This window comes from Chrysemys picta, chromosome 10 (assembly GCF_011386835.1).
Source record: "Chrysemys picta bellii isolate R12L10 chromosome 10, ASM1138683v2, whole genome shotgun sequence".
In the NCBI taxonomy this organism is placed as follows: Eukaryota; Metazoa; Chordata; order Testudines; family Emydidae; genus Chrysemys; species Chrysemys picta.
Window position 1 is genome coordinate 15,813,623 of NC_088800.1, and position 140,761 is coordinate 15,954,383.

General features: G+C 43.9%; 2 protein-coding genes and 1 long non-coding RNA gene across 5 annotated transcripts; 1 reads left to right on the top strand and 2 right to left on the bottom strand.

Annotated features, from left to right (window-relative positions):
* Window positions 1-5,875: 5,875 nt before the first annotated feature.
* MTHFS (methenyltetrahydrofolate synthetase) lies at window positions 5,876-95,677 on the bottom strand. Of its 3 annotated transcripts, XM_065559313.1 has the most exons (4): window positions 95,309-95,559; window positions 92,197-92,374; window positions 91,249-91,510; window positions 70,474-70,959 (listed from the first exon to the last, which is right to left on the bottom strand). In XM_065559313.1, the coding sequence occupies exons 3-4, from the start codon at window positions 91,454-91,456 to the stop codon at window positions 70,736-70,738; spliced, it is 432 nt and encodes a 143-aa protein (XP_065415385.1). In that variant the 5' UTR covers window positions 91,457-91,510; window positions 92,197-92,374; window positions 95,309-95,559; the 3' UTR covers window positions 70,474-70,735. The 3 variants fall into 3 exon arrangements, with proteins under 3 accessions (XP_065415383.1, XP_065415385.1, XP_065415382.1); XM_065559311.1 differs by lacking the exons at window positions 70,474-70,959; window positions 92,197-92,374 and adding an exon at window positions 5,876-8,160 and having other exon boundaries at window positions 95,309-95,646; XM_065559310.1 differs by lacking the exon at window positions 92,197-92,374 and having other exon boundaries at window positions 95,309-95,677.
* LOC135973839 (uncharacterized) lies at window positions 29,800-33,573 on the top strand. The gene is made up of 2 exons (XR_010590878.1): window positions 29,800-31,180; window positions 33,106-33,573. It is a non-coding gene; the product is annotated as an uncharacterized LOC135973839 (long non-coding RNA).
* Window positions 95,678-110,674: 14,997 nt separating the features above from the next.
* Window positions 110,675-113,350, bottom strand: BCL2A1 (BCL2 related protein A1). Its single transcript, XM_005301692.5, has 2 exons — window positions 112,782-113,350; window positions 110,675-111,200 (listed from the first exon to the last, which is right to left on the bottom strand). The coding sequence occupies exons 1-2, from the start codon at window positions 113,199-113,201 to the stop codon at window positions 111,093-111,095; spliced, it is 528 nt and encodes a 175-aa protein (XP_005301749.1). The 5' UTR covers window positions 113,202-113,350; the 3' UTR covers window positions 110,675-111,092.
* Between the last annotated feature and the right edge of the window lie 27,411 nt (window positions 113,351-140,761).

Genomic DNA, 140,761 nt, shown 5'->3' on the forward strand with positions numbered 1-140,761 from the left:
CTCAGACATTCCTGTAGAATAAGAAGAGAAATAATGATATAAATCAGGTCTTTCTATTTCCCAGCTGACGGAGTACACTCATTTTGTAACCAAAAGGTAATAAAAAAAGCAACTCACATTAAAAGTCTACAAGCCCACATGGTTATTACTAGTCAGACCAGCAGCACCAGCTAATAAAAGTTGCTATATGAAATATAGTTCCCATTTTATAAGTTAATACTCAACTTTTTCTCCTCTAAGCTCTTTCTCTGACAACTGCAACCAACACTCCATCCTTCACAAAGCCTGGGGCACAGAATATATTTTACACAAATATTTAAGATGTTATGCAGTATTTTACTTGAAGGGCCAGATCCTCAGGACTGGACCTTTAATGCATGGTACAGTTAGAAGTGGGACCAGGCAATGCTCTTTAAGGATCTCTGATCCTCACTCTGTTGACCACCAGTTCAGCCCTGAGTAGAAATTTAGAGCATTCTCGGGGCTGCTCTGAATTGCATCACTTGTGATGACCTCCCCCAAGATCAGAATTCAGTAGTCCTTCAGTCATACCCCTTTCCTTCCAGCCACGCCCCTTAGGAGTGGGGTGACTGAGGCAAGGCAGGATAGCGGTGACTTGCAAGCAGATATATTGTCTATACATCACCTGGGGATTCCCCTAGTGCAGGGGTTCTCAAACGTCATTGTACCGTGACCCCCTTCTGACAACAAAAGATATTACATGACCCCAGGAGGGGGGACCAAAGCCCGAGCCTGCCTGAGTCCCGCAGGCAGGGGGGCCAAAGCCGAAGCCCAAGGGCTTCAGCCCCATGTGGGGGGCCTGTAACCTGAGCCCCGACCCACAGTTTGAGACCCGCTGCCCTAGTGTATGAAACAATCCACCCTGCCCCACCCTCAGTGGCACAGGCGTACAGATAGTAGAGAATACTGTATACTGCAGTAACAAATGAGGCACAATGTACATAAAAAATTCACACATTTTGGGTTTACCACACAATGGAAGAGAGAAACAACCAAATAGCCAGGGGAAAAATAAAAAAGCTTTCCAAATCACACTGTTGTTTTCATTTCAAGAGATATTTAAACCATCTTCTTAGCAAGTAAATACATCTGATCCCATTGTCTGGCAGGGGGGAAAACAAAATAGAAAAGTTAGTAGATAAGTTGGCTGTTAAAAAATCTGGTAACAGAACGTGCACCATGTTGTGGGAGCAGGGTGCCAAAGTGAGGCTGCAACAGGTCTGGTTTTGTTTCCTCAATGATCAGTTGAAACTAAAAATAAATGCTAAGATTCCTTCTGAAGGTGACCATTTGAAGGTCCCTGTCACTTCCTGTTTAGGCCCCAAATCTTGATGATGTCACTTTAAAGCAGTCATGCCTGCCTCTGGAAGCATGACAAAAACTTACAGCTGGCGGGCACTTCCATTTCAAATTGCCTGTTTGTTTCTCAGCAATCATCACAGTTCGCAGCTGCACTGTCACCTGAAGTGTGAAGGGACACAATTCGTCTTTGGTGAGGAACATCCCATTCTCCAAACTGGCGCTTAGTACCAACAGAACACCATCCATCAGTTCTGAAGCCCCTCTTTCAGAAGGTGAATTGATTGATTCCTTCCATTGTTCAGAACAAGTGCTCAGCCCAGTTCTTGTGCTTTTGGCCGTACGGTCAGCGTGAGGAGGCAGTGGCAAGTTGGCAGGGTGATTTTTTTTAAGCTTCTTGGTTAGATCTTTCAGCCACTTCCACATAGAAAGGGTTGGGAGTGGGGCCTGGAAGCTCTGAAGCCCACCCCAGTCCCTCGACTTCAGAGCTTGAGCTGCATCCCAAGCTGCAACTTCAAAGGGCAGCCTCCAATAGTGGGTTGCAGAGACACACTCCTACGGGCTACAAAACGCGGTGGCAACAGACTCTGAATGAGCAAGGTGAGGCCAGGGAACCACTGCTATGTAGATCCACCAGCCATTAACTCCCCACCGAGTGAAGGTGCAATAGCAGCGGGGAATATGGAAGCCTAAATCTGTAGCAGTAGTGCCAGGGAGCAGCCTCCCTACCACTGCACAGCTTGTGAGGAACTGTCCTTTCCTCTCTCCCATGCTGCCCCTTTGGACGCTCTCAAGCCATGCCTAGCTACTGTCAAGTCATGACACAAATGTGCAGACACCTGAGCATCCATGAAAAAAATATGCAGATGTAGCACCATGGTAATTAGGCCTCTGATAAATTATAAAAACCACCCCATATTTACCATGAAGTTTTGGATTTCTATAGGGGGGGAAAATAAAGAAGAAAGAATTCTTCTGTCTGGGTTCTTGACTCACGTGGGATTATGGGTTGGGAGATTGCTTCATGAGTCCTGGAATCATTCGGAGTAGCTTCAAGAATGGTGCCAGTTTAGCTACCAAAGCTGTATAATTTCCATGTGGGTCGTCCTTCCCAGCAAAGGAATGCAGACTAGGGGAAGGCTGCTGCTGCTGCCTGTAAAGGTTACAAACACATCTGTAACGTCTTTCCTGGCACCCCTTTAAAGGTCTGTCGATGCCGACTCCAGAAGATATCCAACTTGCTGCAGAAATCAGTAAGATTTGCATGTGGTCATTATTGCTTCCCAAACAAGCATTTCATAATGGTCACATATTTCACTGAACAAATGTAGAAGCAAACCATCTCAGAGATGAGGGAAGGTGGTAAAATTAATATAGACCCAAACACAGTCAATGGTGAGACACAATTTATTTGTTCAGAAGTTCTGGGCCAGATCCCAGCTCATGCTAATGTCCCTTTGTATAGCTGGAGCAGTGCCCACAAGAAGCACTAACGGGTGTATCTTCAGCAGGCATAGAACTGGCAGAGCTGGTTCTACTGCTGTGCAGGCTACATCTCAGGAGCAAGAGAACATGTCAGGAATGAAGCACATGGTACTCTAGAAATCATTGGCAGCATAGTAGCTTCTAGTGGTTGTTAGAAGCCAGGGTAAGTTAAAGCAGTCTGTAGGCTGCTCTAACTTGTACCAGTGGCTAGTGTGAGCCCTGATAGCCCCATAACAGCAAGGGGAAGAAAGGCCATTTAGAACTACCTTTGTCTCCTTGAAACAGCTACATTGAGCTCTACTCCAGCACAGCTGAAGATTTAGCCCATTAAACCCAATTCTTCTGTTCTTTACTCTGGTGTAAGTAAGGAACGATGCCATTGAAAGTAATGGGATTATACTGATGTCAAACCAGGGTACACAAGTGTCACTGAGTGCCCTACTCACCACTGGAGCGCCTCCTTCTGGCCACATTTGGGGATGAGCTCTGCCAGGCCAATGCCCCTTCCTGTGGTCGCACTCCATCACTCTCTCTCTGTCGCACTCTCCTCAGGACTTAACTGCTCTCACTTCATGGCTTGGCCCTCCAGCCAGGTCACTGTTGGTCTCCCCTTCTGGGGAATCAAAGTCCCTCAGGACCCACTGTCCCAGGCAATCTTTCCATTCACTGCCCCTTAATGGCACCACTACCCAGGGGCTGGTAGTGGGACCAAGGCCTGCCCTCTATACTGGGTTCCAGCCCAAGGACCCTACAACAAGTAGTCATGGTCTGCACAGTCCTGAACCTTACTGCTGTAGCCTTGGACTACTTCCTATCTTACTTTCTCTCACCCTGAGAGGGACTGCAGTTTCTCTCCCTGCAGCCCTCTTCTGCTCTCAGCTACTAGGCTTTATACAGGCCCTTCCTGTTCCTGTCCAGCTGAGTTTTATCTGTAATTAATTCTCCTTGCTCACTGGCTCCTCCTCCAGCGCAGCCCAGATGGTTAATTGGCCCACATAGCTGCCTTCACCCCTTCAGGCTCTGTGTGGGGTGGACACCCCAGCACCGGTGAGAAGGAGAATCGGGCATGTTTTCTCTTTATTCAGTGTGTAATTTTTGGTTAAGATGAGCACATAGACACAGAAACGTTTTAGCAAGCAAAAGTTAAGGGTGCATAAAGCAAGCAAAATCAATGGTAATCAAAAATATCTAGGGAGACCAGCCATAAGTCACATACTTCTTCCAGCACCGAGGATATGAGCTGCACCTGTGTTAGTGCTTCTGTAATATTCCGAGTTAGTCATTCCATTTCAGAACTTCAATTTTAGAGCTAACCTATAGTAATGTTCCATCTTGCTGCATTTCATAAAGCTGATGGTACGTATGAGTGATCAGTATATGCCGTAAAGTGGCAGTGATGCTGTTTTCCCTGTTAGCTGAACACAGTCTCAGTCCATGTAAGTCTCAAGCTGTGAGAAACACATTTTTAGATGCTGTAAACCAAGGTTAGACATTTCACACTGTAATCAGAACTGGCATCTTCCATGGAGCGCCTTTGCTATTTAAAAGCAGAACTGATTGTAAAGTAACAAGGTGACAGTAGGAAAGAATGATTTCTCTAGCAGGAGCCCTCCTGGCATAACTAGATGACCTGCTCTAAAAGCTCTCATTTTAAAACAGCAGGGTAGACATTAAACATAAAACTCAAACCTGGAGAAAATCTCAAAATAGTCAAATAAATATATAAATAAACAGCAGTACCTCCCAGTCGGTCCAGGGACTTCCAGATCTGTAATTCTTGCGCTTCACTCTGTAATCTGTTCATCTAGCAGATTCTACTCCTTGCTCATAGTTCAGATTCATCAAGGTCAACATCTCCTTCCACTTCGCTGGAAATACGTTCTTCAAATGAGCAACCTGCAGCCTAATGCTCCTCACATATTACCCTGTCCTAGTGTGGTCATGCTTTATGTTAGGGTTCTATTTATAAATGGTGCATAAAGAGTGACTAGATTAGTAGATGTTAAAAGCATGTTACAGACATGAGTAGCATGTGTTAGGAGCACCTCAGTAAATGCTGTTGCAGATGGTATAAACCAAGATCATGACCAACATATTGACCCGTTGGACTCTAGACCAATCCATAACATTTAATTACCCATTTCTTGAAACATCTATTAATTCTTCATTTGGCCTTTATAAACTGTCTATAAATGTACCCTGGATATAAACTGTGACTGTAATATTAAAGATTGATAGTTTACCTTTTCTTGACTTAAATTTCAATTTGGCAAACTGGGAATATAATCTGAGCAGTAGGAAATTTGCGAGATTATCATTATCTGAACCACCAAGACATTACAGCAATTCACTGCCTTTGGCCCAGTGATTTTAAATGTAGACACCTAAATCTGTCACTGTATTTAGACATGCAGAGCTCGATCCTGCATGATGCCGAGCATGCTGCCGGGCTCCAATAAAGCACTTCAGCACATGCTTAACTTTAAGCACGAGAGTAGTCCCATGAGTTTGCTAAATCAGTGCAAGCTGCTCGGCACTATGCAGGATGGAACTCCTATGTGAGTGGATTGCTTTTCAGAAATGCTGAGCGCTCAAAACCTTTTCTGAAGTTTAATGAGAGCTACAGGCTCTCAGCACCTTTGAAAATCAGGCCTAATTATGGAGGTAAGTGTCTGAGTTTAGGCACAGAGGGTATAATTTTTGCCCTTTATTTATACATCTCTAGCATATCACAGTATAACAGGTGTCTGCACAAATGCATAATGTGCAGCCTTAATGTAGTTACATATTAGAGTCCTGTCTTGCAATTGTCCTTGTGTGGAATCCTACTGGGTGAATGACAGTGCATGAACATAGATGCTCCAGCTAATAGATCCCACTGCAAAATGAGAGTCCAGATGAGATTCCTTCATTGAAACAGCAAAGCTTGTGAGTGTTTTTTTTAAACAAACCTTTCATGAAAATAGATCCTTCCTGCCTCTTTCACGAACCAGTTCTTTTTAATAATTCATACTGATTTAAGAACATTGTATTATTCTCTGTAGCGTTAAAAGATAGCCTGACTGCTAAATTAGCAGAGTACTTCCTGCAAATTGCAGATTTTAATAGCAGTAGTCACAGTTACAGAAATACCCAAAGAGAATCCAATTAATGAACTGAATCAATTAAAAAAGACTAAAAGAAACAACATTAAGAACTGCCACTGGCTTTTTGTGGTAAGAAATGAGGGGGCAAGTAAATTATGTAAGCCCTTGATAGGTGTGACAAGCAGACCTGGCAGCTATGAGTTAGCATCTCAAATCATTTCTTAATATACTATTTTGGAAAAAATCTTACAATGTTATGTTATTTGTTCCTATTCCATAGCAATTGTGATTTCTATAATGCTAACAACGAAAAGACAGGAAGAAGGTAGGGCTCTAACCGTATTATGTTGCCGAGTCTTGCAATTTTATCACAGATTTTGGTGTTTTTGTTCAAGCCCTAACTCCTGAAGCCTAGCGATTTTGAGACAGTTTCTGCCTTCATTTTTTTAACCAAGTGTCTAGCTTTCATGGGTGCAGAGAAAAGCTTGAAAACATGACCTGGGTGGGGCCTAAAGACTCAAAATCCAAGAGACAAATAAAAAGAAACCCAAACATATTCTTTTTAAAAATCTCATGATTGTTTGGAGCCTGATTCATGATTTTGGAATGCTTGCAATTGGCAATAATGATATTCTGCTCTATTGGGTAGGCACTTCCTTAGAGACTTTACCCGTGCCTGAACTACTTTTCACTTGGTATTAAAGTTTGTATACTAAGCAAGGGACTAAGTGTGTCATTTAGCACGGACCTGCGCTGGAGGTGATGCAAACCACCCCACTCCATAGTTACAGCACAACAGGACCAAACATGGTTGCAGATTTTAAGGGCTACCTCAATGTCAATATTAAATAAGAATAGTGCAGAGGTATAATCCTTCCCCTGGCAGCCAGCTGATCTGGGTATAAATTGGCCATGTGTACATTTGGGCTGGGAATTAGAAGGTTACTAACCATCCAGGAGGGAGGTTCTAGAATAGCCTTCCAATAAAGTAATGGGGGGCAAGAAACCTAACTGATTTTAAGATGGAGCTTAGTAAATATAATAAAGGGACTACATGATGGGGTTGCCCATGATAGCAGGGGACTGGAATCAAGGGCACAGGATGTCCCTTCCAGTCCTATGTTCTTAGGAGGCTCAACCATCCTTCGCAAGCTGCATGGCCAGAAGAATGGAGCCATGTGTCCATCTACCTGAAACTCCCTACCCAATCTGGGTGTTCACCAAAGGAGCAAGGACTGGCTTCTGTGTGGAGTGCTCAAGCCAGATTAACTTCCTTACACCCTACCTACTGTGCATCCTATCAAAGGTCAGCCATGGTCTGGCTGTGATTCACTGAAACCACCTGCGAAGAATTGAGTGTGTGTCTGGCATGCCTCCTCTTTATTGTTAATGTGGTTAGGACAGGTGTATCTTGGGAAATGCAATTTCAAATGCATGCCAGGCACTTATTAAATGGTTGTTTGCCTTACGCTAAAGTAAACTGTCTCTCTTTGGCTCTTAATAACAATAACGCTAGAGAGATACGAAACTGTATGAAAATAATCTGAATGGCAGTAAAATAAGTGCGTGCAAGCTGTGCACTGCATACTTCATGGTGGGCTTGCATTTTAGTGCTCCTTTTGCTCATCTCTGTATATTATATCATCGTTAGACTGCATTGTGTCACAACATTACACACCACAAATTAAGCATCACATCAAGCTGTTCTTGGCTTGAGATGTAAAAGAAATACATTTGGGTGAATGTATACATGCAGCAACATAGACAGGCAAAGTTTCCAATAGACACAAATGCTCCTAGCACAAATTGGTGCAGGGAGATTCAGGGACAGCTCCTCCAATGTAGAGAGGTGTTGTGCAATGCTGGTTTAAAGCTCTCTTGGATGATGGTGCTATCTTATGCAGGCTGGGACCTGAGAGCTGTGTGAGAGTAGCTTGAGATTCCAGTCTGACCTTGTTCCCACACAAGTGTGCTAAGAGACTGGAGAGTTTCTCTGTGCTTGGTCACTAAGTTGTACTTTACCCCCGTGACTGTAACCCAGCACCTGAATTTAAGGCATTGGGGGGAATGATCTGAAATAGTCACCGAAAGAATACAGTAAAGAGAAGGGAAAGACAATCTGCTGTAACATACAGTGGGTAGTTCCCCATCAGTGCATCAGCAAACACGCACATTATGGCAGCTAGCAGATGGCTAAAATGGACCATACGCTTGTATCCTGTGATGCATGGCTTGTCTTCCTTTGCTTCTTGCTCTTCTTTTTTCCCCCCTGAAACACAGAAGTAACCTGGATTATATTTCTCTGCTTGTTTACTATAGCACTGAGACTGCTGCTGTCAGTGCCCAGGTACAGATATGCATTTGGGGTGGACTGAAACTACGTAGTGTTCATATTCAATCCTCCTTTCCCCTCAGAAAAACTATGTATCCACCTCCTTCTCTGTGTACTCTCTGCTCAGCTTTTCCAGTCCACCAGCCCCCATGACATTCCCATCCCAGCACTTTCAGATAGACACCCGGGTCCAAATTCAGAGCTAGCAAGCCATGTCCTCAGGTGCTGCAAGTCTGCGTGGCTTTGTTAAATGATTTCAGCATAGTAATGTGATACCTACCCTCCTTTGTAGAGTGCTTTGAGATACTTGGGTGAAAATTGCCATCTGATACCGTACCATAATGGTCTCCTTGGTATCAAGCAGATGAGCATGGGGTACAAATCAGGAACAACTGCTTACACCAGTCATGCCCTGCTACCTCTGGTTGGTGGCTGGACTCTGCCACCAATCGGGCAAAACTGTGAGGGTCTGGTCATGGGCAGCCACCCAGAAAATTACATTGCTGTTGAGAGTAGATAACCATGCTCCAATTAATCCAATTAATTCTAGATTAATCTGGAATGCAGTGTGAGGTCAGATAGCTGCCCTTTATGAATCCGTGGTCTGCAAATAGAAAAGACTTTCACAAGGACTGCTGTTTTTTGGGGGAGGGGAGGTTAGTTTTCTCAAAGTATTAGTTCAAGCTATCTGCCCCGAATGTCACCTTTTCAAGTGATTTCCCCGGCCGCTTTCATTGACAGGAGTTCATCCCTGCTAGGACAGTGAACTGGAGATATGCTCCATATGAAAAAGAGAGAGACACGGTATTCAAGCGCTTGCTCTCACTAAAACAAAGTCCTTCCTCTTTACAAATTACTGAACATCGATTAGGAGAAGTCACACAGGCACCTTAACCCCTATATAGGGCCCAGCCTTTAGAATTATCCCATTTCATTAGTTCCTTGGCTAATAAAATAATCATAATGGATAAGACTTAGCACTTCTATAGGAGTTGTCATGCAAGGATCTGAAAATATTTCACAAAAATGTATACATTAAGACCTCCCAGCACCCCAATAGGTAGGTAGAGAATGAGTGTTATCCCTGTCTGTTTGATGGCTACACTCAGTCATGCAGGGGACAAGGTCAAACATTTCAAAAGGGATCTTTTTTCTCTTTGGGGGTGCCCATTTTGAGACATCTTGGGCCTTGTTTTCAGAAGGGCTGAACATCCACAGCTCCCATTGACTTCAGCGAGATTTGGGGTTGCTTAGCACTTCTATCTTATACTGTAGCCCATCCCTGTAGTATTTGGGCCCCAGGTCAGTAAGTCATTATTGAGACTCAGGCCTTCAGTGCGTCAAATTGGACACCCAAAAATTACAGCATCCAAAATTAGTTGCCATGCTTGAAAATTTTGGCCCAAGTGACTTACTCAAAGTCACCCAGCAAATCAGTGACAGAGGTAGAAAAAGAACCCAGGAAACCTGATTCCCCGGTCCCTGTTGTAACTAGTAGGCATTACTCTCTCCATAAGCAAACCTAATTCTCCCTACTTTCGCTGTGCTGCCTTACAGCTCCTCTTTAGCTTGGGGTCCCATAGCTATCTAGAAAGAGACCTCTCTTTATGCACGGCAGATGTGTTACAATATACAAGGGCACCTTTGGGAGGAATGCACCTAGACATGAAAATGACATCACAGTCCTCACAACAACATTTCATTTGTCTTCCTCTGCTCATGCAGTGTGCATCTGCCACTTCCTGGCACTGTCCTGGGTTGAAGTGTGGGGGATTCCCAGCTTCCAAGCATACACACTGTATCCTGTTTGTTCCTTTTGGATTATTTTCCCTCCCGAGCTTTCCATGCCTTTGGCTGGCTATCACTCTATACCCACAGAGTCTTGAAAATCCACTTGCTGAATGGTGTAAGACAGAAGAACTGGAAGCTATTATGTGGCCAGATCAAAAGCTAGCCCAGATCCCTGCATACATTCTATCTCACAGCTGAGTGTCATCACTAAATCACCACCATCCAAGTGAAGGTTTCAGCTGTGGATAGACCCAAACTATCCCCTGTATACAAACCTCAGGGCTGAGTACCCTTTGCTGACTCACTATAGAATTTTACTGAATGCTTAGTAACTTCTCCCTCCAAAATGTCTTTTCCCCTCATCTAGAGGACCAATGTTTAGACTGAGTTCAAGATTTTACTTTGCACAGCCTCTGAGGGATGATTATTGCCTAAGTGTACAGGTATTTATATATGCCCATCACCATAGCATCTGGACACCTCACATTATTTCTAAACAGCTCAATGAATATAAAGCACAACCATCTACACTGAAAGCTTAATGCACTCCTGGAAGGTGCTGGATAATATAGAGATGAGCACAGAATAAGAACCTGTAGAGAAGAGACTAGACGGTCATGTGTCCATTGCTCTTGCAGCACGATGATGACTTGCCTTCACCAAAAACTCATCTGAACAGATGCACCTTATGTTTTACCCTGAAAGCTGCAAAGAGAAGAGTGTGGGGCGATTTGATAGCAGCCTTCAACTACCTGATGGGGGTTGCAAAGAGAATGGAGCTAGGCTGTTCTGAGTGGTGGCAGATGACAGAACAAGAAACAATGGTCTCAAGTTGCAGTGGGGGAGGTCTAGGTTGGATATTAGGAAACACTATTTCACTAGGAGGGTGGTGAAGCACTGGAATGGGTTACTTAGGGAGGTGGTGGAATCTCCATCCTTAGAGGTTTTTAAGGCCTGGCTTGACAAAGCTTTGGCTGGGATGATTTAGTTGGTGTTGGTCCCACTTTGAGCAGGGGGTTGGACTAGATGACCTCCCGAGGTCTCTTCCAAACCTAATATTCTATGATTCTACACTCTGACTCTAGCTAACAGCCGAAGGAAGTCAGGACCCTTAATTCAGAATGCACTGCCATTGGTCCAGGAAAATTCTCTCTGGAATCAGAGATCTCACAAATCCCATCTGATCTTGACTGCTATGGAGAGAGAGAAGAACAGAGGTGTTTTTTCAGATTATTATGTCCCAGACCCAGTCTGTTCAAGTCTCTATACCAGCACCTTAAATTGCACCCAGAAACAAATGGTAGCCAGAGGATAGTGAGGAACATGGGTGTAATATGTGTAGCAGTTTTATGTACTCACCCACATGAATGGTGGGACACTATTCCGCACCTCCTACTGTATTTCTTTCCTTAGTGGCATACGCTTTTTTGTTAAATGTAGCACATTTTAGAATGTGTAAAAATAAATCTTGTCGGCACTGCTGGAACAGTGATAAGAGCACAGAGAAGCCTTGTGACAACTGGGAAAAAAAAGTTCTCCAGAGGAAAGAACAATATCAAGCAAGCTTTGAACTGACAACTTCTGCTGCTGAAATCCAATGCACTGGCAACAAGCCACCACCACGTACATACAGCAAGCAGCAGCCAATAAAATATGAGTGCATTAGAAATGCATTAAGTAAGCAAAGTATCACCAGAGCAGAATACAGTAGGCACAATTATCTTGTCATTTATTTACTTGAGGAAAGTTAAACTTGTATTCTGGGCCCGATTCTTCACTGCTCTTGACCAAGTTATGAAGTCCTTTGCACCAGTGCCAAGTGGGTATAAAATGCTGCCAAATCAGAATGATAGCGTGTTATACCCCCTTGGCACTGGTTTAAATGGTGACACAAGGTTTCGAGCAACAGAGGTCCCCCAGGTCTAGTTTACAGTGCACCCCAGGTTTTGCTCCACTGCCATGTTGACGACTTGTGATGTTCACAGGTTCCCAAATCATTTCAGCTACACCTGCAAAATCAGTGCATGCACGCACGCACACACTGTCTGAGCTGGTATTCCTGTTGTCGTTTTTTGTTTGTTGCTGGGACTGGTTCATCCAGCATTGTATAGGTGGCTTTCAAGGAACGGAGAACATCAATCATTTGTCAGTTCCCTGATTGAATAAAGATAGCATGTGGCTGAAGGAGAAGAAAATAGGAAAGAAAATGGTTATAGGTGATTCCAAAGCCTTGTTTGCTATGATTTAATACATTTTCAATAACTGACACATGCTTTTTCAGAGTAACATTTCCTTTAAAAGCTTTGTACTTTCCCCAGGCACCATATCCCTTTTATTTTCAAATAAAATACTCTAGAGCAGGGGTCGGCAATGTTCGGCACGCGGCTCACCAGGGTAAGCACCCTGGCGGGCCGGGCCAGTTTTATTTACCTGCTGACGCAGCAGATTCGGCCGATCGCGGCCCCCACTGGCCGCGGTTCGCCGTCCTGGGCCAATGGGGGCGGCGAGAAGCCACAGGCAGCACATCGCTCGCCCTGCTGTAGATAATCAGAAGATGGCCGAGAGCAGTTTGGATTAACTGCTTAGCGACTGGATTGTGATTCCCTTACACGTGTTAATGGCACCTCCCTCCACAAGTAGACTCACCGATTTCAGTGTGAGTGAAGGAATCCAAATCTGCCCCTAAATATTAGTGATAATACCAACACATGCTACAGTTACATAATTGTTCCGTGCTGAGGTCACACCAAGCAGCATTTTGATGAGTTTGGCTTCCAAAATGAGCTTGGTTACTAAAATTTCCAGAAGCAGGCATTGATTCTGCAATACAGCTTGCTTCTGTCAGCACAGCTAGCATGTCAATATTTTTTGCAAAGTTGAGAGCCAGTTAATGAAAGCTTTTTTTTCAAAATCAGCCACATTTATGTTTCATATTAAAAAGTCATATTTATGTTTTACATATAAAAAGCTTAATCTTATTAGTCATGTTTTACATCCACAGAATACAGAAAGACAACAACTGGAGCTGCCTAGATATTTATGTTAATGTTTGGGAAGGGGATTGCCTCCTAATCTAGTGAGTTTCAGAACGCCAGGCCTGAATCAGTTCTCACCTATGCTGGGTAACTCCACTGACTTCCATGGAATTCAACCTATGTTATACCAGTGTAGGCTCATTGTACTGTTGTTGTTGTTGCATCCACTTGCTGTTTCTGAGAGGCATAAGTCCAAAGAGCTGTCACTGCAAATCTTTAAAACTAGTATGAGTTTGATCTCTTCCTAGATGAATGATCTAGCCTTAAAACTTTAAACTGTAATAGTTAGGAGAACTCCATGCTAAAACCCTACAGGCTAATATAAGCTCTCCCAGCACTCCGCAATACTGTACAAAGCCATTTATATTAAACTGCAAAACACAGGTGACTGAATGTAATTAAATCTCAAAATTGCTTCAGTGAGGGGTTGCAATGGGTGGGGGTGAGAAATGTCCATTAAGCATCTTGCTATACAGCTTTGTTTCTCTAGCACCTAAATCCCCATCACTGAGATTGCTGAATTTATCAGACTTTATGGCATGCAACACCTTAGAAATTGGGCCGAGACCTCTTGGCTATTTACAACCACTGTATCAGAATAATTTACACCTTTCCCCCCATCCTGGAGACATTCAAAACTCAGCCTTCCAGGTGAGACTTCATTGATTTAAAACTAGCCATACATCTGCTGACCTTTCTGACCTGTGCTTTTTGTTAGGGTGGCGGGGACCCTGACTTATTTGTTGTTAAGAAAAAGGGATTGAATTTCCAAACTCTGCTGTGAGAGATGAAAATCTTATCACACACTCATTTTTTTTCTGCGGGCATCAGATGTCTCTTCAGATCCTCCATATTTTGCACAGTGGTTATATCCTTCTGCTTTTCTAATCTGTTTCTCTCACTCTTTCCCACACCTCCAGAGCCATTAATAACCTTCTACAGCAGTGGTGGGCAACCTGTGGCCCGCATACGGCCCGTCAGGGTAATCCACTGGCGAGCCACCAGACAGTTTGTTTACATTTGCACAGCTGCCCGCAGCTCCCAGTGGCCGCGGTTCACCGTTCCCAGCCAATGGGAGCTGCGGAAAGCGGCATGGGCTGCAGGGACATGCTGGCTGTCACTTCCCATAGCTCCCATTGGCCGGGAATGGCGAACCACGGCCACTGAGAGCTGCGGGCGGCCGTGCAAATGTAAACAAACTGTCTGGTGGCCCGCCGGCGGATTACCCTGACGGGCCGCGTGCGGGGCCGCAGGTTGCCCACCACTGTTCTGCAGACTCTCATGCCCAGCCCCTCTACATTTTCTCCCTAAATTGTTGCATCAGAAAGAGAATTAAAGGAAACCTGTTTTGATTTCTAATTTTTTTAAAGCAAGAAGAGTAAACAACCACAAAACCCAGGCTCCTGCGTCTATTAGTGTGTTCAGCATGTTTTGAATCCCTGAATATGTTGGATACCTACCCTGGAGCTATGCACTGAATTCCCATTGACATCACCAAGAGTTTTGCAAAAATACAACAAAACAATCCCTCCAGGGAAGAATCTGTATGCAAATACAATATGCAATGCTAGATACAGGCTATGTGTACACTCCTATGTACAGCCTGCCAAGGCTTTTACCATTTTCATTTTGAGGGCTTGAGTGGTAGTGTATGGACTGCTGTTTGGGTGTGAATTTCACCCACCTTGAACAGGTGTTGTATTTGTTCTCATTGATCTGATCTGATCTAGTGATGCCAGATGGTACAACTGATGATATTGGCCAGGTATTTTTCCTCCTGGGAGACATTGCTGTTGTTTTGTGGGGGGATTTTTTAGTAGTATTTCACTGATTATGGTGTTGACTCAGGAAAGCATTCCCATTCAGGACAGCATTTAAGCACTTGCTTCACATTAAGCATGTGCTTAAGTCTCATTGACTGTACTTATGAATCAGGGCCTATACCATTGTGGCCTCAGCATTCCTTTGCAACATTCACTCCTTTAGCTGCATCTTCAGCTTGGACAACAAATAGATCAGCCATGGTAACCAAAGTCTGTAAAATCTTGAAGTTCATTTCACTGCTTTATTGCAATGGAAAAGAGATGTTCATAATGTGGGTGCATTAATATGTTCCGATTAGCTCTTAACAGTGATAGGAGTAGATAAAATAAGCCCTCTAACATACTTCAGAAGTGTGCAGAAATGTGTTAAATTGGTTTAACATATTTTTTTTAATGAGGCTTTTGTTGTGGGTGTGAGTGTGGGTTTTTTAATGACATTAAAAAATTAGCTCTCTGGTTCTTCAATGGCACATTCATTTATATCACTTTATCTTCCTTGCTACCTTCACTTTCTCACAGGCATTGTTTTCAAAGTCCCTGCATTATTAGGATTTAAGTTAAACGACTGCTTCCTTAGCCAACCTACTGGTTTAAACTATGTAGCTTTTCTTCACGTAGCACGTTAGGTGCACACGTGAGTTGTCTGGACAATTTGTTTGTACAGCGCCTAGCACAATTGTCCATGACTGGGGTTCCCAAGCACTATGGCAATATTGGTAGTAATAACACTAATAATTATTTGGACCATGCAGATCCAAGCCATTTTCCTGATACTGCTATTTTCCACATAGCTTGTGTTGTCACTTTAAACTACACAGAAAGTCGGGCTGACTTGAGATTTTCCAGACATGGTTCCAATCCCTTTCCCCACCAGACACCTCCTTCAAGGCTCTGCAGCAGGACTGGGTGGAAAAAGGTAATTCTGTTTTATGGAGAATTTCAATATTTCAAAATTTGGTTCCATTCAGATTAGGAATGATTTTTTTTTTAAATTAAGTTCTCAATGAAAGAGAATGGAGCCTGGACTCCAGGACAGTCCTCATGGCTGGCTTTCAAGGAGACAGGCAGGTGAGCTGGGAGCAAACCACACAGATTGAACTGATGACTGGGTTATGAGTCAACAGTGTGCCCTTGTTGCCAAGAAGGCTAACGGCATTTGGGGCTATATAAGTAGGGGCATTGCCAGCAGATCGAGGGACGTGATCATTCCCCTCTATTCGACATTGGTGAGGCCTCATCTGGAGTACTGTGTCCAGTTTTGGGCCCCACACTACAAGAAGGATGTGGAAAAATTGGAAAGAGTCCAGCGGAGGGCAACAAAAATGATTAGGGGGCTGGAGCACATGACTTATGAGGAGAAGCTGAGGGAACTGGGGTTGTTTAGTCTGCAGAAGAGAAGAATGAGGGGAGATTTGATAGCTGCTTTCAACTACCTGAAAGGGGGTTCCAAAGAGGATGGATCTAGACTGTTCTCAGTGATACCTGATGACAGAATAAGGAGTAATGGTCTCAAGTTGCAGTGGGGGAAATTTAGGTTGAATATTAGGAAAAACTTTTTCACTAGGAGGGTGGTGAAGTACTGGAATGGGTTACCTAGGGAAGTGGTGGAATCTCCTTCCTTAGAGGTTTTTAAGGTCAGGCTTGACAAAGCCTTGGCTGGGATGATTTAGTTGGGAATTGGTCCTGCTTTGAGCAGGGGGCTGGACTAGATGACCTCCTGAGGTCCCTTCCAACCCTGATATTCTATGATTCTATGATTCCATTGGAACTTTGGCCGAATCAGGCCTTCTTTGCAAAACATTCCAATTTTGCTGAATTGGCAAATTCTGACCAGTTCTGCTCTGCACATCCTCTCTGGACAGCAGTGTTTTCCCAACAAGTCTGTCTTATTCAGTTGATCAGTCTCAAATCTGCCTGATTGACTAACTGATACCATGGATGGACAAACACTTATTGCCCATTGTTGTATCTTCAGAAAAGTTGAGCTCAGCTGACCAGAGACAAGGGTGTGGTTTGGAGCAGAACCAGAGGTTCATTCCATCCTTGCACTTCTTTATACTTATTTCTTTTCTAAGGCTCTCAGATCCAGAGAGCAAACACAATTGCATGGTCCCAACCCCTGTGTCATCTCAGTTCACAGTAGACAGCAGCTCCAGATAACTTGCAGCCAAGAGTTTTAAAAGAGCTGGCTCAGGAACTTGCTGTACCGTTAATACTGATTTTCAATAAGTCTTGGCACACTGGGGAAGTTCCAGAAGACTGCAAGAAAGCTAACGTTGTGCCAATTTTTAAAAAGGGTAAACAGGATGATCCGGGTAATTATAGGCCTGTCAGCTGGCCATTGATCCCAGACAAGACAATGGAGCGGTTGATACAGAACTCAATTAACAAATAATTGATGGAGGGTAATGTAATTAAAGCAAATCAACATGGTTTTATAGAAAATAGATCCTGTCAAACTAACTGGATATCCTTTTGGATGGAATTCCAAGTCTGGTTGTTAAAGGTTATAGTGTTAATGTAATATACTTAGACTCTGTAAAGCTTTTGACTTGGTACCACACAACATTTTGATTAAAAAGCTATAATGATATACAATTAACATGGCACACATTAAATGGATTAAAATCAGGCTCATGGATAAGTCTTAAAATGTATTTGTAAATGGGGAATCATCATTGAGCCGCTGTGTTTCCAGTGAGATCCTGCAGGGATCAGTTCTTGGCTCTATACTATTTATTTTTATCAAAGACCTGAAAGAAAACATAAAATCATCTGATAAAGTTTGCAGATGACAAAAAAGTGAGGGAATGGTAAATAATGAAGAGGACAGGTCACTGATTCAGAGTGATCTGGATTATTTGGTAAACTGTGCATAAGCACACAATATATGTTTTAATACTGGTAAAAATAAATGTATACATCTAGGAACAAAGAATATAAGCCATGCTTACAGGATTGAGTGGGGGAGTCTATCCTTGGAAGCAGTGATTCTGAAAAAGAAATTGGGGGTCGTGGTGGATAATCAGCTGAACATGAGCTCCCAGTGTGATGCTGTGGCCAAAAGAACTCCTGTAATGTGATTCTGGGGGTATGTCTTCACTACCCGCCATATCGGTGGGTAGCAATTGATTTATCTGGGACTGATATATCGATCCCCAAACGCGCTCACCGTCGACTCTGGAACTCCACCAGAGTGAGCAGCGGTAGCGCAGTCGACGAGGGAGCTGGGGCCGTCGATCCCGTGCCGTGTGGACCCCAGGTAATTCATATAAATAAATAAAGGAGATATCCTATCTCCTAGAACTGGAAGGGACCTTGAAAGATCATTGAGTCCAGCCCCCTGCCTTCACTAGCAGGACCAAGTACTGATTTTGCCCCAGATCCCTAAGTGGCCCCCTCAAGGATTGAACTCACAACCTTGGATTTAGCAGGCCAATGCTCAAACCAGTGAGCTATCCCTCCCCAATTTGTATAGCTGAAGTTGCGTATCTTAGATCGATCCCCCCCCAGTGTAGACCAGCCCACTGATGCATAAACAGGTGAATCTGGAGTAGGAGTAGAGAGGCTATTTTACCTCTGTATTTGGCCCTAGTGCAACCACTGCTGGAATACTGTTTCCAGTTCTGGTGTCCACAATTCAAGAAAGATGTTGATAAATTTGAGAGGGTTCAGAGAAGAGCCATGAGAATGATTAAAGGATTAGAAAACATGCCTTACAGTAATAAACTCAAAGAGTTTATCAAAGTTTAACAAAGAGAAGGTTAAGAGTGACTTGATTGCAGTTTATAACTATCTACATGGGGGACAAATATTTAATAATGGGCTCTTCAGTCTAGCAGAGAAAGGTATAACATGATACAATGGCTGGAAGTTGAAGCTACACAAATTCAGAATGGAAATAAGGTGTACATTTTTAATGGTAAGAGTAATTAACCATTGGAACAATTTGCCAAGAGTCATGATGGATTCTTCATCGATGACAATTTTTAAATCAAGATTTAGGAAAAACTATTTCACTAGGAGAGTGGTGAAGCACTGGAATGGGTTACCTAGGAGGTGGTGGAATCTCCATCCTTAGAGGTTTCCTGCTGCTAGTAAGGAGGCGGGGAGCGTGTGGGGGGGGGTTGGGTAAGAGAGCGTGGGGTCCTGGGGAGCAGTCAGGGAGGAGGGGTGGTTGGATGGGGCGGAGGTTCTGGGGTGGTGGTCAGGGGATGGGGAACAGGGAGGGTTGGGAGTGGGGGGGGGATGTGGATAGGGGTCGGGAGGGCAGTCAGGGGACAGGGAGTGGGGGGGTTAGATAAGGGGGTTGAATCCCAGGGGGCAGTTAGGGGGGTGGTGGTCAGGGGACGAGGAGCAGAGGGTGGTTGGATAGGGGTGGGAGTCCCAGGGGGGCTGTCGGGGGCGGGGGTGTGGATAGGGGTTGGGGCAGTCAGGAGACAGGGAGAACGGGGGTTGGATGGGGGCAGGGGTCCCAGGAGGGGGTGGGTAGTGGGAGGGGGCGGATAGGGGGCGGGGGCCAGGCTGTTTGGGGAGGCAGCCCTCCATACAGTTGCGCAACCCCGATGTGGCCCTCGGGCCAAAAAGTTTGCCCACCCCTTGGAATCTATGAAACTATGAAAACACACACATTGCACTGGGTAACACAAACAGGGACTCATTCCAGAAACACAAACCCTCAGATCAAGGTCTAGAGACAGACTAAGCTCTACCAACAATAAAGTACTGTCCAATTTGGTAGAAATGCTGTGGATTTTGTCATACGTTCTGTAACATGCACTGAAAAGCAAGGCTACTTAGCTTTCACATCAGAAGTTCCTTCCATGGTGATAGATTCAGAGAATCACAGGGATTAGAAAAATGAAAGGAACAAGACCTATTATGATAGGTCACTTAGTCCAGCACAGGATCCTTCCCTACAATATTTTTATTATTTGCCATTATTATTTTGTATTTGTAAGAAATATTTCGCTTATAGGAGAAGCAGTCCTTTTCCCTTTTTTTGTTACAGAGAAGCCAAATATAACGTAAATAACAGTAACTCCTCACTTAACGTTGTAATTATGTTCCTGAAAAATGCAACTTTAAGTGAAATGACGTTAAACGAGTCCAATTTTCCCATAAGATTTAATGTAAATGCAGGGGGTATGTTTTTTGGGGGGGCAGACAAAAGGAAATTTTGGGGGGGCAGACAAAAAGCATTATATACTGTACAGTACTGTACTGTACTGTGGTGGGGGCGGTGCCCCTGGCTTACCCCTGGGGCTCAGAGCTGGGGGTGCAGGGTCTGGGAGGGAGTTAGGGTACGGGAGGGTGCTCAGGGTGGGGTGCGGGAGGGCGCTCAGGGTGGGGTGCGGGAGAAGCCTCAGAGCTGGGGTAGGCAGGAAGTGCAGAGCACTTACCTGGGGCAGCTCCTGTTTGGTGCAGGGGGTGTGCAGGTGGCTCTGCGCAGCGCGGCACTGCCCCCATGGCCACGATTCTGTCTGGCTTTGAAGGGGAAAGCGCCACTTCTCTCCGGCCGCTGGCTGCGCGGCTTCCCCTGCTCCTCCTGAGTCCTCCAGCCCGTGCTCGCAGGGCCACATTCCGAAAGGGGCTTTAGAGCTGCTGCCCAGGGCCCCAGGGCCCCCTTAGCCCAGGGCCCTGCAGCCCCTAAAGCCCCTGCATTCTGGGTGGTCCTGCCTGCCGGGGGGAGGGGCAGCTTCCCGGCTTGCTCCCTCCCTCCCTCCCTCCCAGAAAGTCCTAAGTGCCACCAAACAGCTGTTTGGCAGCTGGGGAAGCGCTGGGAGGGAGGGACGAAGGGAGGGGGAGGAGGCCGAGAAGAGGAACTTGTGCAATGCTCCCTTGTAAAGTCAGCCAAATGACGTTATAAGGGAGCATTGCACAATTTTCATAGATTCATAGATTCATAGATTCTAGGACTGGAAGGGACCTCGAGAGGTTATCGAGTCCAGTCCCCTGCCCGCATGGCAGGACCAAATACTGTCTAGACCATCCCTGATAGACATTTATCTAACCTACTCTTAAATATCTCCAGAGATGGAGATTCCACAACCTCCCTAGGCAATTTATTCCAGTGTTTAACCACCCTGACAGTTGGGAACTTTTTCCTAATGTCCAACCTAGACCTCCCTTGCTGCAGTTTAAACCCATTGCTTCTTGTTCTATCCTTAGAGGCCAAGGTGAACAAGTTTTCTCCCTCCTCCTTATGACACCCTTTTAAATACCTGAAAATTGCTATCATGTCCCCTCTCAGTCTTCTCTTTTCCAAACTAAACAAACCCAATTCTTTCAGCCTTCCTTCATAGGTCATGTTCTCAAGACCTTTAATCATTCTTGTTGCTCTTCTCTGGACCCTTTCCAATTTCTCCACATCTTTTTTAAAATGCAGTGCCCAGAACTGGACACAATACTCCAGCTGAGGCCTATTTTAAAAGACTATGTTCCCTAATGGAGCAGCGATGTAACTTCGAAACAACGTTAAGTGGGAGGACGTTAAGTGAGGAGTTACTGTAACTATATTTTATATCATTTTCAACCATCTTGTTTTAAATAGCCCCAGGGATGGCACTTTCCCCCACTCTCCTGTGGAGACTATTTCACAGTTTAACAGAGCTTTTGTCCTGATATTTCCTAGATCTGAACATGATTACCGTGCTCCTAGTCATTGTTCACCCAAGCTATATATACACCTCTACTCCGATATAACGTGGCCCGATATAACATGAATTTGGATATAACACGGTAAAGCGGCGCTCTGGGGGGGGGGGGGGCTGCGCACTCCGGTGGATCAAAGCAAGTTCGATATAACGCGGTTTCACCTATAACACGGTAAGATTTTTTGGCTCCCGAGGACAGCGTTATATCGGGGTAGAGGTGTATTTAGTTCATCGTCTTTTCTCATGTATCAATCCTTTTAGCCCCTAATCATTTTAACTGCTCTTTGAGTTGTCTCCAATTTGTCTAGCTCTTCCAGGTAATGAAGTGGCCTGAACTGAGTGCTGTATTCCAGACAGGCTGCCACCAAAGTAATAGCAGTAGGTGAATTTCCATTACCCGCTCTTCTATACAGTACTTTATTTGAATACTGTAAAAGCAAAGAGGGAAAAATCCACCAACTAGCCTTAAAAATGTTACAACAATGAAAACAGATGATCTGTATGCTCTACGGTTATAGCTCTAGACACATCGCACAGACATGGTTGCACATATTTTAGACCTGTGAAAATGAGACTCTGAATCTCTCATTATTGGTATTTGCTATTTTTATTACATTAGCCCTAGGCCAAGATCCTGTTCCCACTGCGCTAGCTGCAGTACACAGCCATAGGAAGAAAGAGTCCCAAACCCACAGAGCTTACAGTCTAAATAGACAAGTCACAGAAAGGGTGGGGAAAAGGAGTTTTACCAGTCCATTGCGCACATGAGGACTTGAGGCACAAAGAGATTATGTGTCTTTCCCAAGGTCACTCAGGGTGGCTGTGGCAGCACTTGGCAGTGACCCCAGATTTCCTGAGTCTCCTGAGTCCAGTGCCTTAAACAGAAGACTATCCTTTCTCTCTGTGCTTGGTGGTTCCATGCTTGGACAAAATGCAACGAAATGTACAGAGTCAGATTCTGCCTGGCCCTGATGTGAGTGAACAGTGAAGGGACGACATAAAGGGCTCCTCTTCCCATCACACACAGCCTGCACAAGGGCCAGGCAGAATGGGAATACCTGTGCTCCCAGGAGAGTGAGGAATAGGGAGGGATAGCTCAGTGGTTTGAGCAATGGCCTCCTAAAGCCAAAGTTGTGAGTTCAATCCTTGAGAGGGCCATTTAGGGATCTGGGGCCAAAAAAAAAAAATACTTGGGGATTGGTCCTGCTTTGAGCAGGGGGTTGGACTAGATGACCTCTTGAGGTCCTTTCCAAACCCTAATATTCTATGATTCTCCCTACTCCCCAGGGCACATACAGCAAACATAGTTCAGACAGATCTGGCCAGCTTAGGACATGGAGGAAGCCAGGTTCTGTACAACTGTTGAAGAGTGCTTAGTTTTAGAGAGGGGGCTAGAGGAGGGCATCAGGAAGTCTGGCTTCCATTCCTGACTCTGCCACTGGTATGCTATGTGACCTTGGGCAAGTCAACTGACTTCTTTGGGCCTCATTCTAGCTATGTATATAATGGGGGTGACAATACCTATCTCACAGAGTTGTTGTGAGGCTGAGGGCTGGATCCTGCTGCCAATGAAGCCAATGGGAGTTTTGCCTTTGACCCCAATGGGAATAGGATCAGACACTCAATTAGGTCAATTGCTCTGAGATCCTCTATAAGTGCAAACTCTTGTTCTGAAAATACATGGCAAAGCCACCTGACTAAGCCAAAATCCTGTTTTCTATTTGTATGATGCCAATGTGCATTAGAAACAGAGCTGGAACCATGCTGGGAAATTCAGATCCAGGGCAGGATTTCAAACCCTCCAAAGTTTGGTGTTCCAGATTAGCCCCTTTAAGAGGAAGGGGAACCTGCAAAATTGAGCTCCAGATTTTACTTTGGTTCCATGGGATTTTACACACACACACACACACACACACACACACACACACACACACACACACACACACACACACACACACACACACACACATGCTGGAAATATGGATCTCGATCCTCTTTTGGATATTGAACGCTTCCCCTGCAGCCACTTCCATACAGTATGTGACCAGGTCTTGAGGTTTAGTTCAAACCCAGCTCTGCGCTTAAATCATTTGTTTATCCATTTTTATGATACAGCCGTCACATAAATATAGCACCAAGTTCTCCGTATGGCCATCTGGGGACTTGGTAGCCAGCCTAACAGCCTTGTTGTTTCGGTGTTAAATAGAGCAGTAAGAATAGAGTGAAAACAAAATCCAAACAAAAACAAAGCAACGTTCCCTCCCACCATAACAGGATTTCGGGAAATCATTTCCTTGCATTAGGCAATTGATTCATACTGTGCAACTGAGCCAAAGACAAAGGCTTAATGTGTCTCGCTCTTTATCACAACAGTAACCTAGACACCAAAAAGAGATATTAGAAAAACTGGATCAATTCAAATAGAAAAGGCAGGTTCATTTAAAAATACTTGGCAGGGTGGATTTAAAATATGATGCCATATGTGGTATTTCTCCAAATCAACAGCATGTGCTGTGCATAACGCTGGTCCCACATCAATAACATCTGCTGATTCTGCTTTCTGACCAGAGTAATCAATCCTTCCCAGCAGGCTGCGGGGCAGAAAAGTAAGCTTGCAAACTGAGACTGCCATCTGTATTCCACCCGCCCCAACCCCAAATCTGGCAGTGCTCACTCCAAGAGCCGGGTCAGTCCATTCCTCAAGGCTCCGTGACTTCAAAAGGTGTGCAATTTTTCAATATAAAGGACATGCAAATAGCATCATCAATAAACTCCTGCAATGGTGCTAAACTGGCTATTTACATTTTGCCGCCTGTCTGCATTGAATATAAATATTATGTTCCTGAGAGCAGTTTTGTAATTCATTGCTTGATAGGTTTGCCTTGCATGTAATTGTAAACTAAAATTGCAAACTATGAACAGGTTTGCAGCAAAGTAGCTAGGGTTACTGGCAGCATGTGTAGATGAAGTTTGGTTCACAGGCAATGTTTTGGAAATACAGTCGGGCCTGTCTGATCCTTCTTGAGTTTGTCTGCAATACATTTGCAGATCTGGAAGAATTAAACTATAACCTTGTGAAAACAGGTTTTTGTTACTGAGTGGGTGATATCTACAAGGGTATTTTAAATTAATTTTAATCATGGGGCCAAATCCTGCAGTCCTTACTTCATTTTTACACAGTCCTTACCCTGAATATGGAGTTTAGGATTCGGTCCATGATTTGGATGAAACCAGATGTGACTATAGTAGAAATCTTTGACTATTCTGTTTTGCACAACTATTGAAATTCATTGAGATTATGGGAATAGCCACAAATGTTGGACTCATCTGATCCACAGAGCATACATATCAGCTACAGAGAGATTAGTGCCTAACCATCCATCTTCCCCATCACTATTATTATAGAGCATTTCCATTACATTAGCCCTCTCAGGCCACAATCAGGACCACGGGTCTATTGCGGTGGGTGTTCTGCAAACATAGCATAAGACTGTCCCTGCCCCCAGAAGCTTAGTTCCAATCTAAGGTCCTGATCCTTCAAATACAAACATACATAACTTTACACAGGTGAGTAGTCCCATTGAATTCTGTGGGACTACTCCTTTATGCATTAGCAGGGTCAAGGCCTTAATACATGTTCACCAGTGTTTGCTGGATAGGTTAAAGACAATTTAACTAATTGTCAAAAGTGGGTGAAATTGGGGCCGGTGCAGAATTTCCTCTTGACACATTCACGTTTACATTGGTAAGATTCACATTCTCTTCTTGAAATGGAAAGTAGAATTCAGGGTAGACTTGCTGTCGGTTACAGAGGTTTTGCAAAATGAGGCCTTTTAGAATAGGCGAGAAAATGTAGCCATTGCAATGAAAAATGGGGAGGAGGAATCGTTTCCCTTTCAGCTCTTCTTGATTTCCTTTTCCCCTGCAATGCCAGCTTTGCGAACTGCAAAAAAATAGAGAGGGCTTTTGCTGAAGTGCAAAGGAACATCCCCTCTTGCTGAAATGAAATGGCCTTTCACCACCGTGAAAATACACGTTTGGCAAAACACATTTTTTTGGTGCTTTTCACAGATCCAGCAAAAAAGGGATATTCCCCTCCCCTCACTTTCAGTAGACATGGGGTCTTTTTATCTCATTCTAGAGGAAGAAACTGTTCCCTTCCCACAGGGATTATTCTCTGTTTTCAACGCTGAGAGTTGAACAATTGTTTTAAGTTGAATATTATCTATGGAACAAGGCATTTTCTTAATACTCAGTCCTACTTCAGTCCTGAGCAGGAAGAGGTGATTTCTCAGTGTGGTATTGCTATGAGTTGCTCTATACTGTAAGCTGAAAAATGCAGCCCAGCAACTACCAATATAATAGAAAGCAATACCGGCTCCTGTCCAACAGACCAATTGCCCTATCACAACCAACTGTTCTCATTGACAGAAACATGAAATGGAAAGTATCCCCCATATGAGAGGACTCGGGAAGCAGCAAGCACAGCAGATAGCTGAGTGTTCAAAACAGCACTGAATTGTTCTGCATATCTCTTGTAGCAGCATCTCAGCAGTAATGTGATTTGGGATTCAGACACATGTCCAAAGCTACAATATATGCACGACCTTTAACAGTCATGCTGTAGAAGGATGGACCCTTTCAGCTAGGGAGTGGGGAGGGAAATCCAGCTAGATATATTTTCATTTGTCAAAGAACTGGGGGGGGGGGGGGGGGGGGGAAGGCATATGAAGTATGTATTCCAGTCCTTTGTGTAGTATATTACAAAGGCAGTCTATTTTTGTTCTGCCATTACGCCATAGGTAATTCATCTCCCTGTAACAACAAAACAATAAAGAAAAAATTGGACCTTTTCCTGTGAATCAACTCCAGTACTTTTGGGAAGCTTGCACCTACTTTCATAAGAGCCTTATACAAGCCCATATTTTCCTTTAGGAACCTGGCAGTAAAGAACCAAGGTACTCTTGAATATAGAATGCAAAATGCAGTGACACCGGACAACTGAACAGGTCTTGATAATAGCCAGCCTGAATTAACATCTGAACCTCAATGGAAATCAATGTGAACTTTGGAAAAGTTAAAAAATCTTTTAAAACAAATATATTAAAACAAAATCACTTTTGCTTGTCACAAAATCACAAATGCAATGTTCATTTTTTATTTTGATCATATAAGTACATTCTGGCTATGGGAGATCTCCATGTAACTCAGAAGAAAGGCCAAAATTCTGAAGGAGAGAGAAGATAAATCTGCCCAAGTATTAAAGGGAACAAGACCTATGATGATCAAGGATGACTATAAGAACATAAGAACATAACATAAGAACATAAGAAAGGCTGTACCGGGTCAGACCAAAGGTCCATCTAGCCCAGTATCCTGTCTACCGACAGTGGCCAATGCCAGGTGCCCCAGAGGGAGTGAACCTAACAGGCAATGATCAAGTGATCTCTCTCCTGCCATCCATCTCCAACCTCTGACAGACAGAGGCTAGGGACACCATTCCTTACCCGTCCTGGCTAATAGCCATTAATGGACTTAACCACCATGAATTTATCCAGTTCTCTTTTAAACTCTGTTATAGTCCTAGCCTTCACAACCTTCTCAGGTAAGGAGTTCCACAAGTTGACTGTGCGCTGCGTGAAGAAGAACTTCCTTTTATTTGTTTTAAACCTGCTGCCTATTAATTTCATTTGATGACCCCTAGTTCTTGTATTATGGGAATAAGTAAATAACTTTTCCTTATCCACTTTCTCCACATCACTCATGATTTTATATACCTCTATCATATCCCCCCTTAGTCTCCTCTTTTCCAAGCTGAAGAGTCCTAGCCTCTTTAATCTCTCCTCATATGGGACCCATTCCAAACCCTTAATCATTTTAGTTGCCCTTTTCTGAACCTTTTCTAGTGCCAGTATATCTTTTTTGAGATGAGGAGACCACATCTGTACACAGTATTCGAGATGAGGGCATACCATCGATTTGGTAAAAATTTATGTCATGTAGACCTCATTATTGATTAGAAGTGCTAACATTTGCTTCGAAATTGTGATATATGCCCTGGTGATCAAATGGATAAGACCAAAAGTCTATTCCATACATCCTAATCAGGATGGTCTGCAGCCATATAGAACAGAAATTATATTTTGCCCTATGTCATACACAAGGTCATGGCAAGAGTCAGTTCCAGACCTGAGACTCAAACCCAGATCTCTTGCCTCTCCATCTTTGGTGCTAATCAATACTTTCTCCCAAATAAGCAGGCACCTTACAGCAAGAATCAGAAACACTGTTCTCATACTATTTCTGTCCCAGAGCAAACCGGAGAGTACCAGAAATGTCACAAGGAAACCTAATCTCATAAAGCTTCCAGCCTAATTTGCAGATGAAGAGCAATGAATTAACACAGATAAGCTTTGGTTTCTACTCTGAGCCAAAGAGGAACACCAGACCTTTAGAGATTTGTCCGTCACTCATAATGACTTATTGTTATTGCAGGTAGCTGCATCATTGCATAATGAGGTCATTGTTATTGCAGGTAGCTTGTTGTTCATGCTGCAAGTTCTACAATACGCTATCCTGACCAAGATACTGTGTAATAGAAAGACATTGACTAGTCCTATAGTGCTGCCTTATACAGGGCCGGCTCTAGGCACCAGCAAAATAAGCTGGTGCTAGGGGCGGCATGGCCGGCGCCAGAATGCCGCCCCTAAAAATGTGCCCCGGCCGCCCTAGCTCATCTCCGCTGCTGCTGCCACGGGGCGCGAAACAGCTGATTCGCGCGCCGCTACTTGCCCTCTCTCCCAGGCTCTCAAGCCTGGGAGGGGGGGGGAGCAGCGGCTCGGGGTCTCCCCCTCCCTCCCAGGCTCTCAAACCTGGTAGGGAGGGGGAGATCCCGAGCGGCCGTTTCGCGCGCTGCTGCTCCCCCTCCGTCCCAGGCTTGAGAGCCTGGGAGGGAGGGAGAGACTCCGAGTGGCCGCGGCGCGGGCGCCGCGTCTCCGCCTCCCTCCCTCCCTCCTAGGCTTGAGAGCCTGGGGGGAGGAGGCAGGGCTGGGGATTTGGGGAAGGGGCGGAGTTGAGGCGGGGCTGGGGGTGGGGTAATTAAAGAAGGGGCGGCGGCCAAAATTGTTTTTGCTTTGGGCGGCAAAAATCCTAGAGCCGGCCCTGGCCTTATATGCACCAAGGTGACTAACAAAATACTTCCTAGTGAAAAATTGTGAAAAAGGTTAAAATAATAGTGAGAGAATCTATCTGGAGTTGGGAAGGTAGATTGGCAGGCACCCTGCAGGGGTTTTGCCTTCCTTTGCAGCGTGGGGCACTGGTCACTTGCTACTTTGAACTAGAGTAAATGGTGGAGTTTCTGTAATTTGAAATCTGTAAATCATGATTTGAGGACTTTAATAATTCAGCCAGAGATTATGGACCCGTTGCACGAGTGGGTGAGTGAGAGGTTCTGTGGCCTACGCTGTGCAGAAAGTCAGACTGGATGATCATGATGGATGATCTTCTGGCTTTAAAGTCTATGAAAAGTAGTCCCCCCAAACACACACAAACACACTTTCACTTTTTTACTTTCCCCCTGTTTGTTCCACTAGGAAAAGGGGAGAGAAGAGAGAGAAAACCCTGAATATTTCAAACACAAATTTGCAAAACAGAAATGTTCCTTTTGTTTCAGAAAAAAATTGTTTTAAATTTTTTCATTAAAAATCAAACAAAAAAGTGAAACATTTCAAACAAACTGGAAATTGTTCTTTTCCTTTCTAAATGTTTTGTGTGGGGAAAAACAAGTCAACCCCGTCTTAATACAACTAACTTCAGAAAGGAAGATGGACTCCGACCCTACAATGGGCCTATGAAAAACTTTGACTATATTATTCTTATTTGCTATTTGTTTTGTCATAGCACCTTGGAGCCCCAGTCATGGACCAGAACCCCACAGTGCTAGGTGCTGTACAAACACAGAACAAAAAGACGGTCCCTGTCCCAATTAGCTTATAAACAACCTAAGCATGGGACTAGAGCCAATAGTTGGATACAGACAGGGGAGCAGAAGGGAACAAGGAGACAATATTGGTTAGCACAATAAGCTGTGGTTTCAGTGCACCAGCTGCTTAACCCTTGTCAAGCTTTCTGTAGGTGTAGCGGGGTGGTCCCCACTCCTGCCTGGAAGGGCTTAAAACAGCCCTGGCAGAGGGCTGCAGCTCTAAAAGCTGGGCTGATTGGGAAAGCAGCCACAGCTGGGCCATGCCCCAATCAGGCCACAGCTGGCCTGTATAAAAAGGCTGGGAGCCAGGAGCTTAGCAGTCTCTCTCTGCCTTCAGAGGGAGAAGGGCCTGGCTGCAGTGAGCTAGAGACAGAGTACCTGAGTGGAGCAGGGCTGGGGAGCTCCAGCCTGGAAAGCCCCAGGCTGTGGCCTAGTAGGAGGCCAAAGGGTACTGGGGGTTGCAGAGGGCAGCCCATGGGTAGGCCAAGGCAGCAGGTCCAAACCCAACTTTGCCTATGATGAGTGGCCTATACTGCAGTCTGCCCCAGGGAGCGGGAGCTAGTTGGAGACTGGCAGTGGCCTTATTCTGAGGCGAGGTAGGGATAGTGGGTGGGGGTTCCCTGGGGAGGGGAGACCCTAGTACTGAGGGGTGTACTGCCAGGGGGCAGCACCCCAGATAAAAGGGCACTGGGGTCCAGGAGGGACACGGGGGGACCAGAGGACAGGCGGACCACTGGCCTGCAGGGGGTGCTCCAATGCTGAAATGAGCTAATTCCTGGAGGTAACCAGCAGGAGGTGCTGCAGGGGTGAGTCTGCCCTTCTACAGTTGGCATTACAAAACATCACTGGAACAATGAGGCACTCATATTTTCTGGAAATCAGTAAGAAACTGCACGTAATCCAGTCTTTAACTAGGATAGATCTAGCAAAACCAGCATTCACCCACATAAAACTGATTCTCACATCCCCAAAACAGAGATGGACCTGAGCCCAACCTCCAGACAAAGCGTCTCTGGATGGGGCGTTTGAAATCCAAGCCCTGGCCTAAGCCTGAATTCTTTAAAAAAAATCCTATCTTTCTAATGGGCCAAACCACACCCCCAGATTCAAGCACCTTCCCACTTTGGGATCAAAATCCAGATCTCGAGCTGCCACCGGCTGCTTGAGTGTAGCTGTGCCCAGAAGTGCAGTGACCCATCACAAGAAGAGTGGAGATGAGCTGTGATAGAGTTTCTGCTGCTGGGCCATTTGGATTTGCTCTGAGCATGCTCTCGAAGGTTCCTTTAGCTCCCTGCACAGCAGGGAGTGTGTCAGTTACTTTGAGCTTCCTAAATAGCTGCCCAGGCTATTTTCCTGAAAGTAGAGAGAGAACTGTTTGTTTTGGTGCTCCGAAGGGGAGGCGGTTAGGAGCCTGTGACAAAAGAGAGAAGTAGCTATGAAAATGAGAAAAGGCGAAAGGATGATTGAAAAACAGAGACAAAAACTAGCTAAGAGATGGAATTGAAAGCAAAGAAAACCTTCCAAGTTCCCTTTGGGAAAGAAATAGAGTAAAAAAGTAAGTGAAGGGAATAGGGGCAACTGCAGTGGCTTCTTCTCTCATCGTGAGCTCTCAGTGAAATCGCCTGGGATCTCAGTGGATGGCCTCTTCGACTTTCTGAGTCAGCAGCAGAGGTAGGCATTGCTCTGGGGAACAAAGGGGAAAAGAGCAAGGATAGTGGGCAAGATGAGAAGAACAGAAAGAGGTGAGAATGAGGCCCCAAACCAATGAGCTGCTATGGCAGGGCACTGGGAAAAGTGAGAGGCACAGATCACAGCCCAGGTCTCCAGATGGTGTGTGCCGGCTTCCCACTGAGTAGGCGTTAGAGTGGGATACAGAGAAGCCCAGCCACTCAATCACGTGCAGGGAGCTGATATACAGTATGCAGGCACGTGGCTGGTGAAAATGAATGGTGCTATTTCCATTATTTATAATATAAATAATAAATCCCTACGAATATTAACTGGAGTCGCCAGCATTAATCTCCCCTGAATAACGGCAAGGTGTTGCACACGCCGGTCATTCCTTTTCCAGCATTGCTGAACTATATGATATTAATTATCCTTTAATACTTAAATAGCAATAGTATCCGGAAGCCTGAATAAGCCTCACAAGCCCTTTGTGCTACGTGCTGTGCACATGTATGCTAGAGCTGTTGAAGTGCTATGGAAATGTGTGACACAACAGGTCTCCTTTCCCACTGATTGGCAATCACACACTCGCTTGTGTGCTTCAGACGCCTCTACGGTATTCATGTCACTGGCCATGTTAACATATTCCAGCAGCCTAGTTATTTATTAGATGCTGACAATGCACTCGGTACTCTAGAGGACACAAAATAAGTTAGTTCATGCCTCTGAGATATGATGTTACTGTCTGGAAGACAGACACAGAGAAGCCAGGACATACTTAGAAATGTGGAACAGGAAGTCACTGGGGCGCCATGCATAGATTGTAACTGTCCGATGTGGAAGAGGGCTCAGGTGCATCGACAACTGCAGCTCCTGGCCTTGCCCAGACACAGCAGAGCGCTCTCCTTTGGCCCGGGGAGAAGGTGAAGTGTTATCAGGCTGAGGCAGCAGTGGGGTTGGGCCAGGGGAATGCAGACCATTGCTCTTGTGACATTTCTGGTACTCTCCCCTCTGACCCCATGGAAATTCCTTGGGAACATTAATACAGTCCCACTGTATCTATCATTCTCTTTTAATGGCACTGTGGACAGACATGGGCTGGGGAAACCATGCTGCCAGGCTCTGGGGAGCTGTGACACCAGGATAAAGAGCTGGCAGGTGGCCCTGATTCCCTGCTGGTCCTCTAGGAAATACATGGAGATGGGCAGGGATTGTGGGTGGGCCCTATACCTAGGCCCCACCCACTAACCCTAACAAAAAGCATTAGAATTCATCCTACGGAAAAGCCCAGCAACCCTTAGTCCCATCCACGCGTTGGCTTTTCTAATGTTATTTGCTTGGTTCTTGTGTGTATTGAGAAAAAGTGGGGCTTTAGGAGGGTCTTAAATGAGGAGAAGGAGGTGAACTGGGATGGGGAGCATTCCACACATAGCCAAGGCTCTGAAGTAGCCAAGGGATGAAATTTACATTTCTCTTCCATTGCCTGTTGTTGAACGCACACACGGGGCTCTCTGCTAATAGCCTCTGGGATGCTTTCATTGGCATTTGGTTCAAGTTTCCAGTGTTTTCTTAGTCCCAGGAGGTACTTTCCAATGCTTTGACTGATTGGCTGGTCGTTAACATCCCACTTGGCAATGCTGACATTTTCACGGTGTGTTCCATTTTCATTTGCAAACATTTTACAGAATCACAATGGGCATTTTTGAACAGCACTAATTTCAATCTATTTTCAGGCAGGTTGGTGGGGGGTAAGGTCAGCATTTTGCCAATGGCAAATCTAATGAAAATAAAGGTCCAGACACCAACACGTTATGGAACTGATAAGCCTCCTTGACTACTGTCATTACAATGGATAGTTCTGTTCAGTCACTTTGCATTATATTGATTTTTTTTCAAGCACTCCACCTTAAACTTATTTTTCATTTCAGGAAATCAATACTATGGATCCTTTGATATAAGGCATGCAGTGTTCTGCCAGAATATGTATTGCATGATGGAAGAAGTTGAGGGATTTTTTTTCTCCCAGCTTCTTCCCTGTTGAACATAAATTGAAAATCTCAGTTACTTAAAAAAATACAAAACTGGGCAACATTTCCTGCATTTGATTCTTTGGCACTACGTCACCTCGCTTGATGCCTGCAAATGAGTCTCTGCTTCCAAAACCCCATTCTTCATGAAGGGCAGCGTTATGAATGCACTAGTCAGTTCTAGATTCATCATGATCTTCACTGGCAATTTTTTTTTCCTTCTTCCAATTCAGCTTCCCTAGCTTGGGATGGAAAATCTTATTTTTGAATGTCAATTGCATGAAACAACAAGTTTGTATCTGTCAAGGTTCTGATTTGTACAGCTGTGTAAAATATTGAATGCCAAATTAAAAATGCTTTTTGGGTTTACAGAGCTTCTACAAACACGCCAGTGTAGTACACACAATTTTTCACATCATCCAAATGTTTGTCACTCGTCGATGGGGAAAAAAACATTCACAGTCTGGACATCTGCAAAAATTCAGATGCAGCTTTTTACAGTGCGTTTCACCTAAGTGACATGTTGGGAGGCAAACAGCAGAGGCGATGCAGTGCTATCGGAGAAAGGTCTTGGTGGACATGAGCTTTGTGGGGTCAGACAGTGTTGGGGACCTAATTGGAATCTCCACAAGTTAAAACTGTTCAGATAGCCACCCAACCATTTGGATGGTTTTGGTGAATCACGCTCTAAACCTCTTGAGGTTGAGAACTCCTGAGCAGCTTGTTTAACCAGCAGGGGAAAACAAACGAATATTCCTCAATAACTGTGGGTTCCACCTCTCTGACCAAAATCAGCCCATCAAACCTGCAGCCCAACAACTTTGGCCTGACATAGCAACCCTCTCACACGTGCACCATGGCGCCCACAATATATCTGGCTGATAAATAATTTAGTTCGGAATGTTATCGTTCCAGTGAGCTGCAACAGATTTGCTGATGTGAGCGAGTGCTGTTCTGTATGACTAAAGGCCGCCGTATCAAGGCAACATTGTTGGGTTGTAGACTCCAGCAGCTGAGGGACGTGCTGCCCCTCATCAATGACGTTGACCTGGCAGTGTCCCAGGACTTCAGCCCATAGTCTTTTCTATTTCCCTTTGGTGGAAGGGGAAGCAAGCCTTGTACTCCCTAATTCTCAAAACCAGCTGAGAATCCATAACGTTTTTTAGCCTTAATGGCAGTAAATGAACAATTTTCAAAACCTGACATTTGAGTGGCACGCATTGGCTTCCTTAGTCAGGAAGGCTGAAGAGAATGGCAACTACAAGGTTAAATCCCCTCTCAGCCCTAGTGATGATGGTCCTTATTGTGAGGCAAACCCGCAGCCAAACCAGGGCTGCTCTCCCAGGTGCCATAACTCACCCCTCCAACAGAGCCAGCAGTGACTCAGTCCTCAGGCAGGCAGTACCAGCCTAACCCTGAGCAGAGCAAGGGTCAGATGACCCTCAGGCTCAGGTATTTCCCCAATCCCACCAGGAGCTGCAGATCAGTCTGTGCAACAGTACTACCCAGCTAAGAACCCTTCTACAGCCTTGCAGTGTGATTGACTCCCTAGACTCCCAGCCTGCTCTTGATCCGGTTCCATTTCCTGTCCAAGCCTTGCCCAAGCCTTGTTCCAGCCTTGTCCAGGCCCTACTCTGATCTTGTTCCAGACCTGTTACTGATCCGCTTCAGCTTCACATCTGCCTCCTGACCCCCACACCAACAGACTCCGACCATGGCTTGGACCTTTGCCTGGCACACAAACTCTGGCTATGATACTGATTTGGCTTGTCTACAGACTCTGACCCTGGCCTGTCCCTGAACCATGGTTCCAATGCTGCCCTCAGCCTGGTCCCGACCCAATATCTGGCTCTGACCTCTGCTCCATCCACCAGGCCTGACTACATGGGTATGAGTGCCTGACGCTTATGGTCGACTGAGGTCATTAGCAAGCACATCTGCACCATGGCTCCCGCAATATATCTGGCTGGTAAATAATTTAGTTCCCAGTGTTATGAAATATGAATCCCTGGCTCTTTATGCATACAAATATTCATACAAAGTCTTGCCTTTATAAATAATTAAAGTTGGTTACACACAATGACTTTTGTGAATGATATGAAATTTAAGTAAAAAGCTTGAGTATTTATCTTTCCTGCTCAAAGGGAGAAAGGGTCACAGAGATTGCAACATATGAGTATATATGAGAGGTCAGTGGACTACATTTGTCCTCTATATACTTCTCTGATCCAATGTACTTGGGACTGCAGATATGTGATTTTTATGGAAAATGAATTCAATTCAGACAGAAACTGGGTGGTGGGGGAGGAGTCTGCACTGAGCATCTGTGAAGGTGTAACAGGTATCAGAAGACACTACTCAGCATTCATCTCCTATTAAATCCACCACTAACACAGAATGCTATTAGCAGTCCTGGCACAATAGAAGACTGTGGGGTAGACAAAGAAAGAAAAAAATCAGGATTGATGATCTTTTCCTGTATTTGTTATCTTACCGAAAACAGCAGCAGCAGAATACAAATCAACACATCCTATCTAGAAGAAGGGTGGGATCCTCTGAGACTGGTACTTTATTGATGAAGTAAATATAGTCATCAGAACGTGGAAGGCACTATGAGTGTAAAGAAAATCTAACCTTGTGTAAATCTTTTTTTTTTTTAATTAAGTTCTTTAGGAACACAGCACTTGATAATACAAAGGTAAAGCTGTCCAGCTTTAACTTGGCTAAGGGCACAGTTTTTGTTCACCAGAAGAAACACTCGCACTGATTGCTTCCACTCCCTTCTCAGAAGTTCAGCTCAAGTGTTGCAGGCACATCTCAAGTGGTGGGTCTGGCTTTAATACAACAAAGTCATCGGTTCTCTCTCTCTCGGGTTAATAGTTATGCCAACTTTAGCCTATCACCAATACATTGTGCTTCAGGTGACTCTCCCAGGCAGGGTTATATATATTCACATCATCTGGACACATCGCAGCATATCCTATGTGAGGTCATACTGGGTTCGTAAGGCATTGGAATGTTGCTGGTGCCCCATGATATAAGATGGTTATAAATTACTGACATTTCTTAAAGGTAAGGAGGAAAAAACCTCCCCTAATGTATACAACCCCACAAAACATCACACCACCTTGTCACACCAAGAAATGGTAATAGAATGGTACATAAACATTGTCAGATAAGGAAGATACTATACCGCTACCTCAATATAACTCGACCCGATATAACACGAATTCGGATATAACGATGTAAAGCAGTGCTCCGGGGGGGGGGGGGGGGGCGGGCGAGGCTGCGCACTCCGGTGGATCAAAGAAAGTTTGATATAACGTGGTTTCACCTATAACACAGTAAGATTTTTTGGCTCCCGAGGACAGCGCTATATCAAGGTATTAGGAAGTCAGAGAACTAAGGGGGGAAATGAAGAATAAATGGCCAAATGTATAAAGAACAATTCTTGAAGTGCACCAAAAATGTAGTATTTGTATTGCAATAGAGACTAGAGGCCCCAATCCCTGATTGTGCTAGGCACTGTGAAAATAATAGTGAAAAGACAATCCCCTAGATCAAATTACTGAAGACTGCAGGTAGTGGGCAAATCAAGGAGGAAAAGGAGCTTAAAGAAAAGCTTACATCATGTATATGTATCAATTTTCACTATAGGGTCTGATGGGAAAATCCCTACATTCTTCACAATCAAAGAAAGTGAGTCACTGTCAGAGACAAGAGGAATCAAAAGGAAGTGATTGAATGATACACAAAATTAAATTGCAATAAACAATCAGTACCGAAATGGTACTCACCCAAGATCTCTGACAAGACTAAAGAGTGCATAGCTGAGGTAGGAGCAAAAATATGCTATTTATCATACACCACGGGTAGTGCACTGGAGGTTACCCATGGGAAGCCAATATCAAATCCATCTACAAAAGGATGCTACAAAGATTTTGAAAACTGTAGAAATCCCTAGATTAGCATGCTGTGATGGAGACAAACAGGCATGGCTTCTACCTGGGTAACTCATGCCTCTTGGACCTATAGTAATTCTTTGTACAAAACAATGTCTAAAGGAGAATCAATGGCTATTTATTTAGACCAATAGATGTAATTTAGTTAGATTTTCAAACAGCTTTAGATAATTTCTACCACAAAGGGCTATTGAGAAGCTCAGTAACAAGAAAATGAGAGGTGAGGTCTTGTTATGGATTAAAAATCCAATCTGTATCAGACCCTATTTGCTAAACAGTAGTTGGAGAGCTCGAGGGAAGGTGAGGGTCAGTAGGGAAAGATGATTGCTGGACATATATGAGCATGTTAAGCCAAAATCAGTTAATATGGAGCTTGATCCCGCTCTTATTAAAGTCAGAGGCATTGACCCATTGACTTCAGTGGTTTGGGTCCAGTAGCTTTTTGTAATCTTTATTCATACATCCCCTTTAACATGTGCAAGGCTATATACGGTGAATAGCAAATAACATGGGACTCAACACGAGAGAATATTTTTGCATTTCCTTTTAGGATCTCAAAGAATTTTACAAAATGTAATTAATTAATCCTAATAACTCCCTTGTGAGGTAGATCAATATTATTTACTGCGATAGGGTGTACCAACCCCACAGTGTGTCTGATGGGGTTAATGAGAGTCCGTGGGTGCAATCAGCCTCACCCTGTGACACCTGCAGGAGGTGTCAAGCCTGGAGGAAGGAGTTAAAAGGACTGAACCTGCCCAGTTAGACTCTGACCAGGAGGGAAAGCAGATCTCTGGTTGTCACCCAGGAAGAGAAGTCCGGCTGGAGTCAGGGAGCTGAGGTGAACAGCTGGCAGACAGAGCTTCTGCGAAGGAAGGTACACCTGCAACAGGGAGCCTAGGGCACTTGGAAAGAAGCAGCAGGAAGTGAGTTTGCCCAGGATTCTGCACAGTGGTGGAGGGGCCAACTGGGTCAGGGACTGCCCTGCCAAGGGAGTGGAGAAAACTCCCCTCCAGCAGAACCAGCTGGGTGGTAGAAAGTACTAAGAAGCTCTGCAGTGGGCTGGTGGAAGAGGCTTAGAGAGTACAAAGCTGATAAACTCAGAGTCCAGGAAAAGGCTGAGGCAAAAGCCCAAGACAGGGCAAGGTAGGAAGTGGTTCAGTAAGGCAGGCAGGGGTTTGTGTAGTCAAGTCTTGACTGCCTAGTCAAGGGTTCCTGGATCAGAACCCAGTGGAGAGAAAGGGCCTGGGTTCCTCTACCAGCGCAGTGCGGAAGCTAGAACGGAACTGACTTCTGACAAGGGGTAAGGACTTCTGTAACCCGCCAGATAGTAGGTCTAGTGAGTCCAGACTCAGACTGAAGACCCAATGTGAAGTTGATGGTGTATTATTTGCTGGACTATTGGTACCCCAGAAGAGGTGGAACTCTATGGCTACGTCAACACTATCATCTCAGCTAGCACTTCAAAAATAGCAGTAGCACAGGCAGCAGTGGGACCAGGCTAGCTGCCCTGAGTACAAACCCACCTGAACTCCGTGGGTGTGTACTCAGGGCAGCTAACCCAGGCTACCACTGCTGCTGCCTGAGAGCTCAGATGGGAGCTAGCACAAGTATGTCTATGTAATCTGAGGCTACGTCAACACTGCCCGCTTGAATCGGCGGGTAGAAATCGATCTCTCGGGGATCAAATTATACAATCGATCCCCGAATCGACGCCTGTACTCCACTTGCGGAGGTAGGAGAAAGCGCCGTCGACGGGGGAGCCGCGGAGGTCGATTTGCCGCCGTCCTCACAGCGGGGTAAGTGGGCTCCGATACGTCGAATTCAGCTACACTATTCACGTAGCTGAATTTGCGTATCTTAAATCGACCCCCTCCCTCCCCGTAGTGAAGACGTAGCCTGAGAATCACACCCCTAGCTTGTAGAGTAGACCTGTCCTGTGTGACTTGGCCAGGGGGCTGGCTCACAAAAACCACCCTGGGCCTGGAATGGCTGTCAGCAGGGAGTGCTAAACGAGGAGAATGTGACTATGCTACACCTACCCAGTATGGGGCACGTGGGCTGGTGAGTCGCATGTTTACATGTAATCTTTGTACAGGCAGGGAATCTGAAGCATCTCAAGGTTAAATGGCTTGCTCAAGGCCATATGGTAAATCAGAAGCTCTTCTGTACAGGAATTAGGTAATATCTCTTTAAATAGTTTGTGAGTCCTCTAGTGGCGCTCACTGTGTTCTGTGTTTCAGAAACCAGTCAGTGCAGTATGCAGGTAGTTAGGCCTTGTATGTTTGGGTATATTTGGTAAACATATTTATTTGAAACCTCACCAAGCCCGGGTGTTTTTCTTTCATTGCATAAAGAACAAAAGACACAAGAGTAGCAAAGGCAGCAGTCAAAGCAGCACACCTTGCTCCTAGTCCCATTCTGACAGAAAACACATCCTCTCACAGAACTGTATACGGCACCAAGATAAGGCTGCAGCCTTAGTGCTTAGCTAAAGAACAGCTGGAAAAACTAATCTGGGAAACATGTTCAAATGGGTCTTTAAGTTCATCCCTTTTGCGAATGTTGAATGTGATCCCATATACGCATGAGATACATATTTAGTGCATGCAAATGTTCTTTTGTACCTGCAGGTCAGGTGACTATACCTAATAAACTTGTGTCTGCTAGTGCATTTTTGCACATACAAATAGCTGCCTGTGCAAAATGTGTGGGTGCAACCTGGACAATCTGACCGTTAACATCATTTTAACACTGACAGATCAAACTGACCTCAATAGAACTACATGGAAGTCATTCAAGGAAGGAATTTGGTCCAGTGTTTGTATCTGAATTCCTAATTCTGCCTTTCAAAGCATATGAGACAACTGTAGGTACTAATACAGTGAAGAAAAACAACCTTAAACGTCAGCCTGTCATTATTATTAGTGTTACAGTAGCACCCAGGAGCCCCCCTCATGGACCCCATTGTACCCCGCTGTACAAACAGAACTAAGAGACAATCCCTGCCCCAAAGAGCTCACAATCCAAGTATAAGACAAGAGACAACCTGTGGATACAACAAACAGACAAGAAGAGCACAAGTAAACAATGAGACAATACTGGTCACCATAATAGGCAGTGGTCTCGGCAGCTGGCTTGCCTGTCCATTGTCAAGTTATTGTAGGTATCCTGCCAAAGAACAACCTAGGGTGTACTGCCACATGAGAGATCTGAGGTTGGAAGCAACTCCCAAGTTCATCAGGAGGTGATTGCACAGAGGAGACACTTGGGGTCTGATCCAAATCTCACTGAAATCAGCTAAACCTTTTCAATCACTTCCATGGGCTTTGGATTAGGCCCATTGATTGGGCTGGATTGGGTCAGAGATCCTCAGATGTGGCTGAGGCAAGATGAGCAGAAGGCCCACTAAATGACTAAGTGTACACAAAATGTAACTCCAATTTTATAACAGTGGTGGTTGCCCTACCTCAATGTGTCCTATTGCAAATTAAACTGTCGTTTAAAAAGGGGGGTTAAAATGGAAAGGACCCAGGCTGCAACATGGAAGTTCACTTAATGTAAAATAGTAATAATTAGAGCTGACTGTAGATGATAATTGCATTTCCGGGAAACTTTCCAGGAACAAAAAACAAAACACTGAATATTTTCATGAAAATTGAGTTGTTTTGAAATGTCCATTTTTTAAATCAAAAACCTGAGCTTTCTGATTTGGGAATAGAAGTTGAAGTGTGTGTGTGTGTGTGTGTGTGTGTGTGTGTGTGTGTGTGTGTGTGTGTGTGTGTGTGTGTGTGTGTGAATAGTCAGTTCTACTAATAATGCCCATGCTTTTATTTCATATTTCAGAATATACAATTCTTGATCCTCAGACCCTAGAGCAATATAAATGTGATTTGTGTGTGCTGAAGAAATGTAAATCTATAGAGCCTAGCCAGCTATGTGCTTTCATTTAGAGCTCATTTGAACCAGAACTAAACTTTTCTTCTCATTCCAGCTACTACAGCAACACTCCCTGAATGTGGGTGCCTAGTGAAAGCTAAATATGTCTCAGTGATGTTTCTCACATTACAACATTTGCCCACCTTGAAAAGCAAGAGAGATTTGGCATCTAAATATAGACACAACTAATTAGCAAAACCCAAAATTTGACTGTGAAACTACTTAAAATGTTCCCTCTTTCCATATCACCTTCCAGATTAACATATTGTGTGGACAACTTTAACTCTTATGCCATTTTCTAGAGCTTATTGGTTTGTGAAGTAGAAGCAAGAAATGGGTCCTCAAGAAGGTACCCAATGGTCACTCAAATGACTACCGTCCTTTAAATGACCAACATTACAAACGCTCCAAAGCAGTTAGGATTCACCATATTCCCAAAAGTACCATCTCTGGATAGTGGCATTTCTGTAAAGTGATGTAATGACATATGCCAACAGGTGTTGTTCAAATTGGTGATGAAATTCGTAGTTTCACTTCCACAGCCTCAAGTACAGCAGTTCCAGGAAGGACAAGACTGATATACAAACTGTATGCAAGGATTCAACCCCTCCTGCATTTGAGAAACTTTCCCATTCTGATCTGTACCTAGTTTTCCATCTCAACAGCAGTTGCATGAGACTATTTTATAAATGTCGTTTAATGAGTTTCATAACTATATGTTTCTACTCTGGTGTCCTGAATATAGGGGGAAGGGTAGTAACCTTTATGTATGCAGTAGCATAAAATCCCTCCTTGGCAGCTGTACTGGATTGCCTTACCTGTAAAGGGTTAAACAGTTCAAATAACCTAGTTGGCACCTGACCAGAAGGACCAATGAGCAAAGAAGATACTTTCAAATCTGGAGGGGAAGGATTTGTTTTTGGTCTGTGTGTTGTTCCATCTCCAGACGGAGGGAGAAGCCAAGCAGGTACAATATCTCCTGAAAATATACCTGGAATAATCCATCTGAAACCACAGAAACTCTGAGTAGGGCAAGGAAGCATGCGTTAGGTTATCTTTTGGCTTTTGAATTTTCCTATGCTACAGAGGTAGTTTCATTCCTGTTTTTTGTACTGTAAAGCTGAGCCCAGAGGGGAATCCTCTGTGGTTTAAATCTTTTTATTACCCTGCAAAGTTACCGTCCATCCTGATTTTGCAGGTGTGATTCTTGTACTTTTTTCTTTATAAATAAAGTTCTTCTTTTAAGAACCTGATTGATTTCAGTGTCCTGAAGACAAAGGGTCTGGTCTGTGCTCACATTGCTAAGGCAACTGGTTGGTATGTTATTCTCAAGTCTCCCCAGGAAAGGGGGTGAAGGGGCTTGGGGGGAATATTTTGGGGGATAGGGATTCCAAGTGACCCTTCCCTGAATTTTTGTGTAAATCACTTGGTGGTGGCAGCAATACCGTCCAAGGACAAGGAAAGGAATTTGTGCCTTGGGGAAGTTTTTAACCTAAGATGGTAGAATATAAGCTTAGGGGGTCTTTCATGTGGGTCCCCACGTCTGTACCCCAGAGTTCAGAGTGGGGAGGGGGGAACCCTGACATCTGGTATTATTGTTAGTGCCATGCAGGAGACTTAGGAAGAAGAGCAAACTTGATCTTCATTCCAGTGGCTAGTAGGGGCTGCACTTGCTGTAGAGTTGATGGATTAAGGCAGGGGTGGGCAAACGTTTTGGCCTGAGGGCCGCATCGGGTTTCGTAAATTGTATGGAGGGCCAGTTAGGGGAGGGGGTCGTGGCCCCCCCCCGGATTACTGCCCCATCCAATCCCCCCTGTTCCCTTACAGCACCCCAGGGACCCCTGCCCCATCCACACACCCCTGCTCCCTGTCTCCTGACTGCCCCCGGACTCCCATGTCCCCATCCAACCCCTCCTCTCATTCCTGATGGGCCCCCCTGGGACCCCTGCCCCATCCAACCACCCCTTCTCCCTGTCCCCTGACTGACCCCAGAACCCCTGCCCCTGACCGCCCCATTCAACTCCCCCTCCTTCCTGACTGCCCCCCACGGGACCCCAGCCCCATTCAACCCCTGTTCCCCCCCCAACCGCCCCAACCCCTATCCACACCCCTACCCCCTGACCATCCCCTGAACTCCCCTGCCCTCTATCCCACCCCCCCTGCTCCCTGCCCCCTTACTGCACTGCCTGGAGCACCGATGGCTGGCGGCGCTAATGTCGTGCCGCTGCCGCCACCACACAGCACAGAGCACTGGGTCAGGCCAGGCTCTGCAGCTGCGCTGCCCCAGTAACTTGCAGCCACGCCGCCCGGAGCATTGCACTGGCAGCGGAGTGAGTAAGCTGAGGCTGCGGAGGAGTGGGAACAGCAGGGAAGGGGCCGGGGCTAGCCTCCTGGGCCAGGAGCTCAGGGGCCGGGCAGGACTGTCCCGCGGGCCGCTGTAGTTTGCCCACCTCTGGATTAAGGTGTGGGTGGAGTGTCCTAGCTCCAAGTCCAATTTACAACCTCTTTCCTATCCTAGCATTTCATGGAGCAGTAAGGGCAGCTCTTCTGGATCTGGCTGTCATTCCAATCTCTTGGCAAAAGGTAACGAGCTTCCGAAGCACAAGGGCTAGGGCAAGAGACAAAAACTGGTTGGTGAGAGAAAGGCCTGTTGTAATGATTAATAAGGAATTGTAGTCTCCTGCCACATAGTTAGCCAATGGCTGGAGGGATGCTGCAGGATATACACTAAAATAAAGACACCGGGGAACTTTGAAATCTGTCATCCAGGGAGATTGATTGCAATCTACTGGCATTAAGCTTACATACACAGCTATGGGAGGGAGAGCAACAGCTAAGAGAATTCCATACCATCAACACTCCTCTGTAATGGGACTGATTCTCTACTCCTTTCTGTTGATTTCAGTGGAGTTTGAGCAGGGTACAACCATAAGAGGCCCTGATCATCCACTCTCATAATCATTTATTGTACTGTGGTAGCACCTCGGAGCCTGGGTGATGGACTGGGACTCCATTGTCCTGGGCTTTATGGAGGGTCAATGTAGTTGGAATGCAAGGAAAAGCTTTCTCCCCACTACCTGCCCTATGGCTTCTGGAGAAGAAACAACTGGTTCACTGTGACTTTTAAGATTCAGAAGGAAATGAGTATTTAAAAAGAAAAAAATATTCCTCCTGGGTAAATATAAAAGACTGTTTCATTATTGCCAAGGACCAGTAGAAATAAAGCCAGCACTTCATGAAATTCACAATACACTGTTACATCTAATTGAATCGTCTGCATCTATTTTTAATGAGGAGCTAGTTTGTTTAATGCGATGGCTAAATAATTACAAGTATGAGTTTTTTCTCTAGTTGGGACACATTGGTTCTTATGTGATGGTATTTAATTACTCTCTCTCAAGGAATTATGAGAAATACTCAGCCATGCCTATTGAAAAAACAGTGATTGAGTCCTCACCAACTTGTCTGAGCAGCCTGTTAAATGATTTATGTCCTGGATCTCTCTGTGGGCCTCACTGAAGGACTGGGGCCTTAGACTCAGGTTTCTTTTCATCAAATAATAGTGTGGGTCTCTAAATGGAAAATAACCCAATTGCCAGTACACTGATACAAGCATAATTATTACTGATCAAGCCTTTTCTTTAAAAGGAAAAGGAAACCTCACATAAAATAAGCCACAGTTTAATGCAAATCACTTCAGAGCAACAATTGCTGAGCTATTATAACCAATGTAATCTAGCTGTTGAGAGTGAAACAATGAGAATGCACCTCGGTTTTTACTGGGTGTGCATGGCACTATTTTCACTATAATAATGGGTAGGGGAAGGGACAGACCCTGGATCTCTAAGGTAATTATTGAGGCTTGGGCAACTTGGCCCAGTTTCTATTTCTCAGCTCCGTGCCCTGCTGCTCTCTCTTGCAGTTTCTCCCTGCTAGACATTGCTACAGCATTTTTTCAGTTGTTCTGCTCTAGCAGCTGATTATTTACAGAGAGGGGTGGCAGAGGAATGGAACGGAGGGAATTACTCTTTGCAAATAACGTTTGTTATGAATTTAGCTCTTTTTCCTTCTTCACACACCATTAGGGAAATGCAACCTAGATGGAGCTACTATAAGGTGGGTGCAAAACTGGTTGGAAAACCATTCCCAGAGAGTATTTATCAGTGGTTCATATTCATGCTGGAAGGGCACAAGTGGGGTCCCGCAGGGATCAGTTCTGGTCCGGTTCTGTTCAATATCTTCATCAATGATTTAGATAATGGCATAGAGAGTACACTTATAAAGTTTGCGGATGATACCAAGCTGGGAGGGGTTGCAAGTGCTTTGGAGGATAGGATTATAATTCAACTGGACAAACTGGAGAAATGGTCTGAAGTAAATAGGATGAAATTCAGTAAGGGCAAATGCAAAGTACTCCACTTAGGAAGGAACAATCAGTTGCACACATACAAAATGGGAGATGACTACCTAGGAAGGAGTACTGTGGAAAGGGATCTGGGGGTCACAGTGGATCACAAGCTAAATATGAGTCAACAGTGTAACACTGTTGCAAAAAAAGCGAACATCATTCTGGGCTGCATGAGCAGGAGTGTTGTAAGCAAGACACAAGAAGAAATTCTTCTGCTCTACTCCATGCTGATTAGGCCTCAACTGGAGTATTGTGTCCAGTTCTGGGTGCCACATTTCAGGAAAGATGTGGACAAATTGGAGAAAGTCCAGAGAAGAGCAACAAAAATGATTAAAGGTCTAGAAAACATGACCTATCAGGGAAAATTGAAAAAATTGGGTTTGTTTAGTCTGGAGAAGAGAAGACTGAGAGGGGACATGATAACACTTTTCAAATACATAAAAGGTTGTTACAAGGAGGGGGGAGAAAAAGTGTTCTTTTTAACCTCTCAGGATAGGACAAGGGAGGCTTAGGTTGGACATTAGGAAAAACTTCCTGTCAGGCTGGTTAAGCATTGGAATAAATTGCCTAGGGAGGTTGTGGAATCTCCATCACTGGAGCTTTTTAGGAACAGGTTAGACAAACACCTGTCAGGGATGGTCTAGACAATACTTAGTCCTGCCATGAGTGCAGAGGACTGGACTAGATGACCTCTCGAGGTCACTTCCAGTCCTATGATTCTATGACTATGATTCTATGATTTGTGAACTGATCCTGATTTCTGTGACTGTATTGGCTATCTGTACATATTCTCATAATTAGTTTGGATGAATAATTTTTTTAGCCCCGAGGCTAACTGAGAGTTGTTTGCTTTGCTCCTTTGCTATTTGTTCTTTTTGGTGTGTCTCCTGAGTCACATGGTATTGTTTCTGCTCCCTGACTGGATGAATGAAACTTATGAAACTAGAGAATAACATCATCATAATAATATTCAGTTATTATATAATCCAGTTACTGATAATGACTAGCCAATAGCACCCTTCCAGTGTGAATTTTTGAAGGACCATATTCATTTTGCTAAAATTCACGCAACTTTCAGGATTTGTGTATATTTCCACAAACCCTGACAGCTAAAAGAATATTAATAAATAACAAGTAATAGGACCCCATCAATAATGGTGAACAGAACAAAGCGCTTTGGCTCAAAATATATTCATAGATCATCATTTTTTATATTTGGCCAGCTCTACTTAAAAACAGAATCAAGACTCTTGTCAGATCTGAGTGAAATATTTGAGGGGAAAGGGAACCACATTGTTTTCTTTACTGACATACCTGCCCATCCAAGCCACCTTCCCTGAGACACAGCAATGGCACAAGCTAATTGCAAAATGATCTGGAGATATGATTCTGTTGATATGAATTACTGCAGAATTTCCACAAGAGTTATAGTGGAGTTACCACAAATAACTATATAACTGACTTGTGAAAACCCACTTATTGTGCTACTTTTGGATCCCATAAAATGTTTTCCAGTTAACGGAGCCTATTGTTGGAAGAGGTTTCGGAGGTACATTTTAATAAGACTAGAGAAGATTTATAGTATAGTAAAATGAGAAACCCCGCTGACATTACAGGACCAAACCCTGCTACTTTACTCACACAAGTAATACCGTTACATTTAATGTAGCTGTTTGTGTTAATGAAGCCTCGATTGCCTCATATATAGTGTACATACATGTACCACTGCTGTATGTACACAGCCTCAGATTTCTCCTGGACAGTGCCTTGAGTGAGATCCAGTTCTGAATGACCTTGGATATGCTGATGGTTGGCCTTATAAACTATTCCATGCCATGTAAAATATGTACAGAATTATTATCAGACTTCTAGGGGGAAGTTGGATGGCCAACAGCCATTTTTATAGCATCTTCTGCTAGCTGAGTTCCTTTCTGGAATGACTCTGAACAGGATCTTAAAGGTGTATATTCTACCCTCCTAACTGCAAGAAAGACTCAGTAATGACAGCCAGTAAGAGGAGACAGGCTAGAGTGGAAGGAGGGGGATAAAACAATAGCTCAGACTGGCAGTGAAATATCACATCCAATGCCTGAATAGCCCATCAGCTAAGAGAAGATTAGACAAATGAATGATAAAACTGACAATTGCATCTGGTCCTCACTGGATAAGAAAGTAATGAAAATCTCATGAAAGACAAATGGAAAAGTTAGTTTTAAATGGATTTAATAAAAGTAAATGAGTACAAGTGTTCATTTTGGTCTTCTGACGTAGTCTTCCTAACTGAGTTCTGTCTCATTAGCCATAGTTTAATAAAGGGTTACATATTCAGCTGAAATCTAAGCAACATTTAAAACATTCAAAGGAAAATAAGATGTCCTTGGCTGGGTTCTTGCATATTACAATGTGATCTTCAAAACCAAGGGGGGGGGGGTTTGGAGAGAAAAAATAATTCAAAAAGTGTTCTATCTTTCTTCATTCGACTGGGAATAATGCAAAATCTCAATAAAAGGAATAGAGGTTTATTGTAGAAATTTAGGACTGGAAGGGACCTTGAGAGGTCAGGTCCAGTGCTTTGCAATTTAAACAGAATGTTATAAAATTCGTGGATCTTATGAAGATAAGTGTTCCAAAATTAGCAGTGTTTTTTTCAATTCTATATTCTTTGTCTTACAGTTTCTCACAAACTTTGGAATTGAACTACTTTATTTCCCCCCTTTTGCCTCTTAATTTATCAGTTTGAAATCAGGTCTCCTCACAATTAGCACTTTTGAACCCCTGCTCAGAAGGATTCTCAGTAAGCTTGTATGGTACGTAAATTATATGGAAATATATTCCATCTTTTTGTTCTGTTTGTACAGCACCTAGCTCACCGGGCTCCTGGCCCAAGACTGGGGCTCCTAAGTGCTACTGTACTATACACAATAATACTGATTTCTGAGCACAAAATAGAACTCATCCGCTTAGATATTCTGGAAGGAAGGTCAATAGAATGGGCGAGATAGGATGAAATGTGTTTCAAATTTGTATAAATGATCCAAAATCCTCACTAAAGCAGGACACACAATACAAACTCAGCCCAAGCTTACCCTTGCTCCTTCCATCAGACCTAGCGCCACACAATCTCCTGTTCCCTGAGCTTCCCCACCTTACTGCCAGGCCTCCTGCCTCTGGCAGTCTCAGGGTATGTCTACACTACCCACCGGATCAGCGGGTAGCGATCGATCAAGCGGGGGGCGATTTATTGCGTCTAATCTAGACGCGATAAATCGACCCCCGAGCACTCTCCCGTCGACTCCTGGACTCCACTGCCGCAAGAGGCGCAGGCGACGGGGGAGCAGCAGCAGTCGACTCACCGCGGTAAGTCAATCTAAGTATGTCGACTTCAGCTACATTATTCACGTAGCTGAAGTTGCATAACTTAGATCGACCTCTCTCCCTCCCCCCATGGTAGACCAGGCCTCGGCTACCTCCCTCCCTGCAGTTTCCTTCTGCCTTTTATATTGGGTCACCAGATTCCTCTCTGGTGGGACTGTGGGACTCATCTTGTAAGCCTGACCAGCTAGCCTCAGGCTCTCCAGCCGCTGGGCAAGCCACTCTGTTACAATGGGGATTTCGCCACTTCCCTTGGTGACCTGTTCCAGTGCTTAACAATCCTTATAGTTAGAAAGATTTTGTTAATAGCTAACCTAAATCTCCCTTGCTGCAGATTAAGCCAATTACTTCTTGTTTTACCTTCGGAGGACAACGAGAACAATTTGATCACTGTCCTTTTTATAAAAGTCTTTAACATATCTGAAGACCATTTTGAGGTCCCTCCATCAGTCTTCTTCTCTCAAGACTTAACATGCCCAGTTTTTTAACCTTTCCTAACCGTTAATATTTCCTAATGTGCTATGGACTAGAAACAGTACTTTATACTTGAAGACGGTATTTAGGTTGTCTGTTAGAGGGCCATATTGCAACACAGATTATTGAGCAGAACTTCTTATTGAAATCATTTTGCTCTGCTTAAAAGCTGATGGCATATGACCCAGTCTTTCTACCATTCAGCCAGCTATGTGTGTTACTGCAGACCAGCCATTCCAGGCTGCTGTTTTCCTGGACTTAGTTGCAGCAAAGCTATGAGATATAGGAAGGCCAGTTTCTCCATTTGGTTGCTGAAAATAAACATACACACAAGCTTAGGCCTCAATCCTGGTGACAGTTAAGCATGTGCAACACTTTACACAGACACACAAGTAGTCCTATTGACTTCAGTGGGATTATTTAAGTGAGTAAAGGGAAGCATCACCGCCTTAAATGTTTGTCTGCTTATCTTTATTTCATGGATCTTTTTATGCAAACTGACTTGCTCCTGTCAGCGAATAACATAAGCCCACAACTGACAGCTAACATTCCAGGGCCTCCAAAGCCGAAAGCATGAGCTGTTAGTTTGGCTAAAGAACCAAGGCTTTCCAGGTGGGCCTGTAGCAACCCATATCCTCTGTGGGTTCTGCACAAAGCGGCACCTGCAACACAAACTCACCAGTGGGTTACCTCATCATGCACAGGTTTTTTGTACAGTTCTTAACACAATCTTTAGGGGTCCTGGGTGCTACAATGACCACCAATAATAAATAAGAAAAACATGCTTGAAAATCCAAGTGGGATCTTCACATCTGCTAGGCCAGTGTTTCCTAGGGTTACCATTCGTCCGGATTTACCCGGACATGTCCTCCTTTTGTGTGCTAAAAATAGCGTCCGGGGGGAATTTGTAAAGCACTCACAATGTCCGGGATTTCCCCCCTCCCCCGGCAGAGCGAGCGGCTGGGAGGGCTGCAGGAAAGTCCCGGGCTGGACTCCGGAGCAGCTTCCTCCTCCCACCACCCCCCCCCTGCATTCTGAGCCGGCCGGCAGCTCCTCCTCCTGCAGCCCGCTCCGGCAGCCCTGTGCAGGGCCAGGGACCGGGTTTTGTGTTGTGCAGGGGAGCTCAGCCATGTGTCCGGCTGGCACAGAGCCCAACACCCTGTTCTGAGCAGCAGGGTAAGGGGGGGCAGGAGACGGGACAGGGAGGTTCTGGAGGGGGCAGTCAAGAAACGGGGGGGGGGCTTTTGGAGGGGAGTGGAGAAAGTTTTGGGCAGTCAGGGTATAGGTAGGGGGTAGGGTCCTGGGGGGCAGTTGGGGGCGGTCTTAGGAGGGGGCAGTTAGGGGACAAGGAACAGGGAGTCTTAGGTAGGGGGTGGGGTTCTGGAGGGCAGTTAGGAGCAGGGGTCCCAGGAGGGGGCAGTCAGGGGACAAGGAGCGGGGGGTAGGGGGCTGGGAGTTCTGGGGGGGAGCTGTCAGGGGGCAGGAGTGGGGAGAGGGATCGGAGCAGTCAGGGGACAGGGAGCAGAGGGGTTTAGATGGGTTGGGAGTTCTGGGGGGGCTGTCAGGGGGCAGGAGTGTGGAGAGGGATCGGAGCAGTCAGGGGACAGGGAGCAGAGGGGTTTAGATGGGTTGGGAGTTCTGGGGGGGCTGTCAGGGGGCAGGAGTGTGGAGAGGGATCGGAGCAGTCAGGGGACAGGGAGCAGAGGGGTTTAGATGGGTTGGGAGTTCTGGGGGGGGCTGTCAGGGGGTGGGGAGTGGTTGGATGGGGCGTGGGAGTCCCAGGGGTCTGTCTGGGGGTGGGGGTGTGGATAAGGGTTGGGGCAGTCAGGGGACAAGAGGCAAGGAGGCTTAGATAGGGAGTGGAGTCCCGGGGGGCAGTTAGGGGCAGGGGTCCCAGGAGGGGGCAGTCAGGGGACAAGGAACGGGGGGAGGGTTGGGGGTTCTGGGGGGGCGGGAAGTGGGAGGGGCAGGGGCGGGGCTAGGGCGGGGCTCCTCCCGTCCTCTTTTTTGCTTGTTGAAATATGGTAACCCTAGTGTTTCCCAAACTTGGGATGCTGCTTGTGTAGGGAAAGCCCCCGGCGGGCCGGGCCGGTTTGTTTACCTGCCGCTTCTGCAGGTCTGGCCAATCGCGGCTCCCACTAGCCGCAGTTCGCTGCTCCAGGCCAATGGGGCTGCAGGAAGCGGCAGCCAGTACGTCCCTCGGCATGCGCCGCTTCCATCAGCTCCCATTGGCCTGGAGCAGCGAACCGCGGCCAGTGGGAGCCGCGATCGGCCGGACCTGCAGACACGGCAGGTAAACAAACCGGCCCGGGGCTTTCCCTACACAAGCGGCGTCCCAAGTTTGGGAAACACTGTGCTAGGCATAAATCCCAAATCCAGTGTTTATCTGTTTAAAAAGGAAGTTTTCATCTTCAGCTGCATGTGCACGATATTGTACCAATTTTCATCTAAAACAGGCCACACCAACAAAAATGATTAGATACATTTTCTCAGGCAACCCGGAACATTTCTGATCTCAGATAAATATTGTACAGTAATTCCACCCATGCCTGTCTGTTGTGAGAACCAGGGAAAATCTTTTGGAATTTTTTTGTTTTGTTTTAAAGAAAGCCACTATTTTTGATGGGTTACTGAATATAACCTGCTGGTGTGAACAGAAATGGTATAACTGCAAGGGAAGTCCATAGGGAATACTAACCACACATATTAAAAACGAGGCTCCCATTCCAAATGCAAATTTTGAAAAAATAAACTCTAGGGTCTATTTGTGTAGTGCCTTCTAATTAACTTCCTCTTAATCACTGCAATTGCCACAGGCTATCGCAATCCTGAAGTTTGTGTCTGTGCTGATCCTTTATGATGTACATACATGAAGGTTGTCAAAATAATTATCACCACATATTTCACTTACTGTACATATTTTCTAGAAGATGAACAAGAACAGAGTGAAACTTTGGTGGTGGATTAATTTGCTATTCTCTGGCAGAGAAGCAAAGCAGCATTAGAGATGATTTTAATGTTATCATTTTCAAAGTCCTCAGTCAATAGGGCTATGACTCATGACGCTAGTAACCTACTTTCTACACTCATACAAATTATGGGAGGGGAAAGAAATCACCAAACTCAACCTGTGATAGCCACCACCTTGAAATCAGAGCTTCCTAATTTAGTGTCCTAGGCATGTCACCATTACTATTTCTTAGGCTGAAAGTCATTATCTTGTACGCCTTGCAACAGCATTGTTCACGTGTTAAACAGAGTTTATATTTAGCAAAATGTTGTATATAAAAAGCAGAGCACTACAGCCATTTGGGCTATGAGATTCAATAGGACAGAGTAATAAGTGATGAAGGGTTAGTATACACACTCACCTTGTCTCACATTCAAGGCTACAAACAACAAACTGTTTTGGGGAAGACCAAATAGAACCAATGAACAGCAAACAAGGGCCTCACAGAGATGCAGAACGATGACATATTACAGCTCTACCTCAATATAACGCTGTCCTCGGGAGTCAAAAAATCTTACCGCGTTATAGGTGAAACCGCGTTATATTGAACTTGATTTGATCCGCCGGAGCGCGCAGCCCTGCCCCCCCGGAGCACTGCTTTACCGCGTTATATCCGAATTCGTGTTATATTGGGTGGCATTATAATGGGGTAGAGGTGTACTGTTAAATTATTTTCCTTGGGACCTCCTATAGCCAGTGTATCTTACAGTAGCCCTTGGGGAGTTCTAAACTATGCTAGGGGTTGGTCAATGATCAGAAGAGTGCAAAAGTGGATTAAAGCCACCTTTCTCTCTCCAACACTCTAGGTCCCATGCCCCTCACAGAGTTTTCCTGTGTCTAGGGGCAGTGGTTTGTGGATGGCTGAGGATCTGGGAGCCCAAGCCTTTTCCTAATCCCACAGTTCTTGAGGATTCATGGGGAAAAGCATCCTTTTTAACTGGGAGGCAAGAGCTGCTCTGTAGGGATGGCTGCTGCTCCAGTGACCCAGTCCTTCTTGGCAGCATGGCTCCAGCACCAGCCGTGTGGCCAAAGGATGCATCCTCACATGTCTGCTCAATGGCCCTGTGGAGGGAAAGCAGAGGGACATAATACAGCTCCGCTTGGATTTGTGTATGGAAATGCAGGAGAAGAGACTGGAGTGTTTTGCAGATCAGAACCCTCCTTCCCCTTCCTCACTACGTCCAAACGCACTGGAAGGCTGTGAAGTGCCAGCCATGGGACGCTCCAGCACAGCACCATTCAGCAAGGGAAAGGAGAAGTATTACCACAGAGGCAGTACTCACCACTTCTTCACGAAAGATCCATGTGTGGGAGAGGGGCTTCTGTGCTGGATCAAGGTAGGGATGTGGCTGCTTGGTCTTAGCCCATTTGGATCTATTGTAAGGCAGCTGCTGTGCACTCACTTTGCTGAGTTTAGCTGTCAGAGATACACATTGCTCCAGTTATAAAGCACGTCTGCCAACAAAGCAGGCAATTGAAACTGTCATTTCACAGCCTCCTACCGGCAGCCACCATGCTGATGGACACTGGCAGGATGTGGCACCCTGTGTCAGAGATTATAAACCATTTTCTACCCTGCTTTCACAGTGATCTAGTGATCAGAGGCAGAACTTCACCGCTTACTATTTAAACAACGTGTTTCATATTTAGACAGTAATGTTAATCGGTGTGCCACTCATGGTTGCCAACCCTCCAGGATTGCCCTGGAGTCTCCAGGAATTAAAGATTAATCTTCAATTAAAGATTATGTCACGTGATGAAACCTCCAGGAATACGTCCCACCAAAATTGGCAACCCTAGTGCCACAATAGTATGCCAGCATGGTGGAAACTGGTTTACAATTGGAGATGTCCCGTGTTACAAATTACAGCAAATCAGGCCCACAAGTTCTAATTTTAGCCAAAAACTTACTTTACATTTTAATTTACATTTATTTTCTACAAACCAACAACTGCCTTTGTTATTTCCCACTGCTCCGTGTGTTATGTATCTCACTCTGTGCCTGATTCACAGAAAAGGCGAGTCTATTACCGCCTCCAGCTACCGCGCTTGGCTTCTTAACTCAAGCTGTGTGGAAATTGCACTTTCGGCTCCCAAGGTCCCTGATTCGATGCCTGGGGCTGGCCGAGATGGTGGCTGTCACGTAAGTGGTTACTGGGAGCTGTAACAGACCCATTTCATTTCAGGATGCAGTGCAGAGCAAAACAATGAAAACAGGCATTTGTAGAGACTTCTAACCAACGATCTCAAAGTATTTTACAAACATTAAATAAAGAGGCTTTGCTATTAATTCTGAGAGCAGTTACCCACTGGGGAAACTGAGGCAAAGCTATTACATGACCTCTCCAAGGCTACATACTCTCAAAACAGAGAAAACATATTAAAGCGAAGTCACTTTAGGCAGCAAAAGTCTCAGGGAAACAAGCCTTTTCTTCTACTTAATAAGCTGCAATGATGCTTTTAACACTTGCAGAAAGAACAGTATTTATCCTGAAACTGAATGAGTAGTACATCTGCACACCAGGTTCTGTGAGGAATCACCAGGCGGCGATTTGCAGAACAACTAGGAAATGACTGGCTTCAGTTCCCCTCCATCTGTTTGATTTCTTGGATTTCTGTTTTTTTTATTGTCTCTAATCTTTTTAAAGGGTTGATGGGTTCACAAAACGATGCCCCCTAAAGAGGATTGATTGTATCCCTCCTCTCTCTGAGACATTATCAAAAAACCCTAAAAAGAAGATCGACGCGGTAAAGAACTAGCACTTCCGTAGCCCCAGATGACAGTCATCCTCAGTTGCCAGAGCCTCATCACAGCCTGATTGGATGGCACATCTCCATAAAGGTTAAAGCAACTCCAAGGAAAGCAGCTAGAGGAAATACAGCACAGCTTCCTAGTGTGTTGTTAACATCTCTGCCTGAAGTGTCACCTTAGCCATGGGGTTAGATGAGTCTGAGCTCCAGCGGTTTCCCTCTTTTAATGATGAATAGAGAGAGCAACTCATAAACGGCAGCCCCACGCCTGGGGAAACAAAGCCATGGTAGCTGATTAGCCAGCTGGAAGGAGGATGGTGGTCTTGGTCTCCATTGACATAGTGCGCTCAAAGTGTGTCTTCGTTACACTGTAATTGATTATAATGGCTCCAGAATGATTGGTCTTTTAGATTAGACTTTTAAGCAGGCTCCTTCCTCGCTTGTGTTCAGAGACTTATCTGCTCTCCCTGCATTTGCTGTTTTTATTATACGTAGATTTTCCAGCCAGGGTCTCTGTCTTTTGGCTTCCTTCTTTATGGGGACTAGGAGTGACTTTAAAACAAGACAGAACTCTGTGGCATTTGCTGTTTATCCCTTTTTTGTTATTAAACTCCATTTTGTTCATGTGACTGTTTTAGTGTTGTTGTGCACTGATTTATGGTATTGCTGTCTGAGACAATAACAGCAGCAGAAGGTATGGATGGCCCAGAAGCTTGGGATAGAGGCTTTCAGCCCTAGTTTGTATCCAACCCAAGCTGATTGTGACCAGAAGTCACATCTGACGGCTGTTTGCAGGCCTCTGTAAGTTTGGTGGTCTCAGTCCAGTTCCCACACCACAAGTATCCACATGACAAAAAACATTGCTACAGCTAGCAGTAATTAGCCACTTGGCTAGCACTCTCATTGGAGACCAAGGTTTGTACTTACTATTGAGAGAGAACTACCTGTTCATCTATTAATTGCTATCATGACTATAGAGCCTACCAGCTCTAGTTGTAGACCAGAACCCCATTGTGCAGTGTACTATATTAACATAGAAGAAAAAAATCCCTTACAATTTAGATCATTCCTACAATTCAGAGCTAAAGCACATTGGTGGGAGCCTTGACCAGAAGATAGGGCTTGGGAGTGGAAATCAGAAGAGCCGGGTTTTATTCCAGGCCATGCCACTAACTAGCTGTAATATCCTGAGTAAGAAATAACTTTTCTAGGCCAGTTTCTCTATTTGTAAAATGGGCATCATGATACATCCCCACCTTTGTAAAGCGCTTTTATTGGGCCTGATTTTCTACTGCTTTGCACCTTTCTCAAGTTATTTGCCCTTGGACAAAGTAGGTTTAAAAGCAACTGGTGTGAACGGAGGATTCTGATTTGCGCTCATTTTGCATAGGTGTAAATATCTACATTGTTTGTAAGGCTTTGGAGAATCAGGACTATAATGTGCAGGGAATAGGGGGAAGCTGCCATTGTTCTGTAGACAAATAGAGTCATATAATTTTCTTCTACATGTATGTATGGATATTATTAGCATACAGCTGCACATATACAGCATACCATCTGGCTATAACACTCAGGTATACAGAACAACACCCAGCACAAACAAAAGTGACATCATTCAGGCATAGAAAAAATCTTGAGGTATGTAAGGTCCAAAAAAACCAAAAACAATTATATGCAAGGAAACAACAGTCTTGATTAAAATCCTGACAAAGTCCTGACAAGGAAGAAATTCAGACAAAAGCAAGAAGATTTGTAAAAGGAATTATATAAATCCAATATGGATTGTATTTCTATCTAAATCCAGAATGAAAAAGTAATATCCAATTTAATCGGTCTCTATAGCAATTACTCTATAAACCTGTAATATTTAATAGCAAATGAGACTCTTCAACTGTTTTATTTTTAACTATTTCAATAGAAAGTATATAATTCTCTATTCAATTCTATAAGATGGTAACAAAAACCTATAGAAAGGTTTTCATTTTTATTACATTCTATAGGACATTTCCATATGTATTAACATAGATCTGCCACTCCTATTAATTAAATCTCTTTGTTTGCAGCTGATAACATTCAAGCCATAGAGTGCTGTCCATTAAATAACTGTTCTTCAAATTTGTATTGCATGCACTTTTCATCTGTCACTTTCCCATGAATAAGCTAAATTATAGAAATGTTGGCATGCCTTTCTTATTCCCTCAGGTACTATTGGATGTGGTAGAATAAAATACGTGTTTATTTTATGCACCATAATCTTGCAGTCAAAGCTATTCTGAAGTCGTCAACATATTTTGTTCCTTAAATATGCATCAGAGCAGTCTCACAGGAACTGTAGTCTTCTCCTGGAATTGATAAGCCATTTAATGCATTATCTTGGTGACAGACAAGATGGCATTTGCTACAAGCATTTTTCTTTTCATGATTCAATAGTTTTCAGAAAGGCTGAAAAACTAAGCAGCAAATTTACACCATAACAAAGTAAAAACTAAGATCTCAGCTACCTGATGAATGACTAAGGAGCTTTTGTGTGTCAATTTCTATCCGACTTGCTTGGTGGAGAGTTATTATTTGCATTACAGCAACCCCTAGAGGCCACAATCAGAACTGGCATTGTCCTGGGCGCTATGCAAACAAAGGGTATGTCTACACTATGAAATTAGGTCGAATTTATAGAAGTCGATTTTTAGGAAGCGATTTTATACAGTCGATTGTGTGTGTCCCCACTAAGCGCATTAAGTCGGCGGAGTGCGTCCACAGTACCGTGGCTAGCATCGACTTTTGGAGCGCTGCACTGTGGGTAGCTATCCCACAGTTCCCGCAGTCTCCGCTGCCCAATTCTGGGTTGAGCTCCCAGTGCCTGATGGGGCAAAAACATTGTTGCGGGTGCTTTTGGGTACATAATTCCAGGTTTCAGAGTAGCAGCCGTGTTAGTCTGTATCCGCAAAAAGAACAGGAGTACTTGTGGCACCTTAGAGACTAACAAATTTGTTAGTCTCTTAGGTGCCACAAGTACTCCTGTTCTTTTTGGGTACATATTGTCAGTTGCCTCTCCCTCCGTGAAAGCAATGGCAGACAATCGTTTTGTGCCTTTTTTCCGTGCAGACGTCATACTGTTTTCAGCAGATGGTGCAGTAGGAATGCTAACCATCGTCATCCAACCACCGCTTCCGCTGCAACTCTGCTCTCCTGGTGCCATGAATCCACCTTGCACACCCTCTCGTTGTTCTTTATAAATATCTATTCTTGTGGCATCCCGTCATCATCCACCGTCCTGCTGCAACTCTGCTCTCCTGCTCGTGTCTTGATAGCGAATTTCTCCATGTTGTCTGTCGTGGGCTCTCCTGCTTGTGTCTTGATAGCGAATTTCTCCATGTTGTCTGTCGTGGGCTCCCTGTCCTGTGCACATTTCCCGGCTTCCTTGGGAAATGTGCGCAGTGCTAACTGTCATCCTCCACCGCTTCCCCTGCAACTCTGCTATCATGCTGCCATGAATCCACCTCGCAGGTCCTCTTATCGTTTGGTATAAATATCAATTCTCGTGGCATCCGTCATCTTCCACTGCTTCCGCTGCAACTCTGCTCTCCTGGTGCCATGAATCCACCTTGCAGGTCCTCTCATGGTTCAGTATAAATATGTATTCTCGTGGCATCCATCATCATCCACCTCTTCCGCTGCAACTCTGCTCTCCTGCTCGCCTGCAGACGCCATACCATGGAGCCCGTTCAGCTCACCGCTGCTGTTGTGAGCATTGTAAACACCTCGCGCACTATCCTGCAGTATGTGCAGAACCAGAACCTGCAAAAGCAGGCAACGACAGCGCAATCACAATAGTGATGAGGACATGGACACAGACTTCTCTCAAAGAACGGGCCCGGGCAATTTGGACATCATGGTGGTAATGGGGCAGGTTCGTGCCGTGGAATGCCGATTCTGGGTCCGGGAAACAGACTGGTGGGACCGCATAGTGTTGCAGGTCTGGGATGATTCCCAGTGGCTACGAAACTTTCGCATGCGCAAGGACACTTTCATGGAACTTTGTTACTTGCTTTCCCCTGCCCTGAAGTGCAAGAATACCAAGATGAGACCAGCCCTCACAGTCGAGAAGTGAGTTACAATAGCCCTATGGAAGCTTGCAATGCCAGACAGCTACCGGTCAGTCGGGAATCAATTTGGAGTGGGTAAATCTACTGTCGAGGCTGCTGTGATCCAAGTAGCCAATGCAATCACTGAGCTGCTACTATCAAGGGTAGTGACTCTGGGAAATGTGCAGGTCATAGTGGATGGCTTTGCTGCAATGTGATTCCCTAACTATGGTGGGGCGATAGACGGAACGCATATCCCCAGCTTGGCAGCCAGTACATAAGCTGCAAGGGGTACTTTTAAATGGTGCTGCAAGCACTGGTGGATCACAAGGGATGTTTCACCGACATCAATGTGGGATGGCCGGGAAAGGTACATGACGCTCGCATCTTCAGAAACTCTGGTCTGTTTGAACAGCTGCAGGAAGGGACTTACTTCCCAGACCAGAAAATAACTGTTGGAGAAGTTGAAATGCCTATAGTTATCCTTGGGGACCCAGCCTACCCCTTAAATGCCATGGCTCATGAAGCCATACACAGGCACCCTGGACAGTAGTAAGGAGCTATTCAACTATAGGCTGAGCAAGTGCAGAATGGTGGTACAGTGCATTTGGATGTTTAAAAGTGCGCTGGTGCAGTTTACTGACTCGGTTAGATCTCAGCGAAACAAATATTCCAATTGTTATTGCCGCTTGCTGTGTGCTCCACAATATCTGTGAGAGTAAGGGGGAGACATTTATGGCAGGGTGGGAGGCTGAGGCAAATCGCCTGGCCGCTGATTACGCGCAGCCAGACACCAGGGCGATTAGAAGAGCACAGGAGGGCACGCTGCGCATCAGAGAAGCTTTGAAAACCAGTTTCATGACTGGCCAGGCTACGGTGTGACAATTCTATTTGTTTCTCCTTGATGAAAATCCACCCCCTTGGTTCACTCTACTTCCTTGTAAGCCAACCGCCCTCCTCCCTTCAATCACCTCTTGCAGACTCAATAAAGTCATTATTGTTTCAAAATCATGCATTCTTTATTAATTCATCATGCAAATAGGGGAATAACTGCCAAGGTAACCCAGAAGGGGTGGGGGAGGAGGGAAGCACTGGGTGGGGTGGTGGATGAGGGGAGGAGGGAAGGACAAGGCCACAGTGGTTGGGTGCCTGGAGCATCCCCCCCCCCCCCCCACGTTCTTGGGCATCTGGGTGAGGAGGCTATGGAACTTGGGGAGGAGGGCGGGCGGTTACACAGGGGCAGCAGCTGTGGTCTGTGCTCCTGCTGCCTTTCCTACAGCTCCACCAGACCCCGGAGCATATCAGTTTGATCCCCCAGTAGCCTCAGCATTGCATCCTGCCTCCTCTCATTGCGCTGCTGTCACCTCTCATCTTGCTCCCGCCACTTCTCATCTCGCTCGTCCCTCCTGTCCTCGCATTCATTTTCTGCTTTCCTGGACTCTGACATTGTTTGCCTCCATGCATTCTGAGCTCTTTCCATGTGGGAGGACTGCATGAGCTCAGAGAACATTTCATCGCGAGTGCATTTTTTTTTGCCTTCTTATCTGTGCTAGCCTCTGGGACGGAGATGATAGGGGTAGTGTTGAAACATTTGGAGCTGCAGGAGGAAAAAAAGGGAGAGTAGTATTTAAAAAGACACATTTTAGAGAACAATGGGTAGATTCTTTCATGGTGAACCAAGCTGTTAACATTATATAGCACATGTGCTTTCGGTACCAGGTCGCATTTTGCCTCTTATATTGAGGGCCTGCCGGTTTGGTGTGAGAGATCACACATGCAGGGCCGCACAACAGAATTCGGTTTGCAGGCAGCCATGGTAAGCCGCAGTCTTTCGGCTTCTTCAACCTTCATAACATGTGGGAATGGTTTCAAACAGCAGCGCCCTCCTTTCCTATACCAAGCACTCGTTGGGTTGGCCATTTAAAAGGAGGGGCTGTACTGGCCATGAATGCATCCCAAATCTTCAGGGCAAAATAATTATTAAACACGCTTTTAAACCATGCATTATATTTACAAAGGTACACTCACCAGAGGTGCTTTCTCTGGCTTCATGGTCCGTGAGCCTGCTTTAGGGGGGTTGGGAGGGTATTGGCTCCAGGGTGAGAAACAGTTCCTGGCTGTTGGGAAGAATGGTTTCTCCTCTTGCATGCTGTGCGCTATCCTCCTCCTCCTCCTCCTCATCATCTTCCTCGTCCCTGTTGCATGAGACTCCCCCCTTGCAGGTGTCCATGGACAGGGGTGGGACAGTGGTAGGGTCCCCCCCTAGAATTGCATGCAGCTCATCATAGAAGCGGCATGTCTGGGGCTCTGACCCAGAGCGTCCGTTTGCCTCTTTGGGTTTTTGGTAGGCTTGCCTGAGCTCCTTAATTTTCACACAGCACTGCTGCGGGTCCCTGTTGTAGCCTCTGTCCATCATGCCCTTGGAAATTTTTTCAAATATTTTGGCATTTCATCTTTTGGAACAGAGTTCTGATAGCATGGATTCGTCTCCCCAAACAGCGATCAGATCCAGTACCTCCCGTTCGGTCCATGCTGGAGCTCTTTTGTAATTCTGAGACTGCATGGTCACCTGTGCTGATAAGCTTCCACGCTGGCCAAACAGAAAATGAAATTAAAAAGTTCCCAGGGCTTTTGCTGTGTACCTGGCTAGTGCATCTGAGTTGAAAGTGCTGTCCAGAGGGGTCACAATGGAGCACTCTGGGATAGCTCCCAGAGGCCAATACCGTCAAATTGTGTCCCCACTACCCCAAATTCTATCTAACGATGTCGATTTCAGTGCTAATCCCCTCGTCGCAGAGGAGTACAGAAATCGATTTTAAGAGCCCTTTAAGTCGACAAAAATGGCTTCGTCATGTGGACGAGTGCAGGGTTAAATCGATCTAACGCTGCTAAATTCGGCCTAAACTCGTAGTGTAGACCAGGGCAAAGAGGAGAAGATGAACCCTGCCCCAAAGAGTTTACAGTCTAATTAAAACAAGAAGCTATGACTAAGTGCAACAAACAACTGGAAGGACTGGGGGAAGGAGAACAAGGAAGAGAGGAATAGAACATGCATTTATATAGGTCCATAAATAAGATAAAAATCAGAAGTCCCTACTTAGTTGCCTGAGTTACCAGCTGACAGTTTCCTATTGACATCACAGTAGAAGTGGATCTTATGGAGGAATTTGAAGGACAGGGGAGTGACGTTACAGGCGATCTCTGGAATCACGTTATGTGCACCAACAGATGAGCAGACTCAGTAGTAAGGTCTGGCTCATCCTCTGGCAAAATATATGAGATTTAGATGTTTCACCCTCCTCTCCCCAAGGGTGGCAGGGTCAAGTACACAGTTCAGGTCTCCTGACTTCCCATTCTCCTCCTCAAAGCGCTAAATCTCTCTGCCTCCCTTCAAGAAGTGTTCAACACCTGAGAAACTTGGGTGGCAAGTATCCCAACCATATCTGTTTGACAGAAGAAGGCAAAATAGCCAAACCTCACGCATTTGCAAGTGGATGAACCAGCCATTAACATTGTTTCTGTCCATCCACTGGCATCCAGCCACCTTTCTTTATGCCCATCTGTGATCCCATATCCTGCAACGAGCTCCTCACAAGCCAACATCTGCACCCTTGCAAAGCCCCAGTGAAGTCAATGGGGTCCCAGCTATGAGCAAGTGTCCATTTGCAAGAAGCTCACTGCAGGATAAGACCTATGAACCTCAACCAAAACCCACTGAGGTCAATAGGAGCATTGACTTCAGTGGGCTTTGGATCAGGCCCATGAGCGTATAACACCAGGTATATTATTGTGCTATACAAACAACTTTTAAATCATAACTAGTTTAAGTCTCCAGTGATTTTGCCTTACATTTGCACCTCACTCACAGATTCTGCACCTCGCATAGACATGAATGTGCTTTTAAAAAGAGCCATTTTCAACCTTTAAGTTAATTTGTCTTAGGCCTTTCTTTTGAGAAGAGGGTAATTAAACTAAAATAGCTTGCAAAAGCCCCTTGCAATAAAAAATGTACAAGTTTCTCCCGAGGGACAGTTTTTAATTTTAACTCCTCCATTGGTCAGTTCTTAGTGAAAACTCTGCGATAGCATTCCCTGATGGGATACTGAAGTATAATTAACTTATTCCTTTGGTAATGATATTTTTCCTTCAACTATCCATTTCTTATGAAAGGCAGGCAGACTTGTTTATAAACAAGGTGGAACTTTACTGCTTTGAGTGCTTTGTCACGAGAAGAGCGATAATGATGTTCACTGTATTTGGAGACTGAAACAGACCGTAGCTTACCCATTTGGGGAAAGATTAAACCATTTAGAACACATTTTTGTAATTCCTAACATGACATTCCAGCATTAATGGATACTGTAGAAGAACCAGTCAATTCAGTTTTGGCAGCTTGCCCTGCTCCCCCAAGTGATATTGTATGCTGAGTAAACTTAAATCATTCTGACCTGCATGCCAATTCCTTAACCCTGTCCCTTGGAAACACTGTTATATGCTGTATAGCTGACAATGATGTCAAGGTATATGGAAAAAAACAAACACAAACAAACAAAATTGAGTGACAGCAGGAAGGCTTGAATGTCAAATTAAAGCTGTTGCATTTATTTAGCTGCACCAGGGCCGTAACCAGGACAGGACGAGCGGGGCAGCCACTCAAGGCGCAAAGCCACGGAGGTGGAAAAATGGGCCAGAGAAAAAATACAGTAGGGGATACAAATATGCTTGCTCACACCGGGTGCTAAAATGCCCTAGTTATGCTCTGAGCTCCACAATTGTCCAGATAATATAAGTTCATGTTTTTCTATCACCAAATCGAAAGAGTCACCCACAATAACCAGTGTCCAATGGTTCCCAAACTATGGCCAATAGAGCGCTGTTGGCCTACAAAACACCAGTTGGTGATCTGCTGAGAGCTGGCTAAGCACATAATGCTAACATCTCCTGCTTGTTCCCAAGCAAAACTACATTGAATGTTTACATGGGAAAGTATTAGGACAGCAACTGCTGTAATAGCCATGGAATGGTTTGTGACTGGGAGGGAAAGAGTGTATGGGAGAATCTAAGTATTAAAGTGTGGTCTGCAACATAGGAAGTCTGAGAGCCCCTGATAAATTATGGTCCCCATCATTCAAAGACTTACACATGTGCTTAACCTTGTACACTAGGTGGTTGCATTGACTTCTGTTGGCTCTTGCAAGTAAAGTTAGGCGTAGGCAGGATTGGGGCCTATATTTTTAGTTCAAATTCTTGCATTTTCCCCCTCAAATTTCCACATGAAAAACAAAACAAAAACACGAAGTAAAATCTATAACAGAGCCCTTAGCTCCATTTCAGTACTTTGTTCTTGTGCTGAGTAGTTTGTGCTGTCCCCAGAACCTATTCATCATATAATAGTTTTTTTATACATGGTTGCTTACCTATTATCATCTGAATGGAATCTGTACCAGTCAGCCTGGCCATTATTCATTTATTAAAGGTAACAAATCAACTCTAGCCAGTCAGATAAGAGTTTATTCAAAAAGGTGATAGTAATTTTGTGAATAAACAGATATCTAATTGGCTAGGTACAATAATCAATCTCTTTTATAGAGAATGCCGCAGGACATCAATGGTACACCCTGAAACCATTATTACACTGGGCCATCAGATAAAATGTTTCAATCTACAGCAGCCATCCTGTTTAAATGAAATAAGTTGTTCTAATAGAACATGGTCAAAAGATATGATGTCCTAGTTTGAAAACAAAGACGATGGCTTTGCCTCAGCATTTATGTAGTAGCAGGAAACCATTATCCTCTGACAATGTTCTGTTTCGCTGGTGTGATCTCTTAATTTTATGTATAATATGAAACTACAATAAAATCTATGCAGTCAAAATGAGATGTCTCTAACAAAAAAGGCAAAACTCCTAATGTTGCTTTCAAATCCTGATTCAGCAAACCCAGGAGTGCTACCAGCTTTTCTGCCACCCTTGGCGGTGGAAGGTCCTGCCCCAAAATGCTGCCCCCACAGAGGCGGCAGAAGGTCCCGCCGCCGAAATACCGCCGTAGTCGCCCCCCCCCCAATTGTAGTGCCCTAGGCGACCGCCTAGGTCGCCTAATGGGTTGCGCCGGCCCCGAGCAAACCATCCCTAGTCAGCAAAGCACTAAAGCATTTGCAGAAGTCCCATTGACTTTAATGGGATTTAAGCATGTGCTTTGCTGAATAAGGATAGATTCTGCTTGAAGTGTTTAGCTGAACTACGGTCTCAGTTAAACAAGTGCAGGTGCATTGACTACAACGGAGCCACACCAATATAACAGAGAAGAATTTGCTCCCAAACTTCTAACAGCTGAGTGCTCACAAGGGGTTAATGAGCAGTGTGCATCAGTCTGCAAAGAGAAGCTAGAATTCTACTCCTGCATGCTAATGTTCACAAACATGCTGCAATCATTTTTTCATACATTAACATAAGTTCAGTGATGGGAAAAAGATTAAAATAGTGAAAACAGGAGCTGTACCAAATCCACATCTTCTCACTCAGCATGTCTACTCCGTGTCTTGAACTGTATCTGCCTGACTTACTGACATAACCAAGTTTGTACAGCTGCCAGTCAATACAGGTATGGAACAGCAAGCTGGAGACTATTCTCCTTCAGGCATCATCACCAAAATTGTCAGTTAACCTTCTGGCTGCAGTCTTTATGATGCAAGAAACAGGAAGACCCAGCTTGTCTTTCAGATCCCAGGCTGAGTTAGCAGAATGAGAAGTTAGAAAAATCATCTTTTCACTGGTAAAGTGAGCCAATTTGGTATGAAAGTGATTGAAGGCAAAGAAATATGGACATTCACTGGGTTGTTTTTACAGACTATGTTCATAGTTGAGTGTTTCAGTTCCATTTTCTGAGTCATTTCTTAGAGCATATAAAATATATTAACTGAATCCAAATCCTCAATATTCTAAAGTGACTGTATATGAAATGGCAAAATATCCATTTCATTACAACACCATTAATTACATTTTATTAAATTCCATCCAATAATGCACAAGGCTGACATTAATCAAACGTCATGCATTACATTAAAATCATGTATTTCCAAAAGATCATCAGCACATCAAAAGCCAAACAAAGCAGTTCAATGTACACGATAAAGTGGTGCATAATCCATCTTTCATAAAGCGCAAATCCTCTCTAATAAAAATCTATATACACTCAGTTTACAAAACTGAAAAATAAAAAACATCAGATACTAATGCATGGGAGCCATAATTTTACTAACTATATCATACCAGAAATTGCTACCACTAATTCTGTTAGGTCTTACACCATCTATCCATCCATCCACCCACAAACAGGAACCTTAAGGAGCTCAAACTGTTTACCTTATACAAAAGAAGTTTGAGAGGTGACATCATTCTGGGATGTATTAGCAGGAGTGTTTTAAGCAAGACACAAGAAGTAATTCTTCCACTTTACTCCGTACAGATTAGGCCTCAACTGGAGTAGTATGGCCAGTTCTGGGCGCCACAATTCAAGAAAGATGTGGACAAATTGGCGAAAGTCCAGAAAAGAGCAACAAAAAGATTAAAGGTCTAGAAAACATGTCCTATGAGAGAAGATTGAAAAAAATGGGTTTATTTAGTCTGGAAAAGAGAAGACCGAGGATCGACATGATAATTTTAAAGTACATAAATGGTTGTTACAAGGAAGAGGGAGAAAAATTGTTTTCTTCAACCTCTGAGGATAAGACAAGAAGCAATGGGCTTAAATTGCAACAAGGGAGGTTTAGGTTAGACATTAGGAAAAACTTCCTGTCTGAGTAGTTAAGCACTGGAATAAATTGCCTAGGGAAGTTGCAGAATCTCCGTCATTAGACATTTTTAAGAACAGGTTAGACAAACACCTGTCAGGGATGGTCTAGATAATACTCAGTCCCTTCCATGAGTGCAGGGGACTAGACTAGATGACCTCACGAGGTCCCTTCCAGTCTTACAATTTTGTGATTCTGGCTGCCCATGAGACCCCGACCCACCCATTCTGACTGCATTCTATGGTGTGTAACTATCTCCACAGGGAGAAAATACCAGGTATTAAAAGTCTCTTTTAACCTACCTGAGAAAGGCATAACAAGAACCAGTGCCTGGAATTTAAAGCCAGACAACTTCAAATTAGTGTTAAATACAAATTTATAACAGTGAGAGTGATTATCTATTGGAACAAACTACCAAAAGCAGTGAAGGATTCCCCAGCTCTTGAAATCTTCATATCAAGACTTGATGCCATTCTGGAAGTTACGCCATAGTCAAACACAAGTAAATGGGCTCAGTACAGGAGTAATTGGGTGAAATTCCCTGGCCTGTGTTATACAGGAGGCCAGACTTGAAGATGTAATGGCCTTCTGGCTTTAAGATGTATGAATTAATCTATATATTTACCTGCCCAAAGATAGAGCCTTTAAATAGACCCTATATGAAACAATGAGCATTGACACAGCAATTTAATATTATATACACTTAAGTATTATTCCTGAAATTTGTCAGCTTGCTAATGCTGGAAGGAGGAGTTCTGTTTGGACACAAGCAATGATAATACAACATTACTGTGCTGCCCCACAAAATTATCAACCCTGGTCTGTCAGGACCGCCTCTAGGTGGCCTCAAAGTCCTTCATTCTCCACATTTCGTCCATTATTGCCTTCTAAGCTGAGACTACCAGTGAGCTCACCAGCTCCTACCAATTAAAGGGCTGACTTTATGGCAGGGGCATCAGTTCACTAAGAACTAGCCTGAGACCACTAACTCATTTCTGATAGGTCGCCACATAGCAGTCATGCTTATCAGTCAGTTTATCAGCACTCGTTTGCAATGATCTGCATAACTCACTCAGTGCTTCAGCATTTGTGGGTAATGTGACCACCCCAAACTCATGTCAGTACATATTTATCCAGCACCCTCATGTTCTCTCTCTCTAAAGATTCCGTTTTCTAGAGGTACAACTCAATTTCACTTAAAAATCCCATAAGGGTCCTTCTTTGGATGACAGTATATTACTATTACTCATTTCTTCTTCAAGATAAATTTGCCCTTTTGGTTAAATTCAAGAGTGCCAGACCTGCAATCCTTACTTACGCAAGACATTTGGTTGAAGACAGCTGAGTTGTATCATTAAGCCCTATATGCATTATCAGCTGATGCCTCCACTATTTGAGGAGCTCTGTCTATTTTGGAGGTTGAACTCAATGGGTTGATCATTTTTTGCAGTCACAGATCTTTCCAAAGAGCTGGTCAGCAATGCATCTGAATTGGGACCTTTCAAATGCAAATATCCTCCTGGGCTGTTTCAAAACAGAGAATTCTGTCAGATCTCTTTGTGGTATTCCATGGATACCTTCATTATATTTGGGAGGAATTTAACTTCATCCTGAAGCAAATCCTCAAATCTATTGAATTGACAACTACATAGGGTTTTTAAACATGTAGCTATTGCGTTACTATGGTATCAAAAATAGAAGTGAAATTGAATACAACAGTTCTAGATTAAAAAGCCCATGTATATTGTAGGCATGATTTAGTTCACAAAAATTACCTGTGAAGGCTTAAGGGCTTTTGGTTCTGTAGTCAGTGCTTGAGAATTCATAGAATTTTTAATGTGCAAACAGAGTGAATTGGTTAACATGAATGAAATAATGTGCCGGTTGAAAGAGAAATTATACATGTACAAAAAATGTATTGAAGGAGGCAAGGGTAGGATTGAAAGAAAATGAAGATTGTGTTCCCTTTCATTATTACCTTCTGTTTATCTTTAATTCCCATATTTGAATATTACATTAAAACGCTAACTACCACCACATCCTTTCAATGGATATTTTTCAGTGTTCACACAATTACTTTGGATGGCGCATAGAGCCCAAGACTGGGAATATTTTGGTGCACTCCAATTCTGTTTCTTACCTGGGACATGTACAGATAGCTATCTGGCATAGTGCTACAAAAAAGCTAGGTGCTGAATTGTGCACAATTTATAAATCTAAATACCCACAGGATGGGCTAAAACATTACTATTGGATCTGTCCTGAGCCAGGGGCAACATCCTATTGTGCTGCCACCGGAGCAGCCCGCTAAGGAGAGTGCACAGTGTTCCTCCCACTTTCCAGGCTGCTCCAGGGAAGGAATAAACCATACGAGGTCTATACCCATTGTAGCTTTGCCAGTAAGAACATCTCCACACTGTCCCACCCACCTGCACTGGGTAAGAGACAGACCAGCTCTGCGCTGCCCACTTCCCTTCCTGCACTGCTACCGGTAGCATAAATCGCCCACGGAAGAGAGTAAGGGTCTTCTTTCTCCCCACTCACTCCCTTGCATAACTGTACAAGCCGGGCCATGATTCAGCCCTGAAGAAGGAAAGAATTGTTATGCATAGGAATAGATTATCTGAAGCCAGAACTCACTGAAATCAATGGAAAGATTCCATTGTCTTCCATATGCTTTGGATCAGGCCCCTAGTCCTTTTCCATGCTAATTAATTAGAACAATTTATCCTGTTCTCTCTCCCTTTATGTCAGTTGTTCTGCATCCCAGAAACGTTCCCTTCCACCATCTCCAATAACCTCTTTCACCAATTTGCACCTATTTAATTGCTTTAACCTTTTCTGAGTCCATCCCTTCTAAACCCTATCATCCTATAGTAGTTGCTCTCCCTGCAATTCCTCTAGGCTTCTCTCTTGCCTTTCTTCAACATGTTGTACCCAAATTTCATGCACTATTCCAATACATTATGGATTAATGACCTGGAAAATTATAGGTTTTAAATCAAAACCATTTCTGAGTTATAGTTTAAAAAATGCTCAGCTTGAGAACTCATCTACCAAGTTTCTGCCCAAGGGAAATTTGTATGGGTTTATATTTGAAACATGGAGATTGGGTATATATTAAAAACATGGTCAGATCCCTAGCTATGCAGTTGCTAGCATACAGATCTTCTATAATTAGACAATGGTTTAACCACCAAGTATGTAATCTAAATTGATTTTACAATCAAAGGCTTTTTCTATCACTCCTTTGTGATCATGTTAGTGTGCAGCTTACGTGGTGATTTCTTGGGTACTAATGTTTTCTTGATGGTTGTGCGTAATTGTTAAGTACTATGGCCATATTTGAAACTTTACTTCCAATAAATAGTTGCTTTCAGATTGGATCATGAAATCTCATTAGTAACTGAGCTCAATTTTAAAACAGGGCAATAAAACGGTCATGTTAAATATCGGGTAATTCAACAAACAGAAACATGATTAGATTAAATTATCTTTATTTTAATAAAATAGTCACCCATTCTTGTTTCTATTGATTTTAGAATAAGATTCACAATAGATATTTGCTAATTGGAATGAGATCAATGCAGTCCTTATTAACATGAATGTAGAGCTTTTTTGTTGTTGTTGTTAAAAATAGTGTATTTTATTGCTACACAAATAATGTATGACTATTACAAGTTTGTGCCTTGATATGAAGTCTTTGGTTGGTCAGTTTGTAGTCAGCGGTATCCAGATGCTTTTAGCTTTCTTCATAAAGGATTTCATCTATTTGGATATCATTTTCTGCCACTGGCACTGAGTCACAGATCTGTTCCTTGTAAGCCAAGGCAATGGTGTAAGGTTTTCCTTTGGGATGATGCATGCATCGTTCAAGGTAGGTATCATAGTATCCTTTCCCTCTTCCCAATCTGTTGCCGCTTTTATCAAACCCAAGGCCCGGCATGAGGATGAGGTCAAGGCCTCCTGTTGGAAAAGATACATCAAATGAAATAGAGATTAGTGGATTAACAAACCAGTGCCGTGGATTTCCTTATGGCTTAAATATTTACACACATCTGCCGATATTAAGCTAAAATGCTGGTTTTAGATTTTGCTAAATGCCTCCTTTTTCTTGCACAGATGAAAAATACCTTGAATATTAAATCTGCAACTTTACATAGTCACCTTATCAAGTGCCTATTAGATCAGCAGCAAAATAATTAGGCCTATGAAAAGCCTGAAGGGAAAAAACACCTACCTTCAAATAACCCCTAGTAAGTGTGGGAAGAAGCAGAAAAGCAACCCACAGTACCAGCCACAAAATGGAGAAGAAAAAGAAATTAAAAGAAAAGATATAGAGGGAGGAAACTTCTTAACACAGTGGTAGAATTTCCTGTAATTGAACCTCCCCCTGGCTCTCCATAAACCAAGCAAGTGAGATGTGGTATGTTCTAAACATAGGCCACTGTGACAAACTTGCTACCTTATATCTAGGACACACTGTACGCTCTTGTTAGCTAGTTGGGTTTTTTTAAATGATTATTCACACTTATTGGGTTGGGGGGAAAAACACTGGTACTAGTAATAATCTTGCTTGAACCATCGCTGTCGCTCCCATGGCAAGTCCCTCTTACTCCCAGTCTCCTTGATTCATAAACTTTGGCTTCTATGCTATAGGTCCCATTCTGTTCTGTGGTGGGGAGCAGAGGCCAAAGAGGGGCTGAGCTGTGGAAACGGATGCATGCTTCACCACCTTCCCCAAGGGTATCTGAGTTTGTGTGGAAGGGGGCACCATTGTGGAGCCATGGAGCAGCCACTCTGTATGGCATGTTACCCAAGGTTCAAAGGATTTTCAAGCAGAAATGTACAGAGGACGCAACGCTACTGTAAGCAGTATTAATTCCTCCCTTTGGCCTCTCCCTTTCTGGGAGGCAGTGTGGTGGGCAACAGTGAGCAGCTGCTAGGGGCTTCAGGCAGCAGCACAAAGATGTTGACTCTCCTTGTGGTTGCATCAGGATCTGTCAGCTTTAGTACTGAATTCTCCAGAGCCTGAGGGTTTCAAGGCCAGGCCCCTGCCCCTCTGTGATGCTCACATTCCTCCCCAGTGAGGGCATCAGTCTTCTGAAACCCCAGAAGTTCAGCCTCTTGAAATTCTACAAGAGCTTTTTTCTCTACATGTTTTTCCCACAGGAGGGGAGAGTTTATCCTTTTATGACTGAGCTTCTAATCCCAAGTGGGTTAGCAGGTAGCTTGGATAGGAGAGAAACCAAACTTCTGTTGGCTAAGAAGTCATTCTCCTAAACAAAACAGATATGTGTTCTAATGTATAAATGGTAAAACCTTTACAGGTGATCCACCCAACCAGACTAGAAAAAAAAAAAGCACAGTACATTCAGGATCAGATTAACCATTTTTTCCAGCATTAGTAATACTTTGGAAACTGATGTGGTCTGGGGTCAAACCAGTAGGGCAACCAGAATTTAGAGTCTGCTGCCCACCTTGTTTTGACAGATGATTCACATCTCTGCTAAGCAGAAAAAGGAAACCGACTATGCTGAACTACTTCCAAGTTTAGAGGCAGACAACATGTAGAGAACCACTGCTTGTCCTGGGAGTATGAAAAGTCCTGCAAAGGTATCTTCTGAACAAATAAGCCTGGCTAAGCTAGTGCAGCTCTTTGGAACCACGAGCATCACACTTATTGTTTCACAGTGTAAGGAAACAGCGTTCTGTCCGATGCTGCTGTGGCAGGAAAAAAGATTAAAATGAGGAAGACAGAAATATATGGTGAAGCCTAGAAAACACAGCAGAACTGAAAAAATCTGGAGAGGGCATTCATTAACATCCTGCTTACTGTTCCTTATTTGCATTCCAATAATGGTGTTTCAGCAGTGGTGTTTTATTAAAGTTACTTTGATTACTTTACTTCTTCCAGGTATTTTTACAGCTTGCCCTAACTGCAAACCAGCATCTGCCACCATCTTGAACTGCACTGTTCTCATCACAAACCAACATCAAAATGGGACACCTAGTTGACAGATAACGCACTATGAGTCAGGGATGAGGCTCAACACACAAGGCGGTGTAGGGAAGGTTACACTGGAAGTGCTACAGCTGAGAAGGGATGTTTCCAGGGTCTCCACCTGATGCCATGTACAAGTATTAAACTCTGGAAAGTAAGTTAAAAAATACACTCAGGCCAACTCATTTGCACATATAGAGCAGACTGTCAGATTTCCTTTCACTGCTCATCATTCTCGAAAGAAGAATTACCGGTGTGAATGTTCATCCATTCTACCCTTCTGACTAATTAGAATATAAAAAATGCGAAGTGAGATAGTGGAAGTTGTATCTCGCAAATATGGCTTGGGCCAATTTAGTCAACTTGCTTTCAAAAAAGCCCAGGGAGGAACAGCAGGGAATTGGCCAATGGGAGGGCTGTGAAATGTTTACTGGTTCCCTCCTACCTGAAATAAAAGGGGAAGTGAGAGCACAGTAGAGGTCTGAACGTTTTGATTTAAAAGGGGAGACAAATGGCAAATAGGAGTAAAATAGGAAAACAGAAGAGCTGGGCAGGAGATCTTAAAATGCAGTTGTGCCTTAAAAAGTGACACTGTAAAAACAGCATCACGAGGTTCCATGTTTATGGTGTCTCAGCCACTGGAGATCATATGTGCTCAGTTTACAAGTCAAAAGATACATTTGCTGACAAGCCTGCAAACTCAGTCTGAGATCTAGGGGTACGTCTACATGGCAATTAAAAACCTATGGCTGGACCATGCCAGCTGACTTGGGCTAGCGGGGCTCAGGCTAAGGGGCTGTTTAATTGCAATGTAGACATTTGGGCTCGGGCTGGAGCCCGGGCTCTAGCGATCTGAGCTGGGACAATCCCAGAGCTTGGGTTGTAGCCCAAGTGTCTACATCATAATTAAACAGCCCCGTGAGCTTGAGTCAGCAGGCACAGGCCAGCTGCAGATGTCTAACTGCAGTGTATACATACTCCAAAAGTCAAGTGATCTCTTTCCTTCTTAGCATTGTCACCAGTAATAAAGGTCAAATTCTCCACCCAGTTACCCATGTACAGCCCCATTCCCTTCAAATTATGCCTCTGGTAACTCTTGCCTTTCATTGGGGCTGCATGAGTATATTTGACTGGCCCTGCGACTGGAACTTAGAAAACAATTCTGCTGATGATGCACAAGGAATAGCCTCGAGCACACTCTCTCTCAGCTCTGATGAGCTCATAGGGTAAAGAGCAGTAAAAACTTGTTTTAGTCACTAAAGTCAGCAGATATGAATATATGCAAGGGGCAGATCTCCAGAGTAAGAAGGTGCATTTTACACAGTCACTTTCATTTTACTTTATATGTATATTGCAAGCAGGAACAAGGCAAGCGAGTGGGAGTGCTATGGAAAGAGGGAATTGGCAGGGACAATGCTGCGAAGAAATAAATTTTCTGTATCACTTCACTGATGGCACAAGCCACACTTCAATGAATTTAGATATATTAGTTTAAGAAACTGTTGGGTTTTTTTTCTGGGATCTCTAGAGAACCAGAATCTGTTCTAATGAGCGTGCCCCTCTGCAATCATTGATTTTATGCTGAGTAACTCAAACAAGCTTGTGCAAATCTTCAATATGAAAAATGATGCTGTAAATATTGTAATAGGCACCCTCACACTTTTCAATATGCCAGAGTGCTGTAGAATTTCTTTGCCTTGACTCACAATGTGCTGTCTGATTTCAAAACAACTCACACAGCACAAAATTAAAGTAAAATACCAAACAGGATTTCAGTAGAAAGAGGACATGCCATAGGTGCTACCCTACAAGGAAACTAAAGTCAGTTCAGGTAGCATTAGCCCCAAATCCTGCCCCCAGACCCTAATCTCTGTAATTTGGCTGAGTGCTGGAGAGCTCCATCGGAGAAGACTCCTCCGATCCTCAGGCTGCAGGGGAGCAGTGAAGCTCCTTATGACAGGGGTTGGGGACCAACGATAGTGGGATCAGAGGTGCAACCATATAATAATTCACACAGGGGTACCAGGAATGAAGATGCATAAGACCAGCATCTGCACTGAACAGGGCCTCGACAGGATAGTACAAGGTTGGGGAGGGAAAGTCCCTCTCAACCCCATAACGCTTGCCCCCATACATAGGATCCTTGCGGTAATAGTGACACGTCCAGCCCTGCCACCCAAGTAGCTGCCAGTCATGGACATGCTAGCACCTCCTACCCCCATAGAACCATGCTCCACCCAGTATGGACCCTTGCATCCTATTTTCCTTTTCTCCACACACAGCTGGGTCCATGTCCACTGAGGGACAGGGTGGGGATTTGGGCTGTACTATGTAAACAATGGTTTATTTTTATTATCTTTCAAAACCTAAGTGCAGTTTAAACTGGAAAGGAGAGAATGGCTGCATGCCCCATTCATTTGCCTTTCCATATAGGCTTTTTCCTTCTTCTCTGCAACGTCCACAAAAAAGACCATTATCAATGTCAAATATGAGGCTGCCAAAGTATGATTAAAAAATCAGTGGAAAAAAAATGAAAATCATGATCTTTGAAAGAGGAATCAGCAATTATGGTACATATGTGATTGAGAGCAAAGAATACAGCAGAGTTAACAAGTCTGTATATCTTGGAAGCATAAGCAGTGCTGATGGCCATCTCCATAAGGAGGTGAAAGCAAGAACTGGAAAGGCAAGTGGAATTTTTCAAAACTGGCAAATATTTGGAAAAATAAGGAAATTCATAGAAGAACCAAGATAAAGTTATACAGTGTTATTGTGATCCCCACATTGTTACATGCTTCTGAAACTTGGCAAAGAGATGCTTGTGAAGAATACTTCGTGTCAGCTGGTGGGATACAGCAGAACCTCAGAGTTACAAACATCTCGGGAATGGAAGATGTTCATAACTCTGAACAAAATGTTATGGTTGTTCTTTCAAAAGTTTACAAGTGAACATTGATTTAATACAGCTTTGAAAATTTACTATGAAGAAGAAAAATGCTGCTCTCCCTTTATTTTTTTAGTAGTTTATGTTTAACAAAGTACTGTACTGTATTTGCTTTTTTTTTTTTTTTGGTCTCTGCTGCTGCCTGATGGTGTACTTCCAGTTCCAAATGAGGTGTGTAGTTGACTGGTCAGTTCGTAACTCTGAAGTTCTACTGTAATGCTGACGTGTTACAAAGGACTGGCCAACAGACTATAGTGACAATGATCTGAGAAAGAAGGATAAAGCGGTTTGGCCATGTTGTATTGATGTTAAAAAAAAAAAAACCTGTATTCCTAGACAAAACCTCGATTGGATACCACTTGGAGGAAGAGGGAAAAGAGGAGGACAACAGATGACATATGAGAACACCCTTGAGAAAGATGTTGCTGTCATGGAAACAGACTACAAGGAAGCAAGAAACATGGCATTAGACATACGGAGGAGGAAACACTGGGTTGCCTCATATGTCACAAGGCATAGGAACATTTAATAATAAAATAATACATAAAATATATAATCTGCAGTATTCACTGCCTACTTATACACTAAATATATTGCACTGATAGAGCATCTTCCTTTCAAGGACTTTATACTTTACAAACATTAAACAAGCTTCACAGCATCCCGTGGGTTTGGAAAGTACAATTCACAAAGGGGTGAAGTGACTTGCCCAAGGATTTGACAAATCAGTGGTAAAGCCAGAAACAGAAACCATGTAGGCAGGTTTCCAGTCCCCTGTCCTAATCATGGTTAGCTCACAGTCACTGCCAGTGGTGGGTTGAAACAGGGATACCATTCTAAGCTGATTTAAACAGTGATAAATGAGGCTTCACTTCCTCTTACTGCTGTGGTGGATTTGTCCTCATTAGGCTGTGTGAAGCCATGATCTCACCTCCTCCCACCCTTCCTGTCCCCTTTGGGGCTTCATATATGCCATAAGAATCAGGGAAAGAGCAGCCCCTCTACTCTCCAAAGCACAAGGCCTGCAATTCTGTTTGTCCCTAACATGGGCCATGCAAAGTGCGAGGGAAGACTCCTTATGCCCCCGCCCCATTGCACCCACACAATGCCAAGGCAGAATCTGGGCCTTGGTAGTCAGAAGTAGAATCACAGTGTTTCCTGTGTGCCTGCAAGGGTGTGGCAATGTATGTCAAAAATACATGCTCTCAGCACAGAAGCCTCCTGAGCTTAGGATCACAAAAGGTCAGATAGTAACCAGCTCTATATACCATACTCTCCTCCTTTCACAGCAGCCATTTGGCATTTTAAGCATTTTCCTGAAGTACAGCGTTTGTGCTGCTTATATTCTCATTAGGGCTGTCAAGCGATTAAAAAAATTAATCACGCGATTAATCGCACTGTTAAACCATAATAGAATACCATTTATTTAAATATTTATGGATTTTTTCTACATTTTCAAATATATTGATTTCAATTACAACACAGAATACAAAGTGTATAGTGCTCACTTTATATTTATTTTTGATTACTATTTCTTTTTTTTCCCCACAGTGCAAATACTTGTATTTTTCAATTCACCTAATACAAGTATTGTAGTACAATCTCTTTATCATGAAAGTTGAACTTATAAATGTAGAATTATGTACAAAAAACTGCATTCAAACATAAAACAAACAATGTAAAACCGGGGTCAGTAAGCACCCTTGCGGGCCGGGCTAGTTTGTTTACCTGCTGCATCCGCAGGTTCAGCTGATCGCGGCTCCCACTGGCCGCAGTTCACCGCCCCAGGCCAATGGGGGCAGCGGGAAGCGGAGCGGGCCGAGGGATGTGCTGGCTGCCACCCCCATTGGCCTGGGACAGTGAACCACGGCCAGTGGGAGCCGCGATCGGCCGAACCTGTGGACGCGGCAAGTAAACAAACCAGCCCGACCCGCCAGGTGCTTACCCTGGCGAGCTGCGTGCCAAAGGTTGCCGACCCCGATGTAAAATTTTAGAGCCTGCAAGTCCACTCTGTCCTACTTCTTGTTCAGCCAATCGCTCAGACAAACAAGTTTGTTCATATTTGCAGGCGATAACGCTGCCCACTTCTTGTTTACAATGTCACCTGAAAGTGAGAAGAGGTGTTCTCATGGCATTGTTGTAGCCGGCATTGCAAGGTATTTACGTGCCAGATGCGCTAAAAATTCATATGTCCTTCATGCTTCAACCACCATTGCAGGGGACATGTGTACATGATGATGACGGGTTCTGCTCGATAACAATCCAAAGCAGTGTAGACCGATGAATATTCATTTTCATTATCTGAGTCAGATGCCACCAGCAGAAGGTTGATTTTATTTTTTGGCGGTTCAGGTTTTATAGTTTCAACATCGGGGGTTGCTCTTTTAAGACTTTTGAAAGCATGATCCACACCTTGTCCCTCTCAGATTTTGGAAGGCACTTCAGATTCTTAAACCTTGGGTCGAGTGCTATAGCTACCTTTAGAAATCTCACATTGGTATCTTCTTTGTGTTTTGTCAAATCTGCAGTGAAAGCATTCTTAAAATGAACAACATGTACTGGGTCATCATTGGAAATTACTATAACATGAAATATACAGCAGAATGTGGGTAAAACAGAGCAGGGGACATACAATTGTCCCCGAAGGAGTTCAGTCACAAATTTAACTAACATTTTTTTTTTTTTTAAACGAGCGTCATCAGCATGGAAGCATGTCCTCTGGAATGATGGCCGAAGCATGAAGGGGCATACGAATGTTTACCGTATCTGGCATGTAAATACCTTGCAATGCCAACTACAAAAGTGCCATGCAAATGCCTGTTCTCACTTTCTCGTGACATTGTAAATAAGAAGAAGGCAGCATTATCTCCTGTAAATGTAAACAAACTTTTGTTTCTCTTAGCAATTGGCTGAACAAGAAGTAGGACTCGGTGGACTTATAGGCTCTGAAGTTTTACATTGTTTTGTTTTTGCGTGCATTTATGTAACAACAACAAAAAAAACCATTTGTAAGTTACACTTTCATGGCAAAGAGATTGCACTACAGTATTTATATGAGGTGAATTGAAAAATACTCTCTCTTTTGTTTATCATTTTTACAGTGCAAATATTTATAATCAAAAATAATATACAATTTGATTTCAATTACAACACAGAATACAATATATATGAAAATGTAGAAAAACATCCAATATATTTAATACATTTCAATTGGTATTCTATTAACACTGTGATTACAACTGTGATTAACTGCGATTAATTTTTTTAATCGAGATTAATTTTTTTGAGATAATTGCATGAGTTAACTGCAATTAATTGACAGCCCTAATTCTTGTCCGCACAGAGGGCCTTGCAGCTTGTGTAATATTTATTTGTTATACAGCGCTTTCAATCCCTAGATCACACATTGATTTGGTAGCATTTGCCACCCACTTTCATAGCTGTGAATGATTGCAGATCAATGGAGAATCAAGCCCAGAGAGCATCATTTACTTTTGTGTTAAAGCCATCCTCCTGAAAAAGATATTCTCTCTCCATAGAATGGACACCATAAGCAACAGGAGACTGGTATATGCACCTGCCTTTTCAACACCACTCAATGCTGACTGCTTTTCAAAACCTATCCAACATCATGGAATGAAAAGTTTCTCTGATCTCAGAGTTATGCAGCTCAGCTGGGTGACAGATCACAGAAATAAAAATATCTACATTTTATTTTTTTGTAAAGCTTCACTTTTCAAACAGGGAAAAAACTCTAACTGCTTGCTGCCTACAGTTCTATTCTGATTGCATAGACACAAAAGTTAACACACTAGATTGCCTTCAACATTAAAGATATCCACCCTGGTGGCATACAAAGCACAGAAACATGTACCAGCAGCTGGAGACAGGGCTTGCTTAGCTTGGGAAAGTTCTAATACTAAAGGCTAATGCTTGCAAAGGATCTATGCACCTCATCACGTAATGAAATTCTTTATTTCCTTCTAAAAATAATCTCTCTCTACATTTTAGCACAAGATTCATTTAAACATGGGTAAAATTTTCAAAAACATGTAAGGCCCAGATCCTCAAAGATATTCAATGGGTGTTAGGAAATATCTTTGAGGATCTGGGACTAAGTGACTTAGGGGACTATGACTGGATTTTCAGAAGTGCCATTGAAAGTCCATTGGAGTTAGGCACCTTACCTTGCTTAGGCACTTCTGAAAATCCCATTCTAAGACTCATTTTCAAAAATTACCTAGTCATTTAGGAGCCCATTAACTTTCAATGAAACTTTGGCTGCTAACTGCCTAAATCACTTTTGAAAATGAGACTTAGCCTCCTAAATCACCTATGTGCTGTTCAAAATTTTACTCAAGATAAACCCATTCAACAGCATCTCCAGTTGTGACAAATGGATGGAGGTGGGAAATACACAAAGTGCTACACAGTCACTAGACATGGAGCCAGATTTCCAGCAGTACTTAGCAGCTATCACTATGGCTCTTACAGACAAGATGCTGAACTCTTTTTAATCTATCTTCTCAAACCTGGCTGCTTATTTTGGTGCCTAAATGGAAGCAGAGCTCTTTTGAACACCTGACCCAAGACATCATTTGTACTGACATCCAGGGGATGAAGTTTAAACTATTTGTTATGGATTGGAGGATCCAGCCATGGGTACTAATGATGTGAATAATCTAGGAGTGCCTTTTAATAGTGGGGTACTTCCTTTTGAGCCAATTAGGGCACACTCATGGTTATCACTTAACATCATTTCTCATTCACACACAAAGTTTACTGACATTTATTTGGAAGTTTCATTAGCTCCAAGACTCACTTATCTCCAGTGCTGTCCTTTCCCATGCTAGCTTAGCCCCAGACTACCTCTGGTCTAAATTTTCCTTGCTCTGCCACTTGTTTGGTGGGGTTTTGGGGGAAGGACCCAGGTATGTTCCTGGGCATGACTGGGGGAAAGTGAGAGTCTTTTCTGGAGTGTTTGTACTTCTGTGGACTGAGGTAAATTACTACCTTTGATTAATGAAGTTAATTTATTTGTATATTAGTATTAATGCTTCTGGGTGGTTATTGCAAGTTTAATTATGGTCAGAGTGCTTGGAGCTTTTGTATGGGCATTCTTTTTTAATGTAAGGTCTTTAGGGCAGGGACTGTCTTTTTGTTCTGTGTTTGTACAGCAGCTAGCACAATGGTGCCCAGGTCCACAAGTGGGGCTGTTAGGCGCTACCCAGAGCCGGCTCTGAATTGGAGGGAAACCGCCCCTTAGAATCTGCCACTCCAAGCACAAGCTTGCTCGGCTGGTGCCTGGAGCTGGCCCTGGCGCTACCACAACATAGATAATAAATAGATAGATAAGAATAATGTTATATCTAAATAAATAAATAATTTGGTAAGTAGCAGTGATGCTAGGCTGAGGGGCCTTTTCCCTGCCTGGTCTGGATGGGGCCAGCACAGCTGCTGCAGTTGTTAATAACGCTAATACTTCAGCTCTAAATTTCAGAAAAGTCCTGAGCTTTTGTGGAAATATTTGAATTCAAAAGCAGAGTCTTGGGTAATTGCAGAGGTTGCACTATCTGAAATGACGGGTGTAAATGAGAAACTTCTCTTGATCAGTTTATTGGCACTTGATTTATTTACAATGTTAATTAGCATCCTGAGTTTTAAAGGGCTACAACAATAATTCTTCCTTAAGCACTGCCGTCCAGACCCTTCCTCCAGCACAAAAGCCCACATCACTGCACTGTATGCTGAGGAGTTCTTTGGAGCCTGGAGAAGAGCCCCTTACCACCACAATGCCGGATGATTCTGCTGCTGCTTCATAAACACTGCTCCAGACCTCAAGGCCAGAACAGCCTCTGTGGTGCCTGTGCACCACTCCTCCTGCAGAAGGAATGGCCAATGAATTCACATCACAGCAGGTCCACAGTCCTTGCTACAGCTGCTTCCTTGGCCCACCTCACCGTCAAGTTCCCACTGCACAGGAAGTTCTGATAGAGCTGGGCTCCATAGTTCACAAGAGGTGCTCCCTTGGAGCCCCTGCCCCCAGCAGTGGAATCACACTGGTTACACTGCAGGCAGTGCCATGTGCATGTCCACAAGAGATGGTGGTGACCTATGTTGACATTCTCTATGCCAGTGTTTCCCAAACTTGGGACGCCGCTTGTGTAGGGAAAGCCCCGGGCGGGCCGGGCTGGTTTGTTTAACTGCCGCGTCCACAGGTCCGGCCGATCGCGGCTCCCACTGGCCGCGGTTCACTGCTCCAGGCCAATGGGAGCTGCTGGAAGTGGCATGGGCCGAGGGACGTACTGGCCACTGCTTCCTGCAGCCCCCATTGCCCTGGAGCAGCAAACCGCGGCCAGTGGGAGCCGCGATCGGCCGGACCTGCAGACGCGGCAGGTAAACAAACTGGCCCGGCCCGCCAGGGGCTTTCCCTACACAAGCGGCATCTCAAGTTTGGGAAACACTGCTCTATGCAATACCATTCACTCAGAAAAATCCCAGTGGAATACTGTCCCTTTATATATTAAGATCCCCCAAAAGTATATCCATCCAATACGACTCAGAGTAAGTTAAATATTTTTTGTTATTACTTCAATAAAATATTTTGCAGAAAACAGAATCATCAGTGGACTTTACAAACAGGTATTGAGCAACTCAGCATTTATCCATCTACTCATTCATGTCAATGTTTTGTGTCAGCACTAAACATTAGTCTTCACAATTCACACTTGTCCTGCTGACCTATGGCTTAATAAAATATTTACACCTCTCCCTGAGAAACTACATGATTCCCAACAGTCATACAGGTTTAAAACAGATGAGTGGCAGTAATTCTTTCATTAGTAAAGTTGCAAAATACACTAATAATGCTCTTTGCTCAGCTTCTATTCCAATATGCTGAGATACAAATAAACATTCTCATTCCATTTTTAGTCCCTTTTTTAAAAATACATTCTTGTAAATTTAGTGCCCAAGAATGGGAGAGGCTTACAGCACTGTCTGGAGCCAGACACACAGTACATGTCCGTATTGCACAGACATTCCTACTAGCTTCACCAATAAATATCCTTTCATTTACAGTCAGAGCCTCTAGTGGCATCATTTTAAGACTTGAGCCAAAACTGTAGCTGGTTTCACAACATGAAAAAGACTATGTTAGGGATCAGACTGAAACCATCACATGCTGCCTTTCACTTGTGATTTAAATATATGTCAGCTCAGGTTTAAAAGTTTGGTACGTCCCCTTTTCAGAATTTGCTAGGAGAAATGCAAATTTAATTGGAGTGGTTCTTTGAAGTATTTTCATAAAGTACATTATGTAAGCAAAGCATGTAAGCCACATTCCTCACTTAAAGCCATTTAAAACACTTTCTGGTTTTGCGTGTCCAAAGTAAAAGAAATCATTGCTTAGAAATGCTCTGGTTATCTGCCTTAATATTTCCTTCTTTGATAGGTGAGTTATTTGCTCCTGTAATCCTGAGCAAAGAGGCTAGAACAGGGGTCGGCAACGTTCGGCACGCGGCTCGCCAGGGTAAGCACCCTAGCGGGCCGGGCCAGTTTATTTACCTGCTGACGCAGCAGGTTCGGCCGATCGCGGCCCCCACTCAGCGCGGTTCGCCGTCCCGGTCCAATGGGGGGCGGCGGGAAGCAGTGCGGGCTGAGGGATGTGCTGGCCGCGGCTTCCCGCCGCCCCCATTGGCCCGGGACGACGAACCGCGGCGAGTGGGGGCCGCGATCGGCCGAACGTGCAGCGTCAGCAGGTAAATAAACTGGCCCGGCCCGCTAGGGTGCTTACCCTGGCGAGCTGCGTGCCGAACGTTGCCAACCCCTGGGCTAGAATAACTTGACTGGGAAAACACAGATAGTGAAAGCTTTCTGACGCTAAAGGAGTTGCACCTGGGTAAATGCAAAGTTCAGACAGCACAATACAGAGCGCCTGCTAAGGAGCCAAAAGGAGGAGGACAAATCTATGCAAGAGCAACTTTGCAACCTTTTGTTAGATCAGCAAATGCTAGTCACAAAGCTTCTGCTTTAAAGAAACTTGCAACAGCACTGGCATTTGAAGTGTTCATGCCAGGATGGACCTTACACTTGTAAAACAGTATAAAAATATGAGGATTTTAGGCTTGGTCTACACTGCAAACTTGTTTCTGTACTACTACGTCGCGCTCAGAGGTGTGAAAAATCCACACCCCCGAGCGACACAGTTAAATCGACCGAACTCCTGGTATAGACAGTGCTATGTAGCTAGGTGGTCTTCTCCTGTTGACATAGCTACCGCCCGTCAGGGAGGTGGAGTACCTACGCTGACGGGAGAAGCTCTCCTGTCGGCATAGGTAGCATCTTCATTAAGCACTGCCGCTGTACCTCTGCAGTGCTGTACGTGGGGACAAGCCCTCAGTGTACATGACATTTTCAAACCTTATTATTCAGCTTCTCTGTATCGTTATCATCTGTACACTTTAAAATCAATAAAAATGACTACATCGAAATATGACAGATAAAAAAAAATCCCCAAACTATAAACTATTTATAACAGATTATGCTTTGTTACTATCAATATTTCTACTCCATTGCTGGAGCAACTAAATTGCCTGTGAAATATAAACCATTAAGATGTAAGTCATTAATTTCTTCTTTGATGCATAAACATAACTCCCATAAAGAGTTAGTCCACAGGATAGAAAGGTTAGGAATGTTTATATGGCAGGGTTTATTGTGCATGTAGTCAGCAGGTAACTGGACCACTGCCATCCGTGTCAGACATGTTTTATAATCACAGTGACTGAGAATGGCTGCTTTCTACCACTATATTTCTTACACACAAACCTTGTACAGATGATCAGCTTTATAAAAATGACCACACCTGGAATCCCAGCACCCACTCCGTGATTGCTCATTTTTTTAGACATTAGGTTGGAACGTTTGCTCTCCCCTGTGTGTGACTGCAATGCCTAAACAAGATTTTAATTATAGGAGACAGCAAAAATGACACTAGCTCGTGCTACTAAATCTGTAGAATCCTGACACCTGCTGGTAAAGGGAAATCATCGCATCACTTCAGAGCACAAAAGTGCTGGCTTGATGGGTCTAGTCCTCACATCACAAATACTCAAAATAATTACAGTCAGCACAAGCTGGAATTGTTGAACCAAAAGGTGATGCTGACGCTGAGTTACATCCTTACTCACATTATGAAGCAGCAGGAAAATCATCCCGCACTCTGGCGCTGAGGAGTCCTCCTTCTCCAGGCTCCAAGGTACTTCCCAGTGTACATGATGAGGAGGTGCTATGAGTTAACTGTATTACAAACTGGTCCACTGCTAGTCATCTCAGCAATGAGGACAAGGATTAAATGGGCCAAGGAGGGAGATCTTCTCTCACTAGAGATGGTCCATCCAAGACCAGGCACACTCTTGGGCAGCCTGGAGACGTATCTACTCCTATTGCCCATACTGTCTCTACTCTGTGGACAAAGAGAGGGGTACAGGCTCCAATGCTGCCAATCCAGCTCTACATTTACTCCAAAAGTCATGAACAAAAATCATCTGTAAGAATAAAAGCAATGAAGATAAAATCTCTCTTTAAATTAGTCTCACTGAGGGAGAAAGTAATACTCGCATGTTCAAATTTTTCTCTTAAAACTCTGATATAGGTCTCAGGCCATAATCCAAAACAACGTGTTACTTGCTTTTGAAAGACTTCTGTATCTAGGAAACAGTACCAAGAAAACAACAGTGTTATTGTTCACACTGTAATAAAATTAGCCCTCTTTGAGACAAAACACTTCAGAGCCACTTGCAGTGAATTTACAACCTTTTACAATGCCATTTCCACTTTCCTTTACACTTCAATTAATTACAGAAGTAGTAATCTTTTCAGTTGTTTTGCTGAGTGAGAGAGATTAACAAGGACATTTTATGCACGGTGAATAGTGATACAACACTTAAGTGTGATTAAAAGGAACAGCAACCTTTTGAAGAGTTAATGAACTTTACAAAAGTGAACAGCTTTAATATTCCAAAGGATTTTAGAACTTCAACAACATGCTGTTGGTTAGATATGCCGTTAGAATTAAGCCATATTTTGTTCATTTTCTACAAGCTACACCAGGGGTCGGCAACCTCTGGCACGCAGCTCGCCAGGGTAAGCACCCTGGCGGGCCGGGCCAGTTTTATTTACCTGCTGACGTGGCAGGTTTGGCCCATCGCGGCCCCCACTGGCCGCGGTTTGCCGTCCTGGGCCAATGGGGGCGGCGAGAAACCACGGCCAGCACATCGCTCGCCCGCGCCGCTTCTCGCCGCCCCCATTGGCCCGGGACGGCGAACCGCGGCCAGTGGGGGCCGCGATTGGCTGAACCTGCCGCATCAACAGGTAAATAAAACTGGCCCAGCCCGCCAGGGTGCTTACCCTGGCGAGCCACGTGCCGAACGTTGCCGACCCCTGGGCTACACAAAAGGAGTTCACAGTAAAGAAGTTTAAAACATTACAAAATGATGCCAGTGAAATCCACCTGCTTTTGTACTTCAGCAGTTCATTTATTTATTACGTTCCAAAGAAAGGGAGAGCAGCAGTGGTAAGGGAAAACGGATATGTTATGAAAAGAGACTGGAAAGATTGGGATGGTTTAGTTTAGAGAGGAAAAAAATACAAGGTGATATAACAGAGCTTTAAAAGAACAATTAATATTATAGAGAAGGTAAATCAGGTGGTCATAGTTACCCTCTCATAATACAAGGACAATAGGCCAGTTGATGAAATTGAAAGGTAGCAAATTTAAAATGGATACAAGGAAATATATTTTTACATTACACATAATTAACCTGTGGAATTAATTGCCACCAGGCAATATTAAGGCAAAAAGCTTAGCACAATTCCGAATAGGATTAGATTCTTATAATAATGATCAGAAAGAGAGAAAATATGGACACATTATTACATAGCTATACACTCAGGGGTTTCTCGCACCTTTCACTGAAGTATCTGACATTAGAAACGGTCAGAAACAGGATACTGAACAAGATGCAACACTGGGCTTATCTAGAATGACAATTCCTATGTTACAAGAGAGGAAGAATCATCTCTTCACCAAAAAACTCAACACCAGAATATTAACAACCCACTAGAACTGAACTGATTCTTCCTATGCAACAAAATACTATGGCTCATTGAACTTCTACTTGAAGACAATCCAAACTTTAAATCATTTCATTAAAAAATAAATTACATTAAGAGCTAAGCCTCAATTTTCAATTTGGTTTCATGCCATGGTCTCAGTTTTTCTTTTTATGACCATTCAAAAGAAATTTCAAATTATAATCTATCCCCTGACATATATTGTACTGTAAATTTTAATCTAGTCTCCCCAAAGAGAAGACAACCTACTAGTACCCTCAATTACTTTAAAATCTTGTTTGGAGAATTCTGTTTTCCCACTATGCAGTAATATTTAACATCATTGCTTCCAACATATCCATTTATCCAACATTCAGAACATACTTTCTTTCAATCTGTCTCAGTAACCCCCAGAGTATTGTATGCAATGTGTCTTATTTCAGAATGCTTAACACAGTTTTATAAGCTACCATCATATTTTCATGTATAGCTATTGAACAACTAATGTATCTGAAGTGACATAAAAGACATTTACTTTGCTTTCAGTTATACTATTTTCCTCTTATATTGTTTTCTATTTCTAAACTCCTTTATATGCCTCATATTTCCAAGTTCTCTTATTCCTGGTGCACTGTTTTTAAAATTTCAGCCTCTTATCTTTTTTAAAATGCCATCTTTCTTTTGTAGCCATATGTTTCATGTGATCCTCTCAATAATATATTGCCAATCCATATGTCCCAACATTAAAGGCTCTATATATTTTTAAGTTGTTAAGAATTCTGAGCGGGCTATCACTACCAAAGTCCTGTGTGCAGTGAGTGCAACATAAATAAATAGTAGGACTTTACAGGTGGCTAAAACAGTGTATTTCCATCTAAAAATATTTCCTCCAGGTAGTTCCCAATGGCAAACTTTGAAATGGGGCTAATGCTCCCTCAATAACAATTTCAAAGTACTTACCAGTGGGTTGCTGCAATTGTAAATTGAAAGTATCCATTTTCCTTTCAATGGGATCATGCTAACTGGTGTAAGCAGCTCTACTCAACTCTACTCTAATGCATCCCCAGAGCAGGTCCATCCTGTGCACTGAATTAGACAGGAGTTTTGTGTTAAAAATAGTATGCTATCATGCAATTAAAGACTGACTCAAAACGCAGACTCACAAGGGGGCTGAACTTTGACTGTGTCACTGTTGCCCATTTGCTCGTTTTATTGCTTAGTATCTAGAAAGGCCAACAGAAAGCAACATTTTAAACGACAAATGACCTGTGTCATTTTTACGTGGTAGAGAGGATGAAAGATTTCCTCTTAGAGAAATTGTCTTGATCTATTTTTACGTCAATAATGTGTGTAATGTTGTGCACTGCCAAGATGAAAAGGGACAATCCTGATCTAACAGAGAAAGACTATAATTAAAGGGAGTATCTATCTGTTAGAACCTGGAATGCAAACCCAAGGTTTAACAACACAATTCATAGACTAGATAGTGAGCTATCCTCCTTAAGAGTCAGACTTGTGAGATGCAAAGAAGTTTTACAGATAAAACAGAAAGCTCAGATCCAGATTGTCATGTATAAATGAATATAGTCCAGGGGTCGGCAACGTTCGGCACGTGGCTTGCCAGGGTAAGCACCCTGGCGGGCCAGGCCAGTTTTATTTACCTGCTGACGCGGCAGGTTCGGCCGATTGCGGCCCCCAATGGCCGCGGTTCGCTGTCCCGGGCCAATGGGGGCGGCGAGAAGCGGCGCGGGCGAGCGATGTGCTGGCTGCGGCTTCTCACCACCCTCTATTGCAGACTTCTGTGCCAGGCTCCTTCCACAGTGCACAAGAGCTACAGTGGTCCCTACTTTACCCCTCCATATAATAATAATTAATGGAGATATCCTATCTCCTAGAACTGGAAGGGACTTTGAAAGGTCATATGAGTCCAGCCCCCTGCCTTCACCAGCAGTACTGATTTTGCCCCAGATCCCTAAGTGGCTCCCTCAAGGATTGAACTCACAACCCTGGGTTTAGCAGGCCAATGCTCAAACCACTGAGCAATCCCTCCTCCTTGCCAGTCTCCTTGCCCTAACTGTAGGTGAGTTTCACCCTATGATTTTCCTGTTTTCTCATTCTGATTTCTAACTTAGGCTTGTTAAATGCAACTAACTATAGTTCATCACACATAGTAAGTTGCCTCGTATGGCTGAACTAAGCTTAACTAAATAAAACGCTAAGACATTTTAAGAACCACATTCCAAAGACCTCAAACCTGCTGATTAATGATTTACAGAATTTCATGTAAGACAGACAACAGGAAAGGAAGTAACAACAAAAATGCTGAATACGGGGGAAAGAAAGAATGACCATAGGAGGCAAATGAAATCACCTGCCATCTAACATGTGAATATAGAGAATTCTAAAGTGAGAAAGACGGACAAAAGAGAATAAATTAACAAGTCAATCAACTGAAACAAAATAAAGTGAAAATGCTGATAGATGGAGACTTAGTACTGATGCTATGCTGATAACACTAAATGACTAAAGAGAATTCCCATGAAAGAAAACTAATGCTTCTGGGAAAAGAACATGCTAACAAGAAACATTTAAAAATCCAGTTAAACTGAATTGGTTTGAATTGCTGCAGTATCCAACTTCCAGGAGCTGTTGGCGACTTCACCCAATGTGTGCAATCTGGTAAGTCTCTGGATAGGTGAGCAACTCTCAGGCCTTGTCTACACTGGCAAGTTTCTGCACAGTAAATAAGCTTTCTGAGGTGTAACTCCCGAGATGTACGCACTGCCAAGCCACTCTGTGCGCAGATGCTCAGTTGGAGCATTGCAAAAAAACCATCTCGACAAGAGTCGGAAGCCTTACAGCACAGAGGCTCCAGCACTGTATTGGCAGTGTAAACACATTACAGCGCAGAAAGCAATCAATTGGCCTCCAGAAGTGTCCCATAATCCCTCAAGTGGCTGCTCTGCTCATTGTTTTGACCTCCCACGGCTGCCCTGAAGGCATGTGCCCCTCCCCTTTCAAAGCTCAGTTTCTAAATGCCCTTGAAAAGCAGCTGGCAATGTAGTAGGATGCCCATGGAACAATGTGATTGGGAAACCTGCATCATGTGACGCTGTGCCTGCCCCATGAGGCATTGCAAACCCTTCCCAAAGCACCCTGCGGCCAGTTGCACAGTGGGATAGCTACCACAATGCACTGCTCTCTTTGCCATTGCAAAAGCTGCTAATGTGGATGCGCTCCACCGTCACAAGGAGCACAATGTGGACACGCAACAGTGGTTTAATTCCAGCACTTTAATAAAAGTGGTATAACTTGTTGCGCAGAAACTCGCCACCGTAGACATACCCTCAGAATCAGGTTTCCCACATGAATTCAGCATTTGCTTTCCATTAATATTCTTAAATATTTCTGCCAGTGAAGATGTTCACTGAAGTATTTGCAGAAAGCAAACAAAGAAGGAATGTGAACAAAGGCAAAGCAAGTTTGTTTATAATTTGTGGGCAGTTGAAGAGGGTTGTACTGAAGAGCTGGATGTGGTGGGGTTTGATTTGGAGGTCAAATGGCAGTAAAATTAGTTTTCTACAGACTATAATTTTTATATGACTTCTAAAAGTTTGTTAGTTTTATATCTTGTAAAGTGCCAAGAGCCAGAGGCTGAAATGAATAAACAAATGAAAATGTGAATGAATAATGACAGAAAATAAATTGAAATATTCCCCCAGCTCTAGTAGAAAGTGCTTTTATTTTGCAGTCTAAGACCTCAATCCTAAAAGCTATTCTGCAGGCTCTGCGAAGACACTAGGATACATCCACACAACAACAACATTTAGGATCCAGGATTCTATAAAAATTCCTACATTCCAGCTTACAACTTCCAGAAATTAGGATATCAGGAACCAGACTGCATTATAACACACTGTCCTTCCCTTCTAATAGCTTCTTATTGATCCCAGGCAACTCCTGCTCATTGAGTCTGAGGATGGGGCTACACTACAAATTAAGTCGTCATAAATTGGGTCACTCAGGGATTGAATTAGCTACCCCCTTCAGCAACATAACTTACGCCAACTGAAGCGCCAGTGGGGACAGCGCTACGTCAGCGGGAGAGCTATTGTCAGTTGTGAGGGCTGGAGTAAGCTCCCTAGTGTAGGCATCGCCTGAGATTCAGCATCAGAAAGAAGGAAACACTTACCCCCAGACAAAGCTTCTTCCCTTACATCATTATCACAAGGCTGATGAATGTTCCAAGATGTCAAAGGAAGTGAAGAAATTTCTTCAGCGGAAGTTAACTTGACCATATCCATGTGACTGCTCCGGGGCTTGTACTGTGGAATGAAACACTCCTTCCCTCTCTGAAATATGTCTTTAATGATTTCTTCTGTCTCAATTTCGTCTTGCATACTCAGAAAGACTGCAATTCTTTGGGACTCTTGGTACTTGGAATGCCCAATCACCTACATGGGAAATTATTGCAATGAGGTTTAAAAGCTTATGAAAAGATCCACTTATTCTTTTTACATAAAAAATCAGGTTTAAGCAATATTCTCTGTGAAAAGGTTGAAAATATTAAAGAGAGAGTTTATGTTTCACATCAGGAAAACTTTTTCCTCCCACCCCGGTGTTTACTAAAAGTGAAATTAACATAGATGATTTTGTGTACTCAGTTTATAAACCATATTAGCATTATTGAGGATATAGCAACATAGCTCTGGGACAGCATTTGTGAGATAACTCATGGATGGAACATTTCCCTCTTGTCACTAGCACAGGATCAGTGTTCAGTATATTTTACTGATCCTATAAGCATTTGTACTTTATGCATTTTTAAAATGTATAGTGCAAGCACGTTCAGACAATCAACATCACTGCAGAAAAAAGTGCACGGGACAGGGAGATCCTAGTCCACAGAGCAGAGAAAGTGTTTGTATTCCTCATTTATGTCATACATTTTGTCCCACACTTGGGTCTTGGCAGGTGAGAAGTACATCAATGACAGTGTCAATGTCCAAAACTCAAAAGAAAAAGCTAGCTAAAAGCTTTAGCTCAGGCAAAGAGTTGTTTCCTCCTGCCTACCTAGGAAAATAAGCTGAGGCTCTATGCCTTGCAAGATCAGGCCCTTAGTTCTTTAGCCCAAACTGACCTTTGTACAGGAGTTTGAGGTCCCAAATGCTTCTGCTGATAGGCAGTCTTACTGCTGCCCGGCAGTCTTACTGCTGCCCACTCTCCTAGCTGATCTAGGGAATGTCGGAGAAATTGCCTTTGCACTTGTTTGATCTAAAAGAGGCCCTCTAGACCAAAAAGCTGGACAAGGGCGGAACCTAGGAAGAGAATTAGAAATTGCATATGTGGTGTGCGTGATAAAATGTAAAAAGTTTCAGATCTTGCATAATACCCTCCTGAACCACAATGAAATTTTAAAAAAGGGTTTTTAAGGCCAGGGTCCTGATTGCCCTGCACCTTGTGTCATCACTTACAACAGTACAAAGCAAGTGTAATATGCTTCCATTCTGATTTGAAAGTGATTTACATTCAACTTTGTAGTGGTGCAAATGCAAAGTGCAGGGCAATATAGGAGCTACGCTTATTAATTTAGTCTTATTTAATGGGACTGGAGTATGCAGACCAGAATTAGAATTCTCTTTTGTGTGTCTGTATAATCCTGGGCTAACTCCCTTTCTACGCTTTGACCCTTGTCACTTTCCTTTTTTTATAGTTGTTATCTAATTCTCACCTATATTCCTTTTTCTACTTGCACTTGTTTTTAATCCTTACTTAATTTTTCTCCCTCTCCTCTGACTAAGTCTCTTACATTTATTTAAAAAGCCTATAGTTGTTTGGCTATTCCCCCCCTTTGTGTGTACGTAATATATAAAAACTAAATCAATTGTATCTCTTCATTGCCTTTTAAAAAAATAATTATCCCATTCCCACTCTTCTCCTCTCTCTCTCTTCAGGTTTCCTCTTCCACCTACTCCTCCCCTTCCACAGTGTGGAAAATTCATAGTGCGAGCAATGCATGGTGCAATTACATTGTGCCCTTGAAGACAAATACAATCAGACAGTCATTCACATTAGTACCAACAGCCAGAAGATGTCTCCCTGGCCCAGGCAGTAGCTCCTGTCACACCACAGAAGTTTCCAAAGAGAAAACGCTTTGGCCTTTGTACATTAGCTGTTGACTATTATTGCAGAATCAGAGCATGCAAACAGCATGACTTTAATCAGGAACACAAACATTAAGCAAGCACAGTCATGCAGTAGCTAATTAAATACTAGTAAGAAGGTCAGCCTAGTGCAGCTATTCCAATTTGAATTTAAGATCTTTCCAAGACGGGAATTTACGTAAAGGCATTCTTCAAGTTCTAAGTAAAGTAGTCAAGTCTCTTTTATCCTTCTCAACTGCAATTCCTATCATCTGTTATGAAGATATTTTTCAGCCTTTGCTCAAGATGTTTTCTCAACATTTTCAAACATTTCTCGATGCCCACTACACTAGTCTCCTGATAATGAAGGTAATTCCTTTATCTCAATTTACCACTGACAATCTGTTTGAAAAGAGCTTTGGATTTAGATTTTCACTGTATATTTTGCAAATATTTAAATCCCTGGCCTTGCAAACTCTTACACATGGGCTACTCACAGCAGTAAAGTTAAACATTTGTGTGTTTGCAGAATCAGGCCTTAGTCTGTTTACATATTCTGCTGCAAACTAGATAGTGGCCCAGTATCTTCCCTTTAGGCGAACCCAACTTTTATCACTTCCAGGTCGGATGTTCAAAACCTTTCAGCATTGCCATAGCTCTGCCCCCACTGATACCAATGGGAGTTTTACTACTGAGTCCAATAGGACCAGAAGTTGAGCACATGCACATGTGTTTGCATGATCAGGGCCTCACAACTCAGCCCAAATTCATTTAAAGGCCTGTTATGAACCTTCTGAGCCTACCTATAGCTTCTCATTGGTTTTAAATTATGCATTTAGCAGCATCAGTTTAGTTCAGGGGTCGGCAACCTCTGGCACGTGGCTCGCCAGGGTAAGCACCCTGGCGGGCGGGCCAGTTTTATTTACCTGCTGACGCGGCAGGTTCGACCGATCGCAGCCCCCATTGGCCGCAGTTCGCCGTCCCGGGCCAATGGGGGCGGCGGGAAGCAGCGCAGGCAAGTGATGTGCCGGGCCCAGCGGGGGCCGCGATCGGCCGAACCTGCCGCGTCAGCAAGTAAATAAACTGGCCCGGCCCGCCAGGGTGCTTACCCTGGCGAGCCGCGTGCCAAACGTTGCCGACCCCTGGTTTAGTTGGTGCTGTTCAAGACACAAACAGCAGCCAGTCCAAAGAGCTCTCAGTAGAAGACAGGCTATGGGCTTGTCCACACTGGAATAAAAGGTGTATATTTATAATATGGTAGCTGACAGGTTTTTAAACCCTAAGGGAGACAGAGCAAGTTGTATTTTAACATGTGTTAATTAGTTGAGGTGAACTCTATGCGCCGCTACCCTAACTACACTAGTGTTTAAAAACGTGTTGGAACACATGTGTTAGTTTAGCTACCCTCCCCTCACCCCCTTTTCTTTTAAAGAAATACTTCATTATCCTAGTGTGGCCAGGCCCCTAGTTAACAGGCTACACTGGAAAATCCAGAGCTGATTTAAAGGTTATTCATTGTTTTAATATTATGAACGTGCAGCCGTGGAGGAAGCAATATGTATTTTGGGTGGGATCTGAACGGGGGTCTGGCACACAACCCCAGAGATCAGTCCACCTGTGGGGCATGGGTCTGGAGGCAGGAGTGGAGAGCAGGGCAGAGGTTTAAGGGAGAGGTAGGGAGAGTTCTGCAGCAGATTCAGGCAGTTGGAGGCTCATCTGCACCTGGGGCGCGGGAAGCACCCCCAAACCGAGGCTGGCCCAGAGCCCCAACTTAGGGGCAGGGCGGCCTGGCCCTAGAGGACTGGCGGGGCCCGCTCAGGGCAGAGCCGCGGGTCAGGGCCTGCGGCTGGTATTCGGGGCACGCTGGAGCCCGCGGGACTCCCCGCGGGAGGGCTCCGGCCTCCAAGGCGATCAGGGCTGAGCGGGGAGAAGGGCGCAGGCGGGGTCTCCGTCCCTGCCCCGCAAACGCGGGAAGCCTGTGAGTCACCGACCTCTACTAGCTGCTGCTAGTCCCAGGGCGGGGGAAAGGCCGGAGGAAGCCCAGCTACAGGGCAGCCAGGCGGGGTCCTAACCCCGGGCCGCTCCTCAGCCCGGCCGCCGGGCACCCACCTTGCGGCTCAGCAGGCGGGACTGGCGCTGCTTCTCCGCCTGGCTCAGCGCCCTCAGCCGCCGCTTCAGCTCCGCGCGCAGCGCTTGTTTGGCGGCTCGCAGCGCCGCTGCCATCTCGCTGGACTCGCCAGCCGGGCCGGGTCCTTCCCCTCGGCTCTCCATGCGCAGAATGAGCCCCCGGGTGTTCGCTGCTCTGCGACCCGCGCACCGCCCCCTCCCCGAGGCCTGCTTCTCAGCGAGCTGCCGCGCTCGGGCCCTGAGCGCTAGAGATCTCCTCATAGGGATCCCCAGCGCCGCGGCCCAGGTCCCCGCTGCCCCATTGGTTTCTGGTTCCCCGTGCCCAGGGGGATCCATAGCGTCCACAGGCCCCCCACTGTCCAGGGGGATCCCCAGCGCCCAGCCCCCGCTGCCCGATTGGTTTCTGGTTCCCCGTGCCCTGGGGGATCCCCCAGTGCCCAGCCCCCCGGTGCCCGATTGGTTTCTGGTTTCCCCGTGCCCAGGGGGATCCCCAGTGCCCAGCTGCCGCTGCCCGATTGGTTTCTGGTTCCCCGTGCCCAGGGGATCCACGCGTACACAGGTCCTCGCTGCCCAGGGGGATCCACAGCACCCAGGTCTAGGGTGACCAGATGTCCCGATTTTATAGGGACAGTCCCAATTTTTGGGTCTTTTTCTTATATAGGCTCCTATTACCCCCAACCCCTGTCCCGATTTTTCACATTTGCTGTCTGGTCACCCTACCCAGGTCCCTGCTGCCCGATTGGTTTCTGGTTCCCCGTGCCCAGGGGGATCCACAGCGTCCGCAGGCCCCCACTGCCCAAGGGGATCCCCAGCGCCCAGGCCCCCGCTGCCCAGGGGGGTTCCGTTAGGTTCCTTGTGCCAGTGGGATCCCCAGTGCCCACACTCCTGCTGCCCAGGGGGTTTCTGACTCCAGGGGCCCGGCACCCACGGCCCACAAGCTGAGGGTTAAGCCCCTGGAAGTGTTTGCAGGATAGAGACCCAATGGCAAGGCCATACATGGGTCCAGTGTGGTTTTGTAATGTAAACTCTTCCTAGGTGTTTTTAATGTGTATTACCGTCTTTAAAAAACTGAAGTTCTTGCACAGGACCCTTCTGGAACAAAAATGATTAAAGGTCTAGAAAACATGACCTATGAGGGAAAATTGAAAAAAATTGGTTTGTTTAGTCTGGAGAAGAGAAGACAGAGAGGGGTGATGAAAACAATTTTAAAGTACTTGAAAGGTTATTACAAATAAGAGAGAGAAAAATTGTTCTCCTTAACCTCTGAGGATAGGACAAGAAGCAATGGGCTGAAATTGCAGCAAGGGTAGTTGAGGTTGGACATTAGGAAAAAACTTCCTAACTGTCAGGGTGGTTAAGAACTATAATAAATTGCCTAGGGAGGTTGTGGAATCTCCATCACTGGAGATTTTTAAGAGCAGGCTAGACAAACACCTGTCAGGGATGGTCTAGATCAGAGGTGGACAAACTGTGGCCCGCGGGCCACATCTGGCCCGCACGACCATCCTGCCCGGCCCTTGAGCTCCCAGCTGGGGAGGCTAGCCCCTGGCCCCTCCCCTGCTGTCCCCCCACACCCTCAGCTCGCCATGCTGCCAGCTCTCTGGGCAGCGGGGCTGCGACCTCCTGCCGGGCAGTGCAGCTGTGAGAGCCACTGGCCTGCCCCGGTGCTCTAGACTGCGTGGCGGCATGGCTGGCTCCAGCTGGGCAACACGGCTGCCAGTCCTGGTGCTCTGAATGTCATGGTAAGGCGGAGGGGGTCCCGGGGGGCAGCCAGGGGACAGGAAACAGGGGAGGTTGGGTAGGCGTGGGAGTCCTCGGGGGCCTGTCAGGATGCGGGGGTGTGGACAGGGGTCGGGGCAGTCGGGACAGGGACCAGCGGAGGTTGGATAGGGGGTGGGGTCCCGGGGGAGTGGTTAGGGGCGGGGGTCCTGGGTGGGGGCAGTCGAGACAAGGAGCAGGAGGGGTTGGATGGGTCAGGGGTTCTGAGGGGGGCATCAAGGGGTGGGAAGTGGGAGGGGGTGGATAGGGGGCAGGGGCCAGGCTGTTTGGGGAGGCACAGCCTTCCCTACCCGGCCCTCCATACAGTTTCGGAACCCCAGTGTGGCCCTCAGGCCAAAAAGTTTGCCCACCCCTGAGATAGACCAAAATCCCTAGATCCAAACATCCCCTGACTCTCATCTTTATATAGGTCAAACTAAAATCCAGATGTGAAGATCCCTTAATTATGGGGATGTCTGTATTTGGAGACAAACTTTGCAGCTTTGGGTGGCTTTCTAGTTTAAATGTGAGGTATGTGCAATCATCTCCTTCCTCTCTTTTTCTTTCTCCACCAAATGACCAGCTAAACCAGGGGTGGGCAAACTTTTTGGCCTGATGTGTCCTGCGTGCCGTAGTTTGCCCACCTCTGGCCAAGACCCTACCTGTAGAGAGTACAAAACTAGGAGAATGGGTTTTATTGCTTAGAAATTTGGAAGTCACATTCATGTGTCACATTGTTTTCATGAGAAAATTGAGATGACAATTGGCTTACTGTTTTTGCACCTTTTCATTTCCCCCACCTCTTAGGAAGTGCTGAATAACTCTATTTAATTTCATCATTAAATCAGCTTCATCAGATGCATGAAGATGTCATCAATGTAGCGCAAGTAGAGTAGGGGCATAAGGGGACGAGAGCTGAGGAAGTGTTGTTCTAACTCAGCCATAAAAATGTTGGCATACTGAGGGGCCATGCGGGTACCCATAGCAGTCCCGCTGACTTGAAGGTATAAATTGTCCCCAAATCTGAAATAGTTGTGGGTGAGGACAAAGTCACAAAGTTCAGCCACCAGGTTTGCCTTGATGGTATCGGGGCATCCAGAAATCCCAGGTTTATCGATTTTGGGTAGCAGGTAGAACACCCCTGGTCGAGGCTCTAGGAGTGTGTCAGTGTAGATTTGTTCCTGTGCTTCTTTAGGGAGTTTCTTGAGCAGATTATGTTTCTTTTGGTAATCCTCAGTGGGGTCAGAGGGTAATGGCCTGTAGAATGTGGTGTCAGAGAGTTGTCTAGCAGCCGCTTGTTCATATTCCGACCTATTCATGATGACTACAGCACCTCCTTTGTCAGCCTTTTTTATTGCAGTGGGGGAGATCTAGTTTGGATATTAGGAAAAACTATTTCACTAGGAGGGTGGTGAAGCACTGAAATGGGTTACCTAGGGAGGTGATGGAATCTCCAGCCTTAGAGGTTTTTAAGGCCCAGCTTGACAAAGCCCTGGCTGGGATGATGATTTAGTTGGGGTTGGTCCTGCTTTGAGCAGGGGGTTGGACTAGATGACCTCCTGAGGTCCCTTCCCACCCTAATCTTCTATGATTCTATGTCAGAGTTGTTTCTGAGGCTGTGGATGTCATTGTGTTCTGCACGGCTGAGATTATGGGGCAAGGAGGTGCTGTAGTCATCATCTCAGGCATTGGCACCCTGATAGCAGGATTATCTGGCTATGTAGACTCTCTCCTCAGGCCCTACGCTACCAGCACTCCCAGCTATCTTCGAGACACCACTGACTTCCTGAGGAAATTACAATCCTTTGGTGATCTTCCAGAAAACACCATCCTAGCTACTATTGATACAGAAGCCCTCTACACCAGTGTTTCCCAAACTTGGGATGCCACTTGTGTAGGGAAAGCCCCTGGCGGGCCGGGCCAGTTTGTTTACCTGCTGCGTCCACAGGTTCGACCAATCACGGCTCCCACTGGCCAGGGCTCGCTGCTCCAGGCCAATGGGAGCTGCTGGAAGCAGCAGCCAGTACATCCCTCAGCCCACGCCGCTTCCAGCAGCTCCCATTGGCCTGGAGCAACGAACCGCGGCCATTGGGAGCCACAATCGGCTGAACCTGCGGACACGGCAGGTAAACAAACTGGCCCGGCCCACCAGGGGCTTTCCCTACACAAGCGGTGTCCCAAGTTTGGGAAACACTGCTCTACACCAAAATTCTACACAAAGATGGACTACAAGCCATCAGGAATAGCATCCCCGATACCATCATGGCAAACCTGATGGCTGAACTTTGTGACTTTGTCCTCACCCACAACTATTTCAGATTTGGGGACAATTTATACCTTCAAGTCAGCGGGACTGCTGTGGGTACCTGCATGGCCCCTCAGTATGCCAACATTTTTATGGCTGAGTTAGAACAATGCTTCCTCAGTTCTCGTCCCCTTACGCCCATACTCTACTTGCACTTCATTGATGACATCTTCATCATCTGGACCCATGGGAAGGAGGCCCTTGAGGAATTCCATCAAGATTTCAACTATTTCCACCCTACCATCAACCTCAGCCTGGACCAGTCCACACAAGAGGTCCACTTCCTAGACACTACAGTGCTAATAAGAGATGGTCACATAAACATCACCCTATACTGGAAACCTACTGACCACTATACTTACCTACATGCCTCCAGCTTTCATCCAGACCACATCACACAATCCACTGTCTACAGCCAAGCTCTAAGATACAACCGCATTTGCTCCGATCCCTCAGACAGAGACAAACACCTACAGAATCTCTATCAAGCATTATTAAAACTGCAATACCTACCTGGTGAAGTGAAGAAACAGATTGACAGAGCCAGAAGGGTACCGCAAAGTCACCTACTCAAGACAGGCCCAACAAAGAAAGTAACAGAACACCACTAGCCGTCATCTACAGTCCCCAACTAAAACCTCTCCAGCGCATCATCAAGGATCTACAACCTATCCTGAAGGATGATCCCTCACTTTCACATACCTTGGGAGACAGGCCAGTCCTCACCTACAGATAGCCCCCCAACCTGAAGCAAATACTCACCAGCAACTACACACCACACAACAAAAACACCAACCCAGGAACCAAACCCTGCTACAAACCTCGGTGCCAACTCTGTCCACATATCTATTGAAGGGACACCATCATAGGACCTAATCACATCAGCCACACCATCCGGGGCTCGTTCACCTTTACATCTACCAGTGTGATATATGCCATCATGTGCCAGCAATGCCCCTCTGCCATGTACATTGGCCAAACCGGACAGTCTCTCGCAAAAGAATAAATGGACGCAAATCTGACATCAGGAATCATAACATTCAAAAACCAGTAGGAGAACACTTCAGTCTCTCTGGTCACTCAATAACAGATCTAAATGTGGCAATTCTTCAACAACAAAAACTTCAAAACTCCAACGTGAAGCTGCAGAACTGGAATTAATTTGCAAACTGGATACCATCAGATTAGGCCTGAATAAAGACTGGGAGTGGTTAGGTCATTACAAAACCCAAACTTAATTTCCCCAATACTAATTTCTCCCTACTGTTACTCACACCTTCTTGTCAACTGTCTGTAATGGGCCACTCTCTTACCACTTCAAAAGTTATTTTTCCTCCCTTGGTATCCTCCTGTTAATTGATTTATCTCGTTAGACTGACCTCACACTTGGTAAAGCAACCCCCATCCTTTCATGTATTTATATCTGCTCCTGTATTTTTCACTTCATGCATCTGATGAAGTGGGTTCTAGTCCATGAAAGCTTGTGCCCAAATAAATTCATTAGTCTCTTAGGTGCCACAAGGACTCCTCCTTGTTTTTGCTGATACAGACTAACATGGCTACCACTCATTAAACAGAAATGTGCATTTAGGCTTATGCAAATTACTGTCTATCAAAATTCAACAAGGCTTTGCTGACTCTTGTGGAAACAGCCACATTGACATTTAGATACTCAAGGAAAATTAGACTCCACACTTGAACTTTAGGCCAAATTCTGCTCGCTGTGTAAATCTACTGCCATCAACTCAAGTTTTACTTTAAAAAATGTGTGCAAAAAAAAAGTAGGTTTGGGGTTTTTTTAGTCTAAAAAATGTGTATATTTTCCTCCCAAAATAACTGAAAACCTGGTGACTAGAGATTCCTCAAATAAGAGACAGAAAATCACCGCTTACTAATAATAAAAAGACAATTGCTTGACTCATTGAAACATGAGTAAATCTGAGATGCAAATTCACCAGATTCACACTAAGACGTGTGCTGCCACACACTTCCATCACCAACTCTCATTCTGACCCGTGATAGTCTCATAAGAACGGCCATACTGGGTCTGACCAAAGGTCCATCTAGCTCAGTCCTGTCTTGCGACAGTGGCCAATGCCAGGTGCCCAGAGGGAATGAACAGAACAGGTAATCACCAAGTGATTCATCCTCTGTCGCCCATTCTCAGCTTCTGTCTCCCCTCCCTTTCCCGCTCCCTCCTCAGCCTTTTCTGTGGCAGGCTGCAAGAGGGGCCTCAGTGGGAGTCATGACCTGCTGTCCTTCCTGTTGGGTCTCCATTTTAGTGCTCAAGGGAACAGATAAAGGAAGGCCATTAATGCTCTTTTGGGCAAAAAGAGTCTGAAGGGAAGGGACAGGCTGCCCAAGAGAGAACTGCTGCAGGAAATCTCCCCATCCCCAGAGGGAAGACAGGCTTGGGGTGGTTTGAGAGACTGGCGAGCCACTCAACAGCAGCCTGGCCCCAGTGAGAGAAACAGCTGCTGGGGGGTAGGAGGAGTAGAGAGCTGCTGTACATTTGAACAATCCCCAGGGCCGGTGCTACCATTAAGGCGAACTAGGCGGTTGACTAGGGCGCCAAGATTTGGGGGTGCCAAAAAACGGTGCCCCCAATTTTTTTTTACAGCGTTCCAGCCCGAGCACGCTGTTGCTGCTCCACTTCTCCCGCCTCCCAGGCTTGCAGCGCCAATCAGCGGGGGCGGCGTGCTCAGGGAGGAGGCAGAGCAGAGGTGAGCTGGGGTGGGGAGCTGCCGCACGGCTCCCCGGGGGGGGAGAGTTGCCACAGGGGAGGCGCCTCAGTGCAGGGGGAGGGGAGCTGCCGTGAGGGGGCGCCTCAGGGCGGGGGGTGTGTGTGCGGGGAGCTGCCGCAGGGCTGGGGGGGAGGCGCAAGGTGGAAGTTTCGCCTAGGGCGCGAAACTTCCTTGCACCGGCCCTGACAATCCCCCTCTGGCCCCAGTGACAGAAGTTGTGGCAGCAGTAGGCGAGAGAAAGAGGAAGTTCTGGCAGTAATGGACGTTGAGTTCTGGACGTTGAGCTGCACTGTCTCACCATTTGTTTTGCGGTAGAAGTTTGAATTCCCAGCAGCTATCTTTGCAACAGTGCATTCTGCACAGGGCCAAATCCTGAAGTCCTTACTCAGTCCTGGGAGATTTGCCTGAGTAAGGGCCTCCAGCTATGGTCCCTAATATCTAGAGGAGCAACGCAATATGGTTTACACATGCAGCGCATGCGGAGTTGCAAACAGATACAGCACTGACTGCAGGGGCTTTGCTCAGGTCAGCTCTGTGCTTTTATCAAGCACTTAGTATGCTTATTATTCAACCCCCTCCCCCCCCACCCACCCCACATCTGTAGACAAAACTCACATCACCATTTCTGTCTGCCAGCCACTAAGGCTGAACTGTGTTTTCTGAGACCTCCATTAAGGTGTTCCCAAGCAGTCAGCAGGTGTCACTATTGAACAGCAAAATGTCAACCCTCCTGAACCCCCTCTACCCCCAATTTCCAGGAGCTGATTGATTGCAGAACGAATGGCAGAAGTTGATACTGACACTCTCCTAAAGGGATAAAAGGTTTCTCTTCTTTCTGACTCATCTAAGCACACACTAAAATAAAATAAAATAAAATAAACAAATATTACTTATCATCAGATGGGAAAGTAGTGAGGAAATTACTTTTCTCCCCTCCAGAGCATGCTGTACAACATCTGCTATTGTATGTGAGGTAATTTAGGGGAAATGGGCTTATTTGCAAGAATTGGCTTTTGAAGAGCACAAAAAATGTCACAGAATTGCCCCAGTCCTCGGAAAGCCTTCAGTCCTTCCTAGCACTTTGCATACGATTAGCTAACTCCTCAGCAGATCTGTGAACCATTACAGAATATGGAATTGTTTGACCTGAAGTAACTTGGGAATTTGTCATAATGTTGTTTGAATGACACAGACATTTAAAGGGATTTGCTCAAATGATAGTGCCAGCCTTGTTTTCTCTTTTATATGGAGAAACCACAACTAAATACATGCTAGGGTGAAAGTCTTCGCTCCAATCTGCACTGTGTATCTCTGATGCTGTTCTGCGCTGCATGGAAATATTGAGCTAAAGAAGAATCATTGTTTGCCATCAGCAATTATATGGCTAGGCAACAGAGGATTATATATTTCACAGAATCTTGAATCACCTGACACTCTATTCTGTAGCGTGTGGTGTTTTGAAAACTGTGTTACAATTGTAGGCTGTCCCTTTACATTTTGGAGGTTTTCCCCTGGCCTTGCTTGCAGGTTAGGATCTGTCCCTAGCAGCAGTCAGTCTGAAGATACCCCAGAGTAAGGTGGGGTGAGTTGTGCCTCTCTTTTAGGGAGTAGCCTGCTTTGTCTATTTTTGGGAGGGTTCTTGTGTGTTATTCTTCTGAATTCTAAGAAATAACACTGTGTTACATTGCAGCCTTCCCGCAAGAGTACTTTATGTTTTTATCTAACTTCTCGGAGTGTATGTCATGAACATAACATAGAGGACAGTGATGACAAGTACACACACGCACTGGCTAGTGCAAGACCACCCAATTTACACTAGGGGCAGCACCACACATAGAACAAGGGAACCTGCATTACAGTTTCTCTGCAGAATCCTTATAAGTCCTGTGCCTGACTAGCTCAATGAGTCTGCCTGAGATGTGGGAGGAGAAAAATGGAAAATGTCCTACACTGTTGTGTAATGCCTCCAGGCAGGTCTGCTTATGCCCCATTTAACATTTCGTTGAGTGGATGGAATTTGAGACTTGCCCAAGTTTTTGTAGCTGGCTGACCCTAGAAACAGCCTACAAACAGGATGCTCTATAAGCCCTATTACTTCACTGTACCGGGGATTCTTCTGTAGCTGAAATGCTAGAGACCAGTGTTTCAACTAGTAAGGTCATACGTTCTGTTCTCTATTGTGCTATTTAGTTCAGAGATGGAGCTAGACCAGAGGTGGGCAAAGTACAGCCCGTGGGCCATATCCGGCCCACGGGACCGTCCTGCCCGGCCCTTGAGCTCCCGGCTGGGGAAGCTAGCCCCTGGCCCCTCCCCTGCTGTTCCCCCTCCCCCGCAGCCTCAGCTTGCTGTGCCGCCAGTGCTCTGGGCGGCGGGGCTGTGAGAGCGGCCAACCTGCCCTGGTGCTCTAGGCTGGATGGCAGCGTGGCTGGCTCTGGCCGGGCAGCACAGCTGCCAGTCCTGGTGCTCTGAGTGGCATGGTAAGGCAGTGGGGAGCAGGGGGGTTGGATAAGGGGCAGGAGGTTCCAGGGGGCAGTTGGGACAGAGAGTAGGGGGCAGTTGGATAGGCGTCGGAGTCCTAGGGGGCCTGTCAGGGGGCGGGGATGTGGATAGGGGTTGGGGCAGTCAGGGGACAGGGACCAGGGGCAGTTGGATAAGGGGTGGAGTCCCGGGGGGTCAGTTATGGGCAGGGGGTCCCAGGAGTGGGCGGTCAGGGGACAAGGAGCGGGGAGGGGTTGGATGGATTGGGGATTCTGAGGGGGGCAGTCAGGGGGCGGGAAGTGGGAGGGGGTGGGGGCCAGGCTGTTTGGGGAGGCACAGCCTTCCCTACCTGGCTCTCCATACAGTTTCGGAACCCTGATGTGGCCCTCAGGCCAAAAAGTTTGCCCACCCGTGGTCTAGATAATACTTAGTCCTGCCATGAGTGCAGGGGACTGGACTAGATCAGTGGTTCTCAAACTTGGGCCGCCGCTTGTTCAGGGAAAGCCCCTGGCAGGCCTGACCGGTTTGTTTACCTGCCGTGTCTGCAGATTCGACCAATCGCGGCTCCCACTGGCCGCGGTTCGCCGCTCCAGGCCAATGGGGACTGCAGGAAGGGCGGCCAGCACGTCCCTCAGCCCGCACCACTTCCTGTAGCCCCCATTGGCCTGGAGCGGTGAACCGAACCTGCGGATGCGGCCAGTAAACAAACCGGCCTGGCCCACCAGGGGCTTTCCCAGAACAAGCGGCGGCCCAAGTTTGAGTACCACTGGACTAGATGACCTCTCGAGGTCCCTTCCAGTCCTATGATTCTGTGATTCTGGCCACGCATGAGACCCCGACCCACCCATTCTGACTGCAAATCCTTGTAAGCTTGAAATCAGCCTTGGCAGCTCTTCTGGTTTTATCACCAGTGGTGCAGTGGTTGATGTTCTTAAACCTGTAGCTTTTGGAGTCAAGTGCTGACTAACAGTCTCTGCTTTCAGAAACTTCTAATCCTCATAGTTCCAAAGAACAGTTTGAAAATGTGAGCCAAGTGCACCCTAAAGAGTCAGAAGCCAGGCAACTAATTAAAGTCTTGTGATTTTTAAGCCAATCTCATGATTTGACTTCTGATTTTAGAATGCCTGGAGATTCACTACTGTGAGGGTTTTTTTAATGATTCAGACTTTAGCATCTACTACTAAAATCAACCAATTGAAAGTGACTGTCAAAAATACTTTGGAAGATGTTGGGGGCCTGTGTTGCTTCTTTCTGATGTATGAAGAGACCTGAAAGGTACTTTTTAATGTATTTTGGGGTTTTTTGCTACTCTGTTAGAAATATTGCTCCAGATTCACTGGCCTGCCTGAGCTGTGCTCAGCACAGGACCAGAGGCAGGTGGCAAAGATGGTTTAATGTTATCCCCCGCACACACCATAATTTAGAGCAGTCTGAAGTTGACTGTTATGTTTGTAGAAAGGCATCCCATCCAACACTTGGTTGCAAATCATTTTTGCCTAGTGTAAACAGAACATCATAAAGAAATCGCCCCCATCATGGTTTTGCTATCCAAAGGGGGAGTACAACTTAATAGAATTTAACAGCCGTTGACCAAGTGATTTCCCATCCTCCTACTGACTAAATGGCAACTGGTGGAGAGTCGGAGACAGTGTCTGGAACGCTAGGGGAATTTTGTGAGTTACAGGAATGGACGATGGCTTTTTTTGTCAATGTGGTTTCTCCCTTTCAGTATGTCTCAGCAGTTTCTGTGGCCTGCACTGTCTTGCATCATGCCTGTCAGGAACATGTATTAACCCGTGCAACAATCTCCCAAGAAAAGGGGCATAAGCCACATCACTTGGGGCATTTAAAACACCTGACCAAACACTAGTAAATACAATAATGACCAATGCTCCATTGGTAAGAAAATGGGATTAGGTGATCTGGTAGGTCTCAATGCCATCATGTGCTGCAGTGACATCCTGATACTACCTGACCACTATACTGATGTATTCATCTTCTGTGCTGTTCCACTGCCGTTTGACTGCCCTTTCCTCCAGAAACAGAGCATTGTCTGCTGCTCCAATATTTTGCCTGACAGTTGAAGTGATGTCTTCAATGGCTGTGGTATAGATACACTGCAGATGTGGTGGTGCATAATGTGATGTCAGTAACCAAACAATGTCAGTAGTGTTCTACACGATTGAGGCAGTAGCATTAAAATATACTACAAGTATACTTAGATACCACATAGAAATCAAGATATACCAGCGTAACTGCATCCCTTCACTGACTTTCTTCTCTATTGTATCAAATGTTAGCTACTTGTGTTCACTTTCAAAGCCCTTCACGACCTATCTCCACCCTACCTATCATCTTTCATTCAGTATCAAAAGGTTGACTCCTGCCTCTGATTGAAAATTTAACAAGTGGTCAATAGAGGCGGGCATTATGGGCCAAACAAGCATCTTTGTGCTTTCTCCTATGCTTCCCCTCAGCCTTGGAAAAAGTTCCCTGTAAACATCTGCAAAACAAACTCATTATCCTCATTCAAAACCCTCCTTAAAAACTCTTGCCGTGAGGCCTACAAAAACTTGACAAAGGTTAGGCTGTTGGGGTGCTGAGACTACTGCCTCTCAGGCTGACCAATTTTGTCTCATTGTTTCCCTGAACTCCCCATCTGTCTGTATCCAGCTTGTCTATTGTCTTGTACTTAGACTGTAAGATCCTTGGGGCAGGGTCTGTCATTTCTAGCACACTGGAGTCCTGTTCCAGGCCTAAGGCTCCTGGAAACTACGATAGTACAAAGAATGAATAATAAAATAATAAAAAGAGGTACCAGATACACTAGCTGTTCTTTTTCGTAAATCCAGAGCAGCTATAGATTTTGTTATTGGTGAAGATAGTCCATAGTCCCAAATGGATCATTTAGTGGATAATCCTAGCTTCCCTTATTTAAACCCATGTTTTAGAGATGAAAGACAAGTGCTAAAACCATTCACTGTCTATCGTCATTCTATGTCTATATAAAAGGCCAAGTCTGGCTTTGTATATTTAATATACAAGTTATAAAGTTATTAAACAAAAAATGAACTTGTATTTTTCCATTGGGGCAAAATATACCCAAAGAATCTCAATGGATGTGTCATTTAGTTGACAGAGGAAGTTCACAAGGAGAGTTAACTACAAATCTTTAAACACTTAATTTACAACTGTTTTGTTCACAATTAGCGGTAAGGTCATTTTTGATTCCCTGCTGCTGATCTACAATCCCTAGGAATTATTGAAGTTCTTTGTCTGTACAATAGTAATAATAATGACAACTAAAATAAACATTGAGAATTGTGTCTGAAGGTGAACTGACATGCTTTAAAATCCCTAATCCTTAACAGAACATATATATGAAGGGTTAGATTACAAATAAATACATTAAAGCTTTTATTTTTAAAAAGCCATAGGAACTGCCTTGTCCGATATTCTGCTTCTTACAGTGGCCAGTATCAGGTGCTTCAGAGGAAAAGGTAAAATCCCATAATGGACACTTAACCTCCTTCACATCTGTCTATTTTCTCTCTAATGCATTCATAATGCACTCATAGTGGTGATATGCAGACACATATACCTGTTAAGAGACCTGAATCCAGGCTTTTGGTGTTCTGGATTTTCCCTGCTAAAATTGTTGACCTAACACTGCGTAAGGAATACAACTACCTGGACTCTTAGGTCTTAGGCACCACTCCCTGCAGGTGAATGAGCAGGGTCAGTGACTTAGTGACCAGGATTCCTGTAGGAAGAGACAATGTGCTGCAGAAACTCCATGAGGTTCGTCACATGACGCTGGATTTGCACATCCCAGGGTTGGCAAGGATCCACATGGAAGGCATGTCACGTGATCTAGATCCTGGGCTATCTTTGAAGATGGCTTTCCACCTCTTTGTGCTCTCAAGAGTCCTTCTCCTTAACAGCAGCTAGATTCTCCGGGAGCTGAACTGTCAGTAACCATTCCCTCGCAGCTTCAAGTGAGAAGAGAAACTGTGGAGGGAGCTAATACTGCTTGTAACTTTTTTTAAACACTGGAGTATTTTCTATCAAAAAGCCACCCTGTCACATAGAGAACATGCCCTCCAAAAGCAACTGCTTGCCTTCCTGCTATGGCACATCCAACACCACAGAACCATGCTTATATAGAGGGCTCTCAGAGAAGATGTGGCATGGCACAGAGCCACTGTTCCCCACCCATATGTACTTGGTGTTTCCTACCCTGGTTCACTCCCTCCATTCCTGTAAGGGAAGGAGACCAGTGAGTCCCAACTCTCATTAGCTATTCCAGGAGAATCCTAGGGTCCTAGTAGTTAAAGAAAAGGTCTTTTAGTTAGCCTAAGTTGAAATCTTTAACAATCACTATATGAAGTCAGAAAGCAAGTGTAAGACTTGAGTCAGTACAAATGTGTCCACCTTTGACAAGGGAAGCCAAGAAATCCATTAGAGGATGTTCTGTGACTTTTCAGAGGCTCCTACAGTAACTCTTCACTTAAAGTCGTTCTGGTTAACGTTGTTTCATTGTTATGTTGCTGATCAATTAGAGAACATGCTCGTTTAAAGTTGTGCAATGCTCCCTTCTAACGTCGTTTGGCAGCCGCCTGCTTTGTCTAAACTGCTTGCAGGAAGAGCAGCCCCTTGCAGCTAGCTGGTGGGGGCTTGGAACCAGGGTGGACCGGCAGCCCCCTATCAGCTCCCCCTATCAGCTCCCTGCTCCCCTAAGTTCCCTGTGCAACAGCTGCCTGCAGTTCAGCTGTGTCCCTCCCCCCACTGTGTCCCTCCCTCTGCCTTGGAGCTGCTCCCCGAGACTCCTGCTTGCTGTGCCAGAGGGGAGGGAAGGAAGAGGGGGCTAATGTCAGGGTGTCCCCCTCCCCCGTGCTCCTGTACCCTGCTTACCCCATCTTCCATAAAGCAGGGTTTAGGATGGAAGGAGCTTGCAGCAGCTGAGGTCTCAGCAAGCTGATCTAATTAACAAGGCAGTGCACTTAAGGGAAATGCGCATATCTCCCTCCATTCCTGCTGCCTTGTAGAGTGAGAGAGTTAACCCTTGAGGGCTCAGCCAATTGCTAGTTCATCATTTAGCAGTAAGGGAAATATCTCACCCTCTGAGTCCTCCACCTCAACCAAGCTTCACAATCATCATCACTGTGTACCAGTATTAAATTGTTTGTTTAAAACTTATACTGTGTGTGTGTATATATATATATAATATAGTCTTTTGTCTGGTGAAAAAAATTTCCCTGGACCCTAACCCTCTCATTTACATTAATTCTTATGGGGAAATTGGATTCACTTAACATCGTTTCGCTTGAAGTCGCATTTTTCAGGAACATAACTACAATGTTACGTGAGGAGTTACTGTACTTCATTCACTAAATGTATCCCCTAAATATCTAGTACTGTACCGCCATCCAAATCTGATCCATATATATTATTTCATCAAGATCTAACAGGCTGCTCATACAAGTTGCCAGATAATACACCAAAAATGCTACAGACTGGCTTGTAAACAAATCTTTGTATTGACTTCAATGGGTTTTGGATCAGGCCCATACTGCCTAGATTTGCACCTATGCCCACACTTACTTTACCAGGTGTATCTAACTCAGCTAAATAGAAACAATGTTTTTTCAGAGATGAAACTTGGTAAAAATAAACTTTCAGCCTAAGTATATGTTTATATTTTAATATATTTTTCCAAAAACCCATTGGTCACATTTTAATTATAGAAGATACAAATAGTTTATTGATTTCAAATAAAGTTTTTGCACTTGGCCATTTAAAAGCATCTCTTTAAACAAATCAAGTGGTCATTGCAGGTGGAAAGAACACCATGCATATGAAAAACCTTTTTTTAAAAAAAAAAGAAATTATTAAACAGATGCCATCATACTGATTAGTAAATATATACACACATTTTAAATTGCTGGTCCCAAGTGATCATTTGATCCAGCTCATGAACTTGCATGTACTTTCATGAGTGAGTGTTTTAGCCTCTTTATTTAAGAAGTCTACTGCTGATAAAGTAAACAACAAAATGCAATAAAGTAAGAAATTTAATTCACAAAATTTTTAAAATTCAGAATTAAAACTGATACTGCTCCTAACCCATTGGATTATGTGTAGGTGAAACAATGCACGTCTTTGAAGGTGCATCAGAGAAGATAGACACTGAACTGCTCGCTGTCTCGCCTAGAGGTGTTCTCTCCAGGTCAGGGTTGAGGCATATTGGGAGTCAGTTCTGTACCTCTTCGATAGCAGGAGGACTTCAGTCTTTACTGTTGTCAAATAAGCCAGCACCTAAACATTTACTAGTAAATATATAAATTAAAATAAAATATAAGCAAGAAAACATGTCCTTAATTCTAGAAGGCTGATTCATTTTCCTCTTGCTTGAAGAAAGCCACTGGAATGTATCTTGTGGCAACATCCAGTTTACATGGGAAGGCTGATCTCCATCTTGTCAAAAGTACTGACTGAAGAAGGAAAAAGCATCCATGATTTTTGCTTTAATGTTGAATAAGGACAGCCATGATCGTTTTTCCTCAAACATAGGTAGGAAGCCGTTTTCCTGTGGAGAAGAATATGTACAGTCTGGTTATAGCTTTCAAATAATGAGCTCGTGAAAAATGCACCATTGTTTCGTGATAGCAGGAGGCTTTCAGTTCAATAGAGCTGTTGAGCCTTTATTCCCATAGAGGCAGGTTTACAGACAACTACCTCAGAAAAAGATGAACTGGTCTTTAAAATCAATAGCTGAAACTATTTGCAAATCATGCAATGCCTGTCTCATCTCCAGGTCATAACATGGCCAAATTTGCTCCCTCCCTGCCTACTCCCTTCTGGGGAAGGTTCATTATTTAGGTTGGACTTAAACTTTGTGGTTTGGGCTCATTTCTGCAAGTAACATAACTGTCTGTGTTTCAGTTTTAATATGCTTATAAATATTCCCCCTTTAAATCTTCTCTTTCTGGTGTTATGAGGTACTTATTGAAAATTCCAGATACTGTGAGAAAAAAATGTCAGGAATAGATGGTGACCTTAAACAGGTTTGACTGAAAGAGGCAGGCAAAGGAGCTTCTATAAACATGATGTATGAAGCACCACTAACTCACTGCAACTGTTATCCAACAGAAATAGACAAAAGCAAGCTAGAAAAAAGTGTGGGAAAAGATAAAGACAGTAGTAAAGGGAGACAGGTGAGAAAAGAGAAAATAACTCTGATTCTGAGCTCATCTACAATGGTATAAATCAAGAGTAATTGCACTGAGAGCACAATCGGGCCCAAAGAGGCGATATGAAGAGAATGTGACATTTGCATACAGACACACATACAAAATACCAGGGGATCTCAGGGTCTGATGGCATTTACCATCAACTTCCCCTAAACACCTACAGAAAATCAAGTTTGCATGATGAAACCCTGCAAAGCAGAAGAGCGGAGTTTCCTACAACTTTCCTCTGCATCAGCACAGGAACTTTCATTAAATGGTCATATATATGACGCTGGAAAAAGAGACCTACTGTTTGTCAAATACTTTACTCGTATTTTTAAAATAACATGGGGAAGTCTTAGGAATATCTCAGCCAATTTTTCTACTCACACACGTAGTCTCAGTGCATGAATAAGGCAAGAGGGATTTAACCCCAATTATACTTAATTATCAGACTGTACAACTAAATTGACAGGGGATGAAAACCTGGCTGTATGGAGCTCTGTGGCAAAACTCCCATTGACTTCAATGTGGACAGGATTTCACCTATAAAGATTTCCCTTTTCATTGACTTCAAAAGGTTTTGGATCACGCCAGTAATAGCATTATTATTGCGTCCTTCCACTTCAATTTCAGTTTGGAAAGTGTACTGTAAAAATGATTCAGGGCTTACTTTAGTGGTTTATACTGTCACAAGCACCTTAAAAAGGTCTTGTATTTTCCTCTAATTTAGATCTGAAGCAAGATATTTGCTTTAAGTTTTAAGGAAGAATTCAAGATATAAAAGTTTTAAATAAAGCAAATGATAAAGCCCTGGCTAAGTTGACAATTCTTTTTGACAGTAGTTAAAAGAACATTTTTTAAAAATTTATTAAGGAAAATTTTCCTGATCTAGACAACAGTGAAAAATGGTTATAAAATATAGCACTGAAACTTACCCAACCTCCATTTGCCTCTATCCACTCAGCCTTGTTGTTTATAATGTACTCGGTGATGAAATAAGAAATCTGCTCTTTATTATCTCCTGTAAGCTGAACTTTGTGTTCTTGAAGCCTCTTAGAAAGAATTCCTCCAAACATAAATATTGTCAAAATCCGTCCCCAGTTAGTGTTTCCATCAGCAAATTCTTTATCCACGACTTCAGTGAAAATTCTTCTGGCAGCATCTACAGTGGTAATATCAAGTGTGTCCAAACATGGTTTCAGACTCTCTTCATTTTCCTTTTGCAGAAAGGATGCAGTATTTCTTAAGACATGAGCAACTCTGCTTGGGGCTGGTCCAAGCTGTGGTTCCTGAAGAATGTATTTCAGATAATCTTGGACTAAATGGTAAACATAACAGTACTCAGAGCGTTCCATTTAGAAGCAGGCTCAGAGCAAATCACAGCCTTTGACCAGTGTGAAACTGCTAATCCACTCTAAAAGCTGAACTAAATAACTACAAGCTAGGCACTTGCATCACAGAAAGTTCCTGTAAAGCTTCCTTAAATGAATGTGTGGGTTGTGGCTATGAGTTCAGAAATGAAAGAAAAATTCTGACTGAGGTCAAAGAGTAGAAAAAAAATCCTAAATGATGTAGCATGCAGGAAGTGAGGCCTTACACGAATATATTAGTAGGGGCCACATCCTCATCTTGTGTAAATTGGTGTCGCTTCAACGGGCCTGTGCTGATTTACACCCATTGAGGATCTGCCACATTTTGCTTTTTAAAAGAAAAGTGCACACTATTGGAACAGGCAACTCTTGAGAAATACTCTGCCACTGGCAGTGGCCAATGCTTCACTCTGGACTGCATGGAGATGGTGACTAAATCTTCACAGTTAGTTATAAGAGGGAACCCAAATCTGGTATATCTTTCCTCTTGCCTATGGAAGAAGGGGGTGTCAGCTCTATAAGATCATACTTCTGCCCTTATTCCCACAAAAGCCCCCATGTGAGTGAAGATCAGGCTCTGACGATTGGAATGGAGTGACTGACTGTGACAAAGTTCTTCCCACACACAACTCCTCCATCTCTCAGGGAATCCAGGTATAAGAGAATACTGATCCAGTCAGCATGAAGTGATATGGCCTACTGTACTGTGAACACACACACACAAATTACAGGGGGGTTTACTGGGCAGCAGCCAGGGCCTTCTCCAGGGTTTTGGCCGCCCCAAGCAGCCAAACCAAAAAAGAATAAAATAAAGCCGCGATCGCGATCTGCGGCGGCAATTCGGCGGGAGGTCCTTCGCTCCGAGCAGGAGTGAGGGACCATCCGCCGAATTGCCGCTGAACAGCTGGACGTGCCGCCTCTCTCCGAAGTGGCCGCCCCAAGCACCTGCTTGGTAAGCTGGTGCCTGGAGTCGTCCCTTGCAGCAGCTGAGAAAGAGGTATTGGTGCTCCCAGTGTCAACAGGGTGCTTGGGAGGAAGGAGAGAAGAGCAGGGTCTCTGAATGGTAGGGGCCAACAACCATGCCATCCTCTACCTCTGACTTGTCCAAAAAGACATCCTTCAAAAATTAGAAGCCAAATCCTAGTGAGGAAAATAGAAAGGAGCATAAACTCTGGCAAATCAAATATAAAAGTACTGTATAAGGCAGGCCAAGAAAGAATCTGAAGAGCAACTAGCTAAGGACAGAAACTAACAGCAACAAAATGTAAGTACATCAGAAGCAGAAAGCCTGCCAAACAGTCAGGGGGAACACTGGACAATCGAGCTGCCAAAGGAGTACTCAAGCAAGAGAAGGCCATTGCGGAGACGCTAAATGAATTCTTTGCATCAGTCTTCACTGCAGAAGATGTGGGGCAGATCCCCACACTTGAGCGATTTGTTTTAGATGACAAATCTGAGGAACTCTCCCAGATTGAGGTGTCAGTAGAGGAAGTTGTGAAACAACTGATAAATTAGTTCTGAAGGAACTCATGAAATTGCAGAACTATTAACTGTAGTATGTATTCTGGCATTTAAATCAGCTTCTCTACCCAATGATTGTAAGGTAGCTAATGTAATGCTAATTTTTAAAACGGCTCCAGAGGAGTTCCTGGCAATTACAGCAGGCCAGTAACCATGTGGCAAGGGTGATTCAGTTCATATAGTGTACTTGAACTTTCAGAAAGCCTTTGACAAGGTCCCTCACCAAAGGCTCTTAAGCAGAGTAAACTGTCATGGGGTAAAAGGGAAGGGCCTCTCATGGATCATTAACTGGTTAAAAGTTGGGAAACAAAGGGTAGGAATAAATGGTCAGTTTTCACAATGGAGAGAGGTAAATACCAGGGTCCCCCAAGGATCTGTAGTGGGATCTGTGCGGATCAGCATATTCATAAGTGATCTGGAAAAGGGGGTGGCAAAATTTGAGACAATAAAAAATTACTCAAAATAGTTAAGTCCAAAACTGACTGCAGAGAGTCACAAAGGGATCTCACTAAACAGGGTGACTGGCAGCAAACTGGCAGCTGAAATTCAATGTTGATCAATGCAAAGTAATGCACATTGGAAAACATAATCCCAACTATACATACAAAACGATGGGGTCTAAATTAGCTGTTACCACTCAAGAGAGAGATCTTGGAGCAGAGGTGATCCATGGGCCTTTGAGGGGCCTAAGTGACTTCCCCCTCTAAATTAATGAAAATTATTAATACTTCAGAACCAACCTGTCTGAGAGCATAAATGATTAATTTATGTTATTGTCAAGCAAAAGATGGTTTGGTTTGCTCAGTGGTGTGCTGCCACCTACCCGCGGCAAGCATTCCTGCATGCGCAGAAATGTTCCAGCAGTATAGGAAATAATGTCACAGCAGTTATCTGCTCAGGGTTTCTGTGTCTTGTGTCTGTTTGTATGCACAGTGAGGAACAGCAACACAATGGTATTTGTGCTCACCCACTGCCTCTCAGTATAAATGATTAGGTGATTTTTTTATTCTTATTTTATTTTTATTTTTTGCATTTCTCGGGGTATTCAGTCAGTCTAGAAACCTTAAACACTTCAGGTCCAAAGTTTTGGGATGCTCCTCTCCTTAAATAGAGATGTGCATCCCGTTCAATTTAAAAGCTTTCTCTTCTCCTAATCTTTACATGACAGAGAAATAGAAGAGGAAATAGCTGCAGTAGGGTAGAAGTTCTTAGCTTCTTAAGACAGTTGAACCAATTCACCAGGCTGTGGGCTGGGGCCAGAATCCGTGCTGTACCTCTCACGAGATGAAGCACAGATAGCACAGCCCGAGGGGTGGGGCTAGGGTGAGACCAAGCTACTCTTGCTTGCCCCTCACATATTCTGGGATAATGTGCAGGTCAATGTGGATCCCAACATAGAGGGGCTCCTCTAACTTGTAACTTCTGCACAGCTGCCGTTGGGCTTCAGTGGAGCCCACCATTGCCAGGTGCTGAGCACTCTAGCCATTCCCCCTCCCGTCCCTGAAACAATCCATCTGCTCTCAGCATGCCCATACACCAGAGACTAAGGATGGGCAGTGTAAGGCTACATATGCTGCTCCTATTCTGCCCCTGCACTGAAAGAATTCTTGTGCGGGTCCCCTTTGCACTCTGTCCCCTTTGCAACCTCTCTCCACCACTAGAATGGCATAAAGAGGCCAGGGCCAGGGGCCTGCCACCTCCCACTAAACAATACATAGCCTAACCCACAATGCAACTCCAAACCCAGCCTCATTATCATGAGGTGAGACATGGCACCATACTGGGTCCCAGAACCAACATTCATCATTAAGATGGGGAGATGGAGCTTGGCATGGTTGGTAACCAGGGCACACTGTTCTGGAGTGTTCCTCTATCTATGGCTTTGTCCCGAGCCCTCCCTCACCTTCCTTTCCAGATTTTTACTCAGCACTGAGCCAGTTTGAATGATCCCTATATCTTACCAATGGTGAAACAAGCAATATACACGTCTCTTCAAGCCTCCCTTGCAGTGGAGTATGACTCTAAGTGAAGCCCTGTTAGAGCCCTACAAATCCTCCACAAAGACTTCATGTGTCACTGGTAAAACCCTCAGGCTCCAGCCAAATTCATTTTGGTATTCTAAATACCCATCTCACCGTGGTACTATGTGGCAAAGGAAAAGGCTTGCAGGAATCAATGTCATTATAAGACATGGTCTCATGTTGCAGCATTGGATCCAAGAGCAACATTTTCAAACACCTCAAAGTTTTAAGGCTCTCCGATCTTGAGTTTGGGTTTGGCCTATTATAAAAACCAGGGGAATTTGGACACCTGCAAAGTTCACTCGCAAGTGGATCAATAGCATTGGTTCAGGTCTACATCTAACTATAATGCCAGCAGGGAAGAGAGAGAGAGAGAGAGTGTTATTGCAGTCTGAAATGCATTAGAGCCAGGCTGTGTGCATGAGCATGAAGGTACTTTACATGGTGATTTGTCAATAGATAACTCCTGCCACATGTAAACCCCATTTCAGCAAACTACTTAAGCACATGCTTACCTTTAAACATTGGGTGAGATTTTTCAAAGGCACAAATGGGAAGTAGGTGCACAATTCCCAAGGATTTTCAGTGGGACTTGAGTGCCTAACGTCCTTAAGTTTCTTTAAGAGTCCCAGCCACTGACTTCAGTGGGACTAGTCACATATTTAAAGTAAGGCATGTGCTTGAGTATCTTGCTGAACTGGGCGTAAGATACTATTTCTATTTTTTTAGAACAGGTTTAAATAGCCAATGCTAAAAACATAACTGAGTTTGAAATTTAATTTTACTTAATACTAAAAGTTTATATATAAGTTGTAACTGCTTGTGATGGGGGATCATCTCACCAGACCACATCCCGTAGTGGTCCAAGTCCAGGGTTGGCAGTAGAGGAACCAAGGCCCTCATGCTCCACTGGGTTCCAACCCAGGGTCCTGGGGCAGGCAGTTCATGTGTGCAACCTACGTAAGGATACCACCCAGCCTACTCCCCCGGTCACTTCCTACTGCATCCCTGCCTCTCCAGAGTCATGGTGAAGGCCTGGCTATTGGCCCACAACATATTCCACCAGAAAGAGGGTCAGGAGGTTCCTTCCCGACTCACAAGCAGATGTTCAACTCTCTTCTGCAATGGGTTGCAGTTCTGAGATGAGGTCTGCTTTGGGGCAGCATGGGGATCCTACGTATTCCAGCAGGAGCTACCAAGAAAGTCTTCTCCTTTCCACTGACCACCCAGACTGAGCTGTGCTGCACCCTTTTAAGCTCCGGCCCGGCTGGGCAGAGCCTCTTATGACCAGAGTTGCTCCTTGTTCCCCAGAGTGGGGTTTGTATACACCATCACACAGCTAGTGATTCAGAAATCAAATATCTTCCTTTAGAAGATAGAAAATATATTCTTTTAACAAATCCAGTCCTTCATCACTCTTCTATAATATCCTTTCTGTTCACAACCCTATAAAGAGGGCTGTATCAATACCAGTACTTCCATTATAAATCAGTATTGATAGAGGTTCGTAGCTCATCCTTAAAGTGTGCTCGTGGGGAAATCTTTATATTCCGTATTTCAGTCCAGGAGCACATTTGTTTTAAATTGTCTTGAACTAGTCTGAGTTATTAAAGAGCAGAAAAATTCAATTCTACTATTTAGAGATACTTCTTATTCTTTAATCCATCCAAATCTGTTTTAAATTTAAGTTATGTTTAAAGAGATAGATCTAGAATGTGGTTTTACTAATTTTGGTATGTTGAAAATAAATAAATAAAGCATGTAGCATATTAAACTACATTCATGAACCCTAACTCAGAAAGTTTTCAAGAATTTTATTGCCTTCCTATAGGTATCTTTGCATGAAAATATCAAGATGCTAATCTCTGATGTTTACATGCTCTTTTCAAAAACCTGTAATCTACCCAATAGATCAGAAACAGGTGAAACTACTTTGCACTTTCAATTTCTGTAACCCCTTTCTTCCTAGGGTCTCAAAGCACTTGAGGTGAAATTCACTCCACCCACATATAATCTAAGAATTGAGGCTCTATATAAGAAGGATGAAATCCACAGAATAACTCATGATCTGGTTTGGGTTCTGTGCAGAAAAAACACATGTAGGGCAGTCTGCCCCCTGAGCAGCCACACCAGTTTGCCTCTGTGCTCCTTGCGTGTTGCAGAAATGATCTCTGCATCAGCCTCACATAAACTACTTCAGAAGGATGCTTTGGAGATGGGTCAGTGAACCCAATAGCTTATGCAACCATTATGGATATATTATTTGCAACATATAGAGATTATGCATAAATTGCTGCAAATAATAGCAAGAAATTGGCTGTATTTCCCATTTGTATCCTTGTGTTTATTGTGATTTTCTGATCTTCCAAAGAGCATGCTGTGATGGCAGTCCTCTTTACCCAGGAGACTGTGAATACAAATAGCTAACTAATCTGTCTGTCTAGGTATTTATACTATACCCATCACTGTGTTATTGAGCACATAGAAATACTCTCAACTTCATAAAAGTAAAAGATATCCCATAAAACAAGAGTGAAGCAAAACTGGTGCTTGATGCTTCGCTTACCAGTTACACAAACTAATGGGCGTTCTTTAACTATAGCAAATGGAAATTTGCTGCAGAGCAAAAATCAAATGTCCTAACAGACCCTCTTTTTGTATCACTTAGCTTCAACGTGCATTATGTTTTTATCTATATTTGCCCATCACTTCATTTTCATATTTAGGTCCCTATTCAGTTAGAAACTTAAGCACAAACCTAACTTTAAGCATTACAATAATGAGACTTAAGCATACGTTTGCATTTAAGCTGAATTCGGGCCTCAGTGAGCTTTTGTCCTTTAGAAAGGCTAGTTCTTTGGGAGTTTTCTAGTCTTTTCAACATAACCCTGTTGCTGCCTGTTGTTGACTGTTACTATTATGTATTATTGTACAGCGGCAGCACCTAGAGGCCTCAATCAGGGCCTCACTGTACTAGGCAATGGACACTTCACAAATTTATATCTAAAAGGTGGTGCCTGCCCTGAACCACTTACAGGCCAAGGACATGAGCCTGTAATTCAGGGTTTCTCAAACAGGGGTCGCTGCTTGTGTAGGGAAAGCCCCTGGCAGGCCGGGCCGGTTTGTTGACCTGCCGCGTCCACAGGTTCGGCCGATCGCGGCTCCCACTGGCCGCGGATTACTGCTCCGGGCCAATGGGAGCTGCTGGAAGTGGCAGCCAGAAAGTCCCTCGGCCCGCGCTGCTTCCAGCAGCTCCCATTGGCCTGGAACAGCAATCCGTGGCCAGTGGGAGCCGCGATCAGCCGGAGCTGCGGACGGGGCAGGTAAACAAACCGGCCCGCCAGGGGCTTTCCCTACACAAGCAGCAACCCCTGTTTGAGAAACCCTGCTGTAATTCATTGCAGTGGAGAGGCTGCTAAGCCCGCAAAGAGCCCCATTGCCTTCAATGAATTGCAGGAGCAGGACCTTAGTGTTCACTCATTATGCAGCAATTGTGATTCATATTTAATTATGAGTCAAATTTTAAATTGTTTTGATAAAATATCAACACCAAGTACATTCAGTAGCAACAAAGGAATGGGTGATAATTTTTTAGTCCCACGTTAATCCACAAAATACCTCTTTTGCAAACCTGCCTTTGCACTGATTTGGGGCTGGAATCTTTGCAGATTTTGGAGGGGTAACACCAGATATTATTTTCAACAGATGGAGATTATGCATAAATTGCTGCAAATTAAAGCAAGACATTGGCTGTTTTTCCCATGATTCCCCAGGCTGTGTGCCTTTTATTGATTTCATCAGGAGTTTTACAGTAGATTTAGAGCCATGCAAACTTCACAAACTCAAATCTAGATTAAGGCTGGAGTGGACTTTTGCACCTGTGCAGAACCCTTGACATCAAAGAAGCTCTGCACTGACTGACCCCGTGTGCCTGAGTGGTGCCACATTGACTTTAGTAGCTCCAGTTGCCTAGGGACATGAGTCCACTTGCATGGAGCTAAGTGGAGCCTAAGGTAGTAGATATGTTAGAGAAAGGAACCTTAGTTCAAGCTCTTTTGTGTTTTCCCATATACTCCTGATTTTGCACTAAGACATCACATAGGGTGACCAGATGTCCTGATTTTTATAGGGACAGTCCTGATTTTGGGGTCTTTTTTTTTATATAGGCTCCTATTACCCCCCACCCCCATCCTGATTTTTCACATTTGCTGTCTGGTCACCCTACCATCACATCATGGCACAATATTATACTCAGCAGCCCTGATGAATAACATGTTCAGTGTTATCTGGTTTATTACAGCACAATCTGAAAGAACATGAATTATTGAACCAAACAGGCTTTTTGCTATCTGTGTTGGACAGCTGTTAATCATCCAGTGAGAAAAGACAGGTCTGATGTGCAACTACTCAAATAACTTATATAATAGCATCATCCTTGTTTCTTCTTTAGATTTAATTTTCCTTTGGAGATTTTACAATAAATGATAAATCTGCTTTGAAATGGAGATCTCTGATAAAAAAAAACCCTTAATTAGTTGGCTTTACATTTATCCTCTACATATTCTTGAGCAAATAAATAAGCAGTGGAGTTTGGAGGGAAGTTCCTTTCTCTAGTTGTCTAAAGAGGATGGAAAGTCTGATCTCAATTCTATACAATTCAGTGGGTAGGCTGAAGGTACTGGAAGAGGCTTGTGGTCTGAACAAAAGCTGGGCAGCCAGGAAATCTTGAGTTCTCATATCACACAATTGACTCAGGACATCTGGATTCATTCAACTGTCAGATTCCCTGCATGACTTTGAGCAAATCATTTGATCTCTGTCTGCAAAATGAAAATACTAATATTTCTTTTCTTCCACCTTTGGCTGAAGTCAGTGAGGCTCCATGCGGAGCTGGGGTGTGCCCACATGCCATCAGTTACAGAGTTGGGGCCTTGAAACTTCAGATCTTCCAGGCAGAGACTGTCCTTTACTATGTTTGTCCATCCAGAACCTGACACTATGGGGCCCCAACCTCGCTGGGGCCTCTAGGTGCTACTATAAATATATAGAATAGACATTGCACTGAAGATGAAAGTGATATTCTTGGCATTTTTTCATATGTATACATTAAATCTCAATTTTCACCTCTGACACTGCAGAGATTGCAGGTTGCTTTGCCACAGTGATGATGCAGAATTCCTCAAGGTTTCTTAGAGCGGTGGTTCTCAACCCGGGGTATGCGTACTCCTGGGGGTATGCAGAGGTCTTCCAGGGTACCTCAGCTCATCTAGATATTTGCCGAGTTTTACAACAGGCTACATAAATAGCACTAGCAAAGTCAGTACAAACTAACATTTCATACAGTGACTTGTTTATACTGCTTTATATACTATACACTGAAATATAAATTCAAATATTTATATTCCAATTGATTTATGTTATAATTATATGGTAAAAAGGAGAGCCATTTTTCAGTAATAGTGTACTGTGATACTTTTGTATTTTTATGTCTGATTTTGTAAGCAACTAGCTTTTAAGTTAAGTGAAACCTGGTGTATGCAAGACAAATCAGACTCCTGAAAGGGATACAGTAGTCTGGAAAGGTTGAGAGCCACTGTCTTAGAACATATGTTTTGGTTAAGACACCAAAGAAGACTGAACATTTAGAGGCACTCTGTAAGACAACCTTAACAAGCCCATCTTTTTAAATCACATTTCTTCCCTACTAAGGTTTACCAGCTGTAAAATTATTCTGTTAAACTGTGTTACAGCACTTTTGAGGTGATTCATTCTCTTACATATTGAACTTTGCTCCAAGATACTTGTTCCTATATAATAGCTACAAATATTCTTCTTCTGTTTAACCACTTATGGTTAAGACAGTTTTGTACAATCTGGAAATCTTTGTGGACCAATTTGTCCAGTGTAGCAACATCTGTTTTTGGTGCTACTTGGTAATCATGCCTTTTGCACAATAATGGTTCATATTCATTACGGTCAATTTATTTAATGGACAGCTCAATTGCTGTTGTTACCAAATTAATTTCTTGGATAGCCTCCCAACTTCAGTGAGAAAGTGAGGTTTAATAAATGACAGCAATCTTGACCAAAAAAGTGCACTGAACTAGGTACAAAGAGGACAGATGATGAAGGCCCAAAGTTCAGTATTAAAAAAAAAGTGACTTTGACAGAGGGCTGGATGTTTGAGGGAGGAGAAGAGGAGGAATGGAAAATTACAATAGAGACATAGGAGTAACAAGAGGGAAAACAGTGGGGGAGTCTGCTCCATATCTTAGATGTCTATGCACATGTAAGCAGAGTCAGGATGAGCTCTACCCTGACATCTGGTGGTGAATTATGGCGAGTGTGGAAAAGAACTCCAGGGGCTGATCTGGTTTGCATAGGCACACCCACTCGCCTGGCATGAAACAACAGCAACTCAAAGTGGTTACTTTGGCTGGTGTGGGATCCCCAGTTTCTCTGTTATTGGGGCAGGAAGAATAAAGTTTTGTTACCCTGATTCTGTGAATCAAGGCCAGTGGAACTGTTGTATGACAGAAGGACTGAGTGAGTCCTTCACCATTACCTAAGTAGCACTTGCTTGACAAGGGGCATAGGTTACAAAACCCAGTGAAGGGAGAGAGGATGTGAACAGGTATTTATATCTGATGGTATGGGCCCTCTTTGAGGGTTTGAAACACCAATTGCACTACTTCCTCTCTCCACTGTTGAATGTCAGAGCTAACTTTGATTCCATTAGGAGTCTATTTACAGGCTGCTGAGCTGAATTCACTTTGGGCCAATGGTGCACTAGCACTGGGGCTCCCCTACTATGAGCTGAAATTGCTAAGAGCTGAAATCACAAAAGAGCTAAAGTTATTAAGAGCTGAGATCACTGAGACTGTGTTAACTAGTGGGGGAGCCTGAAGCTATATTGCTAAGCGGCTGGCGGAGCCGCTAGCAGAGTGGAGCCTCACGGGACGGTTGGAGCTGAGCGACTCACAGGTCGGTGAGCAGGGTGGAGTGGCTGGAGAAGCAGCGAGCAGAGCGGAGCCTTGTGGGAGCGGCCCAAGGAACGGCTGAAGTGGAGCAGAGCTGAGCGGCTCACAGGTTGGTGAGCAGAGCGGAGCAGCTGCCAGAGCAGTTTGTGGACGGCGGGAGCGGCTCACGGGACAGCTGGTGGAGTGGAGTGGCTCGTGGAGAAGGCTGCGGCGGAACCCCACGGAGAGGCAGCCGGTCGGCCTCGGATCACATAAGGTGCCCCTTAAGACCCTGCGTGCCCCCCCCCCCCCGGCTTGAACTCTGGGGCTGCACTGACCAGGGACAGAGACTTTGGGGGGTTGTTGGACTTTTGGGACTTTGGTGATCCTTGTGTTGCTGGTTTCAAGAACCAAAGGGAAAGGACACAGCCCAATTTGCTGGGGTGGGTTTTTTGCTCATGAAGCCTGTTTGTGGTGTTTTTTCCAATTTAATGCTGATGTTGTTTACCTCATGTTATTAAACATTTTCTGTTACACTCAGACTCTGTGCTTGCGAGAGGGGAAGTATTGCCTCTTAGAGGCGCCCAGGGGGTGGTATGTAATTGTCCCGGGTCACTGGGTGGGGGCTCGAGCTGGTTTTGCATTGTGTTATTGAAACGGAACCCCTAGATACAGAACCCGGCCCTTGTTGCTGCCAACTTAGATGGGCAGAAGGGTTACACACAAGTGCACCAAAATATCTGTTGGGAATATAACACAAAACACAGTATGTCCAATAAGTTCTTGGAATGTGGTGGGACAACTTGTTTCAGATGGTGGAGAAAGTAACCAGGGGAGGGTGCAGCCATTTTAGACTGGATTTTGACTTACAGGGAAGGGATTCGTTGTGAATCTGAAGGTGGAAGGAAACTTGGGTGAAAGTGATCATGAAACAATAGGCTTCATGATAATCTAAGGCAAAGAAGGAGTGAAAGCAGAAGAGTAAGGACAAGGGAATTCAAAAAAAGACTACTTTTACAAACTTGGAGTAGATTGGGTAGGTAAAACCCATGGGAAGAAAATCTAAGGGAAAAAGGAGTTCAGGAGAACTAGCAGTTTCTCAGAGAGAATATTAGAGGCATAACAGCAAACTATCTGGTTGCAAAGGAAAGAATAGCAAGAAACCAATATGACTACATCAGGAGCTCTTGAATGCCCTGAAAATCAAAAAGGAATCTTTTAAAAAGTGGAAAGATGGACAAATTGCTAAGGATGAGTACAAAAAAATAGCACAAACATGTAGGGACAAAATCAGAAAGGTTAAGGCACAAAATGAATTATACCTAGCGAAGGACATAAAAGGCAATAAGAAGAGGTTCTATAAATACATTAGGAACAAGAGAAAGGTGAATGAAAGTGTAGGTCCACTATTTAGCAGAGAAGGAGAGCTAATAAAAGATGACACCAAGAAAGCTGAGGCGTTTAATGACTATTTTGCTTCAGTGTTCTCTTAAAACATTAATTGTGAATGGATGCTTAAAACAATTAATATTAACAAGAAGCAGAAAGGAACACAAGTCAGAATAGGGAAAGAACACGTTAAAGAATATTTAGATAACTTAGATGTATTCAAGTTGGCATGGCCTGATGAAATTCATCCTAAGGCATTTAAGGAACTAGCTGAAGCAATCTCAGAAACGTTAGTGATTATCTTCAAGAACTCACGGAGGATGGGTGAGGTCCTAGAGGAGTGGAGAAGGACAAACATAGTACATATATTTCAAAAGGGGAACAAAGATAATCCAGGGAATTGTAGATCAGTCAGCCTAACTTTGAAATCTGGAAAGATAATGGAGCAAATTATTAAACAGCCAATTTGTAAGCATCTTGTAATATTGTGATAAGTAATAGCCAATATGGATATGTCATGAACAAAGCATGCCAAACTTACCTAAGTCGTCGTCTTTGACAAGGAGACTGGCCTAGCAGGAGGGGGGAGGAGGAAGCAGGAGATATGATATATCTTGATTTTAGTAAGGCTTTTGACAGTCCAACTTGAGTCTTTCATAAGCAAACTAGGAAAATGTGCTCTAGATTAAATTACTATAAGGTGAGTGCACAACTGGTTGAAAACTATACTCAAAGAATAGCTATCAATGGTTTGCTTTCAAACTGGGAGTCCTTCTGGGTCTGGTACTATTCAATATTTTCATTAATGACTTGAATAATGGAGTCGAGAGTATGCTTATAAAGTTTGTGGATGACACCAAGATGAGAGGTGTTGCAAGCATTTTGGAAGGCAGAATCAGAATGACCTTGATAAATTGAGAACTGGTCTGAAATCAACAGGACAAAATTCAATAAAGACAAGTGCAAAGTACTATACTTGAGAAGGAAAAATCAAATTCACAAATTAGGGCTGTCAAACAATTAAAAAAAATAATCTCGATTAATCCCATGATTAAAAAAATAATCTCAATTAATCGCACTGTTAAACAATAATAGAATAGCATATATTTAAATATTTTTGGATTTTTTCTACATTTTCAAATATTGATTTCAATTACAACACAGGATATGAAGTATACAGTGCTCACTTTATTTTTTATTATAAATATTTGCACTGTAAAAAGCAAAAGAAATACTATTTTTCAATTCACCTAACACGAGTACTGTAGTGCAATCTCTTTATCGTGAAAGTTGAACTTACAAATGTAGAATTATGTACAAAAAAATAAATGCACTCAAAAATAAAACAATGTAAAACTTTAGAGCCTACAAGTCTACTCAGTCCTACTTCACTCAATCGCTCAGACAAACAAGTTTGGTTACAATTTGCAGGAGATAATGCTGCCCGCTTCTTGTTTACAATGTCACCTGAAAGTAAGTACAGGCATTCGCATGGCACTGTTGTAGCCGGTGTCGCAAGATTTTTACCTGTCAGATGTGCTAAAGATTCATATGTCCTTTCATGCTTCAATCACCATTCCAGAGGACATATGTCCGTGCTGATGACGGGTTCTGCTCGATAACGATTCAAAGCAGAGTGGACCGATGCATGTTCATTTTCATCATCTGAATCAGATGCCACCAGCAGAAGGTTGATTTTCTTTTTTGGTGGTTCGGGGTCTGTAGTTTCCACATCGGAGTGTTGCTTTTTTCAGACTTCTGAAAGCACACTCCATACCTCGTCCCTCTCACATTTTGGATGGCGCTTCAGATTCTTAAACCTTGGGTCGAGTGCTGTAGCTATTTTTAGAAAGCTCACATGCTACCTTCTTTGTGTTTTGTGAAATCTGCTGTGAAAGTGTTCTTAAAATGAACATGTGCAGGGCCATCACTGGAGATTGCTATAACATTAAGTATATGGCAGAATGCAGGTAAAACAGAACAGGAGACATACAATTCTCCACCAAGGAGCTCAGTCACAAATTTAATTAACACATTATTTTTTTAACAAGCATCCTCAGCATGGAAGCATGTCCTCTGGAATGGTGGCCAAAACATGAAGAGGCATATGAATGTTTAGCATATCCGGCACATAGATACCTTGCAATGGCGGCTACAACCGTGAAAATAAACTTGTTTCTCTTAGCGATTCGCTGAACAAGAAGTAGGACTGAGTGGACTTGTAAGCTCTGAAGTTTTACATTGGTTTGTTTTTGAGTTCAGTTATGTAACAAAAAAGCCTACATTTGTAAGTTACATTTTCATGATAAAGAGATTGCACAACTACAGTACTTGTATGAGGTGAATTGAAAAATAATATTTCTTTTATCATTTTTACAGTGCAAATATTTGTAATAAAAATAATATAAAGTGAGCATTGTACACTTTGTATTCTGTGTTGTAATAGAAATCAATATATTTGAAAATGTAGAAAAACATCCAAAATATTTAATACATTTCAATTGGTATTCTGTTGTTTAACAGTACAATTAATCGTGATTCATTTTTTTGAGTTAATTGCATGAGTTAGCTGCGATTAATCAACAGGCCTAGCACAAATACAAAATGGACAATAACTGGCTAGGCAGTAGTACTTCAGAACAAGATTTGGGGGTTATAGTGGATCAAAAATTGAATATGTGCCAATAATGTGATGCAGTTGTGAAAAAGGCTACTATCATTTGGGGGTGTATTTGTATGTAAGAAACGGGAGATAATTGTTCTATTCTATTCAGCACTGGTGAGGCTTCAGCTGGAGTATTGTGTCCAGTTTTGGGCACTACACTTTAAGAAAGATGTTGACAAATTGTGAAGAGTCCAGAGGAGAGCAACAAAAATGATAAAAGGTTTAGAAAGTCTGATCTATGAAGAAAGGTTAAACAGAGCATATTTAGTCTTGAGAAAAAGACTGCAGGGTGGTGTGGGGACCTGAGGACAAATCTGTTAAGGCCTGTTATAAAGAGGATGATGATCAATGTTCTCCATGTCCACTGAAGCTAGGATAACAAGTAATGGGCTTCATCTACAGCAAGGGAGATTTAGATTAAATATTAAGGAAAACTGTAAATATAAGCGTGAGGACTCAAACCCAGATCTATGGGTTCCCAGACCATAGCTATCACCTAGCAATTCACTGGTACTAGCAGGGGGTATGGGCTTGTGGATGCTATCTCACCATAGGCTCTGCCCACAAAGCTCCTAGTTGGATTAGACATTTGGCCTCGCCAATTGGCTCAGATTCACTCTTTAAGCCAGAAGGAGGCAAGGGAAATTGAGCAACTATATGAATCCTTGGCTGGCTGCCACATTAGACTCCCTTTTTGCCTGACTCCTGAGTTCTGCTTCATTCCTGTCCTGTTCAGTTCCAGATTCCTGCTTTCATGCCCCCAGCCTACTGACTGACTCTGAACCTTTCCCTGTCTCTGACCTCTGGTTTCTGACTCCTTCTCTGACTATGAGGCCTAATGGCCTCTGCTTTGACCACTAGCTATGCCTGCCTACATCCAGGTCTATGAGAATAAGGGGAGTTAAGTACTAGAATAGGTTACCAAGGGAAGTTGTGGAATCCCTGTTATTGGAGGCTTTTAAGAACAGGTAAGACAAATACCCGTCAAGGATGGTCCAGGTGTGCTTGGTCATGCCTCAGTGCAGGGGGCTGGACTTGATCTCTTGAGATCCCTTCCAGCCCTGCAAACACTGTTAAAAATATACTGAATTCACTGTAAATATATTTTTCACAAGTTTAAATTAAATAAAGTTTAGAGTTGATTAAAAATATATCTATGGTACTACATGGTTGACAATCATGAGATCACTGAAAGCTTCAGTAGTGCAACAAGATTGACTTGGATGGACACAGCCTGAACATCCAGCCAGTCCATCTTAAGGCCATAGCTAGAGATCGATCTGGGTGGCTCTTGATTTGCAAGGAGGCTGTGTCCCTTTGGGATTTGCCTTACTGATGTAATGTAACTATAAACTATTCTTCCTTGGCAGGTAAGTTGCCCAGAGTTTGTGCATGATGTATACAAGGTGGCTATTACTAATATGCAACTGGTTACTCTGCAAAGGAAATCTTGCTCTTTTGATTGTGATGCATTCATTCTCTGCAGATACAGAGCTGTACATCAACAACCTGTCTGATCGTCAGACCCAGCTCCGCCTTCAACTGAATCCAAAGAAATATCTCTATGCGTTCCCTGTTCCTTACACCCTGCAAATTTAAGACCTAGTCCTGCAATCCCATACATACCCAACTAGACCTGACTCATGTGACAATTCCGACTGACCTCAAAGGGTACTTCTACACTACAGTAAAGGACCCATGGCTGGGCCAGTTCAGGTGACTGACACTCATGGGGCTTGGGCTACAGGGCTAACAATTGCCCATAGACATTTGGGCTGAGGCTGGAGCCCAGGCTCTAAAACCCCATTGGAGGGGAGGGTCTCAGCCCGAGCCCCAGTCTGTTGACCCAGGCTCTGAGACTTGGTGCTGTGGGTTTTTTATTGCAGTGTAGACATAGACAAGGAGTCTTCTCCTTGCAGGGTGAGTAAGGGATTGCAGCATGAGGTCCTTATGTCATCCTCTGCATTATAAGTATCACTACCATAGTCTAAGAAAAATCAATCTGATTAAGAATCCAGAGGCCCACACTGGAGAAGTTTTTTAGCCATGACAAAGCTCTTCCATCATTTTAACAGGGTAGGCTTGCAGTCTGGGTGGACAAACATTTTACAACCCAGTAACACTTAGTGTGGTGCTGCCATGAAGAGTTTCTCTGTAAAACTGTCATTGTCTGGCTGTAGGTTTATTATCAGATAAAATGTGCTCAGTTTACAAGGAGAATTTTTTTTCTAACTGCCAGCCATGCAAATGGCTTGTGCTCTCAGTGCCTGATTCTCCATTGCTTACACCTGGTGCAAAGTAGGTGTAAAATGTTATAATCCTGATTTTGTAGTGTTTTACATCCACTTTGCACTCACATTGCCCAGGTGTAAATGTCTACACATTAGACACTTGCAAGGCAGGAATCAGGCTCGGAGAGTCAAGCTGGGTTCTTTACTTTTCATTCATCATTACCAGTAATAGATTTTGAAGGCCAGATCATCTCATCTGATCTCCTGCATAACACAGGCCATAGAATTTCACTCACTAACTCCTGCTTCTAGCCCCTAATTTCTGGCTGAGTCAGGTTCCACAAGCCAAATGAGACTCCTTGTATTAATTTAAATGGAATAAATGGGCCAAAGGTGTTAGCATAACCCAGTCACTGTCCAACGTTAAACAGTGTTAAACAAGGTTTGTTATACAGAGACCTCAGCCTGCTTAGTACCCTGGCAAACACGCCACTAAAAATCCTTTTAGCCTTGTATTAAAGATACAGAAAAACAGTTAAAGTATTTGAAATGTAAAGTAGTAAGTAAGGCTTTAATTTTAACAAGATTTCTGGTTTCTGTGCCCGTTAGCTGGAGAGAATTTGAGAAGGAAAATCTCCCTCGCTTGACGTCTCTTAGATGGTAATAACGGTCCTTTTGGGGACAAGAAGGAGTTAGTTGAGATGGGCTGGAGCTGTGGTTGTTGCTGCTCAATTCTGATCCACTTTCATCCTGAGTGGTGTTTGAGATTCAGCTGGAGCTGGTAGGGGTGGCAGTGTTATCTGGGTCTCTGTCTCTGGCCCATACCAGTGAGGATATTCCTCAGGATTAGAATGAAGAAGGTCATGGGCCCCAGAAGATGGTGGGTGTGGCAGCCATGATGGTGTAGCCCACTCCAGTAGCCTCTCTGCTCTTCCATATTCTCCCTCCAAAGTCTTTCTTTAAGGACCCAGGAAGGGAATGATGGGCGGACTAGCCCATCCCTTCATTATTTTGTCCACCAATTAGGCCTAATATCCAACACACCAGTTTTGATTCATTCATTTCTAGTTGCACATCTTCTGTTTTTACTAACCATGATTTTAACATAGTCCTTCAACCATATCAGTAGGTCTTTTTGTTTAGACTAATTTAGTTTTTCTGTCTCCTTGTCACAGGGTTCACTTGCTCCACCGAGTCCTCCAGCACCTTTGCCCCCAGGGTCTGAGTCCCCACTGTTTTGTGGTTCATCTCGGTGTTAGTCTCTGCATTAATTACTTTCCTTCCTGGAGTCTCTCCTTCTCCCTTTGCCCCAGCCCCCCAGTTTCACCTCACACTTCTTACCTGCCTCTTGGGTTTCTCCACCATTCTTTTGGGCTCCTTACAGGCCTCTGGCTCTTCTTTTCTCTCTTGGCTTGGACGCTTGTGCTTTTCCTGGATCTCTCTTTTCCCTGTGGGGACAATGTCTATTTATATGACGCCTTTTCCACACACCAAAAGCAGGTCCTCCTCTGACCCAATTGCTTATTGAGTGGGACTCTCTGGGCCCTTGTCTCAGTCCTTGCCTCCTGGGAAGGCTCTTTCCTTCCCTCTAAATAGGGGCTTTCCCTCTTCAGGTGCTCCCTGTTCCCGCAGCTGTAGCCCCTTTGGGGTTGGTCCTCTGCCCTCCTAGTTCCAGAGCAACTTTCCCATTCCTGGCCCTTACATCTCCTCCTGCTTCTTTCCTGCAGGATTCTGTACAGCTGCTACCGTTGATCAGCTACCCACACCATACAGTTTTGCAAATACACATGGGATTCCCACAGTCTCTGCTGGTTCTCTGATATCTGTCCCCACATAGCACAGACCCACCCCTGTTGGTTCTCCACTCCCCTCTGTGGGAGCAACAACTCTGGCATCCACCTTAGTAGGAGACAACTTCCCTCAGCCAAGAAACTCTGTGCTGGAGGCATTTCCATTTTCATCTTCCCTTAGGGGTTCTTTCTTTATTATGGCCTCCTGTATCAGGGTTCAGCCTCCCCTTGTATCAGGGGCAACCATGTGTCCGTTTCTTTACCACTTGTGACAGGGTGCTCCAATCACCTCTGGGATGGCACCTCCTTCTGGTTGCTCTGAGGATTAGCTCTTGAGGTGGACACCCCCTTCCATGGTTTGCATGCCATCACTCCAACTCCGGTCTGCAGCTCCTCTCACTCCAGGACCTTCACCGTGTCCTTTGCCTTCCAGCTAAGTCACTCAGCATTCCCTCTTCCTGGGTACAGTCCATCAGCAGTCCTAGACAGTCTTCCCATTCACTATCTCATTTCTATGCCACACCTTCAGTGGCTGGTAGGGGAACCCAGGCCCACCCTCTTCTCCAGAGTCCAGTCCAGGGACCCACAGCTCTGCAGTTCTGGGCTTCCTCACTCTACCCTCACTGCTCCATCCCTGTCTCCCTCTGGGTGTACCAGCTCCAAACCTTCCTCCCACTTCTCAGGGAGCAACTATTGCTTGCCTTCCTGCAGCCTTTCCCAGCAGCTCCCTTCTGCTCTCAGCTTCTGGGCTTTATAGGCCCCACCTATTCCTGCCCAGCTGAGCCTCATTTAATCAGCTCCCTGCTCCCTGGCTCCTCCTCCAAGTGCAGCCTGGGCAGTTAATGGGCCAACCTGGCTACCTTAATCCCTTCTAATCCTGTGTAAGGTGGACACCCCATCACACTCCTTTTCCCCAACAACATTTGTTACTATACATTATTGCAACATCTTATGAATTTACACATAGTTTTTACTTTGAAGCTTACAACTGGGGTAAATTTTTAGGCCAAATTATTACAACAGACCCTCACTGACAACTGTGCAATCTCATTCTTCTTTGGACACGTGTAACAAATTAGAATTTAGTAATCAGATCTTTGGCTCTTTGGATCTGGCTGACCTGTGCTGGACACAAGTCTCAAGGCAGAGGAGAGGATGCCTGTACGCCACCTTTGCATTCTCCCTCCTGATCCAATGTGAATAAGGGCAGCAGCATCTGTCCCTTAGTATCTGAGACTCATTGAGGGTTTGATCTGCATCACTGAAGTCAATGAACATTTTGTGCTTGGCTGACTTCAATAGTGTCAGAACAAGGGTTATAGCAAAGAAATTCGCTGTAAAAGCTAAAACCCCAGGTTGATGCTGCCCTTTACTCTTGCCCCTCACCATTTGCACACTTGTTTGAGTTGCAATGTGGTATCAAGATATTCTGTAACCTCTCACTCTGAATAACTTAGCTTTGGGGCATTTAGTCAGACTCATAAACTAATTTTAATATAATTTTATGGTTTCAATTACTTGTAGGATATATATACATTATAGTTAGAGGAAAAAGGAAGAATGCTGACTCTGTGTAGGCCACAGCTCTTGGTCATGGATGATCTGATGGTATCAGGAAGCATTTCCTAAGGGATTTGTTCAGACTTATCTTGAAACAAACAGCTGAGTTATCAACCTAGGAAGTGTTGATCAATAACAATCAATTCTGGCTATTATTATGCTGGTAATTTGGTTCCATTATCCCTTTGACATGAAGTCATGATTTTTTTTCTAATTTAATGAACTAGCACATTTTTCTTTAGTGTCAACAATGGGAGACCAGGACCACTAGCTCCCAGGTGATAAGAAGACCAAGCAGCTTTACAATCTGTTTTGTTATAACAATTCTGAAAAGCTTAAAGAAACAATTGGAACAGGGAAAATCTATTAAGGGATAAAATTTCAGTGTAGGGGTTAGCCACACATCTCTTGGCAGTGTTAATGGGGCTCTCACTACTAGATTCATGTGCACCATGCTAAACACTTTTGCCTAATGATCTTTGTTAAACACAGAAAAACAAACACAATTTAAACTTGACATTCCCTGATTCAATTTTAAAACTAATCTGGGTTAATCATCTGGGGCCAGCTCCTTGGTACAGCCGAAGGGTGCACAGCTCAGGTCCAGGTGTGTGAGTTGCACAGGTAGTATAAAACTCACCTTTGCTCTTTCCCATTCCTGGATCTGTGCAGGGCTGGTCCTAAGGCAGAACCTAGAGCAGCCCTAAACTATTCAGTAAAACAGTAGCAATAGACTAATGATGTATCTCAGTCATGACAGCATCACATATTCTACTGTATTTAGGAAACATTAGCTCTGTCTTAGATGTACAATATTTTCACAACAACTTGAACATCAGCAAGGTGCTCACATTACACTGGCCAAGTACTGCTCTGTTGCTGCCTGTCACGCTCATTACAGGTACCTTGCTTTGCAAAATTTTCTGCAGCCATAGCTGATTAAGCTGTGAACTCTTTAGATCTCATAAACTAATTGGACTTCATTGGGGCTTGGATGGGAGATTCCCAAAGGAAAATACAGGAAGTGGTGCATTTTACTCTGTGAGTGGAACTCCCTCCTCTGAGTCAGAATGGTGTGAAATCAATGCCCTGATCACTGTGATGGTGAGGAGAGTTAAGCTTGTGGAATTCCCATCTTTCACATGAGCTATGGAACTTGGTCCATGAATACTTTGTGACTCTTTTTTTCAAGAATAAGCCTGACAACACTCATGTCCTGGCCAAATCCTAGTGCGGATAATTATACTATAGTCTGACAATCTAAAATTCCCTGTAGTTTCAAATAGCCACATTGTTCTTTGCTTCCCTTCCTAACTATATTTTTGTAACATTGCTCGTGCAGAGCGGTCACCAGCTTTCCTAGCCATCATCAGTTACTTTTCAATGTGGGTAGCATGACCCCATTATCAATCTACACAGAACCTTGGGATCATTCAGGACAGATAGTACCATATAAATGTAAGGGATTCTTTAAAAACCTATTGAAAACACTTTGAGCATATTAGCCATAATAATAGTCTGATTGTTTTATCGGGCAGTAATCCCATTCCTTTGTCCATGATACATCACTTGGCTTTTGTCCTCATAGACTAACCACTTGGGAGCTGGATTATTGGGTTATAAAATAGCACAATGGCAAAATTATTAAGGAAAACAATAATATGTTTTATGTCACTGTAATTTATAGCTGTATAATAAAGGGGGGGGGGACGAAATTCCTGAGCCCGTAAGTATAAAGGTGAGAGTTTTATTGTGGCTGTAAGTTCAGAAATGTGTATTTAATATAGAATGATCTTTAACCACCTGGCATGCTTTTTGTGTCCTGGTGTAATGAAAATAAACGTGAACAAGATTTCAGTGGTGCTAAGAAAGTATAGCAAGCCAATGTTTTTGTCAAGGTCGCCAGCCGGAGGAAAGTAATGCAAAATATCCTTAGTTGAAAGCAAAAATCTAAGGGCTGCAAAGAATGATGGGGGTGCAAATAAAACACTAGCCCAAATTGTTCCCCATTCTAGTTTCTTTGAAGTCAAAGGAGTTGGCCTGGATATTAATTTGGCTCACTATATTTAAGGGGACCCTGCCAAGACAAGAACATATATATATTGGAATAATAATGATATCCAGCTCTTATATAGCACATTTCATTAGTAGATCTCAAAGTGTTTTACAAATAAGGTCAGCATCATTGTCCCCATTTTACAGAGTGGGAAACTGAGACATGGAGCAGTAAAGTACTTGGACCAAAAAGTGTGTTTATATGTAATACTAATTAGAGCTGGCCGAATAAAAAAGCATTGATATTCACATGTATTTGTCAAATAATTCCCCTCAGCTGCCTACAGATCTGACTGAATTTAAAAAAATATGTTTTGATAAATGCTTTGATTTAAAATGGAGACATTCACACAATAATGCCTTTGTTGAATGACATTCTTTCAGCTGCAATAATTAATAATAATATAACACAGGTGTCGGCAACCTCTGGCACGCAGCTCGCGAGGGTAAGCACCCTGGCGGGCCGGGCCAGTTTATTTACCTGCTGACATGGCAGGTTTGGCTGATCGCATCCCCTACTGGCTGCGGTTCGCCGTCCCAGGCCAATAGGGACGGTGGGAAGCGGCGTGGGCGAGGGATGTGGAGAAGCTTAATAATATATCTAAATGAAAGCTGAAATTCTCATGTAAAAATCTCTTGGTTCCAGCAGTTGGGGCTTGAGGAAAAACACCAAATATTGGGAGATTCATAATAGAATCACAAGACTTGACAACACTGATGCTGTCACTGAATTTAGATGGGTTACTTCCCCTTCCCATTTAAAGCGAGTTTCGCTTTCCAGATTTATACATCTGTGCCTCTGTGTTTGGGTTTCTAAAACCATCAAAGGCAGTTTTAATCCAAAAATATAGACCGTTTTCGCTGACATTTTTTTCAATTGTGTAAATATTTCCGTTCATGTTGGCTGAAATTCAGAACCGTGCAGAGGCCAGCCATAGGCTGGAAGAACTGCCTCAAGAGGACAACACAACTGGTCTGCATCCTGGCCTTGGCTTGGGAGGTATTGATTTCGACTTTCCAACTGCCCTGTACTCCACCTGCATATAGCCTTGTTAATTGGGCCTTTTGCCATTAGTCAATTTCACCCATTCAATTTTGGAATTATTCCCCTTCCCCTTTTCTTTTTTGAACCTCATTTTTGAACCCAACACTATTTATTGAGCAAGGCACTCAATGGCCTGGGCTTAAGATATTTAAATCCAGGACGAAGGCTCTGGTTGACAACTCTGTTCCTCTGGCACAATGGATCTCTCTACAACAAGGATAATGCTTGCCTGTGTAGGAGTCAGAGCTTTGTTGGGTGTCCCTGACTGTGGAAGGAACTCTCCCAGGAACTGAGGACCATCACAAACCTCACCACATTCCATGCCAAGTGCAAGGTGCACTTCTTTGACCTGCCTTTCACAATATAAACACAGAACAGCATATACATTTAAAAAAAAAAAAACACTCCACTGCACACACAATTCTTCCCCAGGGGAGAGGATGAGAGAACAAATTACACGTGACAGATATTAGTCATGCACTTCTGGAAGACACCCAGATACTACAGTGATGAGCAACATATAAAAACCTATGCAGAAAACAGCGTTGCCAACTCTCACCATTTTATTGCCAACTCTTGCTGTGATTTTGTTTGTTTGTTTGTTTTTCTTAAAGCTCCTAATTCTGGAATCATATTATTACTCAAGAATCTCAGCTTTAAAAAAAAGAGTTTCTAGCTTTCATGCTTGTAGAAAAAGGTTAGAAAATGTGACTCAAAAACCAGAAGCAAAATAAAAAGACCCTCAAACTGTACTATTTTTAAAATAATTTGTAAGCCAATCACATGGTTTTTGGGGCCTGACTCATTATTTTTGAATCCTTGGTGTCAGCAATCACAGTTTCCCTTTAACATCTGTATTTATGCTTGTGTACCTTGGCTTACAACTCCTGCAATAAAACTACCATCATTATTCAGATATATATTAAACTTTGTTTATTTTTCTTCTAGTTCTCGAGTCACTAACTGGAGAGATAATGCTCTGCAAGGCAATTTCTCAGACAGAGCAAGATTAAAACATGGAATATATTTCCTGGAGAAAAAAATATTTACATACTATCTACTGCACAAATGAAAAAGGGATGAAAGCTTAAACACTTCCTGTTCTGAGTCCTTGCTACTCATAAAATAAAGTACACCTCTGCCCCAATATAACGCAACCTGATATAACACGAATTTGGATATAACGCGGTGAAGCAGTGCTCCGGGGGGGAGGGCTGCGCACTCCGGCGGATCAAAGCAAGTTCGATATAACACGGTTTCACCTATAACGCGGTATGATTTTTTGGCTCCCGAGGACAGCGTTATATTGGGGTAGAGGTATATTTCTTTTGTTTTTCTTCCTTGAAAGCAGAAAAATTGTTGGAAGACAAGGATTCAAAACCGGGGAGAGGAATTCACTGAGTGAGTTGTGGGGAAAATGTTTGTCATTCCTCTACTGTACATAATGTCTCACTTCTATGAGGCTGTTGTATTGCAGGCAAAACATAATAACATGACAATGAATAAAATATTAAATACTGCTGAGTCTTTTATAGGGACTTTTTTATAGTTCTGTTTGGTATAGCAGCATTCTTCTAAGTACCCTGACACTGAGACAGCTACATGGTAAAGCATCAATTCAGTAGTATACATTTTTGCAATAAAAAAATACACAGTCACCTAGAGTAATTCAGCAGTAACTAAGGACTGTTAGAGCCTGGAGACTCTCTTCTCTGTACATAAATGTTCCTTGTGTTGTCCACCCTGATGTGTCCACAGCTATTACCCTGCTAACTTGCTGGAATACATTTTAAAAGTGATAAAATCTGTGTGTACATCACATATCATCCTCTTTTGGGAAATGAGGATGTTGTTGATCTGGTAAACTTGGAAACTGCTGATCAGACTGATGTGACATTCAGACCAGCTGTAGAAAGACATGAATGCCAGAGTGGAACCACTAGTGCATAACAGGACTGATCACCAGAACAACCCACTGACTGCTGAGGTCGTCCCACTAGAGAGAGAAGAGCCCCACAGATACTGACATCTGAACAGTTAGGGACACTTATTAATCAGTATCTAAATCTAACTTTTGGACCAGTGGGTTGTCTTCATGTTTGTCCCTTGCTCTGTCAAGTGCCTATTCCTGTACTTTACCCTGCATTCTGTCCAAGTCTGAAGTAATATTGGTAAATGAGGGGTTTTATAGTTCTGGATAGTTTATAATTATGTTAATTTAATACATTTTCTAAATAGCTTTCCATATGCCCAGTGACTTGGAGTTTCATAGTTATAACATTGATCATATAGGAAATTTTATTTCATAAGATAAGAATGATTATCTTTGGGGATTTAAGGTGTTTAGATCTGACTCTTTAGCTGGATAGTGGAACTAAAATTGCCACAGAAACTTTCAGCTTCATATGAAATAAACTGAAGAGAGATGTAGAAGCTTCCACCATCAATACATTCTGACAGAGGAGAGACTCAAAGACTCGAGGACTACTGTTATAAGCTGTGGAACTCATGGATGACTGCTAATAAGTCAAATAGATGAGCTGTGTGTTATATTTTGTTAATAGAAATGTCAGGTCAACATTACATTTATGAGGGGGGAGCGTACAACTCATAACGGAATGTCGGAGTTAGATTGACCTGTGCCCTGTTTCTTTAAGAATTGAAAGTCTGCTGAAAGGCTCAAAGGAGATAGCTCTGGTTTCAGCAACAGAGTTGTGTGTATTCTAAAAGGACTACGCAGCAATGGGGCTTGTGCAAGATGTAGTTGTTTGAGTTTTATGATAATTTAATAACACTCCAGTTTTAAAACTGTCCTTGGTCTGGGAGGGAACACTAACATAACTTATTTACTTTAATTTATTGGATTGTGTGAGCCACTCAGCATCTCACAACACACCTGTGAGGTTAGGAAGAGAAAGAGAAATTAAGTGATTTGCCCAAGTTCACACAGAAAGTCTGCGCCAGAGCTGGAGGGAAAAATCCAGATTTCTTAGGTTCCAGTCTATTGCCTAAATTGCAAGACCATCCTTTTTCTATACCAGTGGAAAAGAGTTTATATAGGTTGTATTGTATGTGTATTTCAAGTGTCCTGGGGGAACATTAGTACATATTCTATATAGAGAAGACATAATTTTTCTTAGATCTAATTAAACTTAGACATGGACTAGTACAAGGACTGTCGGTTTTTATGGTTCTCTCTGATATAACATGACTAAATATTGATTTTTTTTTACTACACAAAGCTGTACTCTTAATGCACAGCTTGCTATTTTATGGGTGTATATTACTCCCCACTCCTTTCTTCCAAGACCCAATATGTGCAACTGCATAATTAGGTACTTCAGCAAATTAACAGCAATGATACCAATCACTATATATATATATATTTATATATATAGAATTTCTGGGGTTTTTTACAATCTCACAGTGTGTGTAAGTATCTAATCTATCTATCTATATATATACACACATACATACACACGCACTACTCTGCACAGCTAGTGAGTGAAAAATAGGGAAAATGAGCACTACTATGCAGTTCTGAGAGGAAAGTATTATAGAGGAGAGTAGTGTATACCGCAAAGCATATTTTATGAAATAATACTAGGGTTGTAGTATTTCCAAAAAACGTGATGTACTTAGATATCCCAAAGTTCCTTCTGACTGAATGGGATAGATACACTGGAATCTATGAGCTCGTCATTTAAGGTACACTGACTCCTAGTAGTAAAAAGATGTAGCTTTCAGAAAAATGGAAGTGATCATTGGTCAAGAAAATGAGAACCACCGTGTGAAGGTGTGTGCATGAGCTATGTGCCTGATAACTACTCTCATGCTATAAAATTTGCCACTTACAATTGTCACTCTACTAATTGGCAGTTTCCCAAAGCAGGGAAACTTTAGTAAGCCCATAAAATGTGCCCAGGCTTAGATCAAATGGCTCCTACTACGCAAATCACAAAGCCCTAGAACAGTACATTCATTTTGAAGATTGCCAGTCAAATGAAGAATTGGGAGGACATAATTATTCATCCACAGTCTCCAAAGATTTTTAAATGAAGGGATAAAGATGTGACCCTATATTAGTAAAGATAAACCTAATAAATAAAGAAAAAAGGAAAGAAAGAGGGAAAAAATGGTCAGTGCAAACTGTGGAGGCACAAATATGCACTTGCAAAACAACTTCTGATTGAGCAAATCAGGAAACAACATATGCTGTTTAACACATGTGGGTTGTGTTACCATTTTGTTTGTGTTCATATCCCTGTTTATACAGCACACATTTCAACAAATAGATCTGCCGAATGCA

Bases quoted from the DNA above. Each gene is read 5' to 3' on its own strand.
- MTHFS (XM_065559310.1), bottom strand. From the start codon at position 95,662: ATGGATCCCCCTGGGCACGGGGAACCAGAAACCAATGGGGCAGCGGGG. The intron at 91,511-95,308 runs GTGGGTGCCCGG...TTTCCCATGTAG, and splicing joins CCCGCCTGCTGAGCCGCAAG to GTGATTGGGCATTCCAAGTA. The intron at 70,960-91,248 runs GTAAGTGTTTCC...CTTTTCCAACAG, and splicing joins GGAAGAAGCTTTGTCTGGGG to GAGGCCTTGACCTCATCCTC.
- BCL2A1 (XM_005301692.5), bottom strand. From the start codon at position 113,201: ATGGAACGCTCTGAGTACTGTTATGTTTACCATTTAGTCCAAGATTAT. The intron at 111,201-112,781 runs GTAAGTTTCAGT...TCTTCTCCACAG, and splicing joins TAGAGGCAAATGGAGGTTGG to GAAAACGGCTTCCTACCTAT.